The 102566-nt window shown below is 45.4% G+C and overlaps 3 protein-coding genes across 7 annotated transcripts; 1 reads left to right on the plus strand and 2 right to left on the minus strand.

Moving 5' to 3' along the window:
- Positions 1–4814: 4814 nt before the first annotated feature.
- Positions 4815–17086, minus strand: CLTB (clathrin light chain B). 2 transcript variants are annotated; one of them, XM_081901144.1, is made up of 6 exons: positions 16718–17086; positions 14198–14244; positions 8244–8361; positions 7052–7163; positions 6070–6123; positions 4815–5239 (listed from the first exon to the last, which is right to left on the minus strand). In XM_081901144.1, the coding sequence occupies exons 1-6, from the start codon at positions 16899–16901 to the stop codon at positions 5068–5070; spliced, it is 687 nt and encodes a 228-aa protein (XP_081757270.1). In that variant the 5' UTR covers positions 16902–17086; the 3' UTR covers positions 4815–5067. The 2 variants fall into 2 exon arrangements, with proteins under 2 accessions (XP_081757270.1, XP_081757271.1); XM_081901145.1 differs by lacking the exon at positions 6070–6123 and having other exon boundaries at positions 16718–17082.
- FAF2 (Fas associated factor family member 2) lies at positions 10709–43171 on the plus strand. Of its 2 annotated transcripts, XM_081901077.1 has the most exons (12): positions 10709–10822; positions 15534–15724; positions 32303–32371; positions 33278–33412; positions 34363–34439; positions 34978–35116; positions 35615–35700; positions 35792–35883; positions 37697–37874; positions 38709–38880; positions 41478–41621; positions 42385–43171. In XM_081901077.1, exons 2-12 carry the CDS (start codon positions 15722–15724, stop codon positions 42565–42567), a joined length of 1278 nt encoding a protein of 425 aa, XP_081757203.1. In that variant the 5' UTR covers positions 10709–10822; positions 15534–15721; the 3' UTR covers positions 42568–43171. The 2 variants fall into 2 exon arrangements, with proteins under 2 accessions (XP_081757203.1, XP_081757204.1); XM_081901078.1 differs by lacking the exons at positions 10709–10822; positions 15534–15724 and adding an exon at positions 24712–24834.
- A 3285-nt stretch (positions 43172–46456) lies between these two features.
- On the minus strand, positions 46457–86521 carry RNF44 (ring finger protein 44). Of its 3 annotated transcripts, XR_014165768.1 has the most exons (12): positions 86163–86521; positions 66851–67033; positions 65537–65753; positions 63272–63439; positions 62382–62555; positions 58608–58775; positions 57927–58045; positions 57592–57679; positions 57175–57296; positions 53600–53699; positions 51127–51296; positions 46457–49906 (listed from the first exon to the last, which is right to left on the minus strand). XR_014165768.1 is itself a non-coding variant. In XM_081901070.1 (11 exons), exons 2-11 carry the CDS (start codon positions 66955–66957, stop codon positions 51234–51236), a joined length of 1326 nt encoding a protein of 441 aa, XP_081757196.1. In that variant the 5' UTR covers positions 66958–67033; positions 86163–86521; the 3' UTR covers positions 46457–51233. The 3 variants fall into 3 exon arrangements, 2 of the variants coding, with proteins under 2 accessions (XP_081757196.1, XP_081757197.1); XM_081901070.1 differs by having other exon boundaries at positions 46457–51296; XM_081901071.1 differs by lacking the exon at positions 86163–86521 and adding an exon at positions 85692–85817 and having other exon boundaries at positions 46457–51296.
- Positions 86522–102566: the final 16045 nt, after the last annotated feature.

Genomic DNA, 102566 nt, shown 5'->3' on the forward strand with positions numbered 1-102566 from the left:
CCTCGTGACGGGTTGATGGGAGTTATAGTTGAGCAGACATCTGAAGGTCCACAGAGTATCTTTCAATTCCCTACCATCAGAGATGGGGAACTTGTTGCCCCTCTGATGCTGTTGGATTTTCAACTTCTTTAGCCCGAGTCAACATGGCCAGGAATGATGGGAATTGTAGTCCATCAACATCTAAAGGGCCACAGGTTCCTCATCTAATATATACATCTAATGGTATCTACTGGTATGTTATGGTGTACAAGATTGTATTGTGAGGTGTTAATGACCAGCTGTAAACTCTAGTCTTGTGTAGATAAATAAGCAGATACTGACATAGCGAAAGCAGTTCCTGAGTCTAAAGGCATGAGCAACCAGCACAAAGTCAAAGAATTTGCCACCAAGTAACAATGCTGTATGCCCCTCTCGCCCTTCTAGTTATGTTTGTATATTAATAAGTCTAAATCTTTTCACTGAAGCTGATCTTTATTTTGGCCTTACTTTTTCAGCCACAAAATAAGAACTCTGCAATAAACGATTGCAACTACAATGGGGCAGTGTTAGTTGATAGCTTCTAATGTTTAGCCTTAGCCCTGTTCCTCCTAGCTCCTCCGTCACAATGGCTGCTTGGACATTAAGAATTTTAGATTCTCCAGGAGACTGGGCTTCTCCTGAATTAGCAGAAAGGCAGAGGTATCAGAACTGTTAGCTTTTCCAACAAAATTTCAGGGTGCAGAGGTCAGAAGCAAGATGTCTGGGCAGAGTTGTCTTACAGATTCATCCGCCCCACCAGCAGTAATTCATTCTTGTCTTTTTAACAAACTAAGTGATGTTTAAAAATGAGAATTACCGGTACTCCAACTTTATGAGAGAGATGCTCAGTGCCTTACAGAAGGAAATGTAGAACATAACTTATTTATGCCTAAGCCCAAAATATGCTTGGCTTATGTTGACAGGCAAACATTAAATGCAGTCTGTTGCTTTGCTGACTGTCAATGCAGAGTGCATACGTTTAGTTTTATTTGCCAGTGGGGAAAGAAGAGGCATTTCCAAGAACACTTAAGACTAGCTACAACAAACTTGCTTGTAGTTAGCTGCTTTCTTAAAGTGCATTATAATTCTTTCTAGTGAAGTGCATGGATATAATTCTACCTGTCTCAGACAAATGTACAGGCAAGCAACTTTTCATCAAGGTAACAGAATGTACCCACCTGAAAAGATGAGTTAAAAGCTAATAAGCTTGAACCACCTTCTATTTCATAAGATTGGGGGTAATTAGAGCGTGCTAAAGAAGTGGATTTTAGCTTCTTGTTTCAGAGAACGTTTAAAACGAAAAAAGGAATTCAAATCTGCGTCTGTGAACATAGGAAAACTACAGCTCATTTAAATACATTCTGTATTTACTGCTTAAGAAAAGTTTACCCCATAAATGCCTTATAAACCAAGGCTAGAACTTTTTAATATAATACGGAGTAAGAAAGATCTATTATTAAGTGTGCCTCCCAAACATTGCTGACATAATTTCTTTTATAAGCTTCTTATGTGGAACTTGTCTAAGGAAGCAACACCATGAATGCTTACCTAAGAGTAATTGTCACTGGAGACAGTGGAACTTCCAACTAACCATGCCTAGTATCAGTCTCTACGTGTCTAAAAACTCCCAGTGCTGCTTCAGAGAAAAGTATTCAAAATGGTCATCTCCCTCCTATAACAGAGGATTGCAAGGCTTCAGCCTAGGGCCGAGTTGGGGAACCTGTGGCCTTCAAACTGGCCAATAATTAGCCCCAGCTAGCATGGTTGGTGTTCTGGTAGTCTGGTAGGTCTTGTAGTTCAATAACAACTCAGAGGGTCACATGCTCCCCAACTTTGGCCTAGGATATTAATTTCCCCAAATATTCTCCCCCATTATTTCAAAGAAGCATGGAAAGAAAGATTCTGTGACTCCTTAAACTGTGAATGGAGTAGTGGCAGTTTATTGATAATAGGTGGTTTAACAAAGTCACAGATTGTAATGTTGGGGGACAGAGCAGCTGCAGGCAAAGCTCCCGCCTCCCCCAAGTGCCCCCCAGCTTACTGCTGCCGCCACTTGGGGGTGCCAGACATAGTAGTAGTGAAATTCTGGGCTGACTGGGTGATTCCAAGCAGGGGCTGCTTCTTGCTACTGGACTCCGGTGCAGATATCCATCCCGGGGTACAAAGCAAACAGCTTGGTTTCCAGAGGATACGGTGAGGAGTGGTCAGACCACCAATGCTCCCAGCTGTCTCCTCTATGCTGTGAAGTTCTCTGTAGCTGATGGTGGAAGAGGGAGCTGCCATCAGTCTGGAATCTGTCACTCATCTCTAGCTCTTCAGATAAACTTGAATGTGGATTGTTCGAAAGGAAACATCCCTAAAACAAACCCTTGTGAAGAGATATAGTTTTGTCTGCGCTTCTCTTAGCTAGCAACAACAGCCCTCAAACAGAGAGTTGTAATGCAGTTGTCACAAACTTTATATTGCAAATCAAAGCGTCTTTGGCCAACGGGGCATGTTGGACAAAGACTGGGCAGGCTTTTTGAGCTGCATATACCGCAAGGCTCCCTCGATCCTGCAAGGTTGTTGTACTGCATAGGGTTTGTTTCCAAAGCTGTTGGGCTCCTGATTAGAGAAAAGCATGAACCTTATTAAACATTTTACCTAAAAGAGCTGCCTTTCCCCATAGGAACACATCCTTTTTTCTGGAAGCTGCCAAGGCCCAGACCAACCCACTTTTTAACACTGTGAACCGTTTCCCCTGCACGACGCTTATCACATCATTTTTGAAGAGCAAGGTGCTGATGCGACAGTCCACATGTGGAAAATTCAAATGCTGTCAAAAGCTCCTTGAAAAAACTGTCTTTCCTGGGATAGGAAGTTCCATTTCCTCTGTGGGTCTTTTTTTTTATACACATGCTTCACTGTTCAAAAATGATACGGTGAACTTAGCGCACGAGGACCTTAACACATTAAATAATATACATGGACATAAGCAAATCACAAAAGCAGCTCCCTGCAAAGCCAACCCAAGTAAGGAGGTGAACCCTGATAATCTACGTATTCTGTGCTTACAGCTGTTTCTGCGGTCTTGAAAACTTCGCCAACAATGCACAACCAGCCTAGATCCCCCTCCCCCAAACGGCCATATATTCCTGAGACTCCAAAATACGCACTTGCAACCACATGTGGCCATTGTGCTTTTCTGCTAGTAGGTTCACATTCACTCAAGGTGAAGAACCTTCATTAGAGGAGCCAAGCAGCCCCTCACAGCAGAACATACACCCAATGGGAAAATGAGCAATCTGTCTGCTCCTCTCCTGGTACAAAGGAAGAGACGGCAGGAGCCTAAGATACAGGCCAGCAGTATGGAAAGGGACAAATACTACAGAATCATCACTTACTCTTCACACAGCACTGGGAGAGTGGACTGTTCTCAGTGTAATTTCAGCTCCACGTTTGTTTGTTTGTTACCTGGGTGGGGAAACCTAATGGCAGCAAGCTCATCAGCTGCACCATAAGGTGTCCAGCAAATCTCTGAATCTTTATAGAGGGAAATCAGCCTTCAAATTAAACATGTAGGCTGAAATTCTACACCCACTTACTTAGCAGTAAACCTCATTGAACTCCATGGAACTTACTTCTGAACAGACATGATTGTGCTGGTGAAGTGTTTTAAAACTGCAATCCTGTGCATATATATATATATATATATATGCACAGGATTGGGAAAGCATATATATATATATATATATATATATATATATATGGAAGAAAGCCCTTTTGGATATACTGTGGCACTTTGTTCCAAGCTGCACAGGAATGCGTTCTCAAGTCCAGTATTTGATTTGGGGGTGTTGACTTACTATGGGTGGCGGCAGTAAGAGAATGGACCTTGGCTTGCTTAGAAGCCCAAAAGGCATAGACAGCTCCTACTGGGAGATGAGTACAGAATTGCCCTGCTTTCATCTACCTTCCCCTTGAAGCACACAAACTGAAAGAAGCAATCTCTCTGAGAAAAATCCAGTTAACCCCATATCACGTCCCTGTGCTTAGTGTTGCCTTTGCAAATACAGAATAATATGCCTCGAGGGGCACATGTGTGCATGTAAATGAGAGAGGTGGGGAATGAGAATATGAAGGAAGTGCTCAGGATTCTTTCTTGTATTCTTCCCCTTCTACATCACCTAAGCCAAAATAGGCTTTTGATTCAGGAATAACTAACTGGTGGTGGGGAGAAACAGCATTCCACCCAGTGGAAGCAAGTCTTAGCACAAGGGCTTGTTGTCGTTTCCCCCTGCAGCTCTTTCATGACTTCAAACAGATCTTAAGTTCAGCCCCTCCATTACAATTTCAGCACACCAAGTCTTTAGGTCAGTTTTCCTCACTGCCCTCTCCCTTTTGTACATCCCTCCCCGCCGCCCCCTCCCCAGGGCTTGCCGACACCCTCCTCTTTCTCTGCCAAGCCTGTCAGGCACCAGCTCGGAAGCATGACTAAGCTCCAACACTCTACCTACTCTTAAGGGTCACCGCTCACTCTCGCTGGGGGTAAGCAGCAACAAGAGCGGAGCCCCTAACTTGGGGAATCCTGCATGCAGCCTTGGGCTCCAATTGAGTGGTGCCTCCTGGGTCTGGTACAAAGTATTGGGAAAGTGAACTGTGTTTTGCCTACTCTACCGGCCAAGGTCATGGGATAAGCAGGGGCCAGGGAAGCCTGTGAATGCCCCAGACGCTAAAACAAGGAGTGACCTTTCTCGAAGGCAGCAGGTGTGTGAACCAAGGAGGGCAGCTGCCCAAGGAACCACGCAGTTAATAAATATGTGGAAAAAGATACCAATGCACCCTTTAAGCAAAGTAAAACCAAGGAGGAGGGGTACAGGCAACCACTCGGCCCGAGTGACGCAAACGCACGGAGGAGAGAGGAAGGGGCAGGGGTGGGATGCTTTTGGTGTCCCCTACTGGTGGCCGTCTAAGCCTGTTGTTGTGCAGCAGCGAAATCCGCTGGCCAAAGAGCAACTCGGCATCCTCACCCCGGCCCCCGGCCCAGCCCCCAGCCCCTTTCCAGCTTGGCTAGCGGGCCAGGGGTGTCTGTTTGAGAGAGATCAGCACAGAGCGCATGCGCGACACATCCTTGGACTGCTTGCTGCTCTTGGGGTTGAAGTCACAGAGTTGGGCCACTTTCTCCCATTCGGTGCCGGGCATCTCTTCCTTGGACTCCTTCATGAAGGCTTCCTCCGAGGCCCTGGAGAAGGAGGCAAGCGAGCAAAGGGTCAGGCTCAGAAAAAGAAGCAGGCAAGCACCTCCTTATCTATGGTACTATGCCAGTCAGGTTGCCAAGAGGAATTGCTTGGTTAACTGGAGATTGAAAATAGATTGCCTTTCACATCAAAAGAAGATTAAAGGGCACTGCCACTTACTTATCAGGAAAGAACAATCAACAATAAAGGAACAGCCTTAAGTGGCAGAGAAACACAAAGCACAATTAGTAATGGAAACACTTTCCTCACGTGTCGTGTTTGTTATAGCTGCTATAATGTCTTGTTGCTTTATGTGTAAGTTATTTCGGAATATGTTTGTATTTCTAAGTCGCTTTCAGTTTACCTTTCTGAACTCAAACAAATTAGTATTATTTGTTTCCTTTTCTGCAATAAAAGTTCTCAAATGAAGTTCCCCATGAAGTTCTCAAAAGAAAAGAAACAGCACATAAAGATCAGCCAAACCCTCTTGGGATAGGAATGGCTCTGAGTACAACAATATCAAAGAAGCACTAGACTTTCTAAAGGAAACTGGGGGGAACTATTCAGTCAAATGGCTGCACTCATGCTCTGAACATATGCCTGGAAACTCTCTGTATAAAAAGGAGGAACCAATGCAGCATTAGCCATCCTGAAACATTTGCACAAGCCCTTTCTTCACTTGTAAAATGTCTGGCAACAAAGAGACCCTCAAATGCACACCTGAGCTCTTGTGTAACTAGCAAACTTAAGCTTAGGGAATAGAGCCCAACAGCCACATACAGGAGATCCACTTAAGAAAGGACCCAAAGGGGAAAAGAGCAATAGAGAGACGTACACGTAGCCAATCACATCGGCATCCGGCTGCTGGTAAAAGGCTTTGTCAGCAATCCTACGGTGTGACCCAGAGACAGAAGAAAGCAGCACAGCAGAGAGGCAGCAAAGAGTTAAAGAGAGAAAGGTGGGTTAGTGCCCTTGGAGGAGCAACAGAATCAGACAAAGCAGGAGAGGAGGCATGGGGAAGCTCCCATGGGTTGGTTAGAGATTCATTAGTCAAACGCTTAGGAGTGACAGAAGGCAGCCCCTTTATGGAGATGAAATATTTGGCATGGTCCATAACCCCACAAAAACAGAGACAGCAGCTTCTAGGGAGCAGCAAACCCAAATCTCAGATTGACTGCAAGGGAGTCAAAGGAAACCCACCCAGGGTGTTTGCAGTAACTAGTCTGGCAACGCCTTGAAGTCATGCAGCAGATAATGTGGAAAGGCTCGCCTGCGTGTTGCAGATCTGAATGCAAGAGTGACCAGTCTTGCTGCCTGGTGAGGCACTCTCACCAGAATCCATTACAGTGGTACCTCGGGTTACATACGCTTCAGGTTACAGACTTCGCTAACCCAGAAATAGTGCTTCAGGTTAAGAACTTTGCTTCAGGATGAGAACAGAAATCGTGCTCCGGCGGCGCAACGGCAGCAGGAGGCCCCATTAGCTAAAGTGGTGCTTCAGATTAAGAACAGTTTCAGGTTAGGAACAGACCTCCAGAATGAATTAAGTACTTAACCCAAGGTACCACTGTATTTGGCCCATATAAATTTATTGCACAACTGTGATGGTGTGGCCTGGTGGAAATACGGTTCAGGGTTTTTATCTCCAAGCTCTCTTACCCAGCCTGCCCCCAGGGATGTGTGGGAGCCAAAAGAGCGAGGTCCCTTTTCTCAGGCTGCGCTATGGCTCCCAGGGGCAGCTCTGATACTTTGGCAGGTGCCGAGGGTGAAGTGAGCTATTATTGGCAGGGGCTAAAAGCTGTCCCGCCCAGTCATACCTGTTGTTGGCCCTGTTCCTCTCCATCTGCTCGTTCTGCCGCAAGTTCCACTCTTCCAAGTCCTTCTTGGCCTTTTCACGCCATTCCTGCTCTAACACCTTGGAGGTCACATCTGAAAGGAGAGCGACACATAACTGCTGGGCAGAAGGATGGCGACAGAGACAAGTCTCAGCCGCAGCCCAGCACCTCACAAAGCTGGCCCTGAGGAGATGCTGAGAATAAAACCTAGGACCTTCTCCATGCTAAGCAGATGCTGTACCAGTGAGCTGCTGTCCTTTTGCCACAGCCCTTGGAAGGAAGCTGAGGCAGGGAGCTGCTGGCTGTAACAATATGGAAGAGCCCCTTCACAAGATATAGCCCAAGTGCTGCTCTAAGCAGTCTCAGAGCACAGATAACAAGGGCAAATATGTGGGCACACAGGCAGTGGACTAAGTGGAAATGAGGGAGGAGCATAAACACTAGGAGACAAATCAGTGTACACCCAACTAGTCAGGCTCTGTGTTATGAAGGAGGCCTACTAGTTCTGTATATCCAGCTGAAGCCCCATGAAAATAGCTCTCCTGAGGTGAAGCTTGTGGCTAAAATTCTGTCTAGAACCCCTAATGTATATGTCTTTCTCTACTGCCTTCTCACTATATTTGGATGTTTTAGGTTCCATTGCCATCTTCTTAATTATTCTATGTTTCCCAACTCCCTCAGCCCCAGCCACATCTATGTCCCTGTTATCCTAGTGGCTTTTCATCCCCCGCAACCCTCTACAGCCCTACAATGACTTTTTCATTTTACCCTTTAAAGTTCCTTCTTGTAGCCTTTTCTCTGATGAAATCCTCCTACCCCTCATTTCATTATTCACTGGTTTCTGCTCCTGGGAGCTGGCTCTCCCATTATCCAGAGTGAGAAAGCTGATTTGGGGTGTCAAACTGTTACTTATTTTAATTTGTTGTATTTTTATAGCCATGGAAGAGACACTTGGGACAATTTTCTGCCTCTGGTGCCCAAATAACTTGACTGGCCTTGGGTACTCAGCACTGCCTCAGACATCTTTGCTGGCTGGGGCTGATGGGAGTTGTAGTCCACAGCATCTGGACGGAGCTGGATTGACAAAGTATGTCATAACAGCTTGGGCCAGCTCTGTCTGCCCCTCAAAAAACAGACATTTGTACAGTGTATATTTGCTCCTTCTCATTCCTACCCAACTCCTGCAGTCTCTTTTTCTGCTCCTCTCGCCATTTGCGGATGCTCTCAGGCTCCTGCGTCAGCCGGTCAGCTCTAGCAATGGCTGCATAGGCATCCGTGGGCCCATTGGATTCCTTTAAGCAAAAGCAACAATTTGTGAGATCCAGGCTCTCTTTATTCATAAAAGCATTTATGTATCGCTGTATCATAAAATATATCAAAGCAGTTTACAATAATATCTATGTAAAATGAAAACACATACAATAAATAATAATAATAATAATAATAATAATAATAATAATAATTTTTTAAAAACAAAAAAAATTCCTTCCAGTAGCACCTTAAAGACCAACTAAGTTAGTTCTTGGTATGAGCTTTCGTGTGCATGCACACTTCTTCAGATACCTGCACACGAAAGCTCATACCAAGAACTAACTTAGTTGGTCTTTAAGGTGCTACTGGAAGGAATTTTTTTTGTTTTGACTATGGCAGACCAACACGGCTACCTATCTGTAACTGGAAATATTTTTTTACTTATACCCTGCCCATCTGGCTGGGTTTCCACAGCCACACTGGGCAGCTCCCAACAGAATATTAAAAACAATACAAAACATCAAACATGAAAAACTTCCCTAAACAGGGCTGCCTTCAGATGTCTTCTAAAAGTCAGATAGTTGTTTATTTTCTTGACATGTGATAGGAGGGCGTTCCACAGGGTGGGCACCACTACCAAGAAGGCCCTTTGCCTGGTTCCCTGTAACCTCACTTGCCACAGTGGGGGAGCCGCCAGAAGGCCCTCGGAACTGGACCTTAGTGTCCGGGCTGCACGATGGGGGTGGAGATGCTCCTTCAGGTATACTGGGCCGTAAGAGTCCATCAACTAACTGTTATGGAAATATGCATTCTGAATTGCCTGCATAAACTAGGCAGAATAGAAAAGTTTTCAGTAAGCATTTAAAGGTTGAAACAAAAGGCGCTTGTTGAATCTCTATTGGCAGAGTATTCCACAGGACCGGGCCACCAATGCTAAAGGCTCTATTTTGATGTGGATTTGACATCAAATGAGCTTTGCCAACTCAGGAGAACTTTGGCAACTCACCCAAAACCACAGTTCCGGGTTCCTTCAACCCACAGCCAAGACAACCTCTGTCGGGGAAGCTGTGGAGCAGTAGGGTGGGCATCCCTAACCTGTCTCTTTGACCCAACACCAGATGCAGGCCCCCAAGAGAGAGGAGTTCCCCAGTGGTGGGAAGTGAACTCCTCTCCCATACCCACCATAGTCTCAGTCAACCACAAATCTACGTGGAATAAGAAGCATCATGAAAAGTCTTGAACCAAATTATGGTGAGGTCCTAATCCTAGTTCTCCAGCAGATATAAACAACCTTTTCCCAAGGTGGAACAAGGTGGAAAAGAATGAAAACTGTGAAGAAGGTTCAAGAGTCCTAGCACAACTGCCTGAAAATTATGGTACTATTTATTTATTCATTTATTTCATTTACGAATTGCTTCCCATGAGGTATCCCAAAGTGATTTACACATATATAAAACATAAAAAGAAGGTAAAGGACCCCTGACAATTAAGTCCAGTCGCGAATGACTCTGGGGTTGTGGCGCTCATCTCACTTTACTGGCTGAGGGAGCAGATGTTTGTCCGCAGACAGTTTTTCTGGGTCATGTGGCCAGCATGACTAAGCCACTTCTGGTGAAACCAGAGCAGTGCACGGAAACACCGCTTACCTTCCAGCCAGAGCAGTACCTATTTATCTACTTGCACTTTCAAGTGCTTTTGAACTGGTAGGTTGGCAGGAGTTGGGACCGAACAACGGGAGCTCACCCCGTAGTGGATATTTGAACCGCCGACCTTCTGACCGGCAAGCCCTAGGCTCAGTGGTTTAGACCACAGCGCTATATATATATCAGTTCAATTCCAAGAGAGATACCAACTGGGGTAAAGATTTCAGAAGGCTTGTTGAAAGACAATAGAGAAGGTGACCAATATGCAACGGGAGGGACTTTTGAAGGGTAGGTGTTGCACACTAAAGGCCCAATTCCAACACCATGTGGAATGAATCGCCTGGTAGGATGGTTTTTGCAATGATCAATTGGGTATGTAGGGGGCGAGACAACATTTTAGGTATCCTAGACCCAAGCTGCATAGGGTTTTCTGCATCAGTACGTACCAGCACCTTGAAGCTAGTCTGGTATAAGCTTATAGGAACAGGTCCTTCTGAAAACTACACTCCTATGCTGCCCAATAGAAACCCTTCATTAGCCATGTACCTGCCCAGCCTTATCCAACGTGCTACTCGCTGCCAACGTGATTTTCATGTCTGTGTAACAGGCAAGCACCTACAGTTCTAAGGAGGAACGGCTGCAAGCCGTTCCTCTGTGATGTCATCCCTCTGATGTCACAGTAGGTCTTGAGAAGGTTATTGCCTTCTTGAGGAGATCTTTCTCTGATCCTAGCCGGGCAATTGTTTCAATCGGCTCTAAAACCACTTTGACACCACCCAGGGCCATTGTCATGGCAATTACTGCAGCCTCAAGCTGAAATCATGCGGGAAGTGCTAGAAGTGGTCACCTTTATTTAAAGGCTAGTAATCATAGTAATTAAATAAGCCAGCTGCAGCATTTGAGAAGGCCCACAGTATCGGTTCCATTTACATACAACATTTTATTGGTCCACAGTCAGACTCCTTGCAGTTGATTATTTACTGGCTCTCAGTGAAGCAGCTCTCCCACCTAGCCTTTCCATCTCATTCCAAACATCAGAATCAATTGAAGCGTTTATTTGAATTTTAGATTCCATTTCAAAAAGAAAACAAAATTCTATGACCAAATTTTCACAGATCAAGTGATAAATTTGTTTCTGGACCGGGCCACTGAAGGTGAGGAGGAAGGAGAATGAGATGTCCCTCCCCTCAAAGCAACAACAGAGTCTTGCTCCATGCAAAAAGCTAGTGGGTCAGAGAGAAAGGTTCAAGTCTAGCATCCCCCTCACCTCTCTAAATGGTTCAGTCCAGGAACAGTATTACTACTGTCAGGAACTGTACCCTGAAAAGTTTTTATGTGATATAAAAAGATAAATGGGGCTGGGTGGCAGGTGGAGGCTGAATCTTGTGAGACTGCAGATCACGCCCAGGCAGAGGTCCCCCCCCCCACTACATCAGGGATGTGGGTGACCTGTGGCCTTATGGGTGTACTTCGACTCCAACTCCCCTCAGCTCCAGCCACCATGGCCAAAACAGTTCAAAAATCCTTAGGGGGTGAAGGGATAGGAACTCACAGCCAATTCAAGAAAATGCTGAAGGCTTTTCCACAGATGCCACAAGATTCTTCTTCATTTTTGCACCACCAGACTAACACAGCTAGCTCTCTGGAACAGATACCTGAAGACAGTTAGCTATTCAGTAGTCAAGGTATGCAAGCAGGGACAGGACTGGCTGAAAGCTGAAAGAATCCCACTATAAGAGGGAACTCCGGCTGACCTTACCATTAGGCAACGTGAGGTGGCTGCCTGATTTCGAGTGTCATGAAAAGGCAACAAGCTGTTGGCTATTTTATTATGATTGCATTTTTACTCTTAGCGCTTGTGCAGCCTTAACATTTTGTAGGATGAGGTGCTCTTTCCTACTCTGGGCTGCCCCTGAATTTCCACAGAAGGGGCTTTCCCCTTAAGTTTCATGGGGCACTACAGAATTAGCCTATCTAATTCTCCCAGTTTGTTTGCCATTCCTTCTTGCAACATCTGTAGTTGCAACAAAGCTGCAGTGCAGGAATAATTTGATAATGGGGTAGAATTGGCCACACCTGGTCTCTTGTGAGAGGCAGTGAGGTAAAGACAAGGAATGTGTCACTAGAGAGAAATGTGATGCATGGCTAGCAGCCACAGGAAGGGAAACATTAAAGTCAGATGAGGTGGGGCGTGGCAAAAAGGCTGCACTCGCATCTAGTCCTCAAGGAAGTTTTTATCTGCCACCCGGCAGCCTACAACATAGATACCAACTCCTAGAGGTTGAGGAGTCCGTGCCTCCCCCAATTAAATATTTGAGCCGCCACCCAAGTTGAGGGGCATTGTCAATTCAACTGGTGTGTGCGCACCTTGTCATGTGATGGATTGTGCTGGGAAGGGATTACCTGCCCCCCAATATTTTATTCAAGTTGGCACTCCTGGCCAACAGCTTGTTGCCTAGAGTTTTGGTTTGCATTAAATTGGGGGCACCACTTTCCTCTTACTTCTCCCATAACAACAAGAGGACTCCACACTTTCCCCTCAAATCCTAGGCTCTTTAAGGGAAATTACTCCAGCCCTAAAACTGGTGTCCCTCGTGAAATGTGCAAATGAACACATCCACACCTCCAGCCTGAAGAAACTGGCTAAGACTGCCTTAAAAGTCTGGCTGGACTATTTTCCAAAGAGTAAACATGCTTTGACAGATGTGCATGCAAGCGTTATTAAGATGTTAGCACTGTCACTCCAATATAATTCCACAAGTATTTCCCTGCATGCCTCCAACTCTCTCTACAACCTTGAGTTCGCTATTTTGGCTGGCTCTCCGGCTATATGAAAGCTTAGGGTCCACAAACTGTTATCTTGATTTGTTATGTCCGGAAGCAAGTAAGAGAAGGTAATGCCATAGCTCAGCTGTCGAGCATCTGCTCCACATACAAAAGACCTCAGGTTCAATTCCCAGCTTCTCTAGGTAGGGGGGAATTCCTTGCCTGAAACTCTGGATAGTTTCTGGCAAGTCTTTGTAGACAACACTGAGGTAGGTGAGCCAATGGTCAGACTCTGTATAAGGCAACGTCCTATGTTCCTAAAGATAGGTGGGTTGCTTTTCCAGAATCAAAAGTCAGACTCCAAGGGGGTTCAAGTTGGAGAGCGAAAGGCGGCTGCAATTAAGTGCAAAGCTCTCTCACCTTCACAACTATTGCTGCTTGTTGTGTAGAGCAAGGCTATTGGATTACCCTCCACCCGCATCCGAATCCGCTAATCTAATTAACTCTACCCATCTCCAATGGGATTATGCTGCTGTAAAGCAAGTCGATACCACAACAAGGAGGGAGTGAAGCGCTCCACAACAGCCGCTGCTTCTCTGTCTACCCGAGCCGACCGGGGTTGTTCCTACGTCATGGTGTGGGATGGCATCCGAAAGGGCAGCGCGTGTTGAATTCCTCCTTGGCAGCTTGTAAGTGGTTGCCCACACACAGCATTGTAAGAGCGCTAAGCAACTGGAGGCTAATGTCAGCAGAAACGGGAGGCTAAAGGGCCCGTGTGGAGGGAGAAGGTGCGCTAATGCAGCACCATCTGACTAGAACGCAAAAGACAGCACAAAACCATTCTTTCAGCCGTCGTATCGGTAGCAATCACAGCAGCACAACATAGGAACCACATGTGCCCACCAGATAACCATTCATTTTTCAAGACGAAAACAAAACAAAACATAATCCAACCAACCCACAGACAGACAACGAAAGCCTCTGACTTCCAGGACTTTGGTCCATTTGGCTCAGTGTTGTCTACTGACTGGCAGCAATTCTCCAGGATAGCAGGACCAGGGACATTCCCAGCCCTAGTTGGAGAAGCTGTGCATTGAGAAAGGGGCCTTCAGCATGCAAAGAAAGCCAGGTCCTCTACCACTGAGCTGTGGCTCTTCCCCATCTAGATCCACATCCCTGCTATATGTGATGCCCATGAGCAGCTGCAAGGGTTGAATTATTCTAGGGCAAGAGAATGTTATAGCCAATCTCAACTGGAAACAGAAGGGCTGGTGGCTAGTATTCCAGGTCACCCACAAACCTGTCCCCTTTTCTTTGAGAAAACTGCAAAGAAGCCGATAGTATCAGATGAGATGCCTCAAAGAACCTGCTGTGAACTCTGAGGGTCTAGTAATTCCTGCTGGGCATCTACTACAAAGGCTACATTCACTGGCCCCATAGACCACAAGTTTCTCTCAGAGGATCTCACCTGATAGAGGTCTCCGTTCACGGTGGCCCCATTGCTGTCAAAATCAGCTGCAGAAGAAGAAAAATAAAAACATGTTAGTAGCCATTTGTGCCACTTAAGCCAGTGTTTCCCAACCTTGGGCCTCCAGCTATTTTTGAACTACAATTCCCATCATCCCTGACCTCTGGTCTTGCTAGCTAGGGATGATGGGAGTTGTAGTCCAAAAACAGCTGGAGGCCCAAGGTTGGGAAACACTGACTTAAGCTAATGGAAGCTGTAGCCAAAAACATCTGGAAGGCAGCAGGTTGGGGAAAGGCTGGTGGAATGGGTTATATTATGGGACCAGCTTCTGCCTCATGGTTTGACTGGGTTACAAAAGTGGGAGGTCTGTGACAGACAGGTAAACACAGCAATGTGTGGAAGCTGGAAGACAGAGAGAAAATCCAGAGTCTCAGAATCTGGGGACAGAAAGTGCAGGAATCTGGAATGCTCACCCCTATATTCCAGCACCCCAAAATAAGTCCTAAGTAGCCAAGCCAATGGTTGTGGTTGCTGTTAGAGTCTTTGGTGCAACATTCTCAGTAAAAGCCAGTCCATCAATTTGTGCCTCATTTTCATTAATCTCTAAGCCCTTGGATAAGGACCTGGTAACTGTGGCACCTGTGAGCAACTGCTGAGATCAGAAGTTCTGCAATTATTAGAAGCCAGAAGCCCCCTTTCCTCAGCACTGCAAGCAAATCTGATAGCAGGAGATGATAGGAATTTACTTCAAAATAGGTCCCCACTGAGTTAAATGGGACATTGTAATTTTTGCACTGAGGGTAAGGAACAGTGGGATGTTACTAAGAAAAGCTGGTTAGATGAGGGTGCAAATTGTGGGCATGGATTTCCGTAAGCTAGAATTTAATTCATCAGATGCATGAACTGGTGTGGGGAAATAGTGGGAATATAGGAAAGAGTGGGCAGATGTACAATGGAAGAAACAAAATTAAGTTAAAAAATCAGCAGCTTGATCCCATACATGTTTACTTAGAGGTCAACAGAATATATACAGTACTTGAGATCAGCCAGTCCACAAGAAGAAGGGGGCTGACTCCAGATATTTAATGGGCTGCAAAGAAGCGGGAGATCCCTTGTCAACTGTTTAAACAGGTTCTGAGACTCTAGGCTGCTTACTTGGAGCATGCTTGGAAAGGCCAAATGGGGACAGTGTGTTTTCAGTTCACAAGGCCTTTGAAAACAGTAACTCTGGCTAAAGAGTGTAACTTTCTTGCTTGGGAAGAAGATTGTTTCAGGGCTCCTGACTAAGCAGAGCCAAGAATGGACTTGTCTTTTTCACTTGTTCTGTTTTCAACAGCAGCATGACATGCAGAAATTAAGAAGCTTTTTTGGCAATGAGATCCAGCAGTGGAAAATCCCCACAACCCAGGCTGATGGCAAAGGCACAGGAGCAGGCCAGCTGAAAAAGTTGACAACCCTCAGCAGAGCTAAGGCAAAGGAGAGTAAGTCAAAGGACAAAGGGGCAGCATTCCTTGTGCTTTTCCCATGGTAAGAGAACCTATTCCTTCCTTTCCTTACTCCACTTCCTTGTAGATGCCCTTGCTTTTCCTTGGCACCATGCACACACCCTGAATATTCAGCTACACCCAGGAAGCCTGGATCTGGTCTGGCAACATTTGTAAGGACTCCTCCCAAAGTCGGCCTTGAGCTTCAGGAGGCCTGTCTCCTAAGAATGGTCCCTTCCTTCTATACCATCTCTCCTCAGCCTAGCACTTGGGCCTAATACTTGCCTGCCTCATCCCAGCCAAAGAAGACTAGTGAGAGCTCTCTCTGTGGGTCACACTGGGGCTGTTCTGCCTTGGGCCAACTGTTCACACCTGGCCAAAAGATGCTAACCATTCAAAGATCTTAGGTGTAGAATGGGGCATCTGCATCAGCAGAGGATTGGCCCAGATGGTCTTTGAGACCTCTCCCAACTCCGATTCCCTTCCTGTGGCTGCAGATGTTGTCCTGAAGAGTAAAAGGCCTCTGCTTCCTATGAGTCCCAAATCCAAAGCACACCTGCTTCCTGACCTAAAGGGCTGAGCTAGAAAAAAAGGGACAGTGCTCTACCAAAGACTGCACCAAAAGCAGGCAAAGTTACAATTTGTAGCAGAGGCAAAGACATCTCTGCCAGGATGCTGACGGCCAAGGCCTCGGGGATGGCGGACCGGGAGTACCACTTCCTCTTCTCCCACCCCAAGGAGCGGCAGGGGAACCTCAGAGGCTCCCTGCAAGCCAGCCTTCTGTCCACCGCTTCATCTTCATACCCAGGCCGAGGAGGAAGGCACAGAAACACGGGGAGCTGCCCCAGCACCGAGTCCGGCAACTGGTCCATCTAGCGGCGGTACAGGCAGCAGGGGCGAACCCCTGACCTTCTGCATGCCAAGCAGGTGTCCCGCGGCGCCTCCCCCGCCCGCACCCCCGAGAAGCCCGGCTCGCCCGCCGCATCTCGGCGCAGGCCCGCGCGCCGCTTCTTTGCCCTTCGCCGCTCCGGCTCACCCGGCGCCTCGGCTGCCTCCTGGCTGCCTCCCGCGGCCCCGTCGGCGGTGCTGAAGCCCTCGTCGTTCTCGATGCCCGCGATCTCGCTCTCTTGCTGAGCCAGGAAAGCGGCGGCCGGGTCCTCTTCGGCGGCCTCGGCTGCTCCGCTCTCCGACGAGGAGAAGAAACCGAAATCATCAGCCATGTTGTCTCCCCCACCCCGCCAGCTGCGCCTCCCGACCCTTTCCTTCCTCGAGGACGACGGGCAGGCGACCCCAGCTGCGCCGACGGCGCTCCTTGGCTGCAAAGGTAGGCGCAGAGAACCGCCGAGCGACGAGGAAGCCCGGGCTCAGCTGTCACTGCGGCGGCGGCGGGCGGCGGCGGGAGGAGCCTCGCCGCGAGAGGACGGGCGAAGGGAGGTGACCTCACCAGCCAGGCTGCCGAGGAGCCCCGGAGCCGCGAGGGGGAAGCACTGCGGCGCCTCCTGCTTGCCATCGGGCTGGCCCGGCGGAACCGCCGCCGTCGAAAATCAGAGCAGTTCCGCCCAAGGAGAGTTTTGCCAGCAGTCGTGACGGCGGCAAAAGATGGCATCTTAAGGCCGCCGGACTTATTTTTGGCTAGTCACTTTTTGCAGCCCTTCTGGAAATTCCAAAATCCAGACAATAAGGGCAACTAGGCCAAAATGGCACAAAATAGCTTTTGGGCTTGCAAAATTCTCCAGGAAAAGATTGCGGATGGTGAAAGCCAAGGGATCTGCAGCTGGGCTGCAGGCTCAAGCTGGAATGTTAGCTAGGGAAGGTAGCAGACGTTCCAGTGAAGCTCGGTTGGGTGTCTTGCAGGTTTTGGTGTGCACCAAAGGTTGGTTAGGAGGAGGAAGAGACAAAAAGTAGTTGACACAGACACATACACACACGCTGATGGGAATATAAAGTCCAGCTGTCACTCAGGCCTGTCTAAGTCCTTAAATGAAAAAGCAGATTCCTTGGTAGGTGAAACCAGGAATAAAGAGAAACTTGGCAGTGTAGTGTTATGAGTTTGCAGGTGCCAGACCTCTCTAATCTCCAGATCCAGTAAATGTTATAATTTAATCAAGGGTTGGAGTGTTAAGGTGAGTAGGAGGCACTTCTAATTGCTGGATTCAGCAAGTGTTAATAGTTAATCAAGCCGGGTTAACCTCCTTAAGGAAATAAAGGATTAAAGGGCTTGTGCTAGACAGCAAATGGATAGGGCCCCATTACTCAACAGACAAAGCCAGAGTTTAAGTAGAGAGGTTAGGAAAGATGTGACTTAGAAGGAAAGCAGCAATCTGCAGAAAGGAGAGCAATGTTATAGACCAATAGTCAAAACAAACAAAAAAATTCCTTCCAGTAAGACCTTAAAGACCAACTAAGTTAGTTCTTGGTATGAGCTTTCGTGTGCATGCACACTTCTTCAGATACACACAAAAGCTCATACCAAGAACTAACTTAGTTGGTCTTTAAGGTGCTACTGGAAGGAATTTTTTTTGTTTTGACTATGGCAGACCAACACGGCTACCTATCTGTAACTGGTTATAGACCAATGTTTGCTTTCTGTTTGAATCCAAGACTGCAGCTATGGGAACAACATGATCGTCTTGGGGTGTTGATACTGTGAGCCCCTCCATTGTAGGCCCAGGTTGTACATATGTACATATAAACCATATATCCTACCACGCCACGGTGTCTGCTGTGCCTCACTTGCAAAAGGAAACACAAACTCTGGGTAAGTGCCTGAAACCCCTGGAATCTCTCACCGCTCAGATATTGGGGTGTCATGCAACAATATTAACGAAGCCAGAGATTCATTCTAGTGATGTGCTAGGAAAAAACAAACCCGAACCCCCAATTGTGAGCTTTTAATGCCATGTTGGGCGTCGCTGTGGGTAAAACCTCAGTGGGACGCGGGTGGCGCTGTGGGTAAAACCTCAGTGCCTAGAACTTGCTGATCGCAAGGTCGGCGGTTCGAATCCCCGCGGTGGGGTGAGCGCCCGTCGTTCGGTCCCAGCTCCTGCCCACCTAGCAGTTCAAAAGCACGTCAAAGTGCAAGTAGATAAATAGGTACTGCTTTATAGCAGGAAGGTAAACGGCGTTTCTGTGTGCGGCACTGGTGCTGGCTCGCCAGTTGCAGCTTCGTCACGCTGGCCACGTGACCCGGAAGTGTCTTCGGACGGCGCCGGCTCCCGGCCTCTTGAGCGAGATGAGCGCGCAACCCTAGAGTCGGTCACGACTGGCCCGTACGGGCAGGGGTACCTTTACCTTTACCTTACTGGGCGTCGCTGTATAAATTAATTTAATTAAAAATAGTTATAATCCACCTTCACCTAAAGGTCTCAGGGTAGAAATGTACTTGGTCCAAACCCAATAATTAAACAGCATTAAACAAAATGCAGAATTTAGATACAGTTAAAACCACCAGCAGCAACCAACAATCAAATATGCAATACACCCCACTCCTCCCTGAAAGCCCGGGCAAAGAGATGTGTCTTCACCTGCTGATGAAGCGACACTGGTGTTATGGCAAGCTGTACCTCAGGGGGAGGTCATTCCAAGGGTGATGAGCCACTGCAAGAAAAGCCCAGTCTCTGGGCCATTTGGATGAGAAGCAGCCTATTTCTTACTTACCTGCAGAGGCCAATGTATAAGGCAGAGACAATATCTTTCAAAGAATCCATCTCACAGTCTTATTTCAACTCAATGAACTTTGCACTAGTCTATCTTATTTGTTCATTTCATTTCTATACCACCAGGGCATTGTACACAAAAATCCCATAAAAATGCACCCCATAAAACATTAAAAGGCCATAAAATCATGCCCTCACATCATGAACCACTGCTGTAGGTGGGATCACAACCAGGACTTCCCTTGGTGATCTGAAAGCTCAGTCCAGCAGATATTTGGAGAGGTGTTCCATTGAGAACTTGGTTCCCAGGATGTCCAAGGTTTCATTCACCAGTATGAACTCCTAAATTGGGTTCAGAAGCTCAATAAGGATCAGTGAAAGAGGATCCCCTTTCATAACACCACTCAAAACCCAAGCAACTGGATTCTGCACCAGCTGCAATTACCAGACCATCTTCAAGGGCATCCCTATGCATTTATACCCCACCTTTCTTCCAAGGAGCTCAACGTAGTGCACATTGTTCTTCTCCCTCTCCATTTGAACCTCAAGGTCACCCAGCAAGCTTCATGGGGTTTCGAACCCTGGTCACCCAGGTCCTAGTCCAACCCTCTAACCACTACACCACATGAGTGTAATTTGATTTAAAACATTCTTGGTGCTCTTTTCTTCCAAACTGTCCTTGCCTTTGCACTTCACTGCTCAATCAAGGAGCCACTGGATAAAAATTGGCTCACCCAGTTGTTTCCATGTGGGGACATCCCAGCCCAGTGAACTTCACTGCTGCTTATCATCAAGAGTTTAGTGGCAGAAAAACTCAGATATTTGCCTGCCATCCCTCTCCACAAGTCACCTGCCGTGTTAGCATGTAATGTCATGTTTTCTGCAATTTAGGGAACTGAAAAGGCCTTTTTCTGAGCTTGTTTATTATTTTTGTAAACAAATGTTGGAATTATATAGATCAGCTTATCAGTGTACATAAATTGTGATGTGCAGAACATATATTGATTTCCTTATGCTTAGTTAGTGAAGCCCTCCACAATTGCATCTATAAGAATCCCACATGCATGGTGTTATTTCTCTGCAGTGTTGGATTGCAACTCAGGCACTGGTGCTCACTAATGATATGCTTTCACAAGCCTTCGTATGCATTCCACATCAGGGCTCTGAAAGGCATAGCTGGCTACAGGCAAGATTAAATGACAGTTGTATGTTACTGACCTCTAGTGGTGGCCTATTTTGTGACACATAAATATTATCGGTGGCAATATATTGTAGGATTTTGTTTATAACAGGGCCTCTGGAATATCACCAGGCCTCATCTGCTGCCATCTTTCAAGGAACTCTCTAGGTAGTTAATTACTACTAAAGATTAGCTTGTTTTTTCAAAAAATGCAGTCAGTCATGTAATTATCAATTCACGTGCTGGACAGCTGGTGAATGGCACCCTTTGATGCTAACGCACCATATGTTATGTGTTATATACACATAATACATTTAAAGAAAATTCTCCTACCCCAATAATCCAGGGAACTGTAGTTTGTTAAGGTGCTGAGAACTGTAGCTCTGTGAAAATAAACTATAGTTCCCATGATTCTTTTTTTGGGGGGGGGGATGTGCTTTAAATGTAAGCAATCAACATCTGGACAAATTTTCATTAGTTCACAAACCATAAAAATCACTGCATCATCATCATGATAAAGATGATAATAATGATCTAAATTAAAAATACTAGAATGTGAAAGGGTACTTCCTAAGCTATAAGAAAATAGAAGTTACAATTTCCAAAATTACTTGGCCACCAGGCTTCATGGAAATGACTTTCAATTGGTTTGCCCACTATGAACCTCTGATTCCCCTATCACTAATATAGGTGAATTAACTTATTTATTTTTCCTCTGCCAAATGTTGGCAGTCACAACAGAAGTAACTATGATTTAGTTTAGATTCTCGCATTGCAGGGGGTTACACTAGATGACTCCCAGGATCCCTTCCAGCTCTACAGATCTATGATTTTATGAGCCACTCCAAGATCACCTTGACTTGCTTCTCAAGATGACTGTCTGCCTTCAGATAAATAAAGGGTACTGATGCCAATGGAAGCTTTCTTCCCAATTCAAATAGTAGCTTCAGAGGAGCATGTTTTGTCAATAACATGGCAGGGGAGGAATGGGTTAAACCTTCCCTCTGTATCTGCTGTGATTCAGGTCATTATTACCCTACCCCACACCACTGCTTTTTTAAAAATGCACATTACTTGCAAAGATGCATTTAACATCACAAGTCATTTGACCTTAATAGACCAGGAGTGCATAGCTTTAAAATTTCTTAATCTGACTTTTACATTTCTTTTTAACTCAGGAGAACCACACTGCTACATTAATCATATGAAAATGGTGATTTGAAAGAAAAAGAAAATACGAGCCAGCCCTAATCAAGGTTGTAAAAATTATATATTCAGTACAATGTTCATAAATCTTAGTTATTACAAAAACCCTATCATTTTTTAGGCAATGCAAGCAATACAAACATGAAATGCAATGCATGTTAAGTACTTTGTCACATTTTAAATTTAGTATTTCCTTCTAACTTTTTTCCTCTGCATGACCTCTTCTCTCTCTCCTCTCTCTTTTCTCTGTTCAGTTTGTTGTTGTTCTGTTTGCTGCTGCTGTTCAGCCAGTGGTGTAGCGTGAGGGGTGCAGGGGGGCCCGGCCGCACCGGGCGCAACATCTGGGGGTTAGGGTTAGGGGGGCGCAAATCCACGGGTTAGGGAGTACAAATTACCGGTACTTGCCTTGCCCCGGGTGCTGACAACCCACGCTACGCCACTGTGTTCAGCTTCTGTCTGCTTTCCCCTTTCTGCTGAATTCAACATCAACAGAACACAAAGCTTTCACTCTCTCAGAAACTGACAGCAAGAGTGGCCAGGTGGTCTAGGCAAGGGAGCCAGTGGGCTGCAAGAGGCATCTGATAATCTGGTGCCAACTCACCCACATGGGCCACTGAGTCCAGGGAGAGGAGGAATAATGCAGATATATAGTGGTGCAGCCATCTGTGCCCCTTGGCCAAACTTTAATATTCCCACAAAGAAGCAATAAACGCTTGCAAATAAAGGGCATTTGAAATTCTGCCCGGGGAGGTGGGACTACAGTTCAGACTCCCGAGCTCACCTTTCATAACCAGAACTTCAGAAGCTACCCCAGACAGACAGGTAAAATATTGCAGATACTCCAAGTTCCCCTATTTTCCAGGGCTGTCCCCGATTTAGAGAAGCCATCCCAGTTTCTGATTTAATCCTGGAATGTCCCGCTTTTCCTTAGGACGTCCCTATTTTCATTGGAGAAAATGTTGGAGGGTATGGAGTTATCCAACCCCTGAGCCATCTGAAGGCTATTCTGTATAGGGAAGGGTTTTTTAATGTTTAATGTTTAATTATGTTTTTTATATATGTTGGAAGTCGCCCAGAGTGGCTGGGGCAACCCAGTAAGATATGTAGGGTATAAATAGTAAAATTATTATTATGGAATGGGACGTCCCTATTTTCATTGGAGAAATGTTGGAGGGTATGATATTGCTCATATCACATATGCTTGCAATAGCAAAGACTTAGGTCCAAGTTTGTTTAAGGAACTTGGAACTAAGGCAAATCATTGAAAGGTGAGTCTTTTCATTCTGAGTGGCAGAAATGGATGAGTGTGTGTGCACCATAGGCATAGTGCTGTATCCAATAGTGGCACTGTGTCAGTGGAAAAAGACTTCCACTCATACAACAGGATTTTCCCTTCATCTTCTCCCCCTACAGCAGCTCATACACCCTCAGTGATGCACCAGTGGGGTTCCCCAGGCACAATAGAACTTTCATTACCTCTTCTCTCCCCCCCTCCACTTCAAAAATCTGTTCCAGGGGGCATTCCAACCCTCCAGAGCTAATGTTGAGGGTGGAGTGGGGGGCTAGGAAACAGGATAGGAGAAGCTCCACTGCATGCACCCAAGTCTGGCAGTTTGTACAATCTGAATCATTCAAAGATGAAGAACCTGTGGCCCTTCAGGTGTTGCAGGACTACATCTCCCATCCTTGAGACTTTGGCCTTTGTCCATAATACCTTAAGTTCATGTGAGTCCAGCCACACCAGGAGACCCACATGTTCCCCTTTCCCGACATAGCTTCTAAGTGAATAGCTATCCAAGCTAAGGTGTTTTCTATTGTGGCACCTAGCTTGGAGACTCCTTCCTTTGGGAAGTTCTCCTAGCACCTTTATTCCTAGTAGCACTGACTTCAAGCTTTGCCATAATGGCATTTCTATCCTTTTGTAAGTTGCTTTAATTTTTTAGTGCCATTTTATCTCTGTTTTACTCTGCATTGCTGCGTTATTGTGGATGCAAATTGTTATATTATTGTAAGCCTCCTTGCAGATTGTAGGGATGGGTTCTGGCTCAACTTTAAATCTGCTTCCATGCCTACATTATTCAAAATCAACACGCTGTTCCGCTAACAGCAGGCAGTGCTGCATGATTTCCCTTGCAAAACGTATCTGATACGGATGCAATGCGCTGTCACCGCACTAAATGCAAACACCCCTTGCGTTTCGCTCACTGGCAAACAACCACGTGGCTCTTCTGCATCCAAGGTGTAAAATGGAGATTCCAAATTAAACCGGAAGCCAGATGCGGGCGCGTGCAAATGTGACACATGGATATGATCACAGACTCGTAGAAATTGGCTTGCGCGCACAATCAGCTTCCGAGTTTAGTCTGAAATCCTTTTTTGTGTCTGTGTTCCACCTGGCACGGGATTTAAAAACTCTCCCCGTCCCCAAGCGTAAGGTGTCGGTATCGCACAAGGCTCGTGCGTGCATTGCATGATTTGGGCTGGGAGGGAGGAATTTAAGATTGACCTTTTCCTGCTGCTGCTGCTTCAAACCAGCCTCGTAGCCCCACTTTTCTAAACTGCGGTACCAGCAGCGTGCTAAAATGCAAGAGTGTTGCCAGCTGCTGTTCCCCAACCACATCCCTCCAAGCCGCAGAAGGGTAACGGGGAGCATGCTTCTAAAATACTTTGAAACTAACACACACACACACATTTCAGACGAAATTGTAAAGAGAATAAGTTCCTGTCCTCGCTGTTGCCTTTATTGCTGGGTGAGGAGGCTGCTGAAAGTTAGATTTCTCCAAAGTTTGGCAACTATTAACTTTTGTTACTAGTTTCCTCTCAGAGGAAACAACAAAAAAAAGCCAACGAACCACGCAGCACCAAGAAGGAGCGGAAAATTCTGCATTATAACTCCCCTCCCCCAATCCCTGTGAGCTTTCACTAGCTACTCCCCTCTTTTTATTTTATTCTTTGCGGCGGCGGCGCGCGCGGAACGCGATCGGAAGTTTCGAATTGTCACGTCACTTCCGCGGAGTGACGCAACTGCAGGTCAGAGGCAGCAGCAAAATGGCGGCTCCGGAGGAGCGGGAGCTGTCGGCGGAACAGACCGAGAAGCTGCTCCAGTTCCAGGTGCTGGACGCGGGCGCGGCCGGTGGAGGGGGGCGCGGCGGGCTGAGCCAGGTCGGCCGCCTGGGCGGGAGGCTGGGCCCCCTCTCCGCCCTCGCGTGGGTTCCCGGCGCGCCGGGCGGCCAAGAGGAGCGGGCGGCGCCGGGGGTTGTGGGGCGGAGGAGAGCAGGCTGGCCGGCCTGAGGTTTCTGCTGGGTGGGGGGTGGCGGCGGGGCGCGGAGGGGGCGCTCGGCGGAAGCGGCCTCGGCCTAACCATCGGTGGCCTGATGGCTGCCAGCCTAGGGAGGCCGCCGCCTGGACCTCCCTCCCACCCCCCTGCAACGCGGGTATGGCCGCGGGGTGGGAACCAGCAACGTATAGTCCGTGGGGTCGGCCTGCGAGCAGTTAAGCTTGCTTCGCTGTTTTGTGCTCTTCCTCAGCGTACTATTTAAATAAATAATCACCCGCAGATATTATGCGTTGTGATGGTTAAGAGCAACAAACAGGAAATGAGTCAGTACACCTGTATGGGGGAGGGACATCCCGGTTGCTAAGCTGATTATTAAAAAGGAGCTCCCCCCCCCGCTTTTTTTATTTTTAAAGGTTGCTCTAAGAGGCGAGGAGAATCCCAATTACAAGCTCCTATAGCGCCCAGTCGAGCATATTTTCTTGGAAGTAAATTCCACCGATTCCAGTAGTCTCCACTGCCAAGTATGAGTGCATAAGATTCTGCCCTGTCTTTAGAGCACGGAGCAACATTTGCAATTCTTTGTAATTGTTTTTAAAAGAGATTGTTTCCTCCCTCTTCCTGCACTTTAGTATTCCATAGAGAGCCTTAAACTGACTTGCACCACTTGGCATAAACAATTGAGAGAGTATATTTTGGACTTTCCTAAAAGTAGAAAGCATTTCCTAAAAGTATTTTTCATCTTTGTTGGAAGCCGCCCTGAGTGGCTGGGGAAACCCAGCCAGATGGGCGGGGTACAAATAAATTATTATTATTATTATTATTATTATTATTATTATTATTATTATTATTATTACTACTACTACTACTATGTTGGGGATTCATTCCCACGATGGCTTATAACTTAAACTGTGGTATTTCTTCACACAAGTGGCCTTCTGTTTAGCCAGAGTTGAATGCTTTCATTGGCGTTTTGCTCTTTTAAAGTCATGGGCAAGACTGCCTCCCGCACCTTTCAGTTTCTATTAACATTATAACCTTCCATACATGACTGTAGTGGAGAATGCTAGTACTGCTCTGACATTTTTAGCATGGTTGCAACTTTTAATTCTCTCACTGCTGACAGAAGTGGGAGGTTCCAGTAAGAATTATTGACGGTGAGTTGAGCATTTCATAAAAAATCCACACACTGTTGTAGGGGAGCTGGATGGAGATGGGGCTGAGGAAGAACAGCAACTACTCTGTCTCCCCTCCCCCAAAGGTCCAATTTTCTCTTGTTATACCTATATTTGACATTTCTTTGTCAGGGGTCTTAGGCAATTCTTGTCTTCTGGAGGAGAGTTGGTTTTTTTGTCTTTGCCTTTTGGGAGAGCACATTGGGGTGAAAGCTCTCCCTTTATTGTTTTGAATAATCACAATATATTAACAATTAAATCAAATTGTAATGTTCACTATTTCTTAAATGTACTAACTGCAAGTCTAAAGTGCCTATCCCATACACAGCAGTACTCTTCAAACACCCCTCATTCTTCTAAGTTTCCAATCCTTCTTTTCTCTTTGCTTCTAAAGCTGCTAAATTACCTTAGTTGTACTACTTTGAAGAGATTATTCAGTTTAAGCCATATTCGGGCATTTGATAAATGCCACATACTTTGCAGTGTTTGTTTGTTGCATTTTGAAATGCCAGTTGGTAGGTGGCGGCACTTAGAGCCATAGTTGCCTTTGACTGGACTTAATGGTCCAGGTGTCCTTTACCTCACCTTATCTTTAACTCACCATTGATGTGAGGCAGACACCACTGTACTTCACTTTTTTGAGTAAAAAAAGTGAGGCAGTTTGGGGTGGAGGGATATAGTACTGGGCCAGTGGCTCTTGTGGCTCTGTTCTTGCTTGTCTGAAATAAAGAGATGGAGGGAGAACTGAAAATATTGCTATTATATTACCACTCACTTGGCCCAGAAAAAAATGATACTATGACATTATAATAGGAAATGTATAATAGGCAAGTAGGTGCAGGTTATTGTTCAGCTTCTCACCTAGAACAGATGCTGAGCAGGTGACTGTACTGCTGATCTGGTGTATATTGACACTATCTACATACATTTGAAATGATGGGAATTTCGAAAATATATGGTTTTGTTAAGACTTCTTTTAGAAACATAAATTGGCTATAATGGGGAGAAGAGAGTGACCATATATGCATTTAGTCTAAAGTAATGTATTTCCAGACCTTCCTTCAAAAATATTTTACAACAGGCGTGGTGAACCTTGAGCCCAGGAGATAAATGTGGCCTCTCTATCTGATTTCTAGGCCTGCCTAGGCCCTACTCCACACTGGCTCTGCTCCCTCCTCAAGTGCTTTTGTCTGGCTAGAATGTGTCCTAAGAATGTCTCTTGGTTGCCCAGATGGAGGTGTGTAGAAACTTCAGGTTTTTTACTTGGCTGGAATGTAAAGGTAAAGGTAAAGGTACCCCTGCCCGTGCGGGCCAGTCTTGACAGACTCTGGGATTGTGCGCCCATCTCACTTAAGAGGCCAGGGGCCAGCGCTGTCCGGAGACACTTCCGGGTCACGTGGCCAGCGTGACATCGCTGCTCTGGCAAGCCAGAGCTGCACACGGAAACGCCGTTTACCTTCCCGCTGGTAAGCGGTCCCTATTTATCTACTTGCACCCGGAGGTGCTTTCGAACTGCTAGGTTGGCAGGCGCTGGGACTGAGCAGCGGGAGCGCACCCCGCAGCAGGGATTCGAACTGCCGACCTTTCGATCATCAAGTCCTAGGCGCTGAGGCTTTAACCCACAGCGCCACCTGTGTCCCCTGGAATGTAGCTGGAATGTAGCTTGTTGTAAAAAGATAAGATTCACATCTGCTGCCCTGCAGACGTTTGTTCTGGGCCCTGCCCATCACTGACATGCAACCTCTGGAAAGCTGCCCCTGAGGGAGTGTGGCCCTTGGGCTGAGAAGATTCTGCACCCTGTATTAAAGAGTCTGCATATCACTGTTATAAGGCTCAGTTTCATGCATAGGTACAGTGTTCCAGATAAATGGAATTTTATTTTCTTTGTACATCCTATGTAGATGCTATTCTTGTCTCTGTGTATTTCCCTCATTGTTTAGAATGGAAGTGGCCAGCTCTGAACCAAACAAGTGTTGGATGGTGACTTGAAAAATATGTAAAACAATACTTAATTAGCTACTATTAAAGTAGAAATGAGGGGTGAACGCTGAGAGGTTTATTTTTTTCTTGAATTTTATTTGAATCAAAGGGCTGACAACATTTTCTGTCAAGTCCGGTGTCACACGATGTGGGTGGAGAGAATGAGGTCCACATCTGTACCTTTCAAAGTGAAAGACTGGGTCAGCTGTTGGCTAGTCTGATCTGTACCTTCAAAGGTATTCTTCAGTCAGGAGACTGTCCAGCACTGGATTGCCTCCTACCTATGGAGGTGCTGATTGGACTGGCCGACAGCTAGCCATGTATGTATGGTCTGTAGGTTCACCACAAAATTAAAGGATTTGGTGCCCATGGTAATAAGTGCTCTTACTAATAACTGAGAATTAAAACTTGGAACTTTATTGATAATACCATTGAATATCCCATCTGTAACTTAAAAGTGAACCTGCAGCTGGTATCCAGAAAAACAACTTCTTTAAATTAACTGAGAAACTTTACCAAATTGTATCTGTCATCTATATCATGTTCAGTCTTTGATTGCTGCACTTGTACAAGAACAAATTCTTAGCCTGGCAAAGGCTTTTGTTCTGTTAGAGTCAGGTGCTCCTCACCTTGGAAACATAATTCTCTGGAATTTGGCAATAGTTTGGGAGCTAGTTTGCAGAGCTAGTTACAGGCTTCTTGGAAATGTTTCACTTGTATGACATAGAGCAAAACCAGACGTGATGTTAAATGTATGAATGCATTTAGCATGTGTAAGTTTTTACTAAATACCAGTTGCAAGCCTGGTCAGGTTTGGGTCCATGGCATATGGGGAAGGTAGGGGAAGACGGACTTGTGGGATTTTCTGTCTCTAATGCTAAAATAACTTGACTGATCTTCGCTTTGCACTGAACCACGTTGGATCAGGTAGTTCAGTGCCACTTGCTGCTTTGTGTCTACTGTGGGTCCACTCTCCTTTCTGCTTGGCTCAGTGTGTCTGTCTAAGCACCTTCTGAATTGCACCTCAAAGCAGTAAATACTCTTGTGTTAGAAATATACATACAAAGGTATTTATTCATTGTCTTTATTAGTAAAATCATTTGTTGGACATTTAACCAGAAAAACCCATCGGAATGAATGGTACAGTTGACCACAAGGGGCATATTCTACTGCAATGTTAAACATTTTCATTTACTGCAAAACTAAAATGAACAAAAAGCATTATTTCAGCCTCACAAGCTCGGGGGATAACGGGGAGGCGGAGCGCCGCCACCCCATTGTTCCCCGACCTGATCTGGAGGCTGGCGGGGGGGCGAAGCAAGCTTGCTTCTTCCCCCCCACCAGCCCCACAAACTCGGGGGACAGCGGGGCAAGCCGCTGCCCCACGGAGGCTAGAGAGGCTGTCCCTGAAGGCAGAAGAGGGAGACGGAGCTCTCGGTCTCCCTCTTCTAGCTTGGGGATGGCTGCGCAAACCTGGGGGTGAAATAAAAAAATTTTCCTTGATTCCCCCCCCCCCAAAAAAAAACTAGGTGCGTCCTATGGGCCGGTGCATCCTATAGGGCGAAAAATACGGTAATTGGAAGGATAATTGGCCATATATCTTTAGCTGGAAGAAAGGATGAAAGGAGTTTGTGAGCTGCCAAGATTCCATATTGAGTCATCTGCAGTTTGACAGACCTCTCTTCTTCCCAGGCCGAGAGGAAAAATGGTGAAAACAGTTTATTTACTGGGACAGAGCAACTTTTGCAGCTGTTGTTAAAGTTCTCAGTGCTAAACAACGAAGCATGGGACAGAGCGATGGAGAAATTTCTGGAACAACAATGGCATATCAGCTCCACCCTAGGCATTACAGCAACAAGTGGGGTGGGGTGGGGTGGGGTGGGGGTGGGGAGACATAACATCTTACAAGGACAAGAAGAAATGCTACAGACAGAATAATTGCTACACACGGGAAGAACAAGGATATAGTTTGAGTTCCTCACTTGAAGCTTTATAAATCATTTAATGTGTCAATACGAATAGAAGTTACTAATATTGCAGTTGTTGTATAAGGGATTATTATTATTATTATTATTTTATTATTTATTATTATTATTACCGGAATGTAATTGAAACTAGTTAGACTTTAGAACGCAGAATTAAAGAAAATCATCAAATCTAGTATGCAGGGGGGCACCTTAAATAAATTATATAATTCTGTATTTGCATGATTGGTATTAATAATTGTATTAAAAATTGGTATTGTTATAATGAGGCTATTCTTGGACTGTAATTTAAAACTAATAAAAATAGTATTTAAAAAAAAACACTGAAGAGAACAGCATTAGCAGTTAGTTTTGTGCCTGTTTTTCATTCTGACCTTGAGTAAAGTAGTTACAGATAACTGTGAAAAATGTTATACACACAGACACATTAGTACAAAAGCTGAGATTCTCAGAATGCCAAATTTGGCAGAAGATATACCAGGTTTGACACTTGCATGGCAATCCAGTAGACATGGAAACATGTAGGCTGTTGTCCCCATCTGTTGTAATGGTGGCTCTGAGGAAGAAAGCTTACAAGACACGACAACTGCATTATGTTACACCTATAGGGAGAAAAGAGGGTTTTAAAGAGGGATTCTTGCTAAATTGTGTATAGTTTGAAATGCCCAACCCCCCTATTGAGATCTGTATGAAAACACTGTTGTGTAGAGTTTGTTTTGTCACATAAAGCTGCTACAGTCCTTTACATACTTTTGAACAGAGAAAATTCTGGCATCCAATTTTACTGCATATTGCAGCAGTTCTAGCTGTCTCAGAGTGCAAATGAGCTTTTGAACTTTGCAGATTGGTAAGCAGCAGTACCATTTTAAGCACACCGAAAAGGTCAACTGTCAGTTTAGCAATGTGAAGAAGCAGTAAGTGCACTTGCCCATTCAGGAATATGTTTCAGAAAGGCATTTAAATTAGTTGAATTTTTAGGGAATGAGCATTGTAAATCCTGTTCCGAAGCTTATTTGTGAGACTTGCTCTGTCAGTGTTGTGAGAGGAAGAATTACGCTCTTCTAAGTATTATGCTGCTAACTAGGAATGTTATAAGAAATTATCTCTGAAGAACTAATTGGACAATAATTCACTGCTTTGCAGAGCAAAGCTTGTTACCTCACATGTCCAGCACAATTGAATGTTGAGCAAAGATCAGTGGCGTAGCGTGGGTTGTCAGCACCCGGGGCAAGGCAAGTAATTTGCTCTCCCTAACCCGTGGATTTACGCCCCCCAAACCCGTGGATTTGCGCCCCCTAACCCTAACCCCCAGATGTTGCGCCCGTTGCGGCTGGCCCCCCCTGCACCCCCCACGCTACGTCACTGACAAAGATGAAACAAGACCAGGAATACCAGCCTAACTAGCTGAGTGGAATGCTACAGCCTGAGGGCTTCTGTTGAATTATTTCTGTGTGCCTGCATGCATTCTGTTAGTGCAGTGTGGCATTACATATAGTGGCAATATATCCTTGGTTGAAAGCATACCTACTGTTATTCTGATGGTAAATGTAGGAACTCACGTCTGCAAAGAGCAGATTGGAGATGAATCACAATTTGGACAGAGAATGCTAATAAATTAAAAGCTCAAAATAAACTGGAAAAAGAAGTGCTAATGAAAAGCAGTAAAGTGTTTAATCACAGTGCTGTAACTCTAGTAGGACTGTTCTTTAGAAATAAGAGAGCTCAGAGAGGTGAAGGAGAAATCAGAATAATTTTATTCTATTGATTGATTGCACTTATATCCCACCTTTATCTCCAATGAGTTTGAGGTGGCGTACATGGCTCTCCCCTCCGTTATTTAATCCCCGCAACAACCCGGTGAGGTAGTTTAGGCTGAGAGGCAGTGACTAGCTCAGGGTCACCCAGTGAGCTTTGTGGCCGAGTTGGAATTTGAATCCTGGTTTCTCAGGTTCTAGTGTGACCGATTGTCTTGTGGAAAGAGAATCTCAAGACTCACAAAATTTGATGTTTGCTCCTTTTGTGAGGCAGTTTGTTTACAAATGCCTTGTTGAATTCTGATTTCCGAATGGAAGCGGCTTAAATGAGAAACAAAATAAAATTTGATTTGAGGACTGTATTGTTTATTGTTTTGACTTAAGTTATTCCACCCCATTTCTTGCCCCCAGGACCTGACTGGCATAGAGTCCATGGACCAGTGCCGTCATACACTGGAACAACACAACTGGAACATAGAGGTACTGTCTCACTTGGGGCTTGCTTGCTTGTTGCACTTGTTGCTTACCAACAGTAGATGGTATCCAGTGCTTTTTCTCCTCTGACAAAAGGCTGTTTGATCCAATATGCTTCTGTGGAACTTCCCACTATCCCTCTGGAGCAGGGGTGTGGATGGGTGGTTGGGGAAGGTGGATATACAAAGGTTCCTTCCCCATTCAACTAATGGAAGCCTCTGGTCCATTACTATGAGCCTCTGAAGTCAGGCCAAAGTCAGAGCCACCCCTGAAAAGACCCCTTCTTTTGTTACCATCCTCTGCACCACCCTTGCAGAGGGCATAGAAGAAGAAGAAGAAGAAGAAGAAGAAGAAGAAGAAGAAGAAGAAGAAGAAGAGGAGGAGGAGGAGGAGTTTGGATTTGATATCCCGCCTTTCACTCCCTTTAAGGAGTCTCAAAGCGGCTAACATTCTCCTTTCCCTTCCTCCCCCACAACAAACACTCTGTGAGGTGAGTGGGGCTGAGAGACTTCAGAGAAGTGTGACTGGCCCAAGGTCACCCAGCAGCTGCATGTGGAGGAGCGGAGACGCAAACCCGGTTCCCCAGATTACGGGACTACCGCTCTTAACCACTAGACCACACTAGCTCTCCAAGACTTCTGCACACACAAACATCGCATTCTGCAGCCTCTACTGATATTGATTATATAAAATTAGCATTTTCCCTAATTTGAATAAATCCGTATTTTTATTTTTTGCTCTGTGGAAGTCTGATGACCAGGGGATGATGCAAAGAGCTCAGCAAAGCTGTATTCCTGACTACAGTATTAAATATCTTAGTCATCCTTTTATTTTTTGTCTATATACTTTCTAAAAGAATTTTCTGTGCGATAGGTAAAATATGCTAACCAGTCCTTGTTACTCCCTCCATAGGCAGCTGTTCAGGACCGATTGAATGAGCAAGAGGGTGTCCCAAGTGTCTTCAATCCACCACCTTCTAGACCGCTACAGGTCAACACTGCTGACCACCGGATCTACAGCTATGTTGTTTCAAGGCCGCAACCAAGGGCAAGTTCTATAACTGAGATTAGCTTAACTAGGGAAGCATTTGTTCTCTGTGGTCAGTTCTATGAAACCGTAAAGCACCTACAGTGGTACCTCTGGATGCAAACGGGATCCGTTCCGGAGCCTTGTTCACATCCTGAGCAGAACGCAACCAGCATCTGCGCATACGCGGGTTGCGATTCGCCGCTTCTGCGAATGAGCGTGACGTCATTTTGAGCGTCTGCACATGCACGAGCGGCGAAACCCAGAAGTAACCCATTCCGTTACTTCCGGGTCACTGCAGGACGCAACCTGAAAACGCTCAACCTGAAGCGTCTTTAACCCGAGGTATGACCTGCAGGTTTTCTTGGTAATGGAGAGCACAGATGTTACCTTGAATGGGGACTTCTTTTCTATAAGAGGCTGTGTGGTTACTTTTGTTGTCCTGTTGTAAAAACGAAAAGCAGAACAGCAAAGGAAAATGATACTTAAAAGCCAAACATTTGGTAATGATTTCAATATGCCTCAAGCTGGGGTGAGGGGTGGGGGAAAGGAATAGAAAAACACTTGCTGCTGATGAGAGCCAACATCTAGGAATTGTATCTCTGAGGTTAAATAGCAAGACATCAGTTTCCAAATGTGTGCTAAAATATTTCATTAACATAGCTGCTTCAAGATAAAATAAATTTAAGCTGGTACATTGGTACCTCGGTTTACAAATTTAATCCGTTCCTGAAATCCATTCTTAAATCAAGGCGCGCTTTCCCTAATGAGGCCTCCTGCCGCCGGTGCCCTTCCACCGTTCGGCTTTTGTTCATAGACCAAGCTAAAGTTCGCAAACCGGAACACTACTTCTGGTTTTGTGGAGTTCATAAACCGAATAGTTCATAAACAGAGCTGTTCGTAAACCAAGGTACCACTGTACTTCAAAGGAATGCCGTGATAAGGACCTAACTTTCTCTTTGTCATTTCAGGGCTTGTTAGGTTGGGGTTACTATTTGATAATGCTTCCATTCCGATTTACATATTACACATTACTTGATATATTTAGGTAAGTGCACACCTGTTTATGTTTGCATATTGAGTTTATTGAGTTTGCATGTTGAGTTTATTGCTTTATTCTGAAGTTTGCCACTACTCCTTAGTTAAGGTAATATTCTATGTGGGCAGGAGACTACATACTGGTTTACTTGTAGATTAGTGGCCAATTTCTGAAGGCCCACTTTGTCGTTCTCAGGCATTGATTAGGTCATTTATTTGTTTCTAGTCATTAGATGATTGCAAAACAAAGTTTAGCAATATAAAATAAAGACAAGTTAGCTCTGGAAATCTTGCAAACTTGCTGGGCTCTGGAAATCTTGGTACGGTCTGACAATGTTTCTAAACAAAGGTGTTTACTTGGAATATCACAACAATTGTGGCATGGTTTATTTTTGTTACGAAATCTTTAATATGGGTTTTTGTGTTGTAAATACGGGTGATAGAAACATATATAAATAAACAAATGTAAAACTGAAATCATCCCACTCATGTTCTGAAGGTGCTAGAGTAACCAGTAGCTGATATTTCAATTTTATACTCTTTCCTAGGTTTGCTTTGCGTTTCATACGCCCTGATCCTCGTAGTCGGGTCACTGACCCTGTTGGTGATATTGTTTCATTTATTCATATGTTTGAAGAAAAATTTGGAAGAATACATCCTGTTTTCTACCAGGGAACATACAGTCAGGTTGGTACAAGAGATGTCAAAGAGTTACGTGGTGTTGTCCTGTCTTGAAGTGGAGATTCTTGGAAGAGTAATCTTGAGTTATCCCTTGAGGCAAAATGTTGTAGACATATATTGTAGGTAATATAAGATAGTAACCTGAGATATTTAATTGGAAGTTACGTTTTGTTAACTATGTTACAATGTATTGGAAAAAGAATCACTCTGCTAATACAGTAACTTCAGTTTTTCAATGCAGGGTTCTAGTAGTGCTAATAATAGAACAGTCTGCCTTGGGTGAAGACCATATCAAAGACTCACTACTTGGTCTAGCACAGCCACAGTGCTCCTTATCCAATGAGGAAGGTTTGCTGTGCATGATTTGGCAAAAAAATTAGCACTGTTATAGTCTTTGTGTACATGCTATGATCTGATGACCTGACACTACTTTTTTCACTTGAGCACAGTGTCAAATTGTCCAGATTTCATCTCTTTAAACATCCTTATGTTTCTTCTCTCAAGGCACTGAATGATGCAAAGAGGGAGCTACGCTTCCTCCTTGTTTACCTTCATGGTGATGACCATCAAGACACTGACGAATTCTGCCGGTAGGTTACTTCAGATTTTTTTTATTATAAATGGTGGCGTGAGTTCTGGGTGCGGTTTCACGTGAGTTAATCTTTTATCCTTTCCAAACAGCAACACCCTTTGTGCACCTGAAGTGATCGCCCTCATAAATACAAGGATGCTTTTCTGGGCTTGTTCCACAAATAAACCAGAAGGATATAGAGGTACGTGTTTTGATTACAACTCTGCCCTAATGTAACATTTTATAAACACTTGCAGCCCAGTCCTAAGCATGTTTACTTAAGAGTTACGGCCCACTCTAATCAGTGCTGCTTCCTCTAGAGTAAGTATGCCTTGGATTGCAGCCCTGAACTGTAATCTTATATAATGAAAAGAAATGCTTTTGAACTGGTGGGATATAGTCAAGCAAATGTGTTTAGGATCAGGCTGTCAAAATGAGCTGTTGTGTCTGTTTGGTATTTTATTCTGCCCCCTTTTACTATATGGGAAACAAACCATTACATGAAACAGCTAGGAGGGATTTGCAGGTGCCAGTCATCGATATGCTGGAGCCACCCAACTCTAAAGTGCTCACATGTGAGTTGCATGTCACTCACATGTTGAAACAGGAGCAGGGCCACATTGTTGGATCTGCCCCCAAAGTTGCATTCCTAGACACTCAACATCTTCAGTGTCTGTACAGAGAGTGGAAGAGGAGCCTTTGCGTTATAAAAGATGGAAGTGCTGTTGCTTATTAGGAAATGAGTGTTGATTATGGAATAGAAATACAGCCCATCTGCGGCACTCCCATTGAAGAATTGGATTTGTGGCATGGGGTGTGGTGCTGGATGCTCAGGTGGCAGTTGTGGCCAGGAATGCTTTAAGTGGATTAGCCTGGTGTTGCAGCTATGCTTGTTTTGGAGAAAGCTGATCTGGCTACTTCACACACAGGATTTAGTCATAGGGAGTTTGGATTACTCCAGCATACTACACTTGGAGCTGCCTTTGCAGAGTGCTCAGAAACAACAGCAGAATGCTTTAGTGCATAGTGTTAACTGAGGCAAGTGACTGAAACCACGGGGCTTGCATTTGGCATCAAATTAAAAGGTGCAGATACAAGCTCCACATGCCAAGCAACCAGAAATGCATTTTAAGCCTCAGGATTCTTCCTTTGCACCCATCTTCTTCCTGGTGCCGTATATATGTAATCGGGTAGGGGGCATGCCTTGAAGAAAATGGCCTCATGTGCCAAATTAGGACCCCTACTATCCCCAATTGGGTCTGTAAGCTGTAGGTCCCCTGCCACTGTTACATTAACTTTGTGTCTTAGTTTAATGAGAAACTGGACAGGAAACATGCCATGGTGTGTGGAGGTTCATGGGCAGAAAACTGTTGAATTCTAATTATTCAGTCTGATTTCCCCAATGTCTGTTTGAGATGACTCCCTCCTCCCTGCTTGTGAATGCATTTTCATTTACTAAAGTCAGAACTATTGAGACCATTGCCTTAAGGTTTTGAAGGCTGCCCTGAATTATGATCGCTTTCTCTAATATTTTCTCTAGTGCCTCCTTCCTGAATTTTGAAAAGGTTTCCTTTTGTCTGATGCTGCTGATCATTAAAAACACGGGTTTTCTAGGAAGGTTGATACCAGATCTCCAGTGTGAATTTGCTGTTGGACTAGAACCCCAAATGTCGAGAACTGAAGGCCACTTTCTCTTAAAAGTGTAGAAGAACTGTAGAAGCTGAAAGTTGGAATAGTCTTCATGTTGCATTAGGGAGAGGACTACAGCTCAGTGGCAGAGCACATGACTTCCCTCTGGAAGGTCCCAAGTTGAATCCCTGATGCCTGGATACACAAAGATCTATGATAGCAGGGCTTAGAAAGACAATTCACAAAACCATAGAATGTCACTTCCAGAGTAGACAATAGTGGGTTAGATAAATTGTATGACGGAGTTTAATGCAGCTTCATCTCTTTGTAAATGCCCTATATGCTAAGATTGCAAATGCTGACCTTATTGTATGCATTTGTCTTAGTGTCACAGGCTTTGCGTGAGAACACCTACCCATTCCTGGCAATGATCATGCTGAAAGATCGTAGAATGACCGTAGTTGGGAGGTTAGAAGGACTCATCCAACCTGATGACCTCATTAACCAGCTGACATTCATCATGGATGCCAACCAGACATACTTGGTATCTGAGCGCCTGGAAAGGTACTAGGTCAAAAACAAGAGATGCCATCTCCACTCTCCACCTTACAGTGCTTCATTAAATCTGTGATTACCTTTTCTGTGGGAAAACTACCAACTGCTCAACCTGACTTAATTATCTGGGCATAGAGTAAAAGACAAGAAAAATATATATCCCGTAAACTGCAGCTATCTGTTTAATTATATGACTCGTGCTCATATATGTTGCTGGCAGATTGCTAATGTAGGATATAACAGATTGAGAGAGTTTGCAGGCTTTCAACAATAGTGTCTTAGTGTTGGATGGGAAGAGATTGCCTCTAGTTCTTAACTCTAGTTGGCATACTGCTGATTTCACCAGGTTGCTTTGTCATTAAGAATAAGTGGACTGCTGATGCTGTTCACAGGGAGAGAAGGCTGTCTTCTTAGAGATACTAGCCGTGGGGTATTTTTTCCAGATTCTTGCTTGCGTCTCAAAGCACCTTAAGATTCAAGCATCATAGGTCAGCATGGGCAAGGGCCCAGTAGAGGTCCACAAGTGGAGGCGCTTGCTGCTCTTTGCTGCTGCCCACCTACTTACTCCACTGAGCCAGCAAATGGAACAGAGGGAGAGGGCAAGCAAGAAACTGGTAGAAGCTGCTGCTACTACTTGGTATCAGGAAGGAAAAGGAGCAGCAGCTGCTGCTGTTCCCACATGCAAATAAGAAAATGCTGCTATGCCTAGTCGTAATGCAGAACCACTGGGACAACCCTCCTAGTTAGAAATACATCTTTCCCCTAGTAAATATCTGAAATTTCTTCAGGCGTTGTAGCAGTTCTTGTCAGGTTGGCACTAATACATTTCCCCTTTTATCTTAGAGAAGAGAGAAACCAAACTCAGGTCCTTAGACAACAACAAGATGAGGCATACCTGGCTTCATTACGGGCTGATCAGGAGAAAGACCGCAAGAAAAAGGAAGAGCGGGAAAAGAAGAAGAGGAAGGAGGAGGAGGTGCAGCAGCAGAAGCTAGCAGAGGAGAGACGGCGGCGGGTGAGAATTGAATGTGTCAATAGCAGTGAATCACAGGTCTCAGGTGCAATTTTCATAATAAGAATAGATGCCTCAGCTATGAATGCAGGTGGGAATGACTGGCTCTTGTACACGGCCTTATATTACTGCAAATTTAGTACTGGAACTTTGGAAATGGGAGCAGTTACTAGTTTGTGGAAGACCACTACTAGTTGGTTAGTCTGCATTTCACGCTATCACCACCACTCTCCATGCTGCTCTGTCCCATCTGGAGCAGCCGGGGAGTTATGTGAGGCTGCTGTTCGTGGATTTTAGCTCTGCTTTTAACACTATCCTCCCCCATAGACTGGTGTCCAAGCTAGAGGCGATTGGACTCTCCAACTCCACCTGTCTCTGGGTTTGGGATTTTTTGTCAGAACGTTCTCAGAGGGTTAGAGTAGGGTCACATATGTCCACAGCCCTTAGCCTTAACACCGGCTCACCACAGGGTTGTGTGTTGAGTCCCCTGCTCTATACTCTCTATACGTATGACTGTACAGCCATCTATTCCAGCAACAAAATCATCAAGTTTGCTGATGACACTACGGTGGTGGGGCTCATTTCAGGAGGGGATGAGTCCGCCTATCGGGACGAGGTGGAGCGGCTCTGTGTTTGGTGTGGAGAGAACAATCTGGCTCTTAATACGGCTAAGACCAAGGAATTGGTGGTGGATTACAGGGAAAAAAAGGCGGACATTCAGCCCTTGTATATCAACGGGGAACGGGTGGAGAGGGTGGCGGAATTCAGGTTTTTGGGAGTGACTATCGATCAGGGCATGACTTGGAGCGCAAATACCACTGCTCTGGTGAAGAAGGCCCAGCAGAGAATTTATTTCCTCAGACTTTTAAAGAAGAACAATCTGAGTGAGAGACTGCTGGTGTCCTTCTACCGAGGCTCCATAGAGAGCATTCTCACATACTGTATTTGTGCTTGGTTCTCCAGTTGTACAGCTAGGGAGAGGAAGGTGCTCCAGAAGGTCATAACCACAGCCCAAAGGATTATTGGTCATCCTCTCCCATCTTTGGAAGAACTGTACGGTTCCCGTTGTCTTAGGAAAGCAAACAACATCCTGCAGGATTCATCTCACCCGGGATACAGTCTGTTTGCACTACTGCCTTCTGGCAGGAGATATAGAAACATCAAGTCAAGGACAAATAGACTGAAAAATAGTTTCTATCCAAGAGCTGTGGCCTTTTTGAATGCTGTAACTCGATAGTGTGACCTGGGAGTTTGATGGGTGTGGGTGTGGGTGTGGCTGGAATGTGGTTTGTTTGGTTGTTGTTGTTGTTTTGCTTTTGTTGTTTTTAAGGGATGGCATCCAATTTCATTGCACTTGTGCAATGTTGCACTTGTGTAATGACAATAAAGAATCTATCTATCTATCTATCTATCTATCTATCTATCTATCTATCTATATTACAGTATGAGCCAGGATTCAGATCCTGTAAATTAATCCATTAAAATTCTGATCAGTGAACAGTAGTTTATTTTAGAGAATTCAGATCAAGTCACACATAATGTTTCTCTCTCCCCCTGCCCCATTAATACAGTTTATTTATACAGTGGTACCTTGAGTTACAAATGCTGCAGGTTACAAACTCCGCTAACCTGGAAGAGTTACCTTGAGTTGAGAACTTCGCTCCAGGATGAGAACGGAAATCGTGTGCCAGCGGCACAGCGGCAGCAAGAGGCCCCATTAGCGAAAGCACGCCTCTAGTTAAGAACAGTTTCAGGTTAAGAACTGACCTTCGGAACGAATTAAGTTTGTAACTAGAAGTACCACTGTATTTATTTAAAAGTAGCAGAGTTACTTGCAGAATAAAGCAACAATGTTTAGTTGCCAGATCCATTTACTAGTTTCCATTCTCTTGATGGTTATAATTCACATCACTTTTTTGTGTGCCTGCATTAGAGTATGAGATTTCAAGTAAGTCTTCCTCTTCTAGAAGTTTCCCATTAACACATATTATTCTATTTGAAAGATAGATTATTTTAGAATATGTGCAGAAAAAAATGTTTTAATAGGAATAAACTTTGTGTAGAATTATCAGTTGAAGCTCATTACAGGCACCATTGGGTGGGAGGATGCCCTAAATTCGTATTTTCAGAATAGACTTTCCATCATCCCAGGATGCAGTTCTTCACAGTTCCCTTCCTTTGGACCAAGGCACCAGAAACAAGTGTACATACTACACATTCTCTGGAAGACTGATAAAGCTTTGGGTATAGCCTAGTTAGTGCCAACAGAGAGCATCACTTAGCAAGAGTTCCAGTGAGTGATTTCTTGAGTGAACGTTTTGACTCCAAATGAATGCAGTAACTGGCTGGGTTATTCCTACTGATGAACACTCCACACCTTCATGCAAATCTTATAAAGGCTCTTGCCAGAATTCTGCATATTGGAATATGACTTGGCAATCTAAATTTGAGGCCCATTTGAGATGAGGCGACAGTAACTATTGATATGCTTAGTTCCATTGACTGTTGCTGTGCTGATCTAGTGGCTACAGCTTTATTTGTATTTTGTCACACTGTTGGAGCTGCTGCCATTTCTTCACATTTCCATTTTATCCCTGAAGACTCTGCAGGAGGAGAAGGAACGGAAATCTGAATGCCTTCCACCAGAGCCGCATCCTGATGACCCAGAAAGTGTCAAGATCGTCTTCAAAATGCCCAATGACTCCAGGGTGGAGAGGCGATTCCATTTTACACAGTCTTTAGCAGTAAGGATGGGGCAAAATTTTGTGGCTGAGAATTATTTGAGAAGCAGAAATTGAGCTCTGAATCTGCTTTAGCAGCTGGCGATTCATACAGATAAAGGGGAGACCCAGTATGCAGAACTGAAGGAATGGTGGAGCTGGGCAATGCAGTAATATCCTTACCATTTTTGCAAAGCCTCTTATCTTAACCTAACCAATGATCTACCCTTAAAGAAATACACCCTGGGCTACTCACTTTGCTTTATAACTTATTAGGGACTCTAACCTGGATCTTCCACATGGAGACTAGGCTGTCTCTCTGTTGCATCATGCAGGCCCTTAGGAAGGAGTGGGTTGAACCCCGAGTGTCCCTTCCATGAATATAAGGACTCCTTCAATTCACGCAAGACACTGAGATCCAATGGAGGCTCCTGCTGGAGGAAAGAGGGTGGAGATAGTTCGAGTTCCCCATTCCCCCTGTAGGCTCCAGCACCTTCTCCCACACTGTTCCATCTCCTCCAAATTTCCTTCAGCACGAGTGTTCCATGAAAAGTTCTGCTCTTAGTAACAGTGGATATATGAGGAAACTTATTGCTCAAGTAACATTTTATATAAATTAGGTATGTTGCGATTGCATGGGGGCCTTCATCTAAGATGAAAAAATGGCCATCTTGCTGGGTATTCTTTCCCTAAACACAGAAGAGTGCTGCAGTGTGAGGATCTGCTTTCTGCTCTCCGTTGTAAGGCAATTGGTCATTTGGTGAATAACTGTCTACTACCTCCTTAGGTGATCCATGACTTCCTATTCTCTTTGAAAGAGAGCCCGGAGAAGTTCCAGATTGAGGCCAACTTCCCTCGCCGTGTCCTGCCCTGCCTTCCGACAGAGGAGTGGCCCAACCCACCCACGCTGCAAGAAGCTGGACTCAGCCACACGGAAGTTCTCTTTGTGCAGGACCTCACGGACGATTGACATTTCCCCAAAATACAGAGATGGAAAGAGAAATTCCTACTATAATACAATATTTTTTTTAAAAGACTGCTGCGTACACATGAGGGATCAGAGACTCTGTGGCCTCGGCCAGCCACGCCGTATGTCTGCACTGGCGGGAGAAACTGCACACTCACGCACACGCAACCCCTTTTACATCCAGAGGGCCGATGGGAGGGGCCATGGTTTGCCCTCCCGAGAGAGGGGGAGAAACGGCAGCTCTCGGTAAATATTGCTTTTATTGGAAATAATATACCCCAACATTCTGACATTAGAACACCCGACGTTTTGCTGCTTGTGACAGCTAAAGGACACCATACCTGTGGGCCAGGTTGTCTTCTGCCCAGGTAGGGGAGGGATGGGCAGAGGGTCTTTTCTTTCCTTCCAGCTTCTCACTCTGTATAAATCTCTTAAATATTTCTTTTGCTTTGTAATGACCAAAGGAGAACGGGGGTAACAGTGGGTTTTGGTTTATTTTTTTGTTTTATAAGGAGCTGGTTGACATTCTTAACCACAGGGGTTCTTCTCCAGGGTTGTTAGCCTGCGTAGTGTAATAAACTCTGCCTCTAGTGTGCCTGTGCTAACACCTCTGACTGTCAAGTGTCTTACTGGCCCAGATGATGGCCTGACCTAACCTGTGCGCACACAGCTTTAGTAGCGAAATTCCCTTGGGTCATGTTGCAGCAGCAATCGGACCTCGATACTGCCTTCTGCACAGCATCTTAGGCTTGCCTTGGCTCACTCTGGAGGAGTGTTTGTGACTGTGCCAGTGAGGGATATGTCTCTTGCAGTAGCCACATGAGGTAACTGCAGCAGTGACGGGAAGGCAGACACAAAAGTTGAGCTAACTTAAAGGACTGCAGACATTTTTGTTGAGCCAAGGTTGTTATTTTGTCAGTGTTAATGGGGATGGTATCTGCCTGCCTTGAGGACACTGCAAGTGTTAAACGATGAGCTGTGTGCTGCAGCTAGAGCCCACAGAGCTCTGAAAGGCAGCCTGCAGATTTTACAGATGCAGGCCTCTTAATAACTGCAGCTGTTGCCTGTATTAAGGCAGATTCAGTCCTGTTGCCCTTTAGTGCAATGGGATGATCATGAGGTCAGGAAAGCTGCCTTCTGAAGTCTTTCCAGCTAACAAGGAGTCTCTCAGTTGTGTAATTTTCTTAGGCGTATGGAAGTTGAGAGCACAGACTTGCTCATGGAACTCGCTGGGCTCTTTTCTGTTTCCTTGTGATGGAGGAGCCTCCACTTGCTACTGTATATACTGCAGAAAATATTGCCTCCTGCGAATGAGCATCATTTCGAATCCGAGCTGGACTCATGAAATACAGTATTACTCTTATTTGCCAGACTTAGCTTCCCTTCTCTTTTTTGGATTGATTGGATGAGAAGCAGAATAATACTAATTTTTCTGTCCTCCTTACTATATGAATCAAGAAAACTAAGTAAGGATTATAAAAGGGAGATGAAAAGAACAGTCTTTCGGTGGGAATACAGGTTCAAGGTGAACCTTGTGTGTGCTCTGTTCTTACACATATTTTTTCATAGGTACTAATTCATCTGATGGTATTCCCTGCCTAAAGAATTCTCGCTACTCCCAAAAATTCAGATAATTTCTCAGCTATTGGCTTTATGCCTTAAAGTGGTTAGCATGTGAAATTCTTGGATAGAACAGACTGAAGCATAGCCCTGGCCCTCTTCTCTAGAGCATCTGAATGCCTTTTGGGCCTTTATCATAGAGAGAAAGCACAGCAGTGAGTGTAGATTGATGCCATTTCTGTAGAAAGCAAAAACGTGAGAATACTTTCACACCCCATAATGTGTGAAACATGTGCATAACTCACCCCAACCCCTACTTTATTTGTGAATCTTGCAGTCGCTCAATTCATTTTAAACATGCTGCATTGCATAACTTAATACTAATCAGTAAAATTAGAGCATGAGCAAATATGATTTGGGGGAAAAGGCAAATCATCTGCCAGATGCTCTAGTGGGCACTAGTGTTAAAAGATGTGATTTGCACTGAAAATTTACAGCTTTTACACTAGTATTGCTTTTTTCCAAACTGAAATGAGTTAATAGTGCTGGAGTGAACGCAGGATGTAAAGGTTAGGTAGGTTCATTTTGGTTTGACCACTTGCTATTTTCTAACAGAAAGCTTCTAGCCCATACACACTCCAAGCAAAGAAAGAAAATCAAGTCACAATTCAATAAAGACTCTTGCGATACAAGAGTTTTTTGAATGTGCGGATATGGGTGATCCAACAAACATCATATCACGTAAGCAAGTGTGACACAACATAGGTGGGGCAGGAGATGCAAATCCTACTGAGCTGGCAGTGGCCAACCAAGAAAGATCTTGGGAGTTAGAGTGAATGGCTTAATCAAAAATTGATCCAGTGGGGAGCAAATGCAAGAACTGCCACTGATGACCAATGGCCCATCTAGCCTTCTATCCTGCTCTTACAGTGGCCAATCAGATGCCTGTGGAGAAACCCATGTGCAGGACAAGAGCACACTCCCATCCTGCAGTTTCCAGCCAAAAGCATTAATGCCTCTGTCCATGGAGGCAGAACATCACCATTGTTGCAAGCAGCCATTGATAGCTTAATCCATAATTTGTCTAAACCTTTCTTTAAAGCCATCCCAAGTTGCTGGCCATTCCTGCCTCCTGTCGGAGTAAGTTCCACAGTTTTAATTATGTGCAGTATAAGGAAACCCTTCTTTTATCCATCCTGAATCTTCCAATATTCAGCTTCATTGAATGTCCACAAGTTCTAGTGTTATGACCAATGGAGAAAAAACAATTTCTCTAGCCACCACTTCCAGTTATTTGGAGTTTGAGTGAAACATGGAGAGTCCTTAATGTAGCATCTTTAGCTTTAAAAACAAACTGAATAGTAGCTCACCTTGTTGCACTCTGTTTCCCACAATGGCTAAGCAGACGTCTCCAGAAAGTCTACAAGGAGTCTCATGCTTTGAATCTGGAGGTCTCCAAAAGTAGTAATCACTACTTAACCACTGGTAGACCTCTCTGTGAATTTGTCCAAACATCAGTCATGCTTTTTAAAACAAAAAAAACACACAAGTGCTAACCATGATATTTAACAAACCACTGACACACTGAAAGCAAATCTGCAAACTACCATGGGCATTGGAAAACACTTACTTTGTTTGCCGAGAGCAAGTTGCTCCAGGTATCACTGGTGGCAGAGTAGAAAGTATAATTTTAAAATGCTAACATTCCACTTCTTAGCTTGTGCTTGGTTCCTTGTGTCACGGAGCTGCAGCAGATAGGAACCACAACCCACACATCATAGATGCTGCATTAGTTGAAAGCAAGGGGTGACACTACCACATCCATCACCGAGAAGCTGGTGGGAATGCTAAACATGCTGCAACTTAAAAAGGTTGTGTCATTGTTCCATAACCAAAGTTAAGATGGATGCTGAAGTTAATGTTTCAGGGGCACAGTAACTTCTCTGAAGCTGGCGAGGGAAAATTCATGTGCCTTCACAGCACATTCACTTTTTTATATTTTACTGTGGCACTGATAAGAGCATAAAGCAAATTAACGCATATTTTCTTTACAGCATTTTATCCTTGTGACTACTTTTTGATAAGAATGTGAGCTGGGGTCTAGGCCATGGCTCTTTTGGATGTGAGAAACCGCATTTCAAACCATTGCTCCATTTTACGAAGTATCCCATCCTAACTCAGTTCAAAAGTTGTGTGTGGGAGAGGTGAGGATGCCATTCGTAGCTCCTTGGAGGAGGGTCAGGATACCTCTAATACTACTTTTAGAAGACAGACAACCACCACCTTCCTGAGAGCACTGCCTCCACCAAGAGAAGAGACTGGCCTGCCCTCGTTGGTATACATCATACATTTATTAGTGAATATCCCTCTCAAAATCAGCCACAACATTAAAAAAAATAATGATTGCACTACTTGGTCAAGCAGAACTAGCAACTTTCATTTTAAAAAAAGTACAAATCTGTTAAAAATTTCAATCAGTATAATACACATATATATAATACAACATACTAGTTATGTTAAATGCTACAAACCAATATGATTCCAATGGAATGGAAAAAAAACAAACACTTTTTTAGAGATTTAAGAACCTTTTTTTTCTTCTCTATATATTAGCCTTTTTTTCAAATACATACATGGGAAAAATGAGGTAACTGTAAAATGTGCAAGTAACAGAGCAAAAAAAAAATTATATATATATATTTATAATATATATATAATATATATATATATAAACTTTCTAACACAGAACAAATGCCCTGGTGCCCTACAGGGAGGCTCCTCTCCTTGTAGGGTGAAGCTGAGCTATCCCTCTGGAGGGCACGGGACTGGTAAAAAAAGAACAGTAAACAGTCCACTATCCCACCACAGGAAATCATTGGTAAACAGTGGCATCTACAGCGCAATCAGCAATCACAAACATCCTAAATAAATGTTTTAGTAATTTTTTTGTTGTTTTTTTGTTTTAAAATGATAATTTTTAGCTGCTCATTGGAATAAATTCTGCAGCACACGAGCTTGTGAGCTTTCGAGTCGCCACCAGAAGAACCGTAAGGCTTTTCTACCCTCCCCAACCCCAAGTCATCTTTCTGGGGGGCGTGGGGGGAAAAAACCCCGAGATAGCAGGGGGAGGAGAGGAGAAGAGAGCGTTTTTAAAACAGATGGGCACCGGCACTATTCTGATTGGCTATAAATATAGAAACACCTGTGGTTTTTATATACAGTAAAGACCTTTGGTTATTTGTGTCACGTGAAATAAGTTGTTATTGTTTTTCCTTCTTTAAAAAAGCTGTGAAACGAGGAGAAAGGCTGGGGCCGGGGCGGAGAGCGGACGAGGTGGGTCTGACACAAGGCACTGGCTTGACATGTGAGGGAGAGGGGAGAACTGAGTGGTCACAGAAGGACAGGTACTCAAAAGGGGCTGCTGGTGTCTGTGCAGTTTATATGGCAAGTGGCCCATTCCTTTGTGTGCGCGCACGCAGGCGCATGGGCAGAGACCTGGCTTAGATGTCCGACTGTGGCTGTTCTAACCCTCTGGAAAAGTGGGCTGAGAAGGAAGAGATTTAAATTATTTGACCTGATCCAAATGACTTTGCCGTTTTAACCTGCATTATCAGCCAAAGTGCAAACAAGGGGCTGAGCCAGGTGGGGACTTAAAAAAACATTCAATTCATCACAAATTCGGGTGATTAAAAAGAAAGCTCCGGCCTGCCCAGAGCTCAACAGGTTCCTAACTGACTGATCTAGTTGCTCCTGCCAAAACAAGAGATTGCTACCCAGCTGTAGTTAAGCAGAAAATGCACCTTGCTACATCCTGTCTGTGTGGCTCGGCATCTTTCTGCAGGACTTTGAAGATCATCCCTGGACTGGTAACGGAATAAAAGGTCCACGAGACAAAACAAAAGCAAGTTCTCAGGTCCCCAACCACCTAGCTCCCCAGAGGACTTCCTGAATTGAAGTGGCTCAAGAACTCCGCATCTGGGGTGGGGGTGGGGGTGGGGGGAGAGATTAGCTGTAAGCACCAATGGCAAAAGGCCTAGGGGCCCCAGCTACACCTAAAAAAACTTTCCCCTGCTTCAGAGGTAAGTATTGCTGAGAGCCAGTGGGCTCAGGAAAACAACAACAACGCAGACAGCTAGACTGCTCCTGCCCACTGTTTTAAGAGAGGCTACTTCCCCTTTCCAGCCACCATCTGAGCTCGGAGCACCCCACAGAAAAGAGCCAGGTTGGAAGAATCTAGCTTTCCTTCACAAACGCTGCTCCAAGGCTGGCCCAGACCAATCTGAGTAATGGGCCCATGGTTTGTTCTACCCGCTCCGCTCATGAGTGCTCCTCCGGCATTTGTGTGGCTGGGAGAATGGGATTGGGGGGGGGTTAGTTTTGTGGGAGGAGGCTCCAGTTTATGGATAAAGGCCCAGGGATACTGGGTGAGCAGGAAAAGCATGGCCCGCTCTCATCTGCTGCCATCCATTCCAAAAGGGGGTTGGGTACAAGCCAGACCTCAGCTGGCAATTAAAGGCAGCAGAAATCAATGCACCCAGCTGGGGAGAAGATGGAGAATATGCAGGGGGGGAAGAGAGCTCCACCTTGTGGGTGGTGGGGGAAGTTGAATTCTGACAGAGCCACACTGCCAGACACATCCCACTAGCTGATACAGGGACAAGGTTCATGTGCCGGGAAAAGATGCAGAGAGGAAAGGGGGCGATGGCAGAGCAAGGAGCATGTCAGCGGGTGCAACTTCACCCACCTCTGCAGCACCGTGAAAGAGAAGATGCACCTAACAAAACCCTCTCCTTTCTGAGGCCGCTACTAACCACTCCCCCCGCCGCCTGCCAACACTGACCCTTGCAAGCCTACCTCGAGGTTCAGTCCTGTATGTGCCCCCCCTCCCACAGCTGCCTCCTCCTGGCCCAACCAGGTTTCAAACCCATCTCTAATCTGGAGGGGGTGGGGTAGGGGGGAAGGGGAGGGAGAAAATGCCCTGAAAAGCGTTGACGGTCCTTGTGAGGCGTTGCGGACATGTGCAGTACAGTGCATGGCAGTAATCAGCTGAGCACAAAGAACTCCCTCTGTAACCCCCCCACCCCATCACCCCCACAGCTGGCTAGAGAGTTAGCCAATACCAAGTTCCAAGCTGGTCATAACATGCATGCATAATTTGTGAACATTTACATTAGGTTTCATCGTCCTCTCCGAGTCCTTCTTGCCAGTCTTCCGAACACAAACCAACTACATGGCGAGGGCTTCTCTCTCTCTCGGCTCCATGGTATAATCATGCAAAACAACTTTTATTTTTTTTAATATAATATTTTTTTAAACGATCACAGGTTTCTGTAACAGGGTGGCAGGTCGGTTGCTTTCTTGCTTCAAACCAGCAGGTGCTTTTTTTTTTTAGGTAGGATTAGTGTGTGTGTGTGCACGCACGCACGCAACACACGCACGCACGTGCACAGAGAGACAGGAAGGCACACAACTCGCATGTATGCTCGTCATGGCGAAACAGCCCACCCCACCCCACCCCACGGTGCCTGACCCCAGAGCACAAGCATCAGGCCATGCAGGGGGGAAAACAACACTCCGTTGGGGGTGGCAGTAGGAGGGCCAAACTTCACTTGGGGCCCCCGGAAGGGGGAGAAGGGGGAAGGAGGAGGAGAAATGGTCGAGCGAGTGGAAAAGGGAATGGAAACGTCTGCCTGGTCCTACGCAGAAAGGAAAGAAAGCTGATGCAGCAGTGCATCTTGGAGGGAGGAGCGGTTTTCGCCAGATGGGCTTTTCTCCATGATAGCTAGTGCAAGGGTAGACAACAACAAGATTAATAAATAATTCCCCATCTGCTCGCTGCCCAGGATCCTACTGCAGAGAGCTTCGCAGCGGCCCCGGCAGCTTTCAGGGGCTTAGCCTGGGGTCAGCACAGAAAAGCGGGCAGGATTTACAGTGGGACTAAAGGCTTCTGCTTCAGTCGGCTGAGCATCTCCCTCTTCCCTGAAGAAGGAAAACAGGGAGAGAGGGAGGCAAAGAAACACACGTGCCCTCCCCTGAGATATGGGGGAAACAGTGGCACGAACCTGATTTTTATTTTTATTTTTTGGAAGGGGGGGTGGATTTCATGGAGATGGGTGCTGAGAAAGAAAGGGGACCCCAAGGAAAACAACTGAGGTGCAGAAGGGAAGAGAAGTAATTGTCAGCTCTAGCTAGAGAACATGATTCTGAAGACAGGCCTCGCAAAGAGAGCCTCCACCTTACAAATGTATGAAGCAGAGCCAGCTGCTTCACCACGAGGAATCTCACTCACTCAACTCACGCTTTCCTCCACGTCTTTTGAGGGGGAAATGGGTCTCCACACGCCCCTCTGCAATGAGAAGGGGAGCTGAGTGGGATGGGATATTGCTGGGCCTTGCGCAGGCCTGTTTTGCTCCACCACCACCGCCCTGCTACGGAGCCCTGAATGCTGCCCAGCATCTCCGGCATGTAGGAAGGGCAAGATGGGGTGTGTGTGTGTAAGGAAAAGCCAGAAGAGGCAGCCCTGGGCCATGATTTGTGTGTGGGCAACCCCAAATGGTTCTGAGGAAGGCTTTGGGCCCCCCCTCATCAGTGCTGCAACCAACCACTTCCACTGCCTGCCACACAACAACACTGTGCTTTGGGGGGCAAGTGGTTGGGGGGTGGGATTGAAGCAGGCACTTCCTCCCCCATCTTTGAGCTGCTCTGCTTCTGAAGGCCCCGATCTGGTGGCGCCAGAAGTGGGGGTGGGAGGGGGACTAAAAATACCTGGGTCAGACAGCCACAACAAAACCCAAACAAGGAAAGGAGAACCAAAACGAAAGGAATGCAAGAACACCTGGAGAGTAAAATGGCGCAAGGATGGAGTCTCTTTGGAGTGCGGAGCACATGGGGAGGCCTCCCCCTAGCGAAGCGTGACACCGCGGAGCTGGCTCTGCCACCAGGCCCAGTCCATGCCACGGAGGGGTAAGGGTGGGGGGTGTCATACATTGCTTATATTCTCACCACATCCCAGGAGAGTCCCCAGAGGCTTAAGCGTACAGGCTGGGCCAAGCCCCTGGGCCAAGGTCCGTATCCTGGAGTGAATTTGTGCAGCAGTGCGTTGACGAGCCTCACTCAGCCTCCCGGTGCACTTCTGAGGCATCTGCCCGGCAGATTGGGCATGTGCGGTTTGCCTGCAATGACCAAGGGCAGAATCAGGAAAGAGGGACGTGGCTTTAAGGTCAACCACACCCACTAGGAAACGCTTCCGCTTAAGAATCATCAGCAGCAGCCTGTATCCATTTATCTGAGACCTGTTGCTCGTTGTAGGTTTGGCACTCTCTCCTAAACTACAGAATGAACATCTAATGAATGAAGGAATGGACGTCTCAAGGTATCAACCAGCACTGGACAAGGACAAGAAACTGGGCTCTATCTCGGACACAGGTGGGGAACCTTTTTGGGCCCCAAGGACCACATGCCTTCATGAGTATCCTTCCAAGGGCCACATGCCAGCCGTGGACCGAGCCAAAGGCAAAAGTGGCCAGAGCAACAGATGCAATTCTCACCTTTGTACAGCAGGCTACATTCTGGCCTTCCAAAACTCAGGTGTTCCTACACAGATCTCTCCATCCAGGGTGACAAGAGGCATTATCCTAATGCAAGGATGCATTCCAACCAGGCAAAAAGCACCTGGTTGGAAAAAAAGCTGGCGAGAGGCATGACTTGGGGAGAGGGCGTGGTCAAAGAGGGAATCATGAGGGCTGGTTGGCTGAATTTGGTCCCACAAATCTGAGGTTCTCCACCCCTGCTCTAGGGGAACAAGGTAGTTAAGAGCGAACCTCCTCTTCCAGAAGCCCTCCCGTCCAATCCTTTCCTTCTGACATAATTTCCTTTGGATCAGAAGCTAGGTAAAAAGCAGGAGGCTGACAGCAGGAATAAACAGGAAGGTTGCAAAACAGAGACAAGATATGGAGTGCTCCTAGGATTTGCACTGAGACCAATGTTACTTAATTTGTTCATGAATAATCTGGACTCAGCTGAGAAATAAAATGGCCAAGCTTGTAGTTGACAACAGATTATTTAAGATGGTGGAAACCCACAAACTCCCAATAAAATTATGAATGAGATTCAATATAAGTCAAGTCAAGTAATGGCAGTGGTATGGCCACAGTTGGAATACTATGCACCATTTTGGTCACTTTCTCAAAAAGGGTCTCATAAGGCTGCAAAAGGTGAGAAGTTAACAAGTGAAATTTACAGAATTGCGCAGCCACAAGATGTGGCTGTGGCCCAGGTGACTTCAAAAGGGCACAGGACAAAATTAATGGAAAATAAGTATATCAATGGCTAATTGCGTGTGATGGTTCAACAGAATCTCTAGGCATGCCTCTGAATACTAAGGGAAAGGAAAAAAAGGCACTTTCTTTTGCACCCCATTTGAGGGCTTTCTAGGGGTATCTGGCAGACCACTGCTGGAAGCAGAATGCTAAATTCAAAGGACCCACTGTCTGATCCACTAGACCTTTTCTTAAATTTAAGGCACTGCATACCTGAAGGAGCGTCTTCACCCCCATCATTCAGCCTGGACACCAAGGTCCAGCTCTGAGGGCCTTCTGGCAGTTCCCTCACTATGAGAAGTGAAGTTACAGAGAACCAGGCAGAGGGACTTCTCGGAAGTGGCACCCACCCTCTGGAACATCCTCCCGTCAGAAGTCAAGGAGATAACTATACAACTTTCAGAAGACTTCTGAAGGCAGCCCTGTATCAGGAGGTTTTAAGTGTTTGATGCTTTATTATGTGTTTATATGAGTTTGGGAGCCGCTCAGAGTGGCTGGGGCAACCCAGCCAGATGCGTGGGGTGATTATTATTATTATTATTATTATTAAGGATTTTCCCCACTCCTGTATTTAAATTAGGATTCTGAGTCGCCTTACAGGTGCACAAAAATCATTGAACAGTCATTGCATTTGCACATAATAAAAGCCAGAGTCTCTACTTAAAGGATTTGCCTGCAATTTACCCACAATGTTGAATGGAGATTAGAAGCAGTGGTTGAATCCCAGATTTCACTCCTGCTGACAGAAGGGGGCGGAGGTGACTTTTTCCAAGTCACTCTTCCCTCTGCATGCCCTCCGGAAAAACTGCTCCAGAGGGGTGCAAAACTTCCCCAGAACTGCAGGGGAGACTTCCATGGCCAGGAAGAGCCCTGCCGCTCCTGCAAAGTCCCTAGATCCATCCCGCACGACTCCCCTTCCCCTTCACGGTGCAGTTGCAATCAACAGCCAGTAGAGAGTGCTGTCAAAGCTGATTCCAAAGCTCTGGATCTCTCAGATCGCTTGCACAGAGGCCCGTTCCCCCCTGTATGCCCGCCCCCCACTTGATGATTATGCACTTCCGAATATGCTCCTTGCCGATTAAGCCGCAGCATCCCGGACAGAATAATCTCTTAATGCAATGGTTCCCCAGTGATAAAGCAAGAGCAGCAGATGTTACCTTTAACCATTTGTCGATGCACTTAGCGTGGAACTCGTGGTTGCAGGGCAGAACTCGCAGCAGCTGCCTGACTTCGAAGTCGCTGAAGCACACAACACACCTGGGGAAGGGAGGGAGAAGGACCCAGTCAGTGAAGTGTCAGAAGAACGACAAAGGAGCAGCACACCAATAGCTATCCACTGTCTTCAAGCACCACATGGTCCAGTTTCCCCACACAGGGGCAAGATTCTCTGCAGGCCCATAGGAAGTTGCCTCATGCTGAGTCAGATCTACAGTGATGGGCAGATGCTGTCCAGAGTTTCAGGCAGGATTCTCTCTCAGACCCACCTAGAGATGCTGAGGACCCACAACCATCTGTCTAGGAAGTAGAGGCTCTGCCACTGAGCTTCAGACCTCCCACTCTTTGGGAGTAGTGTCTCCCACTGTTTCCAGCAGAATCTTATTTAGGTGCCCAATACATACTTCCAGGTGACACTGCATGATCATGCTAGGAAAAGGATTTCACCGCTCAACTCAATTGTACATATCAGTAAGGGCTGTTGTCTTCCACTGACAATTCACCGATCTGCTCGGGTACAATCTGAACTCACTCCTCAAGAAGCCCTGGGAGTGCCTGATCACCTCATCCTGAGAAATCTCTATGTGGGACAGGAAGCTACAGTTAGAACTGGATATGGAACAACTGATTGGTTCAAAATTGGGAAAGGAGTACAACAAGGCTGTATTTTGTCTCCCTGCTTATTTAACTTATATGCAGAATTCATCATGTGAAAGGCTGGACTTGATGAATCCCAAACCAGAATTAAGATTGCCGGAAGAAATATCAACAACCTCAGATATGCTGATGACACAACCTTGATGGCAGAAACTGAGGAGGAATTAAAGAACCTTTTAATGAGGGTGAAAGAGGAGAGTACAAAATATGGTCTGAAGCTCAACATCAAAAAACTAAGATCATGGCCACTGGTCCCATCACCTCCTGGCAAATAGAAGGGGAAGAAATGGAGGCAGTGAGAGATTTTACTTTCTTGGGTTCCATGATCACTGCAGATGGTGACAGCGGTCATGAAATTAAAAGACACCTTCTTCTTGGGAGAAAAGCAATGACAAATCTAGACAGCATCTTAAAAAGCAGAGTCATCACCCTGCCAACAAAGGTCCGTATAGTTAAAGCTATGGTTTTCCCAGTAGTGATGTATGGAAGTGAGAGCTGGACCATAAAGAAGGCTGATCGCTGAAGAATTGATGCTTTTGAATTATGGTGCTGGAGGAGACTCTTGAGAGTCCCATAGACTGCAAGAAGATCAAACCTATCCATTCTTAAGGAAATCAGCCCTGAGTGCTCACTGGAAGGACAGCTGAGGCTCCAGTACTTTGGCCACCTCATGAGAAGAGAAGACTCCCTGGCAAAGACCCTGATGTTGGGGAAAATGGAGGGCACAAGGAGGACGACAGAGGAGGAGATGGTTGGACAGTGTTCTCAAAGCTACCAACATGAGTTTGACCAAACTGCGGGAGGCAGTGGAAGACAGGAGTGCCTGGCGTGCTCTGGTCCATGGGGTCACAAAGAGTTGGACACGACTAAACAACAACAACATACCGCTCTTCATCCAAATATCCCAACAGAAGAAAAAAAAATGCATAATAAAATAAAAACAAACCAATAACCTTTCTTCTACAAACACATGTAAAAAGCCATAGAACAGCCAAATGCTTGGCTGAAGAGAAACATGTTCACCCAGCACCTAAAGATGTGTAATGAAGGCACCAAGAGAGCCTTCCTCGGGAGAGAATTTCACAAACAGGGAGCCACTGCAGAAAAGGCCTGTTCTTGTGTTGCTACCCTCTGGACCTCTTGTGGGAGAAGCACATGAGAAAGAGCCTCAGATTGTGATTGCAGAGTCTGGAGCAGTTCATATGGGTGGAGTTGGTCCTTGAGCCATTTAAGGCTTTATAGGTCAGAACCAACACTTTGAATTGGGAAACTAATTGGCAGCCAGTGCTGTTGGGCCAGGGTCGGTCTAATATGCTCAAAGTGTCTTGCCCCAATGAGCAACCACAATCAGTGCAGATTTTAGCCAAGACCTCCCCACCCCTATGCTTTGAGCAGGGTTTGGGGTTTTTGAATAGTCTTTCCTACTCTCAGGCATTTCTCATGGTTATTCATTTAAATATTTAATTGGGTCCCCTTTTTTATTAACCCCACCACCACCACACCAATCTATTATTTCTTCATACTTCAAAGACCACTCTGAATGAAAAGGGCCTTTGATTAGCAGAAGGTCAAAGCAATACTTGCAAATCAGGATTTGTATATATTCTTCTCCTCTTGTGTTTTTAAATTGTTTTAGGTTGTTTCAATTCGGTGTTTTTGATATGGTAACTTTCTAAATATGATTTATAACCGACTGAGGTATTTTATTAGCTGTTATTCTTTTTTTAATGCATATTGTGAGCTGCCCTGGGTCCTGCACTATGAGAAAGGTGGGATATAATGAAATAAAAAGAATAGACAGGAAGGTCACAAGGACCAGTCAATCAGCCTCTGCACAGCTCGCTTGCCCTGGAAACAGGAAGAATCAGTTGCTCATGAGTTGCATTCGGTTTGGAAGTCTGTACATATATCATGAAAGAAAAGAAAGAAAAAAGGGTGAGTGCAACCCCCTCCCCACAACACATTTTAAGGTTAAATAATAATAAAAAGGGGCAAGCGTAGATCAACAACAGGCTTACAACTCAAGCTATTTATTTCTCGCTTCACTGTATGTTCCATAGAAGAGTCAACATGAATTACCGTATTTTTTGCTCCATAAGACTCACTTTTTCCCTCCTAAAAAGTAAGGGGACATGTGTGTGCGTCTTATGGAGCGAATGCAGGCTGCGCAGCTATCCCAGAAGCCAGAACAGCAAGAGGGATTGCTGCTTTCACTGCGCAGCGATCCCTCTTGCTGTTCTGGCTTCTGAGATTCAGAATATTTTTTTTCTTGTTTTCCTCCTCCAAAAACTAGGTGCGTCTTGTGGTCTGGTGCGTCTTATAGAGCGAAAAATACGGTATTTTATTTATCAATGTGACATCCCACTAAGTCATACTCAGAGCAGCCCAACGGAAATCAATGGGCTAAGTCCACTTCTTCCAGTGGATCCACTCATACTATGACTTAGTCGGGTATCACCCGAGATTTGTTTATATTCCACCCTTTCACTGCAGTTGCATTGCTCAGAGAGACTTACAATCGTTTGCAAAATGATGCCGAAGGAAACTCTTTCCCCAACTGCTAGGAAAGGGACAACTAAAGATTGTGTCCCTGCAATATGAGCAGGAAGACAGCCGGAACTCCCTGCTGCCACTCACATAAAGTGGCAATGACCACCTGTGTTCTAAATCTGGTGTATCTAGTGCTGGTTACACCATCATCATCATCATCATCATCCCCCCTCTCTCTTACACACACACACACACACACACACGAACTGAAACACTCATGCCTACTATCCCAATTCCTTTCAAATTTAGCCGTACTGCCTTCTATTCCCCATCTAGGACTTCACCGGAGGACCTCTCTCCCAACACTTACAAGGTTTGCTCCGACTGATGGCTTTCTGGGTTGAAGCGGTAGGACGGAAGGTGTTCGATGTCTGCTTTGGTGAGTCCCCGGGGTTTGGCCTCTCCTAGCCTCTCGGCCAGGTTCAGTAATGCCTAGTAGAAAATAAAAAAAAGAACATACATACACAGCTGATCAGCTTCCTTCTGGGCTCCAATCAGGCTTCATCCTACACCCTGAAACCCGCTCTTTCAGCATTAACATTCACCACAGTAAGGTCCCTTCTCCTGGCACTGCTGCCCCTTGACCCCATCACACAGCAAACCCTACCATCTTCCTGAGAGAGCTGGCTAGGCCAAGTTCCACCATGCACTGAGGGCACCACTAACCAGCTGCTCTAGAGCCTTCCCGCCATTCCAATGCTCCCTAGGGAGAGGGAGGCCAACCCACCTCATAGTTTTCCATCTCCACATCATCCACATCCAAGTCCAAACTTATTGTAGGCCCCACAGCTGTCGGTGACACAGGAAGCATTGATCTGAAGTTCAAAGGCAGAGGGGAGTAGTCAACAGGAGCAGAAAATCGCACAGGCACACAAACCAAGGCAGAAACCAACCTTGCGTTTCGAATGAGTACATGGGTAGGAAAAGGAGGCAAGTCCATATTCCCACCGAGGGGCCACGCTGAAAGAAAGGCAAGGCCCTCAGCCCTAGACCCCAGCAGCAAAGGGGAGGTTCCTTCCTCGTGCAGCACTTCCTCCCCCTGTTTGATCAATGGATACTCACAGGAAGTATGGCAGGAAGCTTGGGTAGTATGGAGGCGGCGGTGGGGGCGGAGGCGGCAGTGGCTGCTGCAATCTGTATCGCTGGGTGTTCAGTCGCCGGGGCATCATGTGTGGATATGGCTGTTGGAAACACCGGGAGGTGAGTCAGTTTGATGCGTACTGAGATGGTGCTGACTAATCCCTAGGCAGTATATTCCCCATACCAAACAGGACACAAATAAAAATCTGCAGCTAGGAAAACAGAAACATTCTGCACCAAGAAAGGATGAATTCTGCAGCATGAAACATTATCAATCACTGCAGATCTTCAAAGCCACCTTATACAGGTTGTCTGGAACAACGGCACACACATGCACAAGTATTTCCTACACGAGTGGGGGAGTTAAAAGCTGCAAAAGCAAAAGGAAAGCTCCCAAACTGTGAAGAGTCATCCTTTCGTGAAAGGGCATCTACCCACCCACAGAGGCTACTGAAAAGGGCTAGCCAACTCTGGAGAAAGACCCTGACCCCTGGTCACTCATTTTGCACCTCAGGGTGTACAAAGGGTCGTCAGATGGTCAACCCTGCTAAAGCACAGAGTCCCATTATTCCTGAGCAAACGAAGGACCCTCTTTAAGAGGCCCTTTGCCCCTCAGGGGGTCCAGTGCTTGAGGCCTCATTGCTATGATCCCAGAACACTCACCACGCCAAAGGGCAGTTCCTGGTGCAGTGGGTCATGGGTGTGTGGAAGGTAATGTAGTGGCACGGAGGGAGACAGTGCAGGAGTATGGTGGGAAGGAGAATAGGAGAAGCCTCCGATAGAGTGCTGTTCACCCCGGAGCTCCACCTCATTGTCTATCCTTTGCAGTGGCTGTGGAGAAAGCAGACAACATACAGGGCTAACTAGCAACAGCTCCCAAATACTCCCAGAGAGTTAGAAATGCTGCCATTCTTACTCAGGATAGTACAGAACAGGGTAGTCCAATGTGCAGCCCTCAAGGCCTTTCTGGCAGCCCTCAGCAACATAGGAACCCCCTTCCCCTGCCCTTGAACTGCCTTCCCAAAACTGGATAAGTGAGGCGCTAAGCTTTGGGAAGGAGGTGGGAGAGCTCTAGGACCTTGCCAGAGCCCCACACCTCCTTCCCAAAGGCAGAGCAAGGGTGAGGGTGGGGAGAAGCACCCTATTTTTGCCTTGCTCCCCCCAGGCAACAAGATTTTGTCCAGGATTCTGTATCTTGATTCAAGTCCTGGAAGACCTGCTCCCTGTCCTGCAGGCCTTTTCCCACCAGGCCTAGGCAAGTGGAGCCCTGATGGACTCCAGCTACAAAAAGCTGAGGCTGCAGAACACTCTTGGGCTGTGGTGTTGTTTGAGAGGGTTTGTTGCACAGGGAGTCACTGGTGTTAATGTTCTGTAACTTCATTTTGGATCTTATGATTTATGTGACCATTGTTCCAATTTGGTTGTGTATTTTTGATGTCATGTTTATTGTTTATTACTATTTATCTATGTCTGTAGCTATGTAATTTTTTGTATGCTGAAAGCCACCTTAAGCATGGATTTAACTTTGGAAAGGTAGCATACGAATAAAATGACTGATTGATTGATTGATTGATTGGACACTGGGAGAAAGTCCACAGCTCAGTGGCAGAACACAGGCTATGCTTTCAAGAGCCCAGTGTGGCCCCCTAGCATCTCCAGGGAGTGTGGGGAAAAGAGGCCCTTTTGGAACCTGAGAAAGCTGCTGGCAGTGAGCGTGTAGACAACACTGGGCTACAAGGACTGAGGGCAGCATCCTATTGTAATTTTAAGATGACTACTGCCTCATCCAAAACCCTAAATCAAATCCCTACTTTTGTAGTGTACACCAGACTCGCTCAAACCACTAAGCCCTACTATTACTGCCACAGACCCTCTTTCATAACGATGCCTGCTCTTTTAGACCAATACTAAATCCTTGGCACTGCTCCCTCTGGCAGCAAGTTCCTAATGCTGACATGAAAAAGCACAGTGCACAGAGTCCCATACTCCTCCTAACTAGTAGCATCGCTGGGAACTGTTGCTCCAAATCTGTCATCTCCATTTCATTTAGTCACCCTCCTTTCCTTGCTTCCTCTTCAAAGAGAAGACGCTGAAGGATGGAACCCAAATTATACAGGCAGAAAATATAGGAAGGGTACAGAAGTCACCCAGGGCGGGTGTGTGTGTGTAACAGTGTAGCCTGTAAAAATCTATCCCAACACATGTAGGGCTCATATAAGTTTGTATGGATTCATCTGATCGGCATTAAATCTGCCAAACATATCAGAAGGCCAGACAGGTAACAGACCTCAAGTTTCCAATGCCCTGAAGAAGTTCTGGCCAGCCCCACTCAGCTCAGGGCTCACTGGTTAGTTCTGGGGGTTGCTGCCTCAACTTCAGTTACCCACTTAAAAAATAGGAAGAATAACAGCCAGCCTCACAGGATCATTGTATTGCATGTTGGGAGGATGGAATTGTGATGTAAGGCATTCTGGACACTGAACAGTTTATAGCAATGTATTATTTCAAACATACATCACCTTGAGCATTCTTATAAAAAAATGGAAATGCAAATCATAAATACTGCAAGAAAAATGTGCATGCTAATATTTTTATTCTTATTTATTGAATTCATATACTTCCCTATAACTGGAGGTCTCAGGGCAGTTCACAGAATCAAATAAAAACCCCCACAAAATACCACAAAATACATAATCAATATAAATCAATACCACAAATCATAATCAATACCACAAAATACATAATCAAAATAAAAACAGCAACCCAATAACCTCCCCCTCAAAAAACCAAACAAAAAACCTCACATTTAAAAAGGGCACAGAATGTCAATCAAAGGCCTGGTTAAAAAGGAACAATTTTGCTTGGTGCCTAAAGGTGTGTAATGAAGGCGCCAGGTGAACTGGGGAGAGCATTCCACAGATGGGGAGCCAGGACCTCTCGAGGAGGAGGCACACAAAGGCAGGCCTCAGAAGATGACCTCAGGGTCCAGGTAGAAAGGCAGTCCTTGAGATACTGCAGTTCTGAGCCATTTAAGGCTATATAGGTCAAAACTGGCACTTTGAATTGGACCCGGAAACTAATTGGTAGCCAGTGCAGTCGGACCAAAATCGGTTTAATATGCTCAAACCATCTTGCTCCAGTGAGCAACATGTCCGCTGAATTCTTCACTAGCTGAAGTTTCCAAACCATCTTCAGAGGCAGCCCTACGTATAACACATTGCAGTAATCTAACCTTGAGGTTACCAGAGCATAGACAACAGTAGTTAGGCTATCCCTGTCCAGAAAGGGGTGTGGCTGGGCCACCAGCCAAAGCTGATGGAAGGCACTCTGAGCCACTGAGGCCACCCGAGCCTCAAGCGACAGCAAAGGACCCAGGAATACGCCCAAGCCATGAACCTGCTCCTTCAGGGGCAGCATAACCCCATCAAGAGCAGGCGACCACCCAGCCATCTGGTTGCAGTGCCAAGGTCCAATCTGCCCCAGGTGATCAGTGGCAGCGAGGGACCACTCCTTACCCCAATCTCTTTATGCAGAACCCCCTTCCTTGTTCCACCTAGTCACAACAGATGTGACTTATGGATGGAACTGCTGCCACAGAGGCACTAAGTACCTTCACTCCACACTGTCCTACATGGTACATACTGAGCAAGGTCACTTCATGCCTGCTGATGTGTGCAGCCCAGGCTTGGCTTTACAGCTAGCCTGAGCCAGACAGGATTCTAGTCAACTGACTGTGGTACATTGGATACAGTGAAAAGGAGACCCATCCACCATACAGACAACCGACCTTCAGTGTTCGAAATTAGCCAGGCACATTTTGAACCTGGCTTCCAGCCACTTACAAACAAGTACAATCAACATGAATTTCAGGAACCAAAATGCTTGTTCTGTGTAGCCTGAGCAGGAGCAGATACCATTAAGAAAAGGAGGTCGGCATAGGCCAATATGTATACAGACTGTCCGTGGATCAAGCGACTTTTCTTCTTTAAGTTCTCAAAGCTCTTAACCTAACTCAAGGTTGTCATCTGAACTACTCAGATGTTTAACTGCTGATCAATTACAGTCAGCCCATTGTTTGTGGGGGGAAAGAAGACTCTGGAGCAGTCTTGCCCCAAAATGGCAACCAGATGTTCTGTTTTGGCAAATGAAGCCTTGGTTTAAGGAGCCATTTGGCACCTAGCTTAGATATGTGAGTTTCTAGCATTGCCTACCTACCTCTGATGACCATTGGAAACCAGGTACAGTTGTCTCTCGTTACAACAGCAAGATACCTCCTTTGAAGACTGAAACCCAAGTCTTCAACTGTACGCTACGCTGGAGAACTGAGATTGATATCCCTCAGAAGAACAGAGCTGAGAGCGTGGAGTGGGGATAGGACCCAGACATCCCTCCCTTCCCTCCGCCCAGCCCGCCCGCCTGCCACCCCAAACAACTTACCATGCGAGGGTGCTGGGGCTGGAGGGGGACAAACTGGCCGAGGGGAGCCATGTGTGGAGGCTGGTGTGGCGGCACAGGCGGTGGAGGGTGCAGGATGTAATGGTCGCTGGAAATGAGCGGCGGGAAAGTTTGGTAGGAGACAGGGAGCTGCTGCATGGCACAGGCCTGGATCAGCTATAAGAAGGGAGGGAGGGAGGGAAGGGAAGAGAGTCACCATTAAGAGTCACCATGAGAAGGCTAGGTAAAGGTAAAGGTACCCCTGCCCATACAGGCCAGTCGTGTCCGACTCTAGGGTTGCGCACTCATCTCACTTAAGAGGCCGGGGGTCAGCGCTGCCCGGAGACACTTCCGGGTCACGTGGCCAGTGTGACGAAGCTGCAGCTGACGAGCCAGCACCAGCGCCGCACACGGAAACGCCGTTTACCTTCCCGCTATAAAGCGGTCCCTATTTATCTACTTGCACTTAAGGGTGCTTTTGAACTGCCAGGTGGGGAGGAGCTGGGACCGGACGACGGGAGCTCACCCCGCCGTGGGGATTAGAACCGCCGACCTTGCGATCAGCAAGTCCTAGGCACTGAGGTTTTACTCACAGCACCACCCGCGTCCCTACAACCAACTTGAAAGGCAGCTGACGTCGGTCTGGCTATAGAACAGGGTGGGGAGAATCCCATGAGCAGCAGGCTATATCCTCTCCTCTAAGATTGGCAGGAAACCTACAGGCCTTAAGCAGAATGTCAATATATCCTAGCCTCTTTTTATAGGTAACAAAACCAGCCCGGCTGATCAGGTATCAAACCCAAACAGAGAAGTGGTGCAATACCCCGCTCATGGCAAATCAGAGAACAAGACATTTAACCTTCGCTGCTCTCTCCCCATACCAAGAGACTCACGGGGGGTGGGAGGCAGCAGAGTGGGTAGTGCTGTCCGCTGAACATCACTGAGCATGCTGGGAGCTGCTGCGCACTGCAACCTGGGATGTGCTGGCCGGTGTGAATGGGGAAGCCTTGTGTGGTTACTGTGGTCACCGTGTAGGAGAGAGGGATGGCTCCCTGATGCACCTGGAGGAAAGAGAGAAGCAGCGGCAGAATCAAAAGTCACACCTCCTCACATGGGGATCTTCAATCTGCCTTAGATAACCCCTTGTCTGCCACTGCCACCGCCACCACCCAAGAGCCCACAGCTAAAGCATGCCAAAGAATGATACAAGATTCAGATAACCACAAAACAGAAATTGATGAAATACAATTCATAAGATTAGCGTTCCAAATCTACAGCAAGCCCACAACTTATGCACATTCAGCTCTACACACGTGGCAAAAAAGATAAAATAAAAATTGAAATGGAGGCAGAGTTGTGAGAAAAATGGTTTTGGCAATCCCACCCGCCATTGAACCCAATGTATTTTGACCATATGCAATTTTGGCTTTAGGCATGATCACTGTAACATAACCCCCACAGAAATTGTGGGCTTACTGTATAAGCAAGTCCAAGAATTTAAGAGTTGGGATGACACGCTCTCTGAAAGAACACTTCCCAGGCTGCTATGTGTAAGTTCTGGAGATCAAGGATGAGTTATATAGTATTCAGCTTCCTCTAGGAACCAGCACTGCAGCTGACAGACATTTGCAGCTTCTCCCTTGAAGAAGCTTTCCCAATATGGCTCTCGGGGCGTGAGGGCAAAACTTTCTGTAGGTCACAGAATTAATATTTGAACCTATGACTAGCTCATTTCATCTCCTACTGGGAAGCTGCAGGACTCTGTACAATATATGAATTTCTAAAGCTCTGCATTCAAACTGACTCTCGGTGAAAATTTCCTGAGGTGAATCTAGTGACCCAACTACCCATCAAGCGTCTGGAATCCTCCTGGGCTTCTTTTAAGAAATAGTTAGATCTTGAATGCTCGTCCACATACTTTCAATTGTATTTCATCAATTACTATTTTGTGCCTTGAAATATATACATTCTGTTTACGACTTATCCTAAGTGGTTTACTTCTCCTGTTTCCAAGTCCCTCATTTTGGGATATACGACATGCACAGAAAACAGGCATTTTTGACCCTCTGGTCTTCCAAAAGGTTATGTAAGCTCCCAAACTGAGACATAACCCTCACACCAGGGGACAGATCTACAGTTAGTTTATTGCCTTTGATGAAAACGATGTCCTGAGTTTTATTTTCATTTTATTTTGCAGATGGTTAGCAATGTAATTTTATTTTATTTTTATATTGCACAGTGCGATGTGGAGAAGGATTTGTTATTTGAAAAAGCATTGGGTTCAGTCTGTGCACCTGAAGGCCTCCTTCCTGCTTTCACTAGAAGATGTGTCATCACGTTGTTCCCCCAGCTGAAAAGGGTCCCAAATGGGGTGTTCGATCCTTAGCCCACCTATTTTGCTTGTGATGGGTGGTTTTCAGATATATGTTAGATATAGATAGAATGGAAGGGAGAACAGTGCTATTGTGTCCCCCGCCCCCAGCAAATGGCCCGTGGAAGTCTGCAGGAATGCCATTGCAGGGACTGAACTCTGTATTTGCTAGACACAGCAGTCCAACCTATTTTGGTTCTTACAGCCAAAAGCAGCACATGCTACAAAATCAAACTTCAATATGGCAGAACGTTCATGTCCTTGGGTTTGGTTGCTTTGTCAGTCAGGAAATGGAAGTTCTGGTGGAGAGCAACATGGAGAGCAGGAGTAGCTAAGCTGTAGCCCTCCAAACTGTCCCAGCCAGCATTGGCCAAGGTTGATGGAAGCTGTAGGCCACCAACACATGGGAGGCCACAGGTGAGGTACCTTGATGCAGAAAGATGCTGTTTCTCTGTGCTCAGGCTAGCAAGGAAGGTGTCAGTTTTTTGCTGAATCCTGTTGGGAGTGGGCACCCGCTGCCAGGCACTCTACTGGGCTGAATACAGCTGTGCCCATCTCCATTGACAAAAATGGAGTATATATCCAACACAGAATAGCCTTCCACTTCAGTGGCAGAAAAGTGAAGGGGGCAGATGTGCTTGCCCTGACCAGGTCTGCTGGTCTTGGTCAGCTTGGGATTTAGGCAAATCCCAGCCACAGTTTCTCCATTGGTGGGACAAGATTCCAGCCCTTGGAATCCGCAGAGTTCTGAGCCATCTACACCCCCCTCCCCAGGCACCATCCTTACCTGCTCATGGAGATCCACCATGAATGGATGCTGGTGGGGTGGGTGTGCAGCCGGGTGAAGCATTCGTGGTGGCGTATTGGCCAGAACGTACGCCGGGTGCTCATCTACAGGGGTGTGTGGCTGCTGGAAAAAAGCCGGGTGCAAGTAGTTCTCATCCTGGGCTAGGAGAGTTTGCAGAGGTCGCTCGCGTCGGCCCCAGTGGTGCCGGGAAGAAGGGCTGTGGAGCCAGTTGTGGGGAGAGAAATATAGAGGGGTGACCCCAGGGGCCAGCCAATTATCTGCGCTGAGCTCTCAGCTACAAATTCACCCATTTTATTGTATGTTTTTTTTTTACAGCAGGGTTAGGCCAGAACAGCAACACAAGGGAGCAACTGTTGGTGCAGCAAAAAGATAGGACACAAGTTCAGTCATAACACTGAATACAGAGACATAACACGGAACAAAGCCTTTGAGTGGGTTCCTTTGAGCGGAAAGCTAAGAGATAAGATAGAATCTAAATATATTTTATTTTATTATCATTGCTGCATTCTTTCCAGGACTCTGGTTTAACCAAACCCTTCAGCATACAAAGTGAATCTGTTCTTCCCAGTGTCTCAGGCAGGGCTGGGGAACCTGTGGTCCTCTGGATAATGTCCAGAGTGGCTGAGCCTGATGGGAGTTGGAGATCAGAAATATTGGGGGAGATGAGAATAGGGTAAAGTGTCGCATTTCAAAGAGCCTCCCAAACATGGCAGGTTCCCAGCATCTGGAGCAAAGATAGCTTAGTATAAGGCAAGTAAATTAATCCTAAAATCATTAAAACACAGGTTTGCTATGGAGGCCTTTCAACTGATGCTTCAACACCTTTCCGCTGGTAATCCTGCTCACCCCAAGTCTTTCCTTCTGCACCTGCATCCTGGATGTGCATTGCAACACAATGGCTACCAGGACTCTGGATGAGAGCAAAGCTTTAAGTTTGCTCAGGCAGTATCTGGATTAATTTTGTTCAGATACCTACACAAACACCTTGCATGTAAACAAGCTGTGCGTGTCAACGGGATAACACCAGATGGACAGTGCAAGGTTTTCTTCTCATTTAACTTCATATGAGAGGAAGATGGGAGCTGGCGGGTAAAGCAAATATACTCCAGAAAATGTTGGCTTACATTAATATGGGTTGCACTTTTGCTTTCAGAATTGCATAAGGAACCTTTTGGAAATTACAAGGGACCACTTTCGCTATCCGCTTACATACAGGGAGACTCCAGCTTTTCCAGCGCTTGCCCTAAGAAACCTCCAGGTGATCTGCACAGTGAAAGAGAGAAAGAGTCGTACCTTCTCCTGAGGTGTGCTGGGCTGTCACAGCTTCCCCCTGAGAATCGTCGCTGGTCAAAGGGGACAGAAGGAGGCCGCCTATTCACTGCCAGTTCCCATGGTCGCATTGGGGACGTTGGCAAGGCAGGAGGAGGTGCTGGATCTCAGACTCCCAAACACGACAGCACCCCGGTTCTTTGGGATCTGTAGAAAGTGGAGAAACAGCCAGTGAGCCGGAGCTTGGAGGCAAGGAGAGGCGTCAAGCAATTTCAGTTCATGACAACAGTCTCTGGATCAGTCGTGCCAACGCTAGGAGGCTACAGCACATCGGCAAGTGGTGGGGAAAATGCTCCATGCATTCAGCCACAGACCAGGCCTCTTCCCTAATTACATCTCCTCCCACAACGCAGATGAGGTGCTCTCTCTGAATGTCTACTTCCTCTGCTCAGACCACTTCCACCAGCCTCTACCAGTATCTCTCCATGTATCGTATTCTACCCCTGCCTCCAGGGCAGCAGAGGGTCTCCCTTAATCCCCACCACAGCTCTGTGAAGCAGGCTAGGCTGAGACACACTGACCAGTGAGCTTTGTGGCTGAGTGGGCATGTGGCGGATTTGCCTTTTGGCTTTGAAGCACCAAGTTCAAACGCTCTCACCACTACACCACACGCGGACACGCCTCTTCCAGGAGAGAATGTTTTGTGAATCGGACGCTGACCGAGAGGCACGCAAATGTATGGCATATTTTGAGGGGGGAGGGTTAATATGGAGAAGTGTTGCTTTCCCCCCCCTCCAATGAGCACAGGCCACTATTGCCAACCAAGTGCCAATCTATGCCTGTCTAATGGCGGAAGCAATCTCAGAAAACCACACCGCTCGCAGCCGAGCCTGTTCCCAAAGGTAGGAAGAAGGGGCAAGACAGAGCAGAGCTCAAAGGCTCTGATGACAGAGCGGTGTGCGCATAAAGTAGCTGTGATAAAAGACCAACCCCCCCATGGGAACTGCTCCTCGGCACAAGCTTTGTACTTTCCTGCCCCCATCTCATCAACGGCATCAATTTCATCACCATTAGCGGAAAGGCTGCACGTCCTATTAAGCACACAGCTGGCAAATGACCCAAACAGAGCAAGGAGATGCCCCCAACTGCAATGCTTCTGCGAACAGATGACTTTGTAACAAATCCCCGGAATTAAAACACAGCTGCGGTGCTTTTCTACGGGGTCCAGGCCTTGGCATGGGTGGACAGGGTAATACCAAGGTGTCTTGAGCACTGAGCACCACGGGCTGTGTGAGCAGCCCCAAGCCTCTTCAGAGAAAGAACATGTCGCAGGGCAGAGATCTGTTCCCTTACAGTATCCTTGTTATTTTATTCATTCCCATGGAACACAGCAGCCAGAACTATGGACAGCGGGGAACCAAACCTGTTTTGCAGAAGCCACTGGAAGGCTGGATGTGGGCAAACAAGGTGAAACACAGCCAGGACAAGGAAGCCTAGTGGTCCTGGGGCTTGATCTGGACAGGGCTGAACTCCCCTTTAAAAATCAGCTTCACTATTTGAGAGTGCTCCAGGCCTCAGTTTTGATCCTGGATGGTCCATGTAGTGGCTCTGGCCATAAGTGATTCTGCTCCATTTCAGCAGTCCAAAGTCAAGCATACACTAGTAGTACCCATTGATATTGGATTGCTGTCACACACTTTTACATGGGGCTGCCTTTGAAGACCACTAAAAATAATAAAATAAAATTCTACTAGAATGCTGCTGAAGGAATGTTGAGCAGTATCAGGTTTTAGGGTCACATTGCTACCAGCTGTACAGGCCAACAGCCTGGTGCAGTTTAGTTCTGTGCCATCAGGTAGGGACACACACACTCCAAAAGTATGGGGCGTGTGGAAGTCAGCTAGTCTCCCACAACTCCTTATTCCAGGTATTCCTTAAATGTGGGTGTTGCAGGACACTCACTCCTTAATTTAGGGAGCAATCTATGCTTTTATTTCTATGGCTTTGGGGATCAATTCTACCCCTAACTGGAATGACTGAGAAGGCCAAACAACAACAACCCCAAAACACTCACTCTAGGGATAAAAGTAAACTCAAAAATGATGTTCAATGTTTTTTTATACTTAATTCAGAACCTATTCTGTCCATTTTGTGGGGGAAATAACAGATGAAAAGACTGTGGGCAACATCTAAGTAAGTAGATCTGCTAGCCCATGTATTTCCACTTGTGCCACGGAACTTCTCCCTCTCTTCTCTACACATTCCCCTAAATATGTTGTGGGGCTTCCACTAACCTTGCGATAGATTTGGAGAGGGCACAGGGGTGGGAGAAGTTCTGTTGCACATGTGGAAATCCTTGCACGAGCACAGGCATAGGCAAACTCGGCCCTCCAGATGCTTTGGGACTACAGCTCCCATCATCTCTAGCTAACAGGACCAGTGGTCAGGGATGATGGGAACTGTAGTCCCAAAACATCTGGAGGGCCGGGTTTGCCTATGCCTGCACTAGCAGATCTAATTTAGTTGGATATTGCTCAATATGTTGTTTATTTTCATGTAATAGACAAATCACTCCCTTCCCTTAACAGTACCACAAATGGTAGCAGGGGTCAACAGTACCCCAAAGGCATGGGGAGGATGAAATTTGCCAGAAAACCCCCCACAGATGACACTGACTGAACCCACACAACTGTAAACAGGCCTGAGAAATGAGCCAAAGTGGCACAGTGGTCACAGAGTTTTAGACAAGGACTGGGGAGATCCAGGTCCGCCTCCCCTTCCTCTCACTGGGTGTCCTTAAGCCAGCCACAATCTCTCAACCTAACCTACCTCACAAGGTTGTTTGCAAAGATAAAAGGGAAGAACCATACATGCTGCCTTAAGCTCCTTGGAGAGATATGCAATTAAAATAAGCATCAACAAAACACTAGGATTAGGAATTCACACAGGGCAGCAATTTGAAAAACAGCAACAGGGTTACCCTAGTCTAAGCTTCAGGAGAAAGTCCCTTTGCCAAACACACACACATATATAGACTCAAACCCAGCTACAAAGTAGGCAAGGTGAAGAAAAACGTAAGGCAAAGTGATAGATGGCAGACACTGTCTCCCAGCATTGTGGATGCAGTGGACTGGACTATTCCCCTAACACTGAATGTAGCCTCCATATTACCCAGGAAGGCAGGTTATATTAGTCTTATCAGAAAAAAATCTAGCTTGATTTGACTCTACAGCCTGGTTGCAGTTCGTTCTGATCCCATACTTCCACTGGGAATGAAAGGTAAAAAGCCTTGTCCCCCCACCCCCACAAGCCTGCCACATCCTCACAGACCTTCTCCCAGCTGAGCAACGTAGTGCCACTGCATCCCTCAGTCATTTCTGATCAGCATATGGAGCAAGTCGGTGCCCTCAATCTTTCAGTGCTGCTGTCAGTGCCCTCAATCTTCCAGTGTCCCCTAATCTTGAGCAATTTGAGCTCAGCAACCTCATCATCTCCTTAATGAGTGCAGGCATGGCCCCAGCCAGGTCCCGAAATTCAGAGCTCCGTGCCCATACCGGGGGTCACCACACTCATTTGCTGAATATATACATACATATATATGCACACACTGAACTGTACTTTCCTTCCAGTCCTGATCGCCATAGAAACCTCCACGCCCAAGGTTTACCAGGCATATGGATGTTATAAAAAGCAGGCTCTTCCAATGGATCTGCAGCCCAAAACCCCCTGCTGATCATCTCCCTATGATGCTTGCTAATCAACTTTATTTGCAAACACACACCTAAGAGTCAGGCGAAAATGAAAACATTTCTCAAGTGCCCCTGGTCATGGCTTCACATAGCCACAGTTTTTATTTGCCTAGCAAAAACAATCTTCATAGGAGGGTGAGGGACAGTGGAGGGAAGTCACAAGGGCGTTTTAATGTTTGTAACCTAGAGTGCTAGTGTAATATGAATTTTGTTTTGTGTCTATGTGTTTGTTTGTAAATAAAATTTTCTAATTAAAAGGGGGGCGGAATCTTCATCATTTTCTTAACATTTCTTCACTATTAACCCCCTTCCTTAGCCAGAAAAACTCCTACTGCCTACTGCATGGATGGAGGGTGGGGGGAGACAGAAGAGAGGGCCAGCCCTGTTCAGTGATAAATACGGACAACTTGTTAAGCACCTGGTTTTATTGTTTAATAAACTAATGCTAAGTGAGTGTTGGCTGGGCTGCAGCACACTGCAGGCTCCCAAAGTGCATTTGAATTTGTGAGAATTGTGTATCTGTATTTTCCCCCCTGGCTCTTTTTGTTCAAAAATGTCTCCCAAACACTGTAATCCTTTATTTACCTTGGCAGTGACTAAGTTTATGGTCCAACTTCTTCAACCCTGGTCTTGCAGCTTTCAGAATATGCCCACCGGTGGAAAATCTTTCCCTGTTGAGGGCATTATTCTCTCAGGGGGTCATCTGCTGTTAGTGGGTAAGGTTCAAGTGAGTGGGGCACCCTTTCCCCCTCCTTGCCAGTCACACTGAGTTAGGCCAAGGGGAAAGGCACATGATGCCACAAAAAGGGCCTAGGGCACTAGTTCCTGTTTTCAAGATACCATATGGACTACCACTAGATACAAATGCTCTGGTTTTGTTTAGATGGCAAAGGGAAGTAGAAATATATGAATATTCATTAACTTGTACCACTAGTTTTAAATTTCTGTATTTGTGTTTGTCTGTTTGTGCCATATATTATTAAAAACCCTGGTGAAAAAAACTGTGGCCCTTAGGTCATAGATTCCCCACCCCACCCATTTAAATCAGTTAGCTGCAAATTGCTTTTCAGACCACAACACATGCCGTGGTAAAGCTATTTTCTTTCTTTTCTTCTTATGGAACTCTTACCAGTGTTGATGCTAGAATCGTCCTGCTTCTTTAATGAACTGATGAATTGATTTTATAATGAATTGACTGCGGTGTCCCTCTCTGAGACGTGTTTTGCGGAATTATTGTTTTGGGGTTATGCATGGTTTATTATTATTATTATTATTATTATTATTATTATTATTATTATTTATTTCTGATTGAAGTGTATTGTATTTTTATGTGTTGTAACCTGTGCTGGGACCTTATTGCGAAGGACATCTTAAGAAATTTAACAAACTAATAGCAACAGCAGCAGCAGCAGCAACATCATCATCTGGCCACGGTTTTCTAAGGTCTCCAAGCAGAGGGAGGTGTCTCCCATCACTAGTTACCTGATCGTTTTAACTAGAGGTGCCAGGGACCGAACACCCAAGGGATATTCCATGCAAAGCATGAGCTCTACCACCAAACTATGGCCCCATACTCCTGGGCTCTGCTTTCTGCCTAGCTGATCAGGTGGCAAAGAGTACCTATAGCCAGCTGAGGTTGGTGTGCCAGCCATGCCCATTGCTGAGGGAAGACCTGGCCACAGAAAGAGATTATTTATTAAAATAATTTATATATACTAGTTAATGCAGTAGCATCTAGGCAGTGTGCAGCAGGAGACATCATATATCACACACTTAACTAAGTTAAGAGAAAACTCACTTAAAATGTCTGCATATTTTGATACAAGTCTTCACATGCCTTCATTAGATCCAAACAAAAAGAATTCCTTCCAGTAGCACCTTAAAGACCAACTAAGTCAGTTCTTGGTATGAGCTTTCGTGTGCATGCACACTTCTTCAGATACACAGATCATTAGATCCAGGTTGGATTACTGCAACGCATCCTACATGGGGCTACCTTTGAAGTCTCTGGAAACTCCAGCTGGCCCAAAATGCACCTGCAAGGATGTCAGTGGGTGCTCAGGTAGCTCAGTTGGTTTGGGTGTGCTGCTGACAATGCCAAGGTTGCAGGTTTGATCCCCATAAGGGACAGCTGCATATTCCTGCATTGCCGGAGGTTGGACCAGATGATTGTCGAGGTCCCTTCCAATGCTATGATTCTATGAGTTATCCTGTTCTATGTCCATGGCATCATTTACACGGCTGCACACCTTAGCAATACGCTTCTAGGCATAATTCAAAGTGTTGGTGATTACCTTTAAAGCTCTGAATGCTTGGGTCTAGGGATACCTTAGGAACTCCTCTTTCCATATCATTCTGCCCATTCCCTTCTCTGTGTCCCACCTAGGCTAGAAGCATGTTAGAGGGGGATGAGAGGAAAGGCCCTTTTTGTAGGTGCACTTAAGATTATGGAACAAACACCTTGCCCTGTGAAGCATGGGTGGCCCACTCCCTTGCTCCCCCCTTAAAATAACTTCTTAATGTTGCTATTTATTAATATAAAAAGGAAATGATGAATTTTAAAAAGCCATAATGAGGAGCAGATAACATGTAATGCAACAGAAGTACTGAAAGTAGCCTGAGTATGGCATGCAAATGGCGTGAGGGTAATCCCAAGCAGTCATTTCAGAAGGACAGGTGAATGTGTATTGGTGTATTTGAGAGACACAAATGTTCTGCACAGGGATGGATCTAAGCTAAGCCAATCAAACTTGGTTCCCATTAGTTCCCTTGCTGTTTTTCCTCAGTTACGTAAGACAGTTTTACTCTGCCAGGTCTTTGTTGTGTGTGGCAGATAATACAACGGCTGTTCCCGTCTCCTTGATTTATTCTTTTTTAATATTGCTTTTATTAAACAGCAATTTCAAATGTTGTAAACTGCCGAGCAGAACGTTTGCACCAGAAGAAGAGGACGTTAAATATCTTAGTTGATTCCCTGCCCCCCCAAATCACAGGGATTTGAGACTGCACAAGAGGAAGTATGTCTTAGGGCATAAGTACTGGCATAAAGCAAGGGTAGTCAAAGTTGTGCCACCCAGATGTTACTGGACTAAAACTCCCAGCATCCCCAGCCAACATAGCACAACCTTGGAGGGCACCATGTTAGCAATTTACGGATTAAGACAAAGACACTGCCCCAAAATAACAAAAATAATAATCACAATAATAATTCTGCTTCCTTTATTTTACACCTGTAAAAAGTGGAATGGTATAAACCTCCTATGTGTTACAGAGCACTTGGTTTATAGATTTTTTAAAAAGCACATATTTTAAGGAAAAGACAGCCCCCACCTATCTTAAATAATGAGGATCATCTGCATCTTGTTCAAAAATCTCATGCCAACAGCCTTTAGCATAGCATCCCTATATATTAATCATACATGCATCCCACAAATTGTGCAAGGCTATGTGAGCATCACCATCTGCCCCAACTACAATGCCCACATGAGAAGCATGATTCACCCCCAGAGGCTCACGCCACAGGGGACAGAGCCACTCACAGATCTCACTCAAGAATGATTTTCAAAGCCTTCAAGAGATAGCAACAGAAATCACCATCATCCTCTCTGGAAAAAGAGGTAGTCAACAATTGCCTACCAGTTGCTGTTGGACTGCAGCTCCCACCAGTTCCAATCAACATGGCTGTGTCAAGGATGATGGGAGCTGAAATCCAACAACATATGGAGGGTAGCATATTGGCCAACCCAGCAGTCAGGAGGATGGCAAGTCTCTAGAAGAACACATAGAATAAGCTGAAGGTGCTACTGCCCATCTAGCTTCAGAGAGAAGGACCTCTCCTTGACATTTGTTGAAGAAAAAAACAGGAATGCAGGAGACAGTTGGCTCACACATCTCAGAAAAAACACCAAGGAGTACCTTAAAAGCAGAGACACCCACTTCAACCCATCCCACAAGCAAACAGCTTTTTAAATTCTCCTTGTGGGTATCTCTTGTACACAATAATATAGCTTCCTGGATCATGCATGATTAGTTTTGAAGGTTTCTGGCACCACAGGTCCTCTACCCACTGTAGTTAGACTGCTGCTGAAATCAGTCACAACGTACCAAGCAACACCCTTCCACAAGCAAATGGGGTTATTACAGTGTAGGAAGCATTGTGTATTAATTCAGAAAAAAAAAATATATGACATTTCACCAGAGAACAGGGGCTGGGAACCTTTTTCAGACCTAAGGTTGCATTCCTTTGTTTGTGACCTTCTGGGGGGCCAGAATATTTGTGGCGTGGGAAGCAAAAGCAAAAGCAAGCAGAGCAATAGAGACAGCTATTAACTTTTGTGCACATCCAGCCACGCAAAAGTCTACACAACACCTCTTCATCTTCCGTCCAGGCAAGCAAGTGGCCTCATCACAGCTGCTCAGGAACACATTCCAGCCAGGCAAAAGCCCTCAAGGAGAGTGCAGAATGGGGCAGAGGAGAGGATGAGGCCTTGGGAGAGTCTCAAGGGCCAAAGAGAAAGGCTTGGAGGCTGCACCTGCGCCCCCCCCCCCGGTCCGAGGCTCTCCACCTCTACTATAAACACATCCATGAATTTCCACCTCTCTCTCCCATTTCTCCCACATATGAACATCCATGTTCATTGCTCACTACCTTCTGCAGGATATGAAGATTTCTCTAAAGGAGCTCCCCTCATAACACTACTGGTCTCTCAAAGCCAAGTTATATTGCAGCCCCCAATACAACACACACAGAGAGAAATGGCAACCAGGGCAGGCATTCTTTCACACACACTTAAGAAGTGTGCATGCACACAAAAGCTCATACCAATAACTAACTTAGTTGGTGTCTAAGGTGCTACCAGAAGGATTTTTTAAAAAAATTTCTTTTCCCTTTATTTTATTTTTTTGACTACGACAGAACAACACAGCTACCAACCTGTAACTAGAACTATGGAAAGCACCACATTGAGCCGCATGAAATGGAAGTCCATCAACCTCACCAAGAAACTTGCACAGCTACAGACCGACATCTTCTTTCTGACTAAATGCAAGAACCTGGACATTATACCTAACTGTCTTAGAATTAAAAACCCTCTACAATCCACTTATCCTACATATCCGAAGAAGTGTGCATGCACACGAAAGCTCATACCAATAACTAACTTAGCTGGTCTCTAAGATGCTACTGGAAGGATTTTATTTATTTTATTTTATTTCGACACACACACACACACACCCCTACCTCTGACTCAGGTGCCCCAACTTTGTAAAACTATGGATCTGTTATTCTATTACTGATCAATTAGACCCCAATCTTACCTCTTTTGGTTAAGAACAAAGATGATCCCTTTTGGATGAGGTCAAACACCCATCTAGTCCAACATTCTGTTCTCCCAGTGGCCAACCAGATGTCTATGGAAGTCCTCAAGCAGAGACTGTGCAACAGTGCTCTCCCCACCTGCAACTAGTATTCAGAGGAAGGTGCTCTTCTATAATTATTCTGCTGCTGGCAACTGGGGACAGGGTCTCTAACAGGCAGCAGAAAGCTTGGAATGCCCCTCTTAACGCCAACCTCTTGTGAATCATTTTTTTTCATCCCCCTAATGCTTAGAAGACAGCTATCTCGTACCAACTGCTATGTCTGCACAGCATTACAAAAACAGGACAATACTCGAGTGTTGCAGCAAGCTCAGGCCAACATCTCATACAGGCCAGTGGAAAAACAAAGGTACCAACCTTTTCAGTATCTGCCTGGAACAGATTACAGTATTATAGCTGAGAGTTTGTGATGTTAAAGGTCCCACATGAATACTCTGTAACAACACAATAAACTCAAGGAGGCCAATGCAGTTATAATAGATTTGGGGAAAGTGATTTGAAATGACCACTTGTCTGAAAGACAGAGGCTATAAAAGTTCGCCCAGTTATCCAACCTAGACCTTCTGGTTCAGCTGGAACACACAAGCAAGACAAGCAGCATATGGAGATGATGGCCTGTCTTGCTGATCAGCGTTGTCCTAGCCATCTGTCTGCAGCCACCTGTTGTCTTCTTGACTTATTGAATAAGAACATGCTTGGGGGGGGGATCCTACACAGATCTGTGCTGTCTCTAGGACAGCAGTCAACGACCACAGGGCTGAACAACCAGAGAAAGAAATACTTATTTGCCAAAAACAAACAAACCCTGAGATCACAATCCTGCTCTTAACAAGGGAGCTGCAAAGTGAAGAGAACTACACATAAATGCCCTTGCAACACCACAATACAGTTAGTCGTCACACTGCACTGTCGAAGGCGCACAGCTCCAATGTTGGGGCAGAGCTAGGAAGTGCAACAACTGAAACATGCATGGCCATGTGCAGTTCACATACGGTTGTATAAAGAGCATGAGAGCAGCAGCAGCAGCAGTTATGTGTCCTTTTCATCCTTCCAGGGCAAATTCCACATTACCGTGAAAACTTGAACATCAACTTAAAGTTTTCATACAACCCTGCGAATTTTCCAGCTTTGGATCCAATCAACTACGGTACCTTTCCAGACCAGCTTTTTGGAATGGAAACTGAGGCACATGTTGGCCATGTTCAGAGAATAAGCCAAGATACAATTGCACCTTTTGCCACATGAGCAAACCAAGTGGAAGTCTTCAATCAACCATGCTTTCTTCTTTCCTCCAAATTGGGAAATGATAGTTGTTCACTAATAAATAAGCCAAGATATTAAAACATGGCTTGAAGGTGCCTTAATATCTTGGCTTCTTCTGAAGCTGGCAACCAGTTTACCAGTCTGGGTGAAACAAAAAAACTATTGAGTGGAATTCAACATAGTGCTAAGTGGGGTATATGCAAGGGGAATGAAGTTCACTCACACAGTGGGATTCTTCCCCCTTCTCTTCCTTCCCTCCTGTGACCCCTAAACCTGTTATGGTGATTTCCCCGGTCTTTGAGATCTGATTTTTTTGGGGTGGGGGGAAGAGTCCCACTGCTTAGTAGAATGTCATTCTCTGTTTAAATAGAGGTTTCCTGCTTTACCTGTAGAGTGTTTATGTTTGAGCAAAAGACCTTTTCATACCTCAGTCTAATAATGCCAGTGACCAATTATTGTCTAAAAGTAGTCAGAATTACACTTCTTTTGAAGCAACCGCACTACTACCTTGTTTCTAGATGCAATTCAAGGCACTAGTTTTGCCTCCAAAGCCCCAAATGGTTTGGGTCCTGGTTACCACAGGGAGTGCCTCTTCTTACTTTTTGCCTTCCCAAAATTTGTGATCACCCAATGGGTCATATACACGCATACTAGTTTGTATGGAAACAAGGTATTTTTCTGTACTCTCCATCACAATGTCCATGCCTCCCTCTCTGACAATGTCCATGCAGTTCTACTTTGTTATACCTTTCATACTTCTTTGTCTTCCTATTAATAAAAATAAATTTCAAGGTGACTTACAAATTAGAAATGCATTCAACACCCAACCAAAAACAATTCCCTCGGAGAATTAACCTTGTTCTTGCTGCGCTGCATTTATTTTAGTTTTTGTATCATTTCTGGTTTCTTTTCAATCGGCATTTTAATAGTTTTATCAGTTGGTTTTATTCATTTAGGTAAAATTCACAGACTACTTCATCAAAGAAAAATATCCAAGCGGTTTACATAAAATAACATTAAATGTTTATTTTAAAATGCAGGTAAAAGTCACAGAATTGTGTTTTGTTTTTTTAAGCATGCATAATAAAGTTACATGTCTGGGCAGGCTTACTGAAACAATGAAATTTTTTGGCAGTCTACTAAAATACAACAGTGAGGGCATATCTATATTCGATATATCTTTGTACATTATATTTGTATACAATAAATGTAATGCATTTGCAGAGAAAATACTGAAATGTATATTGTACACCACTTTGGAAGCACGAGTTGAAAAGGTCTCTTCAAAATTATTTAAATAAATTGAACAAAAATGCCTCATTTCCACTCCTGGCTTGTGCTGGACAATCCTGTACATATGAGGCTGTCCTGTACCAAGTCAGACCTTTGGTCCATCAATTTCAGTATGGTCCACACCACAGATGAGGAACCTCAGGCCTGGGGGGCAGGCATATGCAGTTCCGTAGGCCTCTCTACCTGGTCTGGGCCACACGCCTCACAGGACCTACTTTGTACCCTGCGTGTTTCTGCTTGGTTGAAGTCCTGGAATTTTGATGACGACACTTGCTTGACTAGATGGGAGAAAGGGAGGGAGTGTGAATGTGTTCAGAAGCTAGCCTACTGTACAAAGGTGCATTTGGCACCTTCATCATACAGCTTCCTGCGAATGCTTAAAATATGCACCCTTTTTACTCTGACTTTTCACACTTCAGGTGGATATTCCTAGGGCCCATCTTATTTATGGTTTAAAAATATTTTTTAATATTGTGTTTTAATGCTGTGAACTGCCCTGGGACCTTAGGCTGAAGGGCAGGTAATTATTAAATATAACAACAACAACAATATATTATTTATACCCCGCCCATCTGGCTGGGTTTCCCCAGCCACTCTGGGCGGCTTCCAACAGAATATTAAAATACAATAGTCTATTAAACATTAAAAGCTTCCCTATTATTATTATTATTATTTACATCCAATACTCTGGCCACTTTTGTCTGTAGCTCCATCCAACACTGGAATGTGGCCCTCAGAAGATTGTGCATCCCTTGGACTAAAAGGTTTAACAGTCCTCCAATGTTTCATGCAGAGTTATCTACCTTCTGCATGGGAAGCAGATGTTGTACCACTGAGCTCCAACCCTTCTCCCGTCTATTCAGCACCAAGTCCATCCGAGTTATACTGGACTTACTCCCAAATAAGTGCTATAGGACAGAGGTCAGCAACCTTTTTCAGCCATGGGCCGGTCCACCGTCCCTCAGACCATGTGGTGGGCTGGACTATATTTTGAAAAAATAAATAGAAATGAACGAATTCTTATGCCCCACAAATAACCAAGAGATGCATTTTAAATAAAAACACATATTCTATTCATGTAAAAACACCAGGCAGGCCCCACAAACAACCCAGAGATGCATTTTAAATAAAAGGACACATTCTACTCATGTAAAAACACACTGATTCCTGGACTGTCCGCGGGCCAGATTGAGGAGGTGATTGGGCTGCATCCAGCCCCCGGGCCTTAGGTTGCCTACCCCTGCTATAGGATCACAATTTGCATCTCCCTACTATGGTCAATGAGGCTCGTGGCAATAGGGAACTGAATTCTTTCCCCTCTGTGCAGGGTTCAAAATTAGCAGGGAGCCAGGTACATTTTGCGCCTGACTGATTCCTGAAATGTATGTGCTTTGAAGCCTCAAAGTATATGTTAAGGATAGACAATACGTTAAGGAGTTTAACAATAAAGAGTAGAGTGTTTTTAAAACAGAAGTATGGTACCAATATTTTTATTGTAAATACCAAATTAAACATGTATTAACAATTTCTGCTAAAAATGTCAAAACAAAAAAAAGTCCGTCCAGTAGCACCTTAAAGACCAACTAAGTCAGTTCTTGGTATGAGCTTTCGTGTGCATGCACACTTCTTCAGATACAGAAAGCTCATACCAACAACTGACTTAGTTGGTCTTTAAGGTGCTACTGGAAGGAATTTTTTTTGTTTTGACTATGGCAGACCAACACGGCTACCTATCTGTTGCTAAAAATGTGATATTAACAATGTGCCACTTATGTGTATTGCGTATTTACTCAAGCTTATCAAAACAATAAATAAAAAGTGTTGCTGGCACACACCCCTAGTGGTGACTAGACATTCTGTTTTGGCACCCACAACCCAGGTCCCAGGAGTCATTCTAGATTTTCCATCCCAATTTCTAACACCGCCTCTGTGTCTTCAGCCCCAACAATGCCAATCTGTGGTATGAAGTGCTGTACTGTAAAGTGAAATATCCCACTAGGGTCTGCGACATTCAATTCTAATAGCTGGTTAACTCAGCTTGATAGTTATTTTCCTCTTCTGAGCTCAGATACACCCACAACTGAGTCATTTCACAGAATTCAGAGATGGTCTTAGACATTTTTGCATTTTGTGGGGTGGATGGTGGGGGAGAAAATGGCCTGAAAATGCTCTTTTGCTGATTGAAACAACTGTTCCCACAATCCTTTAAGTTCAAAAGCCATAGTAGAAAGCAAATACCAACTTGCTTGGCCCAGTACATCTGAGGTAGGATTGATCATCACATTATTTCAGGACTAACATGAACACCAAAAGTGGTGCAGAATGGATCTCTTTGTTAACTGCCCTGTCTATTATTTGCCTTTGCTTGTAACTGTTTGCACCTTTTATTCCTCATTCCAGTTTTTCCAGATTCAATCACTATTTCTCACTCTGTCTTAAATTACAGGCTTGGACATCTAGAACGGAAAGCAATTTTTACAGAAGAGAAACTTCTGCTGTTGCTTGGGAGAAACCATTCAAAATTTAAAAGGAGGCCCTTTGAAAATGCATCTGATGTGCTTCATGCATCTCTCTTGAAAGTGAAACATATCACATACACCCTGCATTTTCTGCCTTACACTTCTGAGGCTTCCTGTTCCACTTGCTTCACTGGTGCAATACAATAACCTGGGGTCAGCTCTACGGTGCTGTGTGTGCTTTCCAGAAAACTTTGAATTGGGAAATTAGGATAATTTACTCAGGGTAGTTTTCAGTTTGTGTTCTAAGGTAACATGCTTATTATACCCACATTTAGCAAATTGGAATTGCCATGCTTGTCTAACATCTATTTGCAACTCACATCCATTTATGCTTATGAATGAACTTATGAAATGGAAAATTTTCTGCAAAAATACAGTGGTACCTCGGGTTACATACACTTCAGGTTACATACGCTTCAGGTTACAGACTCCGCTAACCCAGAAATAGTACCTCGGGTTAAGAACTTTGCTTCAGGATGAGAACAGAAATTGTGCTCTGGCGGCACGGTGGCAGCAGGAGGCCCCATTAGCTAAAGTGGTACTTCAGGTTAAGAATGGACCACTGGAACGAATTAAGTACTTAACCCGAGGTACCACTGTATTAAGCACTGGGAAATGTTCTAGAACGTTTTTACACCATATTACTGGCTCTACAAATTGCATTTACAGCCTCAACATATTGGTTTGCACACATCCAAACACATGTTTGTCTTCCATGTTATCATAATATTCATTTCTTCCATGTTCATATTTGATTCCATGTGCAAAGGCGGGGTTGCATGAACAGCAATCTTATAAATAAGTCAACAATGGTTATTTGTCCACAACTATTTTTATAGTCTGAGTGTCCAGACAGCATTTGCAATCTATCAACATCCTGAAACAAAAAACAACCAATTATCTTTGATTTTGCAAAAACCTTCCTATCTAAGAGGCTCTTACTTGCCATAGGCAAGCAAGCAAGTGGCTATTTGCAAGCTTAGTTTATATCGGTCGCTATCCAAACAGGCTATCGTGGCTCAGAAAAAAAGTTTAAACACCCATTTTAACAAAAATACTATTATCAACCCATGATGAAACTGCTGCCTGCATTTTTGCTTGAATGACATGAAGACTTCGTTTAATGGAAATCAAGAACTAAAATTCTAGGGCCTGGAAAGCCAAATTTCCCTGACTTCAAAACAAATAGAATCAATTGTCCAAATAATACATTCCACACAAATGTTATTGGATTATCCAGTTTAATACATCAAACGGCAACTCCATTTAGTATCAGAGGAAAGGGTAACAGGATGAAACATTGTCATACTCAACCCTAACTGCAAATAGCACAACAGAGAAATAACAGAAACTTCCTTCCAGTTCTAATGTACAGGTGAGGAGACAGCAGGAGAAAAGGCTATTTATGACAGGGATTCTTAGAGAACTCTGTAGGGTGGAAAAGTTGCCCACCATGACATGCCACTTTTATTTCCACCAAAAAGCTGTCCATCAAGTGCATCTCCCAGACACACTCAAAGTCTTTTAACAAATATCAGTCTTCAGCTTTATAAACATCTCTCAGTACTAACAAGGAATAGGACCCCTGGACAGTTAAGTCCACTCGAATTTGACTATGGGGCGCAGCGCTCACCTCTGCTTTTCAGGCCGAGGGAGCCGGTGTTTATCCACAGACAGCTTTGACTAAACCACTTCTGGGTGACGAGTGCCAGAGTGCACAGAAACGGCATTTACCTTCCTGCTGCAGCAGTACCTATTTATCTACTTGCACTGGTCACCCCGTCATGCAGATTTGAACTGCTAACCTTACGATCAGCAAGCCCAGAAGGCTCAGTGCTTTAGACCACAGTACGACATGCGTCCGTAAGCGCAAGGAATAAAACTGATTCAATGCTGGGGGAAATCTGCCACACCTCTAGCAAAAAAAAAAAAAAAAAACCAACCCAAGAAAAAGACATAGTGAGGCTCTGCAGTCTCATGGCAGCAGATAACCAGTGTTTTTCTATTTGCTGCAAGTGAGGGTTGACAACAGGAATTCTATAGACATTGCTGCCTGTAGCTGCTTTGGGGATTGGAATACACTACCAGCATAAGGAGGCTTCTTTCAATGACACACTGAGCAGCAAGGGTGTGAAGAGTGGCAATGAGACACACTAACAGAGGTTGCTGTTCAGCTTTTTGTCCCTTTGCTGTGAGGAGGGGCAGAAAAGGGGGCAAAAATGGCAATTCTGGTATTGCCCCCCCAAAGGCACATCTAGAGTTTAAGGTCACTCTAATAGGAAATCAGAAGCCATCTTTAATGATTCTCTGCCGCCTAACACTTGCAAAGGGACCAAGTTAACTTAAATACTTCTCTTCTAACACATTAATTTTGCATTTTCTCCACCATGTTACTACTCATCTAGCAATGATGTTCTCTGGCTCCATACAACCAGTTCCCTTCACTGTAACCTCTCTGAATGTAGCACATTCCTCACATGCTTTTATATCACCAATAGTGAACACTTATAATATCCCTATGCCTAAGGGTATGGCTATTCATGCCCAGAACAGAGAATCTGCTTTGTATGATATGTCGTTTAAAAAAATGTTACTGGACCTCATGATTGCAGATACACTTCTAGATATGCCAATAAATTTTCAACAGATGTTAATAACAACTTATCAAAGGAATTCAGCCGCTCTATTCCTTGCACAATTCAATGCCTCCCTGGCACATGTCACTTGTGCTTCACCAGCCTACATCTTACCCCTAAACAAAACAAAAATCCAAAGTAGCAAAAAAAAAAAAGCATTTAAAATAGTTATTATGTAAGTTGATGCATGCAAAATCCTGTACAATTATATCATATCTTCTAACAAACAGGTTTGAGATGGGCAGAATTTGGGCCTCCTTAGTTTGGCTCCCCCTCCAAAAAAAATCCAAGTCCTAACTTTGGCTTTTCAGCTCTCTCTCTCTCTCTCTCCTTCCGTCTCACATCACAATGCAAACAGATTATTCCATGATGAACCAAGGCTCTTCGCTTCTGCCACCTGCAGAAACCTCCCACTTTAATCTGATCTACTTCCAAAAGTTAGCCAAAAATGTCTTTGCTTCCGGAGTATGTTTTCTATGCCCACTTCTGCTTTCAACACACTCCTTTTCTTTGTAGAACAGATGGAGGTGGAAAGAGCTACGGTGGTTATAGTGTATTGACCAGGGTCTAGGAGAGCTGGTCTCGAATTCCCACTTATCAGTGAAGCTCATGGGCGACCTTGGGCCAGACATTTTCTCTCCGCATAACCTACTTCACAGGGTGGTTGAGAGGATATCAAGAGGAGGCAGAGACCCACCAGGAGCTCCTTGCAAGCAAAGCAAAGAACTGTGATAACAAATACTATTCTCTCTTTGGGAACAACATGAAATGCCATTTCAGTGCTCACGTCAACAGCAGACACAACAAGCTTTGGGGGCACTATTCTAAGTGGGAGTTGAGAGAGGTCCCTAAACTCCCTTCTTATCTAAGAAGCAAAATTGTGAAAGAAACAAATACACTCTGAAATAAGGCCTAACAAAACTGCCCTATCATTGCACACACCACCAGTGGGGACTGTAGCAGCAACACTCCTTTAAACACTCACAAGTAAGGAAACCGTGGGACAGGACTCCTTAAAAAGAAAAATACAAGAAAAGGAGAAAACCCAACCCTTTACTATGCACATGAGATATACGGAAACAACATCAGAAAGCCAGTTCGAGTTTTAACTACTGCCCTCAAAGTACTAGGAAGCCTATTCAGGCAAGCCTAGAATTACCGGTAATAGTTCCTGCTTCTTTTGCACCACTGCTCACTTTCACTCTCCACTTCACCTTCAGGAACTTGTTCTTAGAACACAGACACCGGATCATCATTATCAGACACAATGGGGATCCAGAACAAACGGGCCACTTTTCCGTTTGGAATATTGTCATTTCCCCAGACAGCTGCCAACTCCTGTTCAGAACACATTCAGCACTTTAATTACCGCACTGCTATTACTGGGCTTACTCCAGACCGCTGGACATAACACAGGCGAGGCAATGCAGTTTATTTTAATCCGCGGGTATTGTACATTTTCCTCTCTCCTCTGTACCCTCCACCCCTTGCTTTGCTCTGCCTTTTGCAAAAACACACCCACTTATCCACCCAAAATCATTTTAATGTGCTTTGGCCTTTGTAATTCTTGGTATCGAGACCCCAAAGGGAACAATTCCCCTCCCGCTTGGAGGACCTAACAATTGGGAATCGATCCGTTTGTGCCAAGGTTGGGGATCTGTAACTTTAAGAGCAGCGAGATCACAGGCCATGTGCTCCATGTGAAACAAAAGCAATAACAAAGAGAGCGGAGGAAGCCTCGTCCTCCGGCCTGCCCCAGCCAAAGCGGAAAAACAACGGGAAGGACAAGCAAGATGAGCACACACAAAGCCCCAATCCTACCTCCTGGTAGCAGATCCCAAGGAGGACCCCCCCCCCCACAGACACACGAAAGTCCCGCAGAAAGAAATCAACCTCCTCGCCGCTATCAAACAAAGGCATCAACAACATCGGGAAGGAGCAGCACGTGTCACTGAAGCAGGAGAGGCTGCCCTCCTCCTCCTCCTGTTCCCAGCCTCAGCTGAACTCCCAGCAAGCCAGCACCCCTTACCTCGGAGTCACAATCGCCTCTTCCTTAGCCAGGAGGAAAAAAGGCAGCGGAAACCGGGCCTTTGAGGGGGTGAGCGGGCTTAGGGGCTATTTCGCTATGAGGAAGAAGGAAGGTGCCGCTCACTTTCTGCAAGGAAGGGGAGAGGACGACCTTAGTTGCACACACACACCCCGTCGCTGCAGGTGCAGCACACCATCAAAGGCGAGGAAATGCCCCGGGCTGTGTTGGTGTTGGTTTGCAATACTGGCCCACCCATGCCTCCCCACCCCCCGGAATTGCCGAGCAGCACCCGGACTGGCTTTTTATTTATTTAGTGTGGCTTAAGAGGACTTGATCCCCCGAAGCTTTGCAGCTCAACTGTCCAAGCTGCACGACCACCACCCCCTTCTTCTCTTTCTCTGCTCCCTCCCCATGCGTCGCCAGCTTGCGGCTGAATGCATGCAATCACACCCCTCCGCCCCCGGGACCTACCTGCTCCGCTGGCAGCTCGGGGTGCAAATGCACCTAAATCACACACACCCCTCTTCTTCTTTTTTGTCTGTTCGTGGGCGCCTGCTCTGGGCTCTGGGCCCGCGCCCCCTCCCCCGCCGCCGCGGCTGTTTCCGGTCGCTTCTTTTGTTTTCTTCTACGCTCGGGGCGAGCGGCGACCCTCCCTGAGCTCCCAGCTGAGCCGGGCGAGGTAGAAAGAGGGTGCCCCTGGCCCCAGGGTCTCTGGCCCTTTAAGAACCGCCCGCGCCGCCAGGGTGTAACAAACGGCGCATTTTATTCACAACATTCGGAGCTGGGAAAGAAGAGAGAGGGAAGAAGAGCGCGCACGCGCGCCGGCCTCCAGCAAGCCGAGGGCGGGAGCGCGGGCCCGGGTTATGGACACGTGACCAGGCGCGCCGCCGCGCCTCCCTCCCCAGCCACAGGCCATCTTTGCGCAGCCGTGCTGCTGTCGCCGGAATCAGCTGCACGCGGCAGCAGCGGGACTTGCAGCTTGAAGAGGAGGTGTTAGGATGGAGCCATGGCAACTGGGGACGGAGCCTGGAACACGTTTGGGATACGGTGTGCCCAAGGTGGGGGCGGGGGCCAGGGAGAGCAGAGCAAGGAAATTCACGGCGCAACTTTATAATAAAGAAAGGAAAGGCGGTGGGACAGGGGTGGACTTTGGTAATATGGCGAGGAACTGTGGCCCACAAAAGTTTACACCACGATAACTTTCCTAGTCTTCTAAGATGTCACAAGACTGTTATACTTCCATAAGAGGCACAGTGCTCACTATCAACCACGCACTAGAGCAGCAAGCTCTAAAGATCGCAGCTCCTAGGGAATCATTGCACTGGCAATCTGCTACCTCGATTTCTTTGAAGCAAAGAAGGTGTTACAACTCGGGTAGTCTCAGAAAGAGGAGGAGAACCAGGAGGGATCAGTTGCATCAACAGTGCATGCAGCCGTCAGATTTTTTTCTGATATAATGTTCCTCTGAGCAAGTATAGTAAGCCTCCCTCACAATAAAGATGCTAGTTATCCTGGCAGGCCAGAAAGCATTGTTTCCCAGTGGTCCAAGTACTTTTTTTTTTAGCAGCAAGAACCCATTCTTACCTAGGCTTGGTTGGTACCCTTTGGGCTTTGTTCCCCCCCCCCCAGCCAATTGCTTATACCTAATGGGCTGAGCCAGCCCCAATCTACACAACAACACAATACATGTCTGGGGACAAGAGGGTGCACTCCAGCATTAGAGCTGAAACAATTCTCAGAGGGGTAGTCATGTTAGTTTGCTGCAGCAAAAGCAGCAAATATTTTTATGGCTCCATAAAGACTTCTAAGAAAATGTCATGGCATAACGGTTTGTGAGCTGAAATTGACATATTATGCATAAAGTGTAATCCTCAGTTGCAGGTATATGCCCACATGCTTGTAAGGAGGAAGAATTAAGTAGCGGGGTCAGGAGGAGATGAAATGCAAGAAATATTGATAGTGGTCAGTGGCGTAGCGTGGGGGGTGCAGGGGGGGCCGGCTGCACCGAGTGCAACATCTGGGGGTTAGGGGGCGCAAATCCACGGATTAGGGGGCGCAAATCCACGGGTTAGGGGGTGCAAATTACTTGCCTTGCCCCGGGTGCTGACAACCCACGCTACGCCACTGATAGTGGTATTTCAATCAGAAGGAGGATTGATGCAAAATAAGCACAGTGCTGTTAAAAGAGATGTGATATGTGGTGGAAAAAAATCACCTTGACAGTGCTGATACACTACATGGGTACACTACACAGTGGGTGACATCCAGCAGTTGTTACACATAAGGGTAGGTCTGCTGATTGATGAGTACTACTTAGATATCACTCAGTGATTGTTGCCTACAGGCACCCAAGCAGGATGCTCCTCTTTTGCATGAGAAATAGTAGAAAGGTGCACCCCAGATTTTATTTGCTGCTGAAAGAAAAGCAACCACTTTGCAAGTATACTTGGTAGGCAGCACACATATTTGCATACTTGAGAGTAAGCTCACTAACTTTGCTTATTTTTCAGTAAACACATGGGATTTGGCTTAATAAAATTTGAGAAGAGGGTGTGTGTTTTTTAAGCCCTCTTATTTGAGAAATCAGGGATGTGGGTGGCACTGTGGGTAAAAGCCTCAGCGCCTAGGGCTTGCCGATCGAATCGATCGGCGGTTCGAATCCCCGCAGCGGGGTGCGCTCCCGTTGCTCGGTCCCAGTGCCTGCCAACCTAGCAGTTCGAAAGCACCCTCGAAAGCAAGTAGATAAATAGGGACCGCTTACTAGCGGGAAGGTAAACGGCGTTTTCGTGTGCGGCTCTGGCTTGCCAGAGCAGCGGTGTCACGCTGGCCACGGGACCTGGAAGTGTCTCCGGACAGCGCTGGCCCCCGGCCTCTTAAGTGAGATGGGCGCACAACCCTAGAGTCTGTCAAGACTGGCCCGTACGGGCAGGGGTACCTTTACCTTTACCTTATTTGAGAAATCAGATTAACAAGGGGGACTTGACAGTCCTTTTCATTTGCTCTTAGTATTACACCCACTTCTCTAGGGCAGTAAAACTAGCATATATGAGGCAGGAGAAAAGTTGAAAAGGTTGGTGAAGGGTGGCAAAACAGCATTAGGTTACTTTAAAGGGGGGGGCAACCAATGGAACTTCTAGAAATGTAATGCAAATACGAGAGAATATACACACAGTGGTGCCTCTGGTTACGTACTTAATACACTACGGAGGTCCGTTCTTAACCTGAAACTGTTCTTAACCTGAGGTACCACTTTAGCTAATGGGGCATCCCACTGTTGCCGCTGCACGATTTCTGTTCTCATCCTGGGGCAAAGTTCTTATCCCAAGGTACTACTTCTGGATTAGCGGAGTCTGTAATCCAAAGTGTGTATCCCGAGGTGTTTGTAACCCGAGGTACCACTGTATCTGCATGGCATGCACGTACAGGGTAGCAAAGCAGCTCCAAGATAGGATGCTTGCATTCTTGACACTAGCATTATTCATCACAATCTGGGACAACTTGAATATTTACTAAGGTGTTCAAGGAGACTGAACACTAAGAAACTATACACAGCACTGCAAGCCTAGTCCCTACTGGTTACTTTTAAGAACAAGCCAAATAGCTTACGAAACATCAATCAATATGGTATGATCTCACTTTGCAAGCCAATCTAGTGGTGCAAGTTTTCTGCAATGAGAAATACCACATAATTATATATTGAAAAACTTTGTACAGCAGAAAGCTTGTTGCTGTTGTAAGGGTCCCCCAAATCAAGAACAAAAATAAGTGATGTGTTTCATGTATTATACACTTTCCTATGGTCAGAAGATGGAAAACCATCTTTTGCATTGAGCAAAGATGTTAATTTGAGAACATAAGAAATTATAAAGTGCCCAGGGTAAAAAAGCTTTTAAAAAGCTGTATGTTGGTATAAAATGGTTAGTGTCAGGATAAAACATAACTGTGATACATTGAGTGCTATTCCACTATGTTTTACTTGGAGTAGAGCTGTTGAAATTAATGAACTTAACTTATTCATGTTCATTCATTTTAATGGGTGTACTCTGAACAAAAATCTATTATATTATACTAGACACACAATAGGCCTGCAATCTCCCCCCCCCCTCACACACACACACCACAAAAAAAAACCACCACAAAATCCCTGCATGTATTTTTGAAGTCACGCTGGTCAGCACTGAGTACTTCTGCCAAGTTACCTCTATGCCTTGTTTATAATGGTGCATCTCACGGACAAACCAGTCACAATGTTAAATGTGTTTAGATCTGCTTTTAATTATTTGTAGAGCAGTCACAGGGTGGGGATGTCCGTCAGGACTGGGACTGCAATGCAAGGATGGGAAAGTCTTTAACTCTCCCCCCCCCCATGAGGTGCCACTGAAACTCATCCCATTATACAGTGAGGAAGCTACCCATGAGAAAGCTCACACCCTGGGGCCAAGAGTAGCTTCAGGGTCTCAGTCCTGGGGGAGGAAGTGTTTAGCTCTCCTCCTTGTACCCCACAGTCTTCCAGCTCTGATCAGAGCCACTTACTTAATTTTAAAAGGAAAAAAACCAGGCACATTAAATGCTGCCACATATCCAGTGTAATGCCTAGCTTGGCCCTCAAAATTTTCCACACAGCAATAGAGCATTCTGAGTTACTTAACAAGTGGCAGTTTGAACTCGTTTTTGAAAAGTTCCTAACCCTACCACATCTTTTTATGTAACTGTGCGAAGGGCCCCAAGAAGGAAGAAGCCAGATGACAAGAGGTCATGGATGTGTTTCAGAGTTTGTGGTAATTTCCCCCTCATTAATTTCCTCTTAATTAAATGTGAATGCTGGTATGCAGCAAGATTTATAAGCGTAGAGGAGTTTTCAGTGTTCTTTTAGCATTTTCAAATAAACAAGTATGATCTGGTATAATATGCCTAGGGACATTCATGTGTACATCGTTTCTTGCCTGTCTGGGAACCCTCCCCACTCTTATCCCCAAATTTACTGGGGGAATGTGGGGGAGAGGGGTGAAAAGAAAGCCTGTGGTAAGGACCATAGCCACCATTAGCCAGGGTGAGGCAGCCCAACTCAGGCAGAAGATTTAGGAGTAATAAAAAAAGGGGGGTAGCAAATTGTCAATTCCTCTGGTTCACAGCCAACAAAACTGTCCCATTCACACAAGGACATCCGCAAATGGAACTTGGTTGGCTACAGCTCTTAATTTATTGAATTTTTATCACCATGAGGTATGCCGTTTGGGATTTTCTGCCTCAGGTATCAAAATGTCTTGGGCTGACTCCAGCTGTGTCAGGCAGCCACCAGCACTGCTGCTTCTAGTACAGACGGTCTAGCAACCTCCCACTATTCAAACAGCAGGCTGTAAACAATTTAAGCTTGCCCTCGCTAATCCCCTTCTGCTGCCCAGGAGCCAGAGTCTATGCCACCGCCTCCTCATTTTTTCAAAGCAAGGCTAAGTCTATGTCACAATTACCAAAGGGCAGCGACAGTGTTGGTTGTTAAAGGCTGCCACTCTGAACAGGGCTGGGGGACCATATTCAGCTCAAGGGGTGTATTCTCTTGCATGGATAAGACCAGGGACAACAGCAGACAGAGCAGTGGATGCAGTGCCTTTGTGCAGTAGACAACACTGCAGCCACACAAGAACCAGAAGTCTCTACACATACTTCAGTCTTTCATTCAGGCAAGCAAGAGGGATCAAGAGTTCAAGGACACATTCCAGCCAGGCAAAAGCATTCAAGAAGGATGTAGAGCAGGGCTGGAGAAGGGGGTGGGGTGGGGTGGGGTGGGGGGCAGAGAGAGATCCCTGGAGGGCCACATTCAATCCCTGCGCCTGAGCTTCCCCATGCCTGCCTTTAGAATAAGCTAGACACACATCCATATGAATTCTCTCTTTGTTGCAGGAGCAATGCTGCTCATCAGAATCTGTAAAAATAGGAGGAAAGGGGGGGTTTTTTTTGCCTTTGAGAAAACAAATGTGGCGTTGAGGTGTCTTAGCAACTAAGACGTTCATTTTGTTCAACCAAAAAAGATTCTTCTTAGCAAAACAAGAAGGGAAGTCAAATCTAAGAAACCTACACCTAGTTGTTACAGAGGTGGTCAGCTTCTGACAGCAGGTTGGAGCTTACATGGGTAAATTGGCTATAAAGGGCTGGGAAGCTCCCTGCTTATAGAAAATTTGGTATCGGGAAGATGTCTCTCTCATCTAGGCAGCTCACAACTAGAAGTCTGAAATGGTACATACCAGACAGGTCTAGCACCTCTGTGAGAAATACAACAGTGTTGCAAGCAGGGTTGAAGCAGAATCTGAAGCATATATCCTGCATTCTCTACTTCCATTGTGTGCACTGAAGTCAACCAGGAATCTCCAAAAGGGGTGTTGCACCCCCCCCTTAAAACTGCCATACACAATATGAGCAAATTTCCCCCCATGACCATTCAGAAATATGGAGAGAAAGAGAGAGCTCCCAAATCACTATTTTTATCCTTGCTGCATTCCCTATTGGATGAATAGGCAAGATCTGTTAGGGGAGGGAGTTATTTAAATGTTATGCAATTGAGTGACTTCAAAAATTCATAAAAACATAGAAGCCGCAGTTGTCTCCCGACAGGAAAGATAACTAAAAATGCAAGATATACTTTTAAAAAGGGCGATTAATGTATTACTTTGCATGATTTGGAGAAGAGGAAGTGAAAGAAGACTTAGGAACATATTAGATGTCAGCTTCTGTCAGCCTCTTAAGAAAAACCTAATTTCACTAGAACATGTAGACAGCATGTACCCTTCTACTTTGTGAGTTTTGGAAGAAGACAACCACTACTACTTAAAATGTATATAGCACTTTTCATAAGAATTTAAAGTGTTTCACATCATTGTATTAATACTTGGGAGCAGCTGGGTGAAAAAGGCCAGCCTTACTGCCCATATCTTACTAATGCAAGCCTTGGCTAAGGAAAGTGGCTTGCATCCTACACACAAGAAGATGCACGGAGATACTTAAACAAAAAAATTAATGCAGTAAGTTCCTGGTTGTAATAGCTAATTAATATCATGAGCATTTCATCTCCAACACCACTCATGTGGTTTGTTGGTTTTGTAGAAAGTATTTCCATTTGTTTGATATGTTTTGATAACCACAACAGTGAATGGCTTGTGAGGAGAGTTCCCACAGATTTGCTTTGTTTTATTTTTAGAAATGTTCTTCTAGAACATACACTGATAACAAGGAAACAGGTGGCCACATTCCACATAAAATGGGCTCAACTATGAATATAGCCTAGTTCAGGCTTGGCACTAAACCATGATGTAACATTAAAACTCTCTCTTCCTTCAGTAGGGTCACAAAGGGTTCAGAAGCCTGTTTCAAACCAGAGTTTGGATTTAGGTCCAAATCTTGAACTATGGTCAATCTTAACTGCTGTTAGTTGGAAAAAACCTGCTTCTTAAACTATGGATTGATGTTGGCTTACTTCATAGGTAAGATCATGGATAGGCAAACTGAGGCCCGGGGGCCGGATCTAGCCCAATTGCCTTCTAAATCCGGCCCGTGGACGGTCCAGGAATCAGCGTGTTTTTACATGAGCAGAATGTGTCCTTTTATTTAAAATGCATCTCTGGGTTATTTGTGGAGCCTGCCTGGTGTTTTTACATGAGTAGAATGTGTGCTTTTATTTAAAATGCATCTCTGGATTATTTGTGGGGCATAGGAATTTGTTCATTCCTCCCCCCCCCCCGAATATAGTCTGGCCCACCACATAGTCTGAGGGACAGTGGACCGGCCCCCTGCTGAAAAAGTTTGCTGACCCCTGGGTAAGATTAACCAACTTTTCCATGTTCAGATGACACAGCAAGCTCTGGAGAATCTAAATGGGAAGTACAAGTTTCCGAATTTATCCTCGTGGCAAAAGGAAGAGTGTGCAAGTCCAAAGCTTGCCTAGACTCAGTGTCACCGCATGCTGAGGAGTCTCCTGAAGACCTTTTTATGCCAACAGGCTCATGCAGCTGTTTACATTTTTTTCAGTAGCCAGTCATTTTAATGCCCATTTTACAGCATTTCCCACTGTGTTTTATCATACACCACCCTGATATTTTGTATGTGTTGGCTGTATATAAATACTTTTGAAATATATAAATAAATATTAGGGACAGCAATGTTAACAGCACACCACGCAGCAAAAGTGCATATCATGGATTTTACCAAAATAACAATAATTACAGAGATAAGGCCCGTTCCCTCTGCTCTGAGCAACTTGGAAAAAATTATCCCTAAAAGCTCGCGCTAAACTACAGAAAGGGTGTGACCCACTTGACACTCATTACAGTGGTACTTCAGGTTAAGTACTTAATTCGTTCCGGAGGTCTGTTCTTAACCTGAAACTGTTTTAACCTGAAGCACCACTTTAGCTAATGCGGCCTTCTGCTGCTGCCACACCGCCGGAGCCCAATTTCTGTTCTTATCCTGAAGCAAAGTTCTTAACCTGAAGCACTATTTCTGGGTTAGCAGAGTCTATAACCTGAAGCGTATGTAACCTGAAGCGTATGTAACCCGAGGTACCACTGTACTGTCCAACCTAAGCAAGGTTGTCACCTGGCCAGTTTGAGACCACGAGTCAGAGTATGGAAAGAATTGCAATGCTAGGGGCAGTACCTGCCACAGATGGAGGCGATACCAAGGTGTATGAACTACAGAAGTAACAATATTGAGACTATTTCTAAATATGTAAATGCCAGTACATAAGGACATAAGAAAACGCTTCAGTACCAACAGCCAGCTCACAAAGCTATTCATAGGAAAAACTGTCAGTCATTATAATCTGTGCAGGAGCTGTAACACCTTCGTTTTTGCAGACACCTTTTCACCTATCACAAAAAAGAACCAAACTCACTTTTGAACCCCAATATGCTTAAACATGACTGTTAAACAGACTTATTATTTCAATCCTGCTATTGTACAAAAGTGTATTCTAAGTGGCTTACAAAACAAAGACTATGATATATCTATATTAAATACAAAAGCCTGAAAAACACCAAAGTACAAAATCAGCTATTAACAACTAAGGCATTAAATAACAAAAGACAGACAGCAAACTTAAGACAGTCTGGATCCTGGTGATGTGATAACTGGGCACATTTTGGATGGGGGTCTTGCTCTTTCCTGAAAGAGCAGTTTTCTGGTTGCTCCCAAATCCACCTTTTCCTCTAGAGGTCAAGCTGACCTCAGTAACTAGGAGTGCCTTTGATTGATAAAACAGCTATGGCCATTTCTGGACCATGGCAGCCTACCACTGTCATCCATGCACTGATAACCTCCTGGCTGGATTACTGCAATGCACTGTGTGGGGGGCAGCCCTTGAGGTTGGTCCAGAAGCTGCAGCTAGTGCAAAATGCAGCAGCTTGACTGTTCACTTGGGCAAGAGGTTGTCACCATATTACCCAACTCTTGAAATATATCCACAGGCTGCCAATTAGCTTCTGGGTCAAGTTCAAGGTGTACAAAGCCCTACACAGCCTAGGACCAGGATACCTGAAAGATCATCTCACCACTTATGTGCCCAATAGATCACTGCGCTCTGCAAACAGGAGCCTCCTGCAGATACCATCTTATCAAGAGGCCCATTCTGCATAATATAGAATTATTATGCCTTTCGTTTTGTGGCACCTTCCCTTTGGACTTCCCTCTCCTTGAGGAATATGATACAATTACAATCTCTGTTGTCTTTTTCTAGTGCCTACTGAAGAACTTTCTCTTGCAACAAATCTTTTAAGCCGAGATCTTCCCCAGTCTTCCATCTGTACTGGAATAGTTTGGATTCCTTTGGGAGAATGGTTGGGATATAACAACATAAATAAAAAAAATAACCCCAGAAAACTGCAACCAGCAATCAGTTTACAAAGCTGGAGTACATACTCAGCCTCTCTTAACAAAAAACACAACTAGTCTACACACAGCAATGGGAACTCTCCTTATGTCCATTTATGCCACATTCATGGTTTTTTTTGGGCTCATCACAGTATTGGTGTGGTTTGAACTTTGTCCCAAATCCAGTACTATTTGTGCCCACGGAAGTTTTGGGGTGATCATACTGCTCAGTTTCCAATTGGAAAGCTTCCTGCTGAATTCCTGTAATTTTTCATACCACAGATGTTTCAGGGTTGGGTAGTTTTTTGGAGGTGAGGGGAGGTTATCCACATTTGTTGCACTATAGCTCAATAAGTGTTCCCCTTCCAGATGCCAATAATGTGTAACATTAGGGAAACATCACAGAATAAAGTTGAACAATGTATGGACAGTCTAGTATAAACCTACAGCTAAAGCACTATTGTTGCAGAATACACCCTCAAAAAACCCACCAAACCCACAGTGCCAGACAAGCAGATTTTTCATAAGAGGATAAGAAGTGCCTTGCTAGATCAAATCAAGGTCTACCTAGACTAGCATTCTTTGCAAGCATCCTGGCAATCAGGCACCAGCTGATCCACCAAAGGAAACCAGATCCATCTTCCATGTCAATCATAGAATTGTAGAGTTGGAAGGGACCCTAAGGATCATCGAGTCCAGGCATGGCCAAACTTGGCCCTCCAGATATTTTGGGACTACAACTCCCATCATCCCTAGCTAACAGGACCAGTGGTCAGGGATGATGAGAATTGTAGTCCCAGAACATCTGGAGGGCCAAGTTTGGCCATGCCTGATCTAGTCCAACCCCCTGCAATGCAGGAATATGCAACTGTCCCATACAGGGATTGAACCTACAACCTTGGAGTTATTAGCACCATTCTTTGACCAACTGAGCTATTCAGCATCCTAATATATATCAGTTTTCAGGAATCCACTGAGCAGACCCCCCTCTTCCCATAGCAATTATACAAACACTCTGTAAAGAAAGAATATGCATCTCAGTTTCCTCAGAAGCTAGAAACAGAAGTCACTCAGTTCCTACTTTCCCTGAACACAACCTCCTTAGGAGACCATCTGCTGCTGCAGACATGTGCCACTTCCCATGACCCAGGTATAAGGCCAGTTCAGCAAAAGGATTAGACTGTTTGGAGTCCATCAGCATTTCTTAAGAATTCTCTGATCTAACATGGATTGTATTTAAGCTCTGAGTTCACAGAGGAAATGTTCAGCCCAATCTCTCTCTTACTTCAGCAAAAAACAATTTATACCAGAACCTCTCCATGGTCAAAAATATTTTATTGGTCCTAATTAAATGCAGGTGGTGGGAAATTATCTTTGTTTTTGCCCTCAAACATGGAGGTGTCCTCCTGTTCCTATGTGTCATGCAAGTCAACATTTATCCAATGCATTTTATTGCTTGATAATAATAATAATACTTTATTATTTTCCCCCACCCATCTCGCTGGACTTCCCCAGCCACTCTGGGCAGCTTCCAACAAAATATTAAAATGCAGTAATCCATCAAACATTAAAAGGTTCCCTAAACAGGGCAGCCTTCAGATGTCTTCTAAAAGTCTGGTAGTTGTTGTTTCTTTGATATCTGGTGGGAGGGCGTTTCACAGGGTGGGTGCCACTACCGAGAAGGCCCTCTGCCTGGTTGCCTGTAACTTGGCTTCTCGCAGTGAGGAAACTGCCAGAAGGCCCTTGGCGCTGGACCTCAGTGTCCGGGTAGAACGATGGGGGTGGAGATGCTCCTTCAGGTATACTGGACCGAGGCCGTTTAGGGCTTTAAAGGTCAGCACCAAGACTTTGAATTGTGCTTGGAAACACTTAAAGATTTAGTAAGTCACTACACAGTGTGGGGACTATAAAAGGAAAGCCAATCCTTGGGTTTTACATCAGAAGGACCTTCCAATAGATAACCTAGATGCTTTGTGGCAAGCAGAGTCCTTAAAAGAATATAGTTGGGCTGCATAAATTCTGTGTGGGCCCAGGGAAACCTATGTGATACAGAGCACAAAATTCCAGCTTTTTAAAAAATAGTTAAGTCAAAAGACAAACCTTGGGGATGGCAAGGATAGATTTGAAAAGGAGGTGGGAAAACCTAGCGTAAGAACAACTGAGAAGTTGATTGCTAGTTATCTGTTTAAAACACATCTTAATCAGTAAATGTAACAAGCAAGGAAAGTTTAGATGCCTCTGAATCCTATTATCATGTATCCCCATGACTGGGATACTATGCTCTTCAAGACTGACAGTGATTTGCTCCAATCAAAAATGTTCTTGCACAACTTGCATTAATTGTGTGATGACTACAGATGACAATTACAAATAAGGAAGTGAGGGGAGCATTGGGCAGCTTCAAAGCATTCTCCTGGAGGTTTGGGTAAGTTCTAACTTGACATTTTTGCATGCCTCTTCAGTCTCCCATGAACAGGAGAAATGGGACAAATTAAACAAAATATAATGTAAATGCGCTCAATATTATTTTCCTTATGCAGGTTGCAGGGTTTGGGCTTTTTCTACATGAAAGCTGGGAAACCTTGCCACATAATTATTTTTTTTTTAAGTGCACACAGCCTTCACATTTAAAAGGAGAAAAGTGTAAACATTTATCCTGGAACTCTTGCAGTTCACTAGTTTAATAGAGGATCTTGCCTATGCCAAGTATTTCTTATTCCAGCAAAGCAGTGGGATGTGTCAGAATAACTAAGGAAATCAGAAAACTGCCTTTCATTAGTCAAGGCCCAGTGCAAACAGGGTGGCATCTGCTGGTGTTATTTGCCAAGCACATGGGCTCACGGTAGCCAGCATATCTCAACAGCAACCATCCACGTTTCTAGGCTTCTTTAACCATCCCACACGCATCGCTCTTCCAACGGGTTCATAAAACGGGGCTAATCGAATCTCTCTTAAAAAACTCCCTTCCACTTAAATACCAAGAAATCCACCGTCTCATCCTGCACTGCACCCCCCTCTCTCGTTAGCAAGGCTTTGGGCTTTACCACCCAATCAATTCCCTGCAGTGGGGCAGCATCTGTCACAGGCAAAGGGAACAAGGCAGCCTCAAGGAGCAAGGATTGCCCCTGCACAAGCCTCAGATCCTCCTCCTCCTCCCCTGCTCTTGTTTGTTATTACACGTTGCCTGAAAATGGGAGCCATAAACCATGTCGTTCAGCAGCAGCTGCTGAAGGGAGCGTCACTTCTACCGCCGTTTTTTACAAGCCAGATTTAGTGCCCAATGAAAGGGGAGACTGCGCCATTTATCTTTTTATCAGACTTCAGCATTAAAGGGGTGGGGAATACCAAAGCAACAAGCTCTCCACCACCACCACCTCCTCGGCTAAAGCAAGTTGTGCTCTAACAAGTAGGGAACACGTAACCCCCTCCCCAGATCAGCCACTGACAACCTAATGCCCGCCAGATGTTATGGACTACAGCCGTGCTGGCTGGGGCTGAAGCAAGTTGGGATTCCAAAACATTTGGAGAGCACCAGGTTGGCAAATGCTGTAATTGATGAATGACGAATGGGATCATAAGCTATACATGGAATGGTGCGTGGGGGTGAACCATGAATCCAGACACTTCCTCCAATTGCATCTGGAATATTTAAATGTGAACTCTAAATATGCCACACCCCATTACTTTTCTGTAGGCGGCTGGAGGGATCATATGAGTATGGTCTGCTCACATGAACTCAAGTTCATATGGCAAGGTTTGTGCACAGTGCGGTGGGTATATGAGCCAAAGGCTCACTCCCCTCCAAGCCCCATCCCATGTATAAGTTACCATATTTTCGCTCTATAAGACGCACCAGACTATAAGACGCACCTAGTTTTTGGAGGAGGAAAACAAGAAAAAAAATATTCTGAATCTCAGAAGCCAGAACAACAAGAGGGATCGCTGCGCAGCGAAAGCAGCGATCCCTCTTGCTGTTCTGGCTTCTGGGATAGCTGCGCAGCCTGCATTCACCCCATAAGACGCACACACATTTCCCCTTACTTTTTAGGAGGGAAAAAGTGAGTCTTATAGAGCAAAAAATACGGCATAGCCAGGCCATCTGCTACCCAACGCCAACATGGACTATCAATACAGTTGCTCAGAGGCTACAATACTACAGTGGTGCCCCGCAAGACGAACGCCTCGCAAGACGAAAAACCCGCTAGACGAAAGGGTTTTCCGTTTTGGAGGCGCTTCGCAAAACGAATTTCCCTATGGGCTTGCTTCGCAAGACGAAAAAAATCTTGCATCCCCCCCGCGGGTTTTTTTCGCTTTTTTCGCCCTTTTCTTAAGCCGCTAAGCCGCTTATCAGCTGTTCCGCTGATAAGCCGCTTAGCAGCTGATCGCTGGAAGCCGCTTGACAGCTGTAGCGCTAATCCGCTAAGCTGTCAATGGGCTTGCTTCGCAAGACGAAAAAACCGCTAGACGAAGAGAATCGCGGAACGAATTCTTTTCGTCTAGCAAGGCACCACTGTACTCTGCTCTTCTCATAGGAACAGTGGGATACAAATGTAGCAAATAAATTAAGCTTAACCAGCCTTCCCAGACCTGGTGCCCTCCAAATATTTTGTACTACAACTCCCATAATCCTGGACCACTGGCCACAGGTGACTGAGGCTGATGAGACTTGTAGTCCAAAACTAAAGAGTACCAGGTGGGAAAAGACTGATCTGCCTAATAGTGTAATATATTAAGGCTCTTCCTCCCACATCCTTTGTAGTCAGACACCTAGCAGCAAGGGGCTTCTCCAAACACTTGTATTATTAGCCCTCACTCCTGTTGAGAAAGCACTTTCCTTTGACAAGTGCATATACCACACCTCGCCCAGGTAATTTAAATAAGGCCAGAGCACAAAGGCTATTGTTGGCTGCCTTCACATGCTCCCAAACTGCTGGAAAGCCAAACCTGGAGGAGCACAGCCAATGCAGCTAAGGAACAAACTGTGCCTGACTATTGGGAAAGAAGGGACAATGAAGTTGACATCATGGTACACAGCAACTAGCACTAGATGGGAGGATGGGAGGGGAAGAAGGGAGTGCAGCGTAGGGGACAGTTTTCCTGGCACTTAAACTCACTGACACAGCATTGCTGTGGGCATGCAAATAAGGCTTAGGAGAGCTAGGCCCATAGGGACTGGGTGCACATCCTGTACAGGATGTGATGTGTACATGCTGTACTGGCACATGCCAAATGAAGGGGAGAAACTCAAGATGAACGCACACTCACCTGCCAGTTCAAACCAGCCTTCTAGACAGGCAGGCCCTGAGAAAATACAGAGTGCATTTGCACAGACTATCTGAAATATTGAACGCCTTGCACAGCGCTGACATGACAAGTGTGCTAGCTTCTTTCCATATTGTGCCACATTTGTTGTGCATGACAAAGTTCAGAAGGGACGTGGTCTCTCTCGGGACAGAAGAGGATGAAGAAGCTATGGTCCCTCCAGAGATTGTTGGACTCCCATCAGCCTCAGCCTGAATGGTCAATGGTCAAGGATTATGGAACTCAAGTCCAACAACCTCAGGAGAATCAAAGGTTGACCATCCCTGTGCCATAACCACTAAGCACTCTCCACAGCCCGCATTGTGGGTAAGGCTGAGGGTGGCATACAAGGGGCCCATATGGCTGCCAACACCGAAAGGATGCAGTCTATCATGAAAACAACAAAAGCCACAGCTGTGCTGTTAAGAAGGAGCATTTCTGAAATATCCCTATCAAGCCGGTGCAACAGGAGGCTCAGCTCTGTTTGGCATTTCCTCCAAGAGGTCTCCTGTTAGACTGTGCAGTAAAGTTCTCACAGCTCTTTCCATTCACTGCCTCTCCCATCAGGACTGGCAACAGAGATGAGAATTGCAGGCAATTCTATCAGGTGTCTCCTGGGAACTACGGTAAGTAACCTACTATCTTGAACCAGGCTGAAGCAAATCATTCCCCATTCAGTTACCGTGCCAGTAGTCGCCCCACAGTTGTTATAAATCATGCCTGGATTTCCCCTGTCCATTCCACAACCTCTTTGTTTCTTCCAACAAAGGCTTCCTTAAGGCTTTCCACAACTTCGGAAGACCGGTAGACACACATACACACAAGAAACCAAGAGAGGCCTGTTACACTTTTAAAGACCAACAACTTTATTGTGGTATAAACTTCTGTGGGCTGCAGTCCACTTCATTCAATGCATAAAGTTTTCTTTTTAAGGAGACAGAAAAATAAGAATTACTTTTTAAGCTAAAAACCAGGAGCAAACAATAACAAAAGGTCCAGATTCCGACTTTGATGGGTGGCATCCTGAAATCAAGTGGCCAAAGATGACATATAATAAAGCTCAGGGACAGGCAGTGGGCGCTATTTGTATTTTAGCTTCTACTATGAACCCAGGCTTATTATTTTAATTGTGATGTGCCTAATTACCCACATAGCACTACAAAGCCACCAGAACCCAGAACACTCACCCTCTGAGTAGAGCTGACAAAATGCAGAACTGCAGCTGCTTTCCCTATTTTGCTTGACTGGCAGTGGGGTCAGATGACAAAACATTTCTTCCTAAGTGCTCTGTTACAGTAGTGTAAAGCACATTTGCACTAAGGTAAGGTAAAGCTGGGACGTGGGTGGCGCTGTGGGTTAAAGCCTCAGCGCCTAGGGCTTGCCGATCGTAAGGTCGGCGGTTCGAATCCCCGTGGTGGGGTGCGCTCCCGTCTTTCGGTCCCAGCGCCTGCCAACCTAGCAGTTCGAAAGCACCCCCGGGTGCAAGTAGATAAATAGGGACCGCTTACTAGTGGGAAGGTAAACGGCGTTTCTGTGTGCAGCTCTGGCTCGCCAGAGCAGCGATGTCACGCTGGCCACGTGACCCGGAAGTGTCTCCGGACAGCGCTGGCCCCTGGCCTCTTAAGTGAGATGGGCGCACAACCCCAAAGTCTGTCAAGACTGGCCCGTACGGGCAGGGGTACCTTTACCTTTACCTTTAAGGTAAAGCTAAAGGGACCC

Source organism: Podarcis melisellensis (genome assembly GCF_964234715.1).
Source record: "Podarcis melisellensis genome assembly, chromosome: 2".
Classification (NCBI taxonomy): Eukaryota; Metazoa; Chordata; class Lepidosauria; order Squamata; family Lacertidae; genus Podarcis; species Podarcis melisellensis.

What these genes read in the sequence shown, in the direction of transcription:
- FAF2 (XM_081901078.1), top strand. Translation starts at nt 24,772, where the DNA reads ATGGCGGCTCCGGAGGAGCGGGAGCTGTCGGCGGAACAGACCGAGAAG. An exon ending in ACATTACTTGATATATTTAG is followed by an intron (nt 34,440 to 34,977) that starts GTAAGTGCACAC and finishes ACTCTTTCCTAG; the next exon opens with GTTTGCTTTGCGTTTCATAC. An exon ending in ATTTTACACAGTCTTTAGCA is followed by an intron (nt 41,622 to 42,384) that starts GTAAGGATGGGG and finishes CTACCTCCTTAG; the next exon opens with GTGATCCATGACTTCCTATT.
- CLTB (XM_081901144.1), bottom strand. Translation starts at nt 16,901, where the DNA reads ATGGCTGATGATTTCGGTTTCTTCTCCTCGTCGGAGAGCGGAGCAGCC. An exon ending in GGAGGCAGCCGAGGCGCCGG is followed by an intron (nt 14,245 to 16,717) that starts GTGAGCCGGAGC and finishes CTTCTTCTGCAG; the next exon opens with CTGATTTTGACAGCAATGGG. An exon ending in GCCGATGTGATTGGCTACGT is followed by an intron (nt 5,240 to 6,069) that starts GTACGTCTCTCT and finishes CTCCTTCTCCAG; the next exon opens with GGCCTCGGAGGAAGCCTTCA.
- RNF44 (XM_081901070.1), bottom strand. Translation starts at nt 66,957, where the DNA reads ATGCGACCATGGGAACTGGCAGTGAATAGGCGGCCTCCTTCTGTCCCC. An exon ending in AGGAACTGCCCTTTGGCGTG is followed by an intron (nt 58,046 to 58,607) that starts GTGAGTGTTCTG and finishes TGTTTCCAACAG; the next exon opens with CCATATCCACACATGATGCC. An exon ending in TGGAGATGGAAAACTATGAG is followed by an intron (nt 57,297 to 57,591) that starts GTGGGTTGGCCT and finishes ATTTTCTACTAG; the next exon opens with GCATTACTGAACCTGGCCGA.